The 111,316-nt window shown below is 38.5% G+C and overlaps 4 protein-coding genes across 6 annotated transcripts; 1 reads left to right on the top strand and 3 right to left on the bottom strand.

The window, feature by feature from the left end:
- Positions 1-11,029: 11,029 nt before the first annotated feature.
- On the bottom strand, positions 11,030-29,203 carry LOC139953070 (uncharacterized). Of its 3 annotated transcripts, none has more exons than XM_071952470.1 (9): positions 29,107-29,203; positions 23,348-25,158; positions 22,775-23,155; positions 21,946-22,113; positions 21,290-21,526; positions 20,472-20,600; positions 19,787-20,017; positions 19,158-19,316; positions 11,030-18,858 (listed from the first exon to the last, which is right to left on the bottom strand). In XM_071952470.1, the coding sequence occupies exons 2-9, from the start codon at positions 25,148-25,150 to the stop codon at positions 18,649-18,651; spliced, it is 3,318 nt and encodes a 1,105-aa protein (XP_071808571.1). In that variant the 5' UTR covers positions 25,151-25,158; positions 29,107-29,203; the 3' UTR covers positions 11,030-18,648. The 3 variants fall into 3 exon arrangements, with proteins under 3 accessions (XP_071808571.1, XP_071808570.1, XP_071808572.1); XM_071952469.1 differs by having other exon boundaries at positions 19,778-20,017; XM_071952471.1 differs by lacking the exon at positions 11,030-18,858 and having other exon boundaries at positions 19,227-19,316; positions 19,727-20,017.
- A 13,313-nt stretch (positions 29,204-42,516) lies between these two features.
- LOC139953391 (S-adenosylmethionine synthase-like) lies at positions 42,517-66,727 on the bottom strand. The gene is made up of 9 exons (XM_071952903.1): positions 66,542-66,727; positions 58,771-58,848; positions 58,033-58,155; positions 55,913-56,025; positions 53,640-53,783; positions 52,707-52,914; positions 51,942-52,135; positions 47,771-47,904; positions 42,517-47,205 (listed from the first exon to the last, which is right to left on the bottom strand). Exons 1-9 carry the CDS (start codon positions 66,633-66,635, stop codon positions 47,106-47,108), a joined length of 1,188 nt encoding a protein of 395 aa, XP_071809004.1. The 5' UTR covers positions 66,636-66,727; the 3' UTR covers positions 42,517-47,105.
- A 553-nt stretch (positions 66,728-67,280) lies between these two features.
- Positions 67,281-80,622, top strand: LOC139953193 (UBX domain-containing protein 8-like). The gene is made up of 8 exons (XM_071952645.1): positions 67,281-67,435; positions 68,941-69,078; positions 70,657-70,730; positions 71,081-71,200; positions 75,208-75,378; positions 75,878-75,919; positions 76,196-76,270; positions 77,100-80,622. Exons 1-8 carry the CDS (start codon positions 67,342-67,344, stop codon positions 77,256-77,258), a joined length of 873 nt encoding a protein of 290 aa, XP_071808746.1. The 5' UTR covers positions 67,281-67,341; the 3' UTR covers positions 77,259-80,622.
- A 712-nt stretch (positions 80,623-81,334) lies between these two features.
- On the bottom strand, positions 81,335-110,768 carry LOC139952885 (MOB kinase activator 1B). Its single transcript, XM_071952165.1, has 5 exons — positions 110,621-110,768; positions 94,112-94,278; positions 92,718-92,811; positions 91,497-91,630; positions 81,335-89,570 (listed from the first exon to the last, which is right to left on the bottom strand). The coding sequence occupies exons 1-5, from the start codon at positions 110,632-110,634 to the stop codon at positions 89,332-89,334; spliced, it is 648 nt and encodes a 215-aa protein (XP_071808266.1). The 5' UTR covers positions 110,635-110,768; the 3' UTR covers positions 81,335-89,331.
- Between the last annotated feature and the right edge of the window lie 548 nt (positions 110,769-111,316).

The raw sequence follows: 111,316 nt of genomic DNA on the forward strand, positions 1-111,316 counted from the left end.
ATAAACAAATAGAATAAATAAAAGTATTGGTATTATAAGGCAAGAAGAAATTTGTGTCCACTTGTTTTGTTTTACGAGATTTTTACTTGGGTTGTAGCATTTTATTTGAACAAATATCTTCTTTTTTTTTTGGAACGAGTGAGATTTCATATTCTGAATTATGTTGACTTGTAATTTTTGGTGGTGGGATGGCCGGGGGGGGGGCTGGAGGGTTATCTGTCGTCACCTGGAAATATATATTTTTTTTTTCAAACAGTAGAGTATAAGTTTCTGAACATTTTAATTTTTTTAGTAATTGTTTTTAACGATTTATATGTTAAAAAAAAAAAAAAATTGTGTGGGGGTGACTTCGCCTACCCTTTTGTGACGTTAATCGAGGCAGACTTTGCTTCGATCGAACATCGAACACACATACGTGCAAATACATTCAAGTCCTAGTCGTGAGTTTTACGTTTCGAAAAGGGTTTTTTCTTGCATTTTCCCGGCAATGTTGACCAGGTGTATTGCTGCTGGATGCACCAAAACAACTAAATATGGGGTCAGTTTGCAAAGTGGTCCGGTCCGACGTCTTTTCCAGCGCTGTGCAGCAAACACTTCGAGCCGTCATGCTTCGAGAATCCGGAATACACTACACATATTGACATGAAGAGACGCCATTCCAACAATTTATCCAGCTAGTGTGGAAGTCGAAGAAGATACCTGAAAGACGTAACGAACCTGAAGGAGCATTTGCCCAACGTGAAAAAAAAATCAGGTTTTGTTTCAACTTTAAGGGCAAGTTTTTAGCTTGCGCCAAGCGTCACTATCTTGTGTTGGCCTCGATTGACGTCACGAACAGCGCCCTCTCGGGTCGGGCTTATTTTCAAATTTGTAAAAAACATGGAAACTAACTTTCTTAAACCTTAGTTAATTGTTTATTCATATTCCACTCATCAAAACACATATTTTAGTGACAAAAGCTTTATTTTGACAAAATACCACTTCCAGGTGACTTTAAGGTTGAAATAAACAAAAGCGTTGTTCCTGTAGGACTTGTGTCTTTCGGAATAAAAATTTTTTTGTTGTCTGTCACTTTAAAGACACTGGACACTATTGGTAATTGTCAAAGCCCAGTCTTCTCACTTGGTGTATCTCAACATATGCATAAAATAACAATTCTGTAAAATATTTTAGCTCAATCAGTCTTCGAAGTTGCGAGATATTAATGAAAGAAAAAACACCCTTGTCGGACCATGGCCATACGAAGTTGTGTGCTTTCAGATGCTTGATTTCGAGACCTCAAATTCTGAATTTGAGGTCTCGAAATCGTTTGAGGTCTCGAAATCAAATTCGTGGAAAATTACTTCTTTCTTGAAAATTAAGTCACTTCAGAGGGAGCTATTTCTCAAAATGTTTTATAATATCAACCTCTACCCATTAATCGTAATCAAGAAAGGTGTTATGCCAAAAATTATTTTGAGTAATTACCACTAGTGTCCACTGCCTTTTAAGTTGAGTTTGAACTTGAATTTACGACCTCTATAGTTCAATGATGAGTTATTATCATGGCGTTGGGGTTATGGTTATGGTAGGGATATGGATTTTAGGGTGGGGTTAGAGTTATAAGGGTGTTGGGTAAAAGGGTTAATAGGGTTAGGGTTATGTCCAGATTAATTTGTTCATGAAACATAAAATATCAATACCAGGGGCTTGTAATGTGTATCATTATTTATGAAGTAGTTTTATATTGAGCAAATTTGGTCACTACAAGTACACGTATATACATAATGGTTTGACAAAATTGCTGGTTTGTTACAAGATTTGTCTTGTACACCTCGTGATTGTCAGGAGTGTGTGTGTTGGGGGGGGTATTCTCTCCGCTGCGGCGATGGTATGGAGAATAGAGTCTTCGATTTTCGCAACTACAAGGTGCAATGGGTCATACCATTAAACAACTAAACCAATTAGCCATTTTGAGATATGGAGGACAATACTACAACGCTTGGTTTGGGTAAAATAGTCTAGGCGATTGGTGAAAACAATTGCTCAGAATGTGATAAAAGCATGAAACTTGGCACAAATGATCATAACAACATTCTCAACATTTTCAGGGGTGGAGCCACTGAGGATTGTATCCAGCATAGCAACGGTTGCTATGTTACATACTTCCCATAGCAACTATTGTGCTTAGACATTTATTTCAATATTGGCAACAACAACAAAAGCATCAAATGTAATACAAGCATTATACAGTCTACAGAGTTGAGACATAATTATAACATGGCTAAAGATACTCCGTTAAGTTATTACCAACATGCAGGGAAAATGTGAAGCATAGTGCTTTTTAAAAATTTACCCTGGGACAGACATCGCAAGACTAGGACTAGACAAGGACAGACAGACGGACGAGAATTATGTGAATGAACTGATGAAGATAGGGTAAAACAATCATTGAAATTGGCAGGCACTATACCACATTTGTATTTGTACATGAATTTACCTAAATTAAAGCTGTACAGGTCAGCCAACTTTATAAGCACCCGTAGTTCTGCAAACAGGGGAGTTGTGTGTTCTAGAAATCTAGACTTTGTAACAATTCGAACAGCTTTCTTTTGTAAAAGGAACAATTTGGTACATTGTGTATTTGAGTTACCCCATATAAGTATTGAGTAATTAAGATAGGAAAGAATAAAGGAATTGTATAACATTAATAGGATGGATTTCGGTAGAAACAATTTCAATCTGTTCATAACACCTATATTTTTTGAGATTTTGCTACACAAGGTATCTATATGTTTATTCCATGAGAGGTTTTCGTCGATACGAACTCCTGAGAATTTAGTACTCCCCACTTGTTTCAGAATGGTACTATTTAAGGAAAGGTTCGTATTACAAGTAAACTTGTTTTGTCTTGAGCTAAAGATTATGTAATTAGACTTGAGTACATTAATTGATAACTTATAAGATAAGAGCCAATTGCTTATTTTGTGAAGTTCTACATTCAAAGTATTCATAGCCACATCTACATTGTCATGATTATATAGTAAGGCCGTGTCCGAAACGACGACTTCGGCTACAGCTACGTCTAGATCAGCGCGTCTACCAGTGTTGAAGAATAGGCAGACGCACGCGATCTAGCCGTAGCTGTAGCCGAAGTCGCCGTTTCGGACACGGCCTAAGTTTGTATCGTCTGCAAACAAACAGAATGAGATCAAATCGGATGAGTTACAAATATCATTTATATAAACAAGAAACAATAACGGACCTAGTATATAACTTTGTGGAACTCCACAAGAAATTGATTTATGCAATGATATTGATGAATTATATGAACAAATTGCTTTCTATTTTTCAAATAGCTCATGAACCAGTCCAAGGGTAATCCCCGAACAGCAATGTGTTCTAATTTTGCTTTGAGAATATCACGGTTAACCGTATCAATCGCCTTGGACAGGTCCAGGAAAGCACCAACTGAAATTTGTTTATTCTCAATTGATTTAATGACTTTATTAAGTAAACTCGTACTTGCTAATTCAGTGGAGCGTTGTGCTCTGAAACCATATTGTGATTCTGATAGAATATTGTGCTTGTTGATAAAATCCATTATGCGTTTATAAACTAATTTTTCAAAAACTTTTGACAAGACCGGTAGAATGGATATGGGTCTATAGTTACAAATGTCATATTTATTACAAGGTTTGAACATAGGTACTACCTTTCCTATTTTTGGACTGTCCGGGAAGACCCCAGACGCGAATGACATATTAAAGAGCTTGACTAATGGTTTAGCTGAAGCATTTCTGGCTTCTTTAACTACAAAAGAATTTAACCCATCGAAGCCAGGGGCTTTTCCAGAGGGAAGCTTAGATATAACAATTGAAATCTCCGCTTCAGTGACAGGGGCTAGAAATAAAGAATGTGGACACCTGTCACCGAGGAAGGTTAAACGACTGGTCGGACGTTGGAAGTCTACTGGACATGTTATTACCAAGATTTACAAAATAATCATTAAAAGCATTAGCAATATCCACATTATTCTCAATCTTAATCTCGTTTTGTACAAAAAATGAAGGATTCGGTTTTACTTTAGATCTACACAATAACGAATTTATAAGCTTCCATGTGCCTTTGGTGTTATTTTTATTTCTATTGAATTGCTCACTTAAATAGTTTCTTTTTGCTAATCTTATAACAGATGTAAGAACACTTTTGTACTGAGTGTATACAGACTTATTACTAGGGGATGGAGTCTTAAGATATTTCTTATACAATGTATTTTTCCTTTTTATGGAGTTATAAATCTGATCAGTTAGCCATGGAGATTTACTTATATTGACACGAGTGTTAAGTTTCCGTTGAGGGAAGTGTTTTTCATACAGTTTAAGTACACAATCAAAAAATACATTGTAGGCTTCATCAACATTTTCCAAGTGAATAACGACTTCCCAATTAATGTCATTGAGATTTTGAATGAAATTCTGAATGTTTGTTGTACTAAAATTACGCCTTGAAGTCACACAATTTTGTTTGTGAAAAAAATGACCTTTACATTTATCTAAAATCGCAAAAAATGGAAGATGATCACTAATATCAGTAGTCAAAATGCCCGTATCATGATTAGAAAAATTATTTGTGAAAATATTATCAATAAGCGTTGCACTGTCACCTGTAATCTGTGTTGGTTTGTTGATTAAAGGATAAAATGAATGTGAGGACAATGTGTTTACAAATTGTTGCACTGAGTTTTCTGTATCAATGTGCAATAAGTTAACATTAAAATCACCCATTACATAGCATGTGTTTCCAGTTCTGGCAAGTCCTAACTTTTCATTAAAGACTTCTATGAAACTTGCATAAGAGGTATTTGGTGGTCTGTAAACAATGCCAACTATGATATTACCTGTGTTCGTGTTTTCGATTTCAATAAAACAAGATTCAAGCTCAGGTGTATTAATACACATTTCATCTCGAACTTTATAGATAGAATCTTCTCTGATATATAGTGCAACCCCACCCCCATGTTTACTTTGTCGGCAGGAGCCCTCAATTACATATCCCGGGATTTTAATAAGAGGGTCATTTATGTCTTTTAGCCAGGATTCAGAGACACCAAGAATTGGAAATTCCCCCCTAGCAGGGTAATATACTGTCGTATATCATCAATATTTTTGGTGAGGCTACGTGCATTAAAATGCAAAATTTTTATATCTGTATTAGAACCATATTTTTCAAAATACTGAGTTTGGTCATAATATTCACATGTAACAGAGGGGAAATTTAAATTAACATCTGGATCTATATCTGAATGAATATCAAATGTAAATTTTCTCTCCCGAGACTAACACAAAACATGCCCACAGGCAATTTGAAAATACACATTTAAACTTTGTATTCATGTTTACTTTACCCATCATGTTAACATCAATCTGGAGCAATTGGCAAATACAATAGGCTTAAAGGCAGTGGACACTATTGGTAATTGTCAAAGACTAGCCTTCACAGTTGGTATATCTCAACATATGCATAAAATAACAAACCTGTGAAAATTTGAGCTCAATCGGTCATCAAACTTGCGAGATAATAATGAAAGAAAAAAACACCCTTGTCACACGAAGTTGTGTGCGTTTAGATGGTTGATTTCGAGACCTCAAGTTCTAAACTTGATGTCTCAAATTCGTGGAAAATTACTTCTTTCTCGAAAACTATGGCACTTCAGAGGGAGCCGTTTCTAACAATGTTTTATACCGCCAACCTCTCCCCATTACTCGTCACCAAGAAAGGTTTTATGCTAATAATTATTTTGAGTAATTACCAATAGTGTCCACTGTCTTTAACATGGTTGTCCTTAGCGACTAAGTTTTCCATAGCAACCAATCACAAAAACTGCCCACAGATAAATTTAACTTAAATATTTAAATTTTTTATTTAAATTCAACCTAACCTATCATGTTAATATCAATCTTGAGCGATTGGCAAATACAGAAGGCTTGACATGGTTGCTAGGCAACACATTTTCCTTAGCAACCAGTACATAGGATGTCTATACATACTATTTTTTCAAAACGATTATTATGCAATAAGCATTTTAAATATTAAACAAAAATCCTTAGATGCTTACTTCACTCATGATAAAAAATGTTACTATAGATTGCTTCATTACTTTACTCGGCAACATGTACATGTAGGAATCAACACGCCAGTCTAGTAGCAGACATCATCCACTATGCCGCCCCTTTTTGCTGAGGCGACAACACCCCTCAATGACGGGTCACTGCTTTGAAGTTATTCAAGCAGCCGTGCATACAACATGTCAACCACAAGCCAGATTCCAGTTATAACTGTTTATCAGCCCCGTTTGTCAAGATGAAACAGTACATTGTCTCTGAAGAGGCTGTGTGGTGAGGACTACATGTACATGTAGTTTGTCATATTGGGGACGTCAACAGATGACTTTTAACAAAGTCTTTGGTCATTGATTTGAAGATAGTGGCTGGTGGGAAACTCTCCGAGAGGCAGAAGTCGCAGCCCCTGACATTGTGGAATCGATCTTGAAGGTATCCTATGTCTCCTGTACCCAACATGCCCAACAAGCCCACATGTCTTGAACTGAAACTACTTGTGTTGGTGCGTTCATTGTGTACGGCTGACTTTGAGTTGTACGACTCTTAACCACACCGTTTGTCAGTCCACTATTAGGAGATAATTATGTGTAACCTTGATAGGAACCAATACTGATGCTGCCCAATAATTGGATTGACACAGGAGGATGTCGAAGCTCCAAAGGACTAGTTAAGCAGGGACACAGGTCAGTCTTCCCAAAAGTGCATCCTCTCTTAGCAAGCACACGTATGTTGCATATCCCTAATCAGCTCCCTGCTCACTTCTAGTCAAAAGGCAAAGACACACCAAAGTACTGTCATATCAAGCCCTATGCATCCTCCTGCCCTCGTTTCTTCGGTCAACTCAAGATACACAATGCTGATGTTTCTCTCTGCCCCAACGTTGCATCCAGGGAGGGGGTTCACCAACCTATAACATAGCCAGTTGTCTCACCAACGTCTCACCAACATCAGACGTCTCAAGTCTCACCCTTAGTGGGCCTCACACATCACCATATCACCAACTGGCAGATCGTCAACACCACAAGGACACTCAACTCAGTCAACCCGACATTCTTGTCAGTGTTGAGGAAGTCTCTCTCTTCACCAACATACCTACGAGAGAAGCTCATCATCGCCAAACAACACTTATCCCACAATGACTGACCGCACAAGCCTCACTCTTCAAGAAGTCGCCGATATTCTCATCACCTGCGTTTTTTCATCAAGCTTCCGATTGAGGGACCGGTTGTACGAGCAAACCTATGGGACCGCTAACGAGATCCCTCTATCCACGGTCCTGGTGAATTTGTTCATGGAAGAGCTCGAACTATCGAGAACCAAGATCTTCGCGCATCAGACAATCCTCCCACCATAATGACCATCACGCAAGCTCCAACGTGATCTTCAGTCAAGCTTAAGTCAAGACTTTCCACACATTCCCCAACTTGATTCATGCAGCACTTCATACACTCAAGGAAAAGCAAGACACCCAAGACAAGACTGTTTTTACTGCACTCACTGCCTATGGGAAAGTATGCACCGGGGAGGCTGGTCACATATCTAGAATCAATGAGTATCAATCACATGGCATACTGGGAAACCTGAATAAAATAAGCAATCATCTAGCATTCACAAGAAGAAAATCATCTCATCGACTGGAAGTCAAGATCGTTGCACGCAACACAGTTCCAAAAACACTCCATTGTCTTCACCAATGACATTTCCAGCAGCAGCTGACCACCATACTGATCAACGAATCCAGCCGCAGACAACTTCAAAGCATCAACGATCAACAATCAACATATTGGATACTTGGATACTTTGTGCCCAAAAGTGCTTTACTTTGCTTTACCTGAAATACCACTAGCAGTCTAGCGTTTCCCGAAGACGAACAGAGTATACTGTTCCACAGGTCGAGACCACACTGACTCGTTTCGGAGCCAAGCCCTTTTCACACTATTCTATTCACCGGGGTGTGCCCCCAGGGATTAACGGCCGGCCTTTTCACACTATGGTTGCTTTTTCCCCAGCCTTCCCAAGTCTGTCTACAGCTGCAAATGGGCAAACCTTGGTGAAAAGCCACCCCTGCTCCAACTGCTCTGGAGCAGGGATAAGCGGTAAAGTCCTGGGGTATTCTTGAAACATGCAACCGGAACCACATGGAATACAGACACAGTGTGAAAGTGAGATGGGGTCATCGTAAGGGGTAAAACAAGTCCCGAGGCCTCCCGGGGCCGTTTCCCACAGGGAAAGAGATACAGTGTGAAAGGGCCAAAGGGCTATACACACTGTTGTACCCCCAATTTCACTGTTTACTGTTATTTATTATCAATGCATTGTTTAACGCACAAGCAGGAGAGATTGTAATGATGCTTTAAGCGAAGGCCTAAAGGTGACAACATTGTCAGTTGCTAGTTTCTTTTTGCTACCTTTTATGTATTATGTAGCAACAATAATTGGATTCCATGTAGGCTTAAATGGCTCACCGTGTACGCAGTTTAGGGCTGTAGAATCATAAATAATGTTTTTATAGATGGTTGCTGTAAAACAAAATCATCAAAATGTCACGTAATTAGCGAAAAATGATTAAAAAACCCAAAAGCGGTAAAAGGCCAGCGTAAACGTGTTTCCAGCCGTTGCAACTGTCAAGTCTTCGTGACATCGTCGCACAATATTGCAAGTAGACTGGTGCTTTGTTTATAGCAACGTTTTACTACGACGCAGCATAAGGATCAAGTCTATCCATAAAGTATAAACAACCAGCATATACGGATCAGGCAAATCCTTCGACGATGGAGGTAGTCGTGCTTCGACGTACATCCAAAGATCGTCACGAAGAACACAAAAAACTAACCCAGAATATGATGGGACAGTGACAAGTAAATAAAGCATTCCTGGCACCAACTTCCTTGTGAACTTGTGGCTGGTGGCCGACTAAATTTTTGAATGGTAAAGAAATTTTGTGAGCAGTATTTTCTGCTAAACAGATGAAACTGAGGGGCCCTGTTATTCACAGTGAAACATTTTATAATCTCGGGGGGGGGGGTGGGGGGGGGGAAAGGAATCGTGAGGGGTTCAAAAGCGTCCTTGTGAGAATGTATTTTGAAATGTAAGCGTAGCTGCAAATCTTGAAACGTAAGCCTAGCTTGACTCGGGATTGAAAGCGTAATTTTTGATTTTAGCGTAACAAACCTAAATGATGTATATGGATTGTATGGATTTGGAGTAGCTGCGTAGCTTGGAACGTAACCATATCTTTTTGAACGTAAGCATATCTTGGAACGTAAGCATAGTTGGGTATCTTGGAACGTAAACGTAGCTGCGTATGGATCGTAAGCATAGCTGAGAAGCTGTGTAGCTTAGAACGTAATCTTGTCTTTTGGAACGTAAGCATATCTTGGAACGTAAGCGTAGCTGGGTATCTTGGAACGTAAACGTAGCTGCGGATGGAACGTAAGCGTAACTTGACTCAGGATTGAAAGCGTACCTTTTGTATATATAGCGTAACTTGAGAAGGAGCGTAAGCAAAACTTGGAATGTAAGCGTAGCTTGGAACGTCATATTTTGGAAGGTATAAGCGTAGCTGGATATCCTGGAACGTAAACGTAGCTGCATATGGAACGTAAACGTAGCTGCATATGGAACGTAAACGTAGCTTGACTCGGGCTTGAAAAACGTACCTTTTTATATTATAGCGTAACTTGAAGGAACGTAAGCATAGCTGAGTAGCTGCGTACCTTGGAACGTAACCAAATAATACCTCAACAATCTCAAAAATAACACTTTATTCACAGAATTAAAAAATATTTTTTTGACAAAATTATGCTTTGAGGGAATTTTGTTTATCATATTTTTTTCAACCTTTTATACAAAATTATTTTTCACCTGTTCTTTTTTCGATCGGGGGCTCCGGTTTTTTTAATCTTTTTTTTCTTCTTCATAAAACATTTTTTAAGCTACTCACACAATAACACTGTCAATATAACAAAATGCGGTATTCCTACGTTTTGACATTGTCAATCTTTTTTATTGTTTCCTGAAAACTCCTAGCAAAAAGAAATTAGGAGCCATGAAACAAAACAGAGTATAATATTGGAACGTTGCGATCACAAGAAATAACGGATTTGACATGAGGTGTACCGACTGACAAACCCACGATGACAAACATGTACTCTGATGTCTGGCTCCCAACCCCTCCCAAGCTCACGGCGAGACCCGCAAGCTTGGAGTTCATAGCGACCGGGATTACACCTCCAGCCCCCCACGAGACACGGCATGTGCGGTACGTGATATGCCCCGAGGCTTACGTTCCGAATGCTCCACGCTGTGGGGCCATATAACAAGCTTCCGTTACACGGACTCTTTGAATGCGAATCTTACGTTAGATGTTTCACCATTATTTACATTTTGTTGCGATAATTTGAATACATGATCTTTTTCGTCAATTACTCGTTAATAATTTTGTAAAAAAAGATTTAAATTTGGTTTGGTAAGTTATTTTTAGACGGCTGGAAGTAAAACTAGCCCGGAAGGTCACGTGATTGTTTGTACCACTTTTTGGTTAGAACAATCACGCGACCTTCGTTTTTGTTTTAAAATGCTCAAAAACGGCAAAATTTTATGATTTTTTTTAAGGACTGTTCTTCTTCATTCCTGGAAACCCGTTGAATACATTTCTTGGTCTATTTTGTAGTCCAAATAGCCCAATTCGGCCGGTGTGTCCCTTTAAGGTGTAAAATACAATTGCTCTCCTGGTATAAGGTAAACAATTCTTTTCAGTATTAGAATAAATGAGTTCGGTGAAAGTGAAACCTGTGTTCACAGGCAGTCTTCTATGTGTACTCGGATGGTTGCTATGGTAAATATGTTACTAAGCAACTAAGTATTGAAATTTTTGTTTTGTAAAACAATTATGACAACCTTGAAAATTTATATTCAGTACATTCAGTACATTTATTTCAATGCTGTCATACAAAACAATAATACAATAGCGTACATTTATGTCAAAATTAAAACAAGCAATATAGTATGAGGTATGATTAGGTACACAATACTTCAAAAAAATAAACAAGTAGTAATTTAAAGACAACATTTAGGTGTAAGGTTAAGCAAAATGCTTTTGTGCCCTAACCTATTGACAGACAAACATGATACCAAGGAACACAAACAAAGACAAAGACAAGGGACAACATGGTCAGACGATAGGTGTAGGCCTACAAACAACACAAAGGCGGGTCATCATTAAATGGACTCCTACTATTAAAGTCATGAATTATAGGGTTATAAGTAATATGCATTTGAGTAGCCGTTTTTGTAGTTTTTTCGAAAATACAGGTAGAGTGATTGCCGATTAAATTGTACATAAATTTGCCTAATATCAATGATGATAAAAATCAGAGAACAAAATTATGCAACAGTATGAAGAAAAAAAAAACAAAAAAACAAAAAAACGACATCTCGCTTACGTGAAGTAAGACGCCGATTACTACTAGTGTACCAAAGTATTTTCTATTTGAGAAACAAACAGACACACAGGTATGCACAAGCTGACAGATGAGACCAAACAAAGCAAACGATTAAAAAGAACAACATTAGATTTTGATGGCATTACAGATAAGTATCTAGCAAGTAGTGTTTAAGTTTTCTTGAAAATGTACTGATTGTAGAAGGTTGCTTAAAATGTATGGGAAGACTATTCCAATATTCTACTCCTCGTTGTACAACGCTATTTTTATAAATTGAAGTTCTATTGTGATTGACATACAGATCCCCCTTCAATGCTTTACGAGTACCATAGGAATGTATTGATGAAGCTAAAGTAAACATTTCATTGAAGCTATTAGGTAACAGGCGGTATTTGTTCATGAACATGAATTTACCCAAGTTCAGACGATACAGGTCATTAAATTTGAGCACTTTAAGTTCGGCAAATATAGGAGCTGAATGAGAAAGATAATTGGCTTTTGTAATAATTCTAACGGCTTTCTTTTGCAATAGTAAAAGTTTGTTACATAGTGCCTTTCCGTGACCCCATGATAATATTGCGTAATTTAAATATGAAAGAATGAATGCATTGTATAAAGTTAACAAAATCTTTTGCGGTAGAAAATATTTCAATCTATTCATAACACCAACATTTTTTGAGATTTTGGTGGTTAAAACATCTATGTGTTTTTTCCAGGACAAGTTCTCATCAATATTAATACCTAAGAATTTACAACTCTTTGTTTGGTTGAGAGCACTGCCATTTAAACAGAGGGGTACATGGCGCATATATTTTCTTTGCCTAGCACAGAAAATGATATAGTTTGTTTTCAGAACATTAATTGACAGTTTATTTGCTAGAAGCCAGTTACTTATTTTAACGAGCTCTACGTTAAGGTTGTGTATAGCTACGTCAACATTGTGGTGTTTATATAAAAGGCTTGTATCATCTGCAAACATATAGAAGGAGATCAAACTAGACGAATTACAAATATCATTTATATAGATAATGAACAATAGAGGACCTAATACGGAACCTTGAGGAACTCCACAAGAAATATATTTATTGGATGATTGTCTAGAATTATACGAAACAAATTGCTTTCTGTGTGTTAAGTAGCTCTTAAACCATTCCAGGGCCAACCCACGAACACCAATATTCTCTAATTTACTAAAAAGAATGTCATGGTTAACAGTGTCGAAAGCCTTGGACAGGTCCAAGAAAACACCAATAGAAAATTGTTTATTATCAATGGCGTTAATAATTTTCTCTAACATACTTGTAATAGCTAACTCTGTGGAACGTTGTGCTCTGAAACCGTATTGGGATTCTGATAAAAGGCCATGCTTGTCAATAAAACAAATTAGTCGCTTGTATACCAATTTCTCAAATATTTTAGAGAACACAGAGAGTAGCGATATAGGTCTATAGTTACCAATGTCATGTTTACAACCTTTTTTATATACAGGAACTACTTAAACTATTTTTAAACTGTCTGGAAAGACTCCAGTGCTGAATGACTTGTTAAAGAGCAGCATCAATGGCTTGGCTAAAGCATTCTTTGCTTCCTTTATTACAAATGAACCTATACTATCACTACCTGGGGCTTTACCAGAGGGGAGTTTAGATATAACAATAGTAATTTCTGCTTCAGTGATTGGTGTCAGGTATTATGAATGAGGGCATTTATCTCCAAGAAAGGACTCAACAGACTGTCCAGATGGTGGAAGTTCCTCAGCTAGACTATTACCGATATTCACAAAATAATTGTTAAAAACATTTGCAATATCTTCATCGTTACTAACTCTCACATCATTATTAACAAAGTATGATGTATTTTGTTTAGTCTTAGATTTACTGAGTAACGAATTAATAAGTTTCCACGTTCCTTTAACATTACCCTTCTCTTTATTAAACTTTTTACACAAATACTGTTGTTTAGCTGTTCTTATCAGACTTGTTAGAGTATTTTTATATCGCTTATAGATAGATTTATTATGAGGGGTTGGGCTATTGGGTAATTTTTTGTACAGTGAGTTTTTCTTTCTAATTGAACTATATATTCCTTCGGTTAACCACGGCGACTTGCTTTTGTTTACACGGCTTTTAATCTCGAGCAAAGGAAAGCACTTATCATAAAGTTGAATAACATGATTCAAGAATCGCTCATATACTTGATCCATGTTACCACATAGGTGTATAAAGTCCCAATTAGTGTCATTAACTTCTTGAATGAAGTTCCCGACATTTCGTTTACTATAATAACGCCTTTTGTTATTGTCATCTTTTGATGTTTTTACTTTACATTTATCAATAACCATAAAAACAGGTAAGTGATCACTTATATCAGCAAGTAGAATACCAGCACTATGGTTTGAAAAATCATTGGTTAAAATATTATCAATCAGTGTTGCACTGTCACCTGCTATCCTAGTAGGTTTATCAATAACGGGATAAAATGAATAAGTGGAAAGCATGTCATTAAAGTGCTGCACTGAGTTGTCTACATCACAATTCAGTAAATTAATATTAAAATCACCCATAACATTTCTTCCCCTCATTATTCGCAAGTCTAAGAATGTCATTGAATACTTCTGTAAATTTATAACATGGAACATCTGGTGGTTTATACACAACTCCGAAAATTATTTTACCCATTAATTATTCTCTTCTCTAGACCAAGAGGCAATGTGAAATAGAAGCAACATTCTAACAAACAGTGGATAGACTATTTGTTCTGTTTATCCATTCTCTAGCAACAAAACAATTGTTTCTTTTGGTTTTCTGGTGACACTTTATAGTATTGTTTTGTCTCCTGATGACACTGACTGTCTTTGAAACATGTCCTGGAACATGGGACAAAGCTATCAGCACAACAACTTTTAAATTTTATTGACAACAATTAAAGATAATCAATCATGAGTGTTTCAGATATAGCTCGGTACAATTTAAACACTGGCTTGCATGAAATGCTATTTGTCCATATACTTTACTTTTAGGTATCGTTTTGACTTCAATCCAAACCTCAAATCAGCTGTGAAAATTACTCACTGAAAGTAATATTCAAATTAATTTTTCCTTCGCTTGAGAGTTTGTTCACTCAACTCTTTCAACGTTTAACACTAAGTTAAATCCGCAATTCAATGTAGATACAATTATATCAATGTTCCGCCAGTTATATTAACTTTCCTCTATATCCTGGAGGTTTCTCTCATTGAAAAATCTTGCTTCGGGTACCCTTCCGTATAAGGGGCCAAGAAAAGGTTTTCCAGACTGCCCGGTCAACATGGGATGCCACTCTAAAAAATGCTCTCTCTTAACACGCACCCGGTTCTAGTGCCGGTGTACTTCATCGGGTCGTCTCGCGGACTGTTACCCGGTCTCTGCGGCAATCTATTAGATGGCCGTAGAGACCGGGTAAAACGGGTACGAGTTGACCTGTTTCGAACCATACTATACCGTCCACAGTATAGTCTGGCCCGATCCAAAACATTACGGATACGGGGATCAAGTGGACAGGAAGCCATACTATATCCCACAATTCCGTTTTCGCACATATATAAGAACGAACATCGCACATGTATATTAAATTATCGCATATGTATATCGTCACAAAACATCGCATACAAATGATCGCATATAATAATATACTACAAAATTATCAAACATATATTAAAAATTATCGCATATTTATTGCAAATTATCGCACAAATATTGCAAATTATCGCACATATATTACAATTTATTGCATATATATTACATTTATTGCATACATCAAATGAATATATTTATGTGACAATTATTGCATATATATGAGAAACATCGCACATACATTGTACATTATCGAATATTGCAACGTTTGACACGCCATACTAGGCTGCTCTGTCGAATTTAGGTTTTGACAAGAGACATCAAGGAATCTTTGGTCAGGGATCCAGACTAAGAAACCCACATTCCCTCCCACAATGCACTGCGTTTTCTGAATCACGCTAAACCTTATAGAACTTTCTTTTGCAACGTCACAGTCCGAGTTTTTGCCAACCCAGATTGGAAAACTATAGAAAGCCATAAGTGCAAATCAAGAATAGATCGCTATTTTTGGTAACAATGTTTCAAAATTTGTTGATGTTGTTTAAAACAAAGCAACTTATCATAAGAGGTATTTTATTTATATGAAAATTTGCAGAAAATGTTGAATTTTGTGGAAACATCTGTTTTTACGATTGAGTGTTTTACTAAAATTCGGCCGACCATGCCAACCAAGGCGGTTTGTTTATCAACAAAAGAAAGGTCTATACTGCTAAACAATACTGCCAAACCCTAGTCTTTGGTGGAAAACCTTCACAATGCAAACCACGCTATCATCCACAAATCGCTCTCATATGACATTATAGACAATGGGATGGGTATTGAAAAGGGGCCTATTTTGGGGGTTCCGTGGTCCCCATCTCCGGACCGCATGAAATTTGACGCACAAGGGTTTTCAATGGTACTGAGTCCGAAATTGGTTGTTGCTAAGCTCTAAAACTGCACAGTGCGTGAACAGACCAATTTTTGGGTCATTTTAGGTCAAAAACAGTATTTTTTGACAACCTCTGTAATCACTGGGACTATTTACCAATCGTTCACGGCAGTGAAATAACCTTTTCCAAGTGTTTAATGTGAACGAAGTAAATTTTCCCCTTTTCTGTCGGATTACATGCAAAGGCCTACAACAAAAACCCATGATTTTTATTCATTGAACATCAAGTTCAAGTTGCCATTTGATTTTCGTTGCTACGATGTGCGTGTGTTAAATTTTTATTATCACACGCGCGGCCGAGTTATGGGACGCAGACGCACTATTTTGTTCGTATTTCCACTCGCGCTTGTGTAATAACTTATAAGGCCGTGTCCGAATTGGCGACTTCGGCTACAGCTACGGCTAGATCAGCGCGTCTACCAGTGTTGAAGAATAGCAGACGCGCGGGCCCTATCCGTAGCTGTAGCCGAAGTCGCCAATTCGGACACGGCCCAATTTTGTCGAACGAGCCTGTAAATCGGCATCCTTTTATTCAGGGGTTTGAAGAATTACACTGTATGTTATAACGGTACAGTGTGGGAACGAAACACGATAATGCTTCGAATGACGTCACCCACATCGCAGGCTTCCGAGGATTTGTAGATCACTATTTGTCGCCGTAATTGTTTCTTTTCGGAATACGGTGCAGGATTTTCGCCAAGCAACAGCAAGAAATGGATGTTCTGTATTTTATTTCATACCTACATACAAAAATCGCGTGGTCCAAAAGTGGGGACAGATGAGGCCACATAAATGGGCGCGTTTTACCTACTTTCGGGTTTGTTTCCCACTAGGACAGATGAAGCCACATAGCATGCGCCCTTTTTGGTAAGTGGCCTCATTTGCCTGGAAAAAAAATGCATCTACAGGATAATGGTAAATCAGAGCAAGGACATTGCTAGATAGTTAACATGATGAAACCTTTTGTTCAGTAGAGTCCCAAGTAGGTATCATGAATGGGCAATGCCAGACAATTTCAATGGTAGGTTCTTCCACCAGACACACCTAAATGCCCCCTATCGGAGGCCCCAACTCCACTCATCGTGGGGCTGTGCCCGCCAGACACGCCCAAATGGTACTACCCTCGGGCCCATACAGTTATAACTAACAACCCTGTATTCCGAAACCGCCATATAGTCTTCATGCTCGGTTTGGGTTGAGGGAAACAATAAATATACTAAGTGTGTCGGAACCTAGGGGTGTCAAAATAATAGGTGCGTATCCACCATTACACTTAAAATTATAGAATTACACAAAATTGCTTCTAATAGCAAGTTTTCGCACCTCTCCCATTGACCTTTTTTCGCAAAAAATCGGCGTGCTAATAATGCGTGGATTGAGGTGCATGTTGGTCTAGCTAGCGATCAAGTTTGATCCATAAAGCCAGACCAGGGGCCAATTTCATAGAGCTGCTTAAGCAAAATTTTTGCTTAAGCACGAAAATAGCTCGCGTATTTTTCACATGTTACTGGCAAAAATGTCATGCCACATACATTGCTTGTGACTGGTATTTAGCTGTTGTTTCCTAAGCATAACAATTGAGTGGAGTCTTGGCCGGTAATCTGATTTTACTAAGCAAGGATTTTTATGCTTAACCAAAATTTTGTGCTTAAGTAGCTCTATGAAATTGGGCCAAACATGCACCTCAATCAATAGTTAGCGCTTGCGCGATGGGTAAGCCTATGTTTGCGAAAGGTCTATTGCCCAGAGCTGTGTATTGAGAGAGTTGCGACACCGTTTTGCGACAGACTAGTCTGGCACCCCGTGTTCGCCCATGGTTTCTTGGGGAACAAAATGGCTTCTAATCGCAAATTGTCGTAACTTTCCCAATATAGACCTTTCTTGTGTTGATCAACAAACCGCCTTGGTTGGCATGGTCGGCCGAAAGTTAGTAAAACACTCAATCGTAAAAACAGATGTTTCAACAAAATTCAACATTTTCTGCAAATTTTCAATAAAATAAAATACCTATCATGATAAGTTGCTCTGTTTTAAACAAAATCAACAAATTGTGTTACATTGTTACCAAAAAAGCAATCTATTCTTGATTTGCACTTATGGCCGTTTTCTATAGTTTTCCAATCTGGGGCCGTGTCCGAATTGGCGACTTCGGCTACAGCTACGGCTAGGGTGCGCGCGTCTGCTATTCTTCAACACTGACAGACGCGCTGATCTAGCCGTAGCTGTAGCCGAAGTCGCCAGTTCGGACACGGCCTGGGTTGGCAAAAACTCGGGCTGTGACGTTGCAAAAGAAAGGTCTTAACGAGCGCCACCAAGAGTCAATCCTTCATAAGGTTCTTCCCTTCTGTAACAAGTTTTGTTTGAAAATCGAATATTTTTCGCGTTGTACGTTTTGGTATCGACAATAGAGTATTATAACTCTACTTCTCGGCACATCATCCATTATGTTTAGGTATATTATTGCCGCTTAAATTATTTATTGTGCACTGTTTGATCCATATTTTATGGGAATCATTGCATACGATGACAGTCCACATTAAAGATGAGTAGCAAGAACTGGTTTAAGTTGCAAGCAGAACCTGGGCGGCAATTTTCTCAGCATTATGTGTACACCATCGAGTAAGGTAAACGGCGTCGAGTACTATGCACTCATTGTTTTCTGTATCTTTCGAAACTTCACTTGGAATGTATCCACTGTCGTCCTTGCAATTCTCGAGGAACTCTCGCATTAGAAGGAAGTTGTAATTGTCTTCACTGCTGCATGGCTGTGCCTGATTAAAAACAAATGGAAACATAGTATAGCCACTCCACAAGTTTTCCAGTTCAGGGGAGGTTTGCTTAAATCTTTTAAACACCTTAGCTTCTTACACATAGGGCAGCTAACGTAAGATAAAAGGTGACGACTGTGTGGACATGATACTTTGGGGGAAGCTGCACAAAATACCACATGTTAATTTGTTAATGTTATTATCATTATCGAGCATGGTGCGCACGGACTGATCACAGTCAGAATTTCTGACCTTGTCGCCGAGGGGTGTATTGTAGTGTGTCGATAATACTGTATTCTTACCTGTAACAAAACCTTTAGTAACTCGTCAGTCGGATTGATTTTATTTTCGTTGAGATATCTTTTGATATACTTTTTTACTTTTCCCTTCCAGGGACTTGTATCACTTCCTGGGTGCTTATCTAGAAAAGGAAATTGAACCTCTGCGTCATCTTGTGGGCCCTGTTAAAAAAGTGAACAGAATATTAGCATGGAGGTAATTTATTCCTCCATGATATTAGTGTCTTCAAACTTAGGTGGATTCTTTGTGTCTGAATTGGTGGTTCAACTCATCATTTATAGCAATGATTTCCCGTTCATCAGACGCCTAGTACAGGCCACCATCACTGAGGTTAAACATAATACTTGCACGTGTTAACGCGCCCATGTAACTCTCAGTCAATGATAAAATGCTTTCCTTTGATCTCCGTGGTGCCATGCACTGTTTGATTGTGTGACGTCATATGCTAGGTACTTGTTGACTGGGTGAAGGGGGAAGGGGGGGGGGCGGTGGGGAGGGAGGTCGTTGCCTTCCACAATGCCATGTTCTTGGATTGTAACAATTTTAGAATTGAGATAAGTTGAATACTAACCGAACCGGGTGTGACTTAGCAATGTATGTTAATGTTTCTATCAAGCTCAACTGTACTTGCCCCTCTTTTCTTCTTCATCACTTCATTTAAGAGTGTGTCCGCCTCCATGCAAGTATCTCTACATTTCTCACGAACTTCTTGCGCTCTTGGGTCAGCATTCTGCAATAGGGACACTTCAAGTTCCAGGTGTGATTTGCGTAGATTCTTACTCATGCCCCATGTTCCTTCTGCAATCTTGTTCACTGCCTCAAATCGGTCAGAATGCACCCTCTGTCGAATTACTGCCAGCATCTGGATTCATGAATCATTGCAAAAAGTTGCATCATCATAAAGTAAGTTTGCACATAATATAAACAAAGCTTAAGCCTGCAAAATCTCAGACAATTATTGTGTTGTTTTTATAGTGAGGGACGTTGTCAGCATGCTTACCTAATACTGTTTCCGTTGTCTCACGACATCGTACACTCTTGTTTAGCTATGCTATGATATCCTAAGCTGGACCATTCCACTTGTCATAAAGGGGTTGCCAATCAACACGGGTCACTGATTTGTTTAAAGGGGGGGACGGTGGAAAAACTCTGCATGCATCCTTATTGATGAACTACCAATGGTAATTTTCTCTCTTTGGAAAGAGCTTGCCACTGCATCATGTTGAAACCGACAAAGTCTCTCGCTGCTTAAACAATTCAAAGAGTTGTCTATAAATTATTGAGATGATTTTGATGCAACAACTGTTAAGTCTTACCTCAAGTAGCTTCAAGGTACTACCCATCCTCACGATGAAATCTTTGTGTTCAGCTAGTATCGCCAACAGTTCATCTGCCTTTTTACACGTCTCCTCCATCTCTTGTCTCGAAGACGCTTGTCCTGAATCCTGCAGATGGTTAACAATTTAAATAGATGTAAAATTGTTCAGTACCCACTGCTGAAACGTATGATTCATACTGCATCTAGCTACCTGACAATCTCGGTTGTCTAGTTGGTGTGACACTGCCTATAATTGCAAAGGTCGTGGGTTCGAATCCCATCAGAGAGTAATATGCCTGTGATTTTTTCACAGAGCTCGGGTAAGAACTGAGTATTTTTATACAGTGCTTTCAACATATGGGTAAACACCAAAAATGAATAAACAATTAGAAAGAAAACAAGATTTCAAAGTCTTTACAAAAACATATAATTGCAATAATAAGGCACCCATGATGGTTTATAGGGGTTAGCATTTAAGAATAAAAGTTGGGGTTGTGAACGATAAGGAACCTTCCCTGTTCCAATTTAGCTTTTAAGCAAAAGAGAGCACCTTACCTTTATGTCAGTTTCCTGTCTCTATTTAGATAGGAGCAAAGCTCTGGTCATGCTCGAAACTATGAGGGATAAGCTCCTCGAGCTCTTTTCGAGTACTCGAACTACCATTTTATTGAAGAATAATATTGTAATTTTTTAGGGCTGGTTGAATCATTGGAATGTGTGTGGCCAGCCTCTCGGTGTGGTGACATTTCGTCATTTAAATAGCGGACCGGCCACCTTCAATTGTGTCTCTACTTAAATAGTCCAAAATAACGGTACCTTCAGTTCAGTAACTAGCTCTTCAACCTCCTTTCGTAAATCCAATGAGTCTTTCATGGCGTCGAAAAAGAAGTTGCTTATCTCTTCAACCTTATCGGTGCATTGGCGAGCAAGCTTCACTGGATCCTGAACTATTTCCAAGATGTCTTGTGTGTGTATCCCGCTGTGTTTGACATGATTAACCAGAGTGTATAGTGTTTCTAGGAAGGCGTTCTGGGAGTTGTAGCCCGGCTGTACCTGAACATTCAACCCAAACAATAATACAATTGAATAATAATAATTCGATATAAAAATAATATTAATGGACAAAATCAAATAATAGAATAAATAAATAAAGTTAGGTTTGTGTACGATTTTAGTCAGTTGTTGATGTTTTTTCTTCTTCTTATTTTGCTTGCTCATTGTTGCGGGTTTGGATATTTTGGTTGGCATTCCTGTTTTTATCAAGGAAGACATTTTATGCTAAGCAAATTGTTGTGCTAAGCAGCTATATAAATTGGGCACTTGTCTATTCTAAGAGTTGTTCCGAGCATGCTCACATTTCCCGAAAACAATGGATTTACCTGATAAGTCTGCTGCCACCTAGTGTCCTCAATCTTCCATTGGACTTTGATTATTGAGCGGCTAAAAAATATCCTATACTAATAATAACTTACCTGAAGGAGGTTCTTGAAAAGATTTGGATAGTGCTCTTCAAAGTTTATCTCAAAGTATGACTGAAGTTTTTCTCGAAGCACTTCCTCTGTCCTTACGGAATCTTCCTCCCCAAAGACAAGCGGGAAATAGTGTTTCTTCCGCTCTTCTTGTATATCAAGTTCATCTTTCTATCGTAAAGAATTAGAGTGAAGTACTTTCACAAATTACTGTGACATACTAGATTGAATCTCATATTTTTAGCAGTTTTATTGTTACTCTTTTTGCTGCAAACTCTTCAATCAAAACAAAGCTATAGTACTAGAAGGACAATACTAGAAGGACAATAAGTTTGCGTATGTATGCAAACTTATTGTCCTTCTAGTACTAGCTTTGTTTTGATTGATGTCTCAGGTTAACTACGAATAATGATACATTTTGTGTCAATAAATAGCCATTGTGTTGCCATACTGTCTAGCTCTTTTATGGACTGCATTGCAAGGGCAACTGTGAACCCTCCAAACAACAAAATATAAATTTCAAAGATTACACAAGTGCGCAAGTTATTGTTGTCAAGCATTCCAGATTATCATCGCGTAATGATAAGTATAGTCACTGAGAACAAACAATGGGTGCGTTCGATTAGCTTCCCCGGGTCGACCCCGGTGTGTGTGTCGGGGTTTTTTTCAGGACGAACGTGTGCAGATAATTACCCACGTTTGTCCTGAAAAAAAAACCGCCACACACCGGGGTCGACCCAGGGAAGCTAAACGAACGCACCCATTGAAACAACCGAGTGAGAATTATTGACATCATTTTTCAGTGTCACCAGTTCTATGATTTAATCTGTACCTCAAACTTGACAATGATGTGATCCAACAGAGGGCGCAATTTCTCACAGCAGTCAATGGCAGCGTACATCTCTTCCATGGAAACGCTTCTGGTTGAACTTTCCCCCCGTCCATCCAGTTCTAGCTCCCCTTCGTTGTTCTGGAATCTCTCTTCGAGTACTTTCTTTTCCATTGCGAAGTGTTGCACCCATGCCTGTCTGAAGAAGCTGTTCTCATTCAAAGTGGTCAAAATGGTTCGCTTGATCTTCTTGCAGTCCAGAGCGAAGGTGTCGATGTCTGTGTCTCGACTTTCCAAACCTTTCGCAAAGGAACGTGGTTTCACATCTCGATGCAGGCAATCAGTCGCGCGCTGTGAACAGCATATGTCTATTTCTGCAAGGGTCTAAACGTAATAAAGCAATGTACACCATTATTCATATTTTGTTTTGTTTTATACTTCTTTTTAATGTTTTTAATAATTTCTTTTGATTTTATTGACTTTTATTTCGGTTGGAGGGGGGGGGGGGCTGTATGGAGAGGCAAATTTGAGACAAAATAGAGATCCAGATTGGGTGTGAGTTAATGTTGAACGTACCTGAAGGAACTCTGATCGTGGCGTGTTCTGGAGGAACTCTTTCTCAATCAATCGTAGCACTTCCACGCTTGCAACGAGGCTTCCGCATCTCACAGCTTCACGGTATGACTTGACACAATCAGACTCGATTGGTATGACAGACTGGTGCATATGCAGATGGGAATGGGCGATAGCTAGAGCGGTATCAGACAGCAACTTTCGACTTCGTATTTGGTTCAGACCTAGCTCTCTTGCACTTAGAACATTCCGACGAGCTTCATCGAAATATTCTCTGGCATGTACCGTTGATTCGTTGCTCATTTCTTGTTCACGTCCCCATTTTAGATACGCTTCCGCAAGGTAGCATGGAATCTCTAGATTTGTTGTTGGATCCAGCAGTTTTAAGCTCCTTACGGCCTCTTCAAAATCCAGATTCTGGAAGTGCACAATACCAAGACGTAGGCCCCCATCTTCTTGATCCTCGGTGTAGTGGTTAGATAGGTACTTATACGCAGCCCTTCTTTCATTATTTGCTTGCGCTCTTACTTCCCATTTGCACGAGTTGTCATCCATGTATTCAAATGATGAAGTTATAACATCCATCACCTTCTGCCACATGACAGTGGAAGGGGAACCATTGCTTTTGAGAAACTTTGCAAATTCAAAGTAAAGTCTTAACTTGTCATGTGGTAAATAATGTTCTGATTTTTGAAGCATGTCCTCGTACATCCTCTTTGCTTCATCATGTTCTTTTTGAAAGGCCAGTTCCTCAGCCTTTCTCAATGAAGCAGTAGTGTGCATTTTGTTGATCGCTAGACATTTGTTTAACTCCTCGAGGGCCTCCGTTCGTCGCTTTTTCTTTTGAGCCTTGCTTTTGGAAAACTTATTCCAATGGAAGATGCACAGTGCAAGCTGATTGTGACTTTCGGGAACATCAAGACATTTTCTTTGATTTATTTTTTTACGAAGTTCTGCTAAAGGTATGTCTTTTTTGGCACGTGCAGAATATCTGTAACACTTCATTAAGTTGTGAAAAACAGATGTCACATCGGGAGCCTTTTTATGTGCACTTTTCAGGAGTTTTAGAGCCTCGGCTGTTTCCCCTCGTCGACTTAAGTTCAGTCCAAGTGATGCTTTGCCAAGTTGGTACTTGTCGTTTACTTTGATTAGTTTCTCGCAGTATTCCTTTTCCTGGTCCATGAGCTTCTTACCGTCTTCGTCCAGCTGTTCATACATGCTCCCAATAGCTCTCTGTGATCGCATCTTCCTCCCGGTCATTAGCATGGCTCCATAGAGAAATCCAACATTATCAGGGAAATGCTTGAGTGCCTCCTCGTAGATCTGCAGAGACCTTGTAATCATGGGAGGCCCCAAACGAGTAAGAGCATTTGCCAACAGCGTCTCCACGACAAGTTTATCTATATCACACCACCTTAAATCATCCAGCTCAGACAAGAGCTCTGCGACCTCTTCAGTTCTGTGAGATTTGTGTTCTATCCATACACGGTTGAGAAGTGCCACCCTTCTGTAACCAGGCTGCAGTTCCGGTCCTGTGTGGTTTTTTATGTACTCGTCTGCTTTATCCAGAAATTCCCGCGCTTTCGTGACATCCCAGCATAACCGATTGTCTGATACCTCTAGATATGCTCGAAACAGTAGTTGGTCAACCTGAAGCAAGTCAGGGGTCGCCTCCAGATCGTTATCTATGTTCCGTGTGACCTTTTCAAAATCAGTCAGAACACCAGCAGAAAGATTCCATGTGAAATGACACGACTGTTCTTTCCACGAATGAGAGACTTTCAGGGAATTATTATTCGAGGCCATGTTACAATCTGTCGATAAAACAAAAACAAAAACACCATAAAACTTCACTTGAAATAACTTGGAGACCGTGCAACCATGGAGGAATAATAAGTGTAACTTATACGTGTATGCCCTCTGTTTGGTAAACAATAATTAAAACACGCAGTTGTACAGTTGTTCTGCCACCGGTTGTTGTCTTCATCTTTTTCTCTCCCCCCTCTCCCCATCTTCCCCCTCCCCCTCTCTCTATACCCCTACAACTCTCTCTCTCGTATTTATTATTATTAAAAAAATTATCTTGAGACATACACAATAGTTACAAGTTGTAAAGGGAATCTCAATGATAAAACAAAAGTATAAAAACTTTCATCAAAAGATGTGTAAAACCCCTGCCAACGATAGAAATATAATTACACAGTATAAAAAGGAGATTGCACTGAAACATTTAAAAATCACACAAGAAAACATTACAACACAAGCAAATCTAGATTATTGAAGAAGAACAAAATATATATATATATAAGGTGATCCCCTGTCTGCCGCTTCCCAGGTTGTATCGTTACCCGGGTGTGATCCCTGGCTACACGGCAGTTTGCGGTTTAATGGCTTCTGACAGGCACCCCCGAACAAAGATATTGACAAAATTGGGAGACCACCAACATAGGGCTAGATAGCTCAGTTGGTAGAGCGCCGGCACGTTAAACCGGAGGTCGTTGGTTCAAATCCCGCTCTAGTCAATTTTTCTTTGTTCAATCCTAAAAAATCATTTAAAAATGTACCCAGTCAGTTTCCCTTGTGGTTTATTATTTGATATCTGATATAAAAAGTCGCATCCCCTTAAGGTGATCCCCTGTCTGCCGCTTCCCAGGTTGTATCGTTACCCGGGTGTGATCCCTGGCTACACGGCAGTTTGCGGTTTAATGGCTTCTGACAGGCACCCCCGAACAAAGATATTGACAAAATTGGGAGACCACCAACATAGGGCTAGATAGCTCAGTTGGTAGAGCGCCGGCACGTTAAACCGGAGGTCGTTGGTTCAAATCCCGCTCTAGTCAATTTTTCTTTGTTCAATCCTAAAAAATCATTTAAAAATGTACCCAGTCAGTTTCCCTTGTGGTTTATTATTTGATATCTGATATAAAAAGTCGCATCCCCTTAAGGTGATCCCCTGTCTGCCGCTTCCCAGGTTGTATCGTTACCCGGGTGTGATCCCTGGCTACACGGCAGTTTGCGGTTTAATGGCTTCTGACAGGCACCCCCGAACAAAGATATTGACAAAATTGGGAGACCACCAACATAGGGCTAGATAGCTCAGTTGGTAGAGCGCCGGCACGTTAAACCGGAGGTCGTTGGTTCAAATCCCGCTCTAGTCAATTTTTCTTTGTTCAATCCTAAAAAATCATTTAAAAATGTACCCAGTCAGTTTCCCTTGTGGTTTATTATTTGATATATATATATATATATATATACTGCACCCACAACAATAGCAATAGGAGGAAGGGTCAACAATTAAAAAAAAAAATAAAAAAAAAACATAGAATGGACTAAAAACCCTCAAAAACCAAAATAAAACTGGTACAGAGAACAACTCAAAAAAAAGAAAATAATAATAATAATAATAAATAACAAAATGACGAAACCAAAAGCATGAATTAAAGGATCCGGGTACTTCTTGGCGTTTGGTGTGCTTCAAGTTGTTTGTTTTCTTTCATATACATTTTCATGCAATGTTTTTTGTTTGTGGACGTGGTTTGTGTTTGCTAAAAAATGGCACATTTTCAAAACCATTTCAATTGCGAGAGCAAACTATACGCGTTCTTCAGTTACAGCTGGGACATTTACCAGTGGGTTGAAAGTCCAATGTTCAACCATAGAGTAAGGACAGATTACTCTATGGTTCAACTTACCCACTTGAAAGCCATTGGACACTTTCGGTACAGATTTTCTTTTTTTACAGATTTACAAATAACTTACAGGGTTTACAGAAGGTAATGGTGAAAGACTTCTCTTGAAATATTATTCCATGAAATGCTTTACTTTTTGAGAAAACATTAAAACAATATCAATTCTCGATATCGAGAATTACAGATTTATTATAAACACATGTCATGACACGGCAAAACGTGCGGAAACAAGGGTGGGTTTTTCCCATTATTAAGACTCCGATGACCGATTGAACCTAAGTTTTCACAGAATTGTTATTTTATAAAAAAGTTGTGATACGCGAAGTGTGGGCCTTTGGACAGTACTGTTTACCGATGTTGTGCGATTACTTTAAGTGACAAGGCGCACCTGCAATAATAATGCAAATGTGTACGCAAACAAAATCATTATGATAAGAAGCAACATTGAATCGTATTTGAGCCTCCTGCTATCATTAGGCCACATAAAAAAAAGTTGTTGATCGTCCCCGCCCGACCGTTCAAAACCCCCACCCCATTTTGTTTTTTTTTTCTTTTTTTTTAATCATAAAAAACAACCTTTTCAATGATATTTTCGGTCCAAAAAATGGTTGAAAAAGCAGGATAGTAGGCATGGCAGAAATGTTGAGCAGTAGTGTCAAGGACTGGTGCTGAGGTCATGGTCTGACATTGTGTTCTTTTATTTTTCCCATGGCTGGATATCTCTTTATACTTAACCTGCCCAGATTTTTCAGCTGATATTTTTTTCAAAATCTACAGGTTTGAAAAGTTGTTTAAAGAAGGTTTTATTCATGTTGGCAAAGCAAGAACAATTCTTCAAATATTTACTTGGGCTACACTGTGCTTAGTTGTTTGAAAAAGTTTACAGAAAATGTCATCTAGGAGTTAATTTTGTTTGACAAAACTATTGAAATTATCAAAAACACACAAACCCTCTGTTTTATAGGGATTGTAATGATTTCTTTATTGTTGATTTCATATTTGGCATGGAAACAAAACTTACTTAAAAAAAAAATATAAAAAAAACTCCCTCCCTCCCCCATCTGCAAAAAAAGGACGCTCAACAATTTGTTTTATGTGGCCATACCAAATATTTTGTTGGACTATGAACGCACGATCTAAACGCATGTATAGTTCAAGGGGCAAGTCGGGGTCATGTCATCAGCGATGCTAATGTAGTAGAAATGCTAAACACAACTCATTGCGAATGTTGTGTATGCTATTAAAGTGACACACACCGTTTACGCAACTTAGTGGTGTAGAATCATAAATACAATTTCTTAAGATGGTTGCTGTAAAAAAAATAAAATCATCAAAATATCACGTAATTAGCGAAAAATTATTTAAAAACCCATAAGCGGTAAAAGGCCAGCGTATACGTTTTTCCACGGTCAAATTTTCGTGACATTGTCGCGCAATGTTGTAAGTACACTGGCTCTTTGTTTATATCAACGTTTTACTATATGACGCTAAATACATATTCATGTATTATAAACAACCAACATAAATACATGCATCAGGCAAACCCTTCGACGTACATCCAAAGATCGTCTGAAATAACACAAAGAAACTATAACCCCAAATATGATGGAAGACCTTTGAATTCATATCTTAGTCTATTTTGTAGCCCAACTAGCCTTCAGCCGGTGTGTCCCTTTAAGTGATGTTTGAAATTTTGCATGACGTGAAATTATACGAATAAATTGTAATAATATAGTAAACCTTGCGGGTATTGTACCATGCACGTATTCTCCATTTTGCGGGACCACTATCAAAGTATAACCCTACGTGTATCGATTGGAAGCTCACACGGGATAACAAGAAGTGTACAAATCTCAAAACTCCCCGTGAAAACGGTGATTCTCAACATATACCACAATAACATAATCTTTTTATGAACAACAAGATCGTGTTCTGTATTTGTAGCGGTCTGTTTTCGGTTGGTTACAAACACAGTGAATTAAACAAGTTTACGTTCATGGTTATCGGTATTGATTATTTAATTGGGAAGGACATGGCATGTGCAATAATATAATCATAAAAATATGAACTCACAAGAGAGATGTTTTCAATTGGGTGTTTCTGAGCACTCTCCTGCTGATGCCAACTTCTGTTGAAGCTTCTTAACGTCCGTGGTAATAGCAGAGAAAGAGACTGTGCCAACGCCACTGCAAGATGGGATTGGGCTGCCGTACAAATTGAACACTGACGTGATCGGGGAATCCCCAGATTCTGTTTGGTTTACTTGCAATAATGTATTCTTTGTGCATTGGATGGCTATTATTATTATTCACTATTATAACACCCCTTGCCTGCTCATTGGTTAAGAGCGCGTCACATGACATGTCTTAGTTTTGCTAGACGACGGCCGTGTGATAGTGCGTCGGTTTGCCATGCGCTAGTCCGAAGACTAGCACACGGCGTGCAGTACCCAGACGTCCGTTGCGTGTACGAGGATGATAAATTAATAGTCTGTAACCATTTCTGATTGCACGACACTACATGCAGCACAGTAAGTAAAAGTGTTTGCAATCTGTATTCGCGTCGTCCGTGGATTGTAGCATTCAGGTATGTAACTTAATAATAATAGTACAGTATTTAGAAATGTTTGGGGTGTTATAAAACAAATATTTACTGCTTTTACTCGTGCAATGGTTAAAAACTATGACTCCCTCGGTGATCCCCGTAGCGTTCTATTTTCCCTCGGCTTCGCCTCGGGAAAATAGAACGCTCCGGGGATCACCTCGGGAGTCATAGTTTTAACAATAGCACTCGAAGCAGTCAATTAATATTTGTATATTATCATTGGGTGCGTTCGTTTAGCTTCCCTGGGTCGACCCCAGTGTGTGGCGGGGTTTTTTTCCAGGACGAACGTGGGTATACTATCTATCTGCACACGTTCGTCCTGGGAAAAAAACCGCCATACACCGGGGTCGACCCGGGGGAGCTAAACGAACGCACCCATTGTATCTAGCGGCGGGGACCTGTCTTTATTCTTGCGGATAAAGACAGGGGCCCTGTCTATCGCCGCCGAAACCTACTATTGAACGACAGAGGGCGCTGAAACGTTCGCGGCGTGCACCACATGATGGGGCAAAACTCAAAAGCCAAGATGATTATCATAATGAGTAGCTTTTTCTAGTTTCACACGGAATTATGTTTCCCCGCACCAGGGGGACAGAATATCATAGGGGATTCTACCCCCCCCCCCCCGGTTAGGGTTGTCTGTCCGCCAGGGAAACTGCCCCCCCCCCCCCCCCCCATTTTAGACTGAATTAAATGTAGTTATATTTTTATAGTGTAACCACCCGACTTGGAGTATCCTACGTAGTTATTTTAATTCACCGAGTTCCTTCACTTATAAGTAACTTCAATTTATACAGAATACTTGCAGTTCGGCAAGACGTCTTTTGAGTCTTCGTTTCCTTCTGTTGTTTTTGGTTCAACATTTTGAGTTGAATGAAGTTGTATGATCCGTCAACGAATTAATGACACATAGCTCCATGCCACAGCCCGACGAACCCGCTAGCATCATTCCATCGAAGTTTCTACTGGTATATCCATGTTAAATGTCTCCAATGTCTAACCCTTAGGCAATAGTTAAACCCGTCCTTGCAACTTGTTATGTGTGAATGGAACAACACCATGCCCCATTATTTTTGCGGTAGCCTTTTTTATGGCTTATAATTTATTCTTACATGCTTTTATGCCTTATAGCCTTATAGCCTAAAACCCATACTATTTTGTAGCATTGGGTTCCAGGGTGAATGTTTATCTGATAAGAGTCACAGTGAAACCGGTGAATAAAACTAAGACATTTTGGCTACTTGGAAAATTCTTGTCGTGCATTCATTTAGATGTTTCGTGTCATTTTAGCTAAAATTACAAGGGGGCTTATCAAGTTTAGGAAAGGTATTGACGAACGAAAAAATACAAGGGGAAAGTCCAGCCTTTCCACATTGCTGTGCTTTCCTCGGTTTTCTTAAATGGTGGCACAAATAAAAATGATGGACTTAGGCTTACCCCTTGCGTTTTGTTTTAATTTGGGGCTCAAATTGGATAAAAATGCTGTACTTTAACCCCACTGAATAACAATTAAAACAAACATTGAAAGGGGGCAGGGGATTCACAACGAGTTATTGCCGGTGTCGCATGCAATTATGTCCTCTATGCAATACTATCCGGAGGACATTATTGCATATGCAATAATGTTCACCGGACGGTTTTGCATATTATGCAATCGTGTCCGCCCGGACGCTGCTGCATAATGCAACTGTGTCCACTCGGACACATTTGCATTTGCGATTATGTCCGCCCCCGTGCAAAACCGTCCTTGCAGTAAATTAAACGCCCTTGGTCGACGGAACACGTTCACCATTTTTTACAAGCTAAGCGCATGTCATGAATGACATGGGAAATGTTTGGCTGTTCGGTATTCGCTGCAATCATAAAATACGTGAAATATTCATGCTGCATATACATAGGTTAAAGGAACACGTTGCCTTGGATCGGTCGAGTTGGTTTTTGAAAAGCGTTTGTAACCGTTTTTCATAAAATGCATATGGGTAGAAAGATGTTGTAAAAGTAGAATACAATGATCCACACAAACATACCTCAAAATTGCGTGGTTTTCCTTTTACCTCGTCGACTAACACGTCGGCCATTTATGGGGGTCAAAATTTTGACTCCCATAAATGGCCGACCGTGTTGGTTCGCACAGTAGAAGGAAAACCATGCAATTTCGAGGCAAACTTGTGTGGATCATTGTATTCTACTTTTAAAACGTCTTTCCAACCATATGCATTATATAAAAAACGGTTACAAACGCTTTTGTTTTGACCAACTCGTCCGATCCAAGGCAACGTGTTCCTTTAAGTGCATCCACGCTCGCTTACTTGCCGGTGTCGATGCAATTCGTTGGGAAGTTGGACGTTCTTGGACTTTGAAATTTTTCGAACTAATTTGTGCATACGTTGGCATACGTTCAGGCGATACGCCATGGTGTGACAGGGCCTTTAGCGCCAAACAGAGGGTAATACGCTTGAATCAAAGTCTATTCATGGTACGCCTCGTGGTTCTTCCTTCTGATCAGTCCGCATGCAGACTTTAATTTTGCCGAGGTAAATGGCTCATCTGTTTTCATAAGTGTCGGTACATTTCTCACCAAAAGACGCTCCTGGATGGCGTTTAGAAAGAAGTCTTTTTCGCCCAGCTCGGCCAGACCGACGAACTTGCCCTTCACGTTGAACAGATTTAAGGGATACGTTGCACTTTGCCGCTTTTTCTCTGTGATTTTCCGCTCCTCCGCAAAAGACGGAATATATGCACGGTTTTCGTTCGAAATGAAACCACGAACAAATGTTTTTCTGTTTCTTCTGGACATTCAAAGTCTACTTAAAGTTTTATATTTGTAATAATGAAAACAAGAAAATCACGCCGAAAATATTTCAGATAGTCCCGGCCAACATGCTTGGGCTACCCATTATTTACATTACAAAAACCATTCCCTGTCAACCCCACCATCCCCCCCCCCCGCTCAATGTTGTCTGGAACGCATAAGACCGTGCAACAATGAAAACCAACATTGACTGGGGGCCGGAGGGTGGGGGGGGGGTTCCAACGAGAAATGGCCGGTGTGGCAGGAGATTCTTTCCCCGGAGATTCGGTCCCCCAAAATGGCAAACTGTGTACAAATTTCTTCTGAAAGCGCCCCCTTTTGAATCCTCCTCCTCAGCCCATGTTAATTTCCTATTGGGAGACCGAACCCGGGATTGTCTGATTTGATTTTTTTCAGCGTGAACTTTTCTTTTAAACATTACAAAATAAGGCTTTCACAAGACTGATTGCTTCTCTTTCATGAATTCTGTTTGCCCTTATTGTGTAACAATGCTGGACTTTCCTCGTATGTTTTAAAGCCATTATACACTTTCGGTAAACAGTATTGTCCAAGTCCCACACTTCGTGTATCACAACTTATATATAAAATAACAATCCTGTGGAAATTTAGGCTCAATCGGACATCGGAGTCGGGAGAAAATAACGGGAAAACCCACTCCTGTTTTCGCGCGTTTCGCCAAGTCATGACATGTGTTTATAACAAATCCGTAATTCTCGTTAACGAGAATTTATATTGTTTTACCGTTTTCTCAAAAAGTAAAGCATTTCATGGACTAATATTTCAAGAGAAGTCTTTCACCATTACCTTCTGTAAACCCTGTAAATTATTTGTAAATCTGTGAACTTTTTTTTTTTTTCTGTACCGAAAGGGTCCAATGGCTTTAATGAAATGTTGGCACAAATAAAATGGCTGGACTTAGGCTTACCTCTTGCGATTATTTTAATTTGGGGCTCAAATTGATAAAATGTTTGTACTACCCCCTGAAATTGTATTTTAAACATTCCGGTCTCAATACATTAGTATGCAGATCGTAAAGTTTATTAAAATTAAAGTAAATTTGTGCAGAAAGTTAGTCGGAGTGAAGATCAGGCATTCAGGGGACTCAAAGTCTGGTCGAAACCAGCGTGGTGATCACCCATTAGAACCTTTAAGGGGTGGCTATTTCCGCTTTACTTTCCCACCCGGAATAATCACCCTTTCCTAGTTTGTAGAGACATGACGGACCCCAATCACTTACTGGTGCCAGCAGTTAGTCATGTCCCTTTGGTACGGGAATATGATTCGAACCGGATGTCCCAGCTCTGGAAAGCCCGCAATTGAACTATCCAGTGCACCGTTGTCAGTGCCCGTTGGTGTTTGAAGCTGGTTTTTAATACTATGCTTATATAATTCACTGGCGTATACTATAAGCAAAATAGACAAAAAAGAAGCACAACCGGGTATTGAACCCGGTGTGGCGGTTTCAACTTTCCGCTGTGTTCAGTTTTCCGAATGACCAAATACGGTAGCATTGCGTCATGCGATGCCTGCGCACAGCAAGCGAAAGTAGTCCATTTTTAGTGCCGTATTGAGTCATCCGTTACCCTCCGGTAGCTGTCATGGTAGCCTTTAGTCAAGGCGCACGCGGCAGACCGGATAGCACGCACAGTCCCAAAAATGTAACGCACGAAAACAGACTATCACCGTGAGCGGCGAAGCCGCGAAGCGCCTTTACCAACTCGTTTGGGGGGCCTTATGTTTTTCTTTACATTTGCCAACGATTTTGGTGGGAGAAAATGTAATGCATAATGCATTAGCGTGGTGAGTTGCTGGCCAATAAGAAGCTACTATTACTTGCATGACGTCACAAGAACGTTCGATGCAAATTCGTTGGCAAATGTAAAGAAAAACATAAGGCCCCCAAAACGAGTTGGTAAAGTTTTCCGGGTGACGTAGTCAGACAAAATTACCGCCGCGAGTACCCTGGCGAGTACTTTAGACTAGTGTAGTGTAGTTCTCTCAGTGATCCCAAATTGTTTCTACTACGATTCTTTTCTGTTTAGTCACATTTATTCTCTTGCCCCATCTTAACACGTATTCATGTGTACAACACTGCTTGTGTCACTGGTTAACTACAGGATAATTTGCTTGGTCTTCACACCAAATTCTCTCATACGATCCACGCGTTCGCCGCTCGTTGTACTCGTGGACGCCGCCATGACAGCTACCGGAGAGTGTAACACTGTGACTCAATACGGCACTAAAAATGGACTACTTTCGCTTGCTGTGCGCAGGCATCGCATGACGTGATCATACCGTATTTGGTCATTCGGAAAACTGAACACGGCGGAAAGTTGAAACCGCCACACCGGACCTTGTGGCTCCCAGCCAATTCGCACTCTAGCCCTATATTGGCGGTGTCCCTATTAATTTGTCAATATCTTTGTTCGGGGTGCCAGTCAGAAGCCATACAACCGTTAACTGCGCCGTGTAGCCAGGGATCACACCCAAACTACGATACAACATGGGAAGCGGCAGCTAGGGGATCACCTTTAATGCCCGGTCACACAGGCCCCGATAACGAGAACGAAAACGAGAACGAAAACGAGAACGATAAAAATGCACGCTCGCGATTGGTTGAATTGATCCACGCAGAATGCGCCCACGCTCATTCAACCAATCGGAGGGCGTGCATTTGTATCGTTATCGTTTTCGTTCTCGTTATCGGGGCCTGTGTGACCGGGCCTTTAATGGGATAAAAAGGACAAAATAGGAACACCGCCAATACAGGGCTAGATAGCTCAGTTGGTACAGCGCCGGCACGTTAATCCGGAGATCGTTGGTTCGAATCCCACTCTAGTCAATTTTTTGTTCAACTCCCAAAATCAAAATATAATGATACTATATTGAAACCAAATTTCAATACCAAACCAATAAACACGCAACTATAGACGGAATTTCAGGTGGGTGTTTATAATGTGAAGTTTTGAAAATATTTGTTAGCGTGAAAGCAGTTTTAAATTGTACGTATTTCGAGTAAACATTTCATTTATTTCCAAGACTTTTAGAAAGGTGGGCGAGGAATACGGATCTTCTAAATACGTCGCCCCTACAAAGAAACAACCCTACTGCGAAAAAATGGAACTTTAGAAGAGAAGTTCACAACAGAAAGGCAGGTTGTGAGAATTCAGTACTTCAAGGTAAAATGAATGTTCATGTAGTAAACCAAAGATCAAGTTTCAAATTCTCCTTACCTCAATTTCAACAGTAAACAAACTCCTTTTCTACTTGATGCACATGTGGGTTACCCTAATCTTGGTTCAAGACTCTCCTGGATTCGTCACAAGAGGGCGCGCTATCACCCTAACGCGCTATCAACCACGAACCGCTACCACACCCGAGAACACCGCTATCACGGTTCTCGCTCGGGTGATAGCGGTTCAAGTGATAGCGGTCCTCTGGGTGATAGCGCGTTGGGATGACAGCGCACCCTCTTGTGACAAATCCAGTAGAGTCTTGAACCAAGACTAGGGTTACCCTGGCGTAGTAGAAGGGGTTGAATGTATAGGGGCGGGGATATGAATTTCGGGAGTGGATGGAGAAGAAGGCACTGGCCATTGATCTCCATTATACTGGGTCAGTCTAATGGAGATCAATGGCACTGGCCCATTCAGTGTTGTAGGTCTCCCCACCTGGTCTCAGTCTCCCCACCGTCTCAAGACCTTTTTGGGTCTCGGATGGGGAGGTCTCGGTCTTGGTCTCGGACTTAGATGTCGCAACTACAACACTGGCAATTATTTGCTGGCATAACCAGACGTTTTCAGTGCGGGGGATGCTACTCCAGGTTATGCCACTGGTGTAGGGGGAGGGATGTGGGGTAGGGTCTACTAGGGCGGGAGGGGGGGGGGGAGAATTCAGTTTCACTCTAAAGTCACAAGTGTACATGGAGGCTTCACCAGGGTGAACCCTTCTGACCTGGGAAAGTATAATCCTACCTTAATACATAAATAGTATTATTATATTTATCAACAAGTAGCGCTATCGGTCCTTAATCCCTATATGGTAAATACACGAACAGTAAACAAGTCAATATTTTGCTGTCAAACTGGATAAAGATCTGGCTCAATGAATCTAGCTGATAACAAACATAATAATAATCCATCTAGAAAACATCGACTTTGTCTTGAATAAGAACAATGGTCCTTAAGGATTATTATGTAACATGAGATAGTGGTAAAACCCTGATATAAAGCTGTAATACCCTGTGGAATTGATTGCATCTGTGTAAACAATGAATGTGCGTATTAACCATTTAGCCAGTGTACCCCCCAGCCGCCTATAGCGATACACTGTATGTGGTACGAGGAAACCTCGCTAGCTTGTGTTTGTAGAAAAAAAGGAACATCAAAAGAAAACTCGAAAGTCATTAGTAGGTCTACGCATTTGTTAATATATCTAGTTGTTATAGATCGTTATTAATTCTCCCTTCACAGTTGACTTGTCGAAGCTAATGATGATGAAATAATTTAGCTCTTACTAAAAATAAAACGCTCATTAGTACACAGGAAACTGTTCATCATTTATGATGATATTGTCAAATGCCTTCGCATTTAATCAGTATGAGCATTGAGCCAGACAAAAGCCTTGAAAAGCTATTGTGTCCATTTTATCCGTGCACAAAAATATTCGCCATAAAAATTACCGTAGCCATTTAACGAGAGGCATTTATTGTTCCCATGAGAACTTGTACTTTTATACAAATATTACCGAAAGGGTAAAAAATTGTGCATACACATTAAGCCATGGCTATCTTTTAAAATTTGAACTACGATTCCAGTACTTTACTGCAAGAATCTTGAGAAATTGGATTTCAGCAAACTTGGGCGGTGCAGGGACTAAAGGGTTAAAAATTATTTGAACAAATCAAGCGTAGCATCAATGTTGGAGTTATCGCCCGAAGTCTCAGTTTCGGGAACATATTTTGTCAGGTATGGACAAGTTTGAGGTCTTGTATGAAGGGCTTTTCAAAGTGCTTCCAACATTATTACCCCATGTCACTGGGCCTTAAATCGTTCATTAAACCATCTCAGCTCCAAGGGGAGCATACAGCCTGTGCAACATGCGCTACTCGGCTAAACCAATCACAAGAACCATCTCTGCCCTCGCAGGTAACCATATTATAACCCTGCGTGGAGAGAAGCAATTATAGTCAAGTGTCCTGCTCAGGGAAACCACGACCGGGATTCGAACCCACACTCTGCTGAACAGAAGCACCATAGCTTGAGTTCGGTGCTCTTATTCCGTCAGCCACGAACCCCAACATATCTGTTCGGAAGGGGGAAGGCAAAGACAGATAGGGTTATTAGTCTTGAAATGTTAAGGTCTTGGTCTACGTCTTGGGCAGAGGTCTCATATCAGGCCACATTGAGAGGACCCCATACATGTATATATATTCATTCAGACTTTGCAAATCATTCTTCAGTTGTTTAAATTATGAGCCAGACTTAAAAACCTGGGCAATTCTTTATTATGAAATACCATCTCATTTATAACATGCAACAAATCAGAAATATTCAGAGGCATTACAAATTCACATTGAGTTTGTATTCATATTTCATAAGAAAAAAAGTTTCATCACCGAGTAAATTGCTTTCTTAATACATAAATTACTAGTACATTTGAAGAAAGAAATATGGAGTTAAACATAAATTAGGTAGGTTTAAACTTGCAGTAAATACCATCTATTGTATTTCTATTATTAATAGTACAGAGTATGTCAATAGAAGTTATTAAAGGAATTAAAACTTATACAACCTAAAAAATAATTGAGCGAAATAAGATGCTCATTAGAATGATTTAATTTACATACATTGTTGAGACCTGGGCCCAATTTCATAGAGCTGCTTAGCATAAAAAATTGCTTAGCATGAAATTTTTCCGTTGATAAAAACAGGATTACCAACAAAATGTCAACGTGATTTTCAGGATAAGCAAACAACAGATGAAAACCAGTAACAAGCAATATGCAACAAGTAAAAACTTGGTTGGCAATCCTGTTTTCATCAAGGAAGAAATTTCATGCTGAGCAAATTTTTGTGCTCAGCAGCTCGATGAAATTGGACCCTGGGCACAGTTTCATGGTTCAGCTTACCACAGAACTAGCTCTGCAATAGCCAAGAATTTGGGCACAGCTCCTCTAATAACAAATTAAAAAATCATCAGCCTTTTTGTATTAAAGGTGGACTATAACAGATTATTGATATAGCCAATATTACTATTTTTGTACAAGAAATGTAAAATAAGGACTGATATTTTAGTAGTATTCAATAAAACCTTTACCTTCATGCAAAAAAAACACAAATTCGCGCGGCGTACTCCGACCCAGAAAACTCAGTTTCGGCAAAAGCCGGTGACCCACGAACCATTCATACACAGTGTGTGACGTCACACCACGTACCGAAGCTCTGTACACAGTGTGTCAGGTCGATCGTGTGCGTGCATTTTACATGTACATTGAATGTGGAATAACATCGGACACTATAGGCTGCATTTTTTTGACACAAAAAACAGCGAAACTGTCCGATGGCAGCGGGTCTTGGGAAAACCACAGTATAGATGAGGAAAAGGCATTTCAGGGAGGCACTTCAGAGGAAAGTGAGGGCTCTAGCGATAAGGGGAGCTCACCGGACGAGAGAGAAGCCGAAGACGTGTTATGAGTACATGTAGTTAACCAGCCCGGAGACGATGATCGTCAGGCCGAAGACGATGAGCCAAACCCTGATGATCGACGGCTAAAGACAGACTGGTATGTCTTCGTTTGATCAGTTTATTTCTGCTCCCAAAAATAGTTGAAGGCTATCCTTGACTAAATTAAAACATGAACGAACATGATGGACAAGGTTTATTGTTTACCTCCATTCACGTTATAATACATGTATGTGAACAACACATGCACTGACTTAGGCAGTAGAAATGTGAGGGGAGGGGTAATTTTTGTCTTGCGTTTTATACTTTGTTGGCAAAATTCATACATTATCAATTTAAACTGATATTGTAGATAACCTATGTTGTTGTTTTTCTCCACCAAGTAACTGCGTGGTGGTTGACACATGTGCATCTACACAAATATCTCATGTACATGTATGTAACTGCTACTTTGGATTATGATTGCCTTCTGGCATGGGTATAGTTTTAAAGCAATTCAGGTACACACATGCAATATTAACACTTCACCATGCAACCCACAAATCTGTTGTTAATAATTTTGTATGAATTCTTTTGTTAATAATTTTGTATGAATTCTTTGTTTTGTTTTACAGAAAACACTGCAATGATGATTATCAGCAAGTGGTGAGCTTAGGACTATCTTGTCCGTTCAACCGCTCCCACTGACATGTTTGATGGCAGCAACACGAAGGACGTTTCCAAACCCTCGTGTACAGTACAGTGGAAGGATTTTCGTATCCACCAACGGATTAGGCAGCTTTGCTTTGGTTTATTTGTCTTCAGTCGTAACAATTTTCCAAGTTATAATGATCCAGAGGGAGTGAGAAATAATTTGATAAGCCATAATAATTTACGTATAAATGTACATGTATATTATTTCATTTTGTTCCTTTCAGATGGGTGGGTGGTTCAAATTGATTAATTTAATTTGAACCACCCACCCCTCTGAAAGACACAAAATGTAAATTACTATGACTTATAAAATTAGGTGTGTGGTTCAAATTGATTAATTTAGCACTTATGTGCAATAAACTTGTCCCCTGTTGTCAACAATACACTATGATTAACATGGTAACAACATTCAACTTGGTTAGCAGAAATATAAAAACAAAACAAAAAAACAGAAGCCATGTACACCTCCATAATAACGACAACACTAAAACTGTATGTATTTGCAAACGACAATAGTTTATTTTTGAGTTTAAAATATCAAAATTGAAAAAAGGTTGCCTAGTGATAGCGAAATCATCTGAACATTCCATCATCAAAAAAAGTTAACTATACAACCCTGTCAACGCCCCTCCCCCCCAAAAAAAGAAAACCTAAGCCATGTTATGTACCTAGTTAGCTGTGGTTCTCTTTGTAATATGTAAATTAGGTTGTACATTAAAAGAATATAATAAAATCATTGTGTACAGACCATGTCATTCTGTTTTTAAACAAAGTTGATTGTACTACCCTGGTTACCCCCCCCAAAAAAAAATATATATATAAAAAATAAAATAAAAACCCACATCAATGTGTACAAGCTAGGGCCCAATTTCATGGATCTGCTTACTGTAAACAAAGAATCGACACTTGCGGAAGCAGGAAATTCTGTGCTTGCGTCAAGCGTGTTTCACAGGTTACCAGCAAATTTTGCCTTTTGCGGGTCATGGGTGCATACTTGGTTTATACCAGGCATTCTACGCTTACAAAGTATTAAGCGCAGAAATTTAGCCTTTGGACGTAAGCAGAGAACCGTGATCATAGCGCACATTTTGGTGGTGAACAGATCCATGAAATTGGGCACAGGTCATTCTTTCTTCAAACAAAGTTGAACCCACTACCTTTGAACCCCCACCCCCCCCCCAAAAAAAAGCTGTTGCATCCTTTTCCGGTTGGTGAAGGTTGATGTCAATGACACGGGGGTTACACATCAGCTGTGGATGGAGTTGTTTTCATGTCTTGTCACCCTGCTGACAATGAACAAGTGCATTGTGCATGCATTCTATGCGTATCTGTTTAATGAAAAATAAAAAACAAAACCAAATAATCGTTATGTTGGATTTCTTGAAAATTTACAAGGCAGAAATACAATCTCGGAAGGTTTGACGTAACACCATGTACTGACAATCTCTCTTTGAGTTGGCGTAGTTTTAAAAAGAACCTTACAGGAGTTAACGCAAAACCAGTACAAAAGGAGTCCACATGCAACAAAACCAAGGGGGCAGGTTTTCTTTATGTCAGATAGAAAACATGACCTCCAACCACCCCCTCCCCCAGATCTACACCTAGTACAAAACTGTTCAGGTACAGATCGGGTGGGGGGGGGGTTGTTCTTGCGATTCAACACCCCATCCCCTCCCCCCCCCCTCCACCGTGAACAGTTTTCAAAGGGGCAGCTGAAAAACTAAAAATGAAGAAATCATCTGATCCTCTGAAAATTTGCATGCATAGGCCTACTACTTACCTAAAGTGCTATTGAGAATCTTAGGTCTCCATTTCTAGTTCTGGCTAGCATGTCTCCGTACTGCATTGTCTTCGTCCTGCATTCTCATTGTAGTGTAGAGCTGCGAGTTATTTCTGTACAAAAAAATATAAAAACAAAAAATAAATAAATAAATAAAAAAACTAGTGCTGAAAAAGAACTGGCCTTATTTTACAAATGCAAATATAGTAAACACTCCATAATTAACCGTGCCAAGCCAATTAACACAGCTATAGGAAAACTTCAGACTAAACTTCTCTGGAATTGGTAATTCTTGAATTAGGAGGGAAAAATTCTGAATGACCATGGATGGGCAATTATATGGATGGGAGTTTGAACATATTTTTGAGCTGTGCCTTAAAAAAAAAAAGCGAACCATTCTTAGGCAGCTTTGGCAAAAACAATGTCCAGCAATCCAGTATCGACCAATATAAATACATGTCCAGCAATCCAGTATAGACCAATATAAATACATGTCCAGCAATCCAGTATAGACCAATAAAAATACATGTCAGAGGCCAATAAACTGTTAACTGTAACAATCAACTTTTTAAATGGATTAATATAGTGTTCACACATGGTTGAGCATGAACATGCCAGAAAGTGTAAACCAGGGCATAAACATGCCTAAAGCTCTTGGGTGGCTACATGGATTCATCACTCAACAGAGTCAATACACTATGTAGCTATTTTATGGTAGTCGGGTCAGATTCAGAGCATGACATCGTGTCATTTGACAACAAGATGATTGTTCCTTGCATGAAAAGGGTAGAAACTAGAGATTGTTTACTATTTTTCTTATTACAATTACATGTACATGTATTGGGCCTGAATTAATAATGGAGATAGTTTCTCAGTAGTAGATTTGTAAAAATTATTAACAAGTACTTACCAGGCTTTTCTCCCTCTCTTTTCTGTAATGCCACTTGATTCTTTTGCTGTTCCACGGCCACTTGCGACCAGGGCCACGGCAGAGGGACCCCGCCGACGTCGTAGCATGCACAAGCAGCACTGGCTGGGGCCTGGTTGTAGAAGATCCCCCTGAATTCTCTCAGTGCTTAGAGGTTTAAATTTCGGAATCGATCCAGGCTTCTTACACAAACTTTGAAACTTCTAGTGCATCCACAAACAACCAAATAGTCGGCAGTATTTATAGCTGATACATTAGAAACAAAAAGCTTCGTAGCACACACGCACGCCTATAGTGTGGATGAAAACGCATACACAACACACGGAGTAACATGGCGTAATCTTTGTTTACTCTCGTTGCTTCATGGGTATGACATCACCATTTTTTGACCGCGTTCATGACGTCCGCTGGTTTACAAATCCGCTTGGATTTCAGTGTTGGTTTAATAGCCGGGAACCAGTACAGGGCGGGAAATTTCAAAATCGAAGAATCGAGGTCAAATTTTTTCGGTCAAATTGTAGCAAAATTATTTGGAGAAAAACATGACCACAACAATGAATTGATAGCTGAACACAACATAAACAAGTTCTGATAGTGATTTTAATGTAGGAGTACCATTATAGTCCATCTTTAATACAACATTCACCTTTTTAAAATTGTGAAATTTACAAAGTTTCCCCAAGATCAGTTTCTTTTGACTAAATTATTTTATAGTGCTTGTTATTTGTTACCTTGAAAATTGCTTGTACGTGTATTGATATTAATGTAAAAGCTTGTAAAGCTGCTATTTTACAACTGCCTTTTACAATGAAGCCTGTAGAGACGCCCTTTTATAAAGATAGGACAACACTGTGCACAGGACATCAACTCATTGGTGCATTATCTACAGACATGAAGTAAATGTAATATGTACTTTTTAAAGGTCAAGACTATGCATATTCCGTTTAAATAAAGATAAACATGTACAACATTCAATGAAAAGCCACAAAGCGGTAAAGTTCAATCATTGCATTTTGGTAGCCACAAAAACAATCGGTAATGTTTAAAAGTAATGTTTTTGCTTAAAGGCAGTGGACACTATTGGTAATTGTCAAAGACTAGTCTTCTCACTTGGTGTATCTCAACATATGCATAAACTAATAAACCTGTGACAATTTGAGCTCAATTTGTCGTCGAAGTAGCTGTTTCTCACAATGTTTTATCTGCCAACCTCTCCCAGTTACTCATCACCAAGTAAGGTGTTAAATGCTAATAACTATTTTGATTAATTACTTTTAGTGTCCACTGCCTTTAACATCTCTATGAAACTGGGCACTGATCAGTTAACTTGTACTACATGGAACTACATTCAGAGAGGTCTTACTTATTTACTTATTGTATTACAAATCCAAGAGCACAATTAGCGCTAATAACAAGATGAATTGCACATTGCGACATGGACCCCCATATTTGATGATAAACAGTGGATAAATGCAAGCGTGCATGCACTGCACACAAGCATAGCCTTCCACGCCAGTATACAAGATGGTAGTCATTGATGTCATGTGCAATCCATCTACATGTATGTGCATTTTAAGGAAACATTCAGTTTTAGACATGGGATATAAAATCCAATAGGGGAAAACCCCAAACCCAACAGGTTCAAATGTCATCATTCTAGTGTTAAACATAGAACTCGGATAGATTTTTACGTTTTCATGCAAGTATAGGACACCCATTACTACCTCTTGGGAAAATCTGTGCGCAAATATCCTAAAATCAGGAAAAATCGCACGCCTTTATTTCACAAGACAAGGTCATGGAGTACAAGTCTGCCATCATTTATGAACTCAATACTGCCAGGGTGTACTGGGCCCAATTTCACAATGGTGCTTAATGGCTTTTTGTGCTTACTGCACATGTTTCCATTTCACATTGCTGCTGACTGTAGGCACTTGGAAAGCATACTCACCTTCTAATGCTTATTGTATGGAAATATTGACTAAACAATGCAAATCCATTATGAACAAGCGACAGGTGCACACTGGCTGCCAAGTTTTCTTTTCAACCTGTGAAATATACTTACGCTTCAGCACATTTTTCTGCTATAGCAAGCATGGAAATTTGCTTACCGTTAAGCAGCGCTATTGGCCCTGATCTCAACACAGCACTTTAGGAATGTCATATGGAACGTCACAAAGTCAAACAGGATGAAAGGAAATCAAACCCAAGCAATAATCAAATACTGAAAGAGGCACTACAAACTATTTTTTACATCGTAGGCGATAATTCTCCCACCATATTCATCGATGTTGTAAGCATTTTATTCACAATACAATTTCATGAGGGTTCCAATTGTTAACTTGGAATGTTGTTAATTTCATTACTACATCAAGACAAAATTTGTACAGTTTTACAATGTATAAAAATCCCGCCACCATACTTTCGAGTTAGACTAGGCAGCTGGAAAATAAAGGCTCTGAACAATTAACATGGGAAGAAGGATTCAGCTGTTTTCAGTATAGAAGAAAAAATTGGCAATGCAGCATCGCTCATCTTCTCTTAAAGGGATTTGCGATAGTGTAACATTTGTTTAGCGCAGTCCCATACTTGGGCCTGGGGTGGTGCAGGGATATTCATTTACCTAAAGTGGATTTCGAACTTGACTTCTCCTTTAACATAATCCTTAACAGCAGTTGACTTACAGGGTACAGAAGGCAAAACAACATATATTTGGTCATGAGTTCGGACAGATTAATACAACAGTAATATCAAACCTAAATCCACTTCCGGGTGCAGAGAAGTAATTATGATGCTCAAGGGCATATGTAGCCAGGAAAGCTTTAAACCAAGATTCGAAACACACATTCCACAACACATCACAACACCAGTTGGATGGCCAAGGCACTTGCGTCACTAACATGTACAACTAACAATGACTAACCAACTCCTTCACCACTCCTTCACCTGTCACCAACTCCTTCTAAACAATTGAAATACTAGAAATACTACTCATTGCCTTAGCAATCCACTAGTGAAACTAGATTGCCAACATACACGATTGCCAATCTGATTGTCACCTCCAAATCACATTTGCCTAAAATCTTTTGATTCTATTAAAAATAACACAACCTTCCACCACGTTTTTTTTTCAAGACTTCAACCTTTGTGCACACGTTGAAGATTAATAAATTCATGGAAAAAAACTCTTCCAAAATTTGAAAACAAAAACCCCACTAGTTGGTTCAGTCCGCTAAAATTAATGGACAATAGGGATCAGCATGGTGTACCGTTGGTAATTACTCAAAGATATTAAAGACCGTATGAAACTAACTTGGTAAACAAGCACTGCAGCTGCTGATCGTGTATAGCATTTTAGGCACAATTTCCTTCTAAAAGGAATGTGGTATAAGTAAAAGGGATTCAAAAACATTTTAATCCGAGAAATGTTTCTGCATGAAACATATCTCAGATTGTTTATTCAAATTATGGAGTATTCTTTTCTGCATGTACTTTTCATTAACCAATCCCAATTCTCGGCCAAATACTCCAAAACGCTACCACCTTTTTAAATGAAATGTTCACGGGTTAGTTGTATTATATATATCTACATTTTTATAGGATTAAAACACTGGTTCCAAAAACCAAAGGCATACTTTGCCTACAGTTAGACATGTTTCTTACACCCTTTTGCAGATACTTTTTGTTTTCTACCAAGTTGATCAAAACTGTCATCATTTACATCATTCCAAAGGTTAGTTTAAAAACCACAACTCGGACACCATAAGCTGATTTCACAAAACGTTACGCAACTGCGTAAGTCCACTTGTGCAATGTTTATGGCGCAAGTTGCTCCATAGTTGTTGCGCAAGTGAAACCGACTGCAACTTGGATAGAACTCAAATGCGTACTTTCGACACCAGTTTTAGAAAAGTCGAGACTTAGCGCCGAAGCTGTGTTTTTTTGTTTTTTTTACAACCAATTTCCGTACATGTTTCAGAGTCCATTTCTCCATCCAGTTAATAAGTATCTTAGCCTTGAATATAAATTACTCCTGCCACCAACTTTCTTATCACAGTATCAGACATCCAGGAATTAGGATTTGCCTGATGTAACATTAGAGGATTTCTTAATTAGATAAGCGATTGTTTGCTTTTTGGTAATATGCGCTCAACAGAATAATTCCCCTTTGATAGGGTACAGATCTGCTTTGGTTGATTTAAAAAACAAAAATGCCCCTCTTGAGACCTTGTGCTAGTTAATATAACAGAGGCATGTGGGAGAGCTTACAGAATCACTCATGGGCTCCTCGTACATTAAAACTCACAAAACGGCCAAGAGGGGTAAAGTCTCTAGTTCATGTAGATGTCCCGCAGAGATACGTTTTAGGTCATCAAGTTAGATCCGTATACAGCAAATAACATGTGATGAAGCTGCTTGAATAGTCACGCTCTTGTGACCGTCACAAATCTCCACCGAAAGTCTAAAAAGCTGACTGTAAGATATATATTTAGAAAATAAGAAGACTCTTCATGTCATGTCCAATCGTTGAGAAACCAACAGTGTCCAGTTCTTTCAGAGAAGTTGATTATTTACAAGACAAGTTTCTTGGGCACTTCCCATGGGAACCCTTCCTTGAAGTGGCCGTAGGATGCCGTCTTGAAGTAGATTGGGCGACGAAGGTCAAGCTCCCTGATTCATAAGAAACACAAGAAATTTATCGTTAGAGAGAACTTCAAATTTGTTAAAGTAATACATTTGAAATCTAGAGCATTTAATAATGATGAATTTGATCTCCATATTGAGTTGATACATTTTTCTGACAATGCTCAGGCTAAACCAAACAACAAAGTGGCAATGTATTGAAATATGGTTCAAAGCGGGCTCTTACATGTAGGTCAAATTCAGTTTTGTATTCCCTTAAAAGATAAATGGTTTGGACAATTTTTCACCTCTCAAAAATTGGATTTTGAGAAATGACTCATGCATGATTCATTTTTTTCTTCTTCAGATTTCTGAGGTTTGTGAATGTTGTGGCCTTGCCTGCCACCTAGCTAAATGTGACTGGATTTGCATTCTTGTGAAAATACAGAGACAGTTTTTATTTGTCGTTTTCTCAGAGGCACTGTATTCAGCTGAACACATTAACAGCCGACTTTACTGCATCGTTCTTTATTATGTTGCTTGTATATAAGCATTGCACTGACAAAAACCAATGTATGACCCTCCTTTAAGCTTCTAAACTAATTATTCTTACTTGATGATGGCGCCAGGTCGCAGATCGAAATTGTCATTGATGATTTTAAGCAGCTCCTTCTCCGACTTTTCAGACGTTCCGTATGAACTCACAAAGATTGAAAGAGGTTCCGAGACACCAATTGCGTAGGAAACCTTGAGAAACAAAATCACAAGAATATTCTTTAGTTAAACAAGTACATGTATTTCACACAAATGCAACGGAAATGACAAAAAAAATATTTCTTGATTTTCAGGACTCGGAAAGTTTTTTCTTGTTTGATTCTGGTCTTGTACAAACATTTCAGTTCAAGTAATTAATTTTTGCTTAAAAAAAAAGCTTGTGGACTTTCCCTCAAATTTAAGCCCTGCCTATTGTATTTTTCCAATCCTAACCCTAACCCATACCCATGAGGGGTTATCGTAACATAGAGCAGTCACTTGAGAAATCAGAAAAAAAATATCTAAACAAAAACTTTTAAAGGTGAAGAAGAAAAAAACACTGCCACTGGTAGTGCTAGTTCATTTCTATGAATCCAGGAACAGATTTTTGTTCACAAGTTTTGACAACTTAATCATAATATCACAACAACTGTTCTAATCTGACCAAGCAGATGATCTCAGATTTCTCATGAACTCTGTCAGTTTCTTGAACTGACACATGGAAACTGCAAACAATTTCAACAATAGCATTCTGCTGGTGCCAATTTGCACACATAGTAAAAGGTGCACTCTACACTTCAAGAGATTATTTCATGAGAAAGAGCTTTTTTTAAGGTTTGTTTTCTAATCAGGGAGTATCTGATGTTAAGCAACAACCACCCATCAATTAAATAAATTTAAAAAAGTTTTGTTGTTTGTTAAAATAGAGGTTCTTCAAAAGCGCTACCCAAAAACTTGATATTTGACCAGGAAAATTGCAGGCCAGTCAACGAAACCAAGCAGTGGCTCAAAGAAGAATTTTGAATTAGAACGCAGGAGCAAGACACTAACAACATGGACAGGGAGTGGGGGGTTGCAAACAAACATAATTCATGGGCCAACTTAATGGCACCTTTATGTACATTTTGAAGGTTTAAGTCAATACTATTGTATAGTGCTGGGCGAATAGTGAAATTTTGTTATTCGGATACCGCTGGCCAACTATCCGAAATTAACCGGATATTCGAATAGTTTTTTTCGCCGCTAGAGGGCGCTATAAAAAAAATAAAAATAAAAAAATATTTAGAAAATTTTTTTTTTGTCGCTAGAGGGCGCTGTTCGTTCGTGAATGAGATCTTCTGGGCGGATTGATATTAGTTTTAGACAGTGTCACTCGGTTCATTCATAAAAATGACCGGATCTAATTTAAAGATGGCGATTTGCTTTTTCTTTTGATCGTGGATGACTCTACGTGAAGGAAAACTTTTGTAATCTTTGAACAAATTACGTCAGAAATGTCATTGTTTTGACTCTTCACGGAGGTGAGCATAGTTAAATACTTAATTTATGCTGTTTTATGCTGTCTTAATAGAAGTTTCATTAGGATTCAGACAAAACATTCATGTCAGTTGTCGCCCGACGTCCGCGGATATTCGGATATTAAAGAATATCCGGTTACTTGGTTGTAATTACAGAACTATCCGGTTTATAAATAGCTATTCGCGCCCTATGCGGATATCCGGTTAAGAAAAAAAGGGCATTCGCGGTTACGGATAGGAAAACCTATTCGCCATTAACCCAAAACAAACTCTATGTACATAATAAGACACCAAGTAACAACGGGTAGAGGGGTGGCTTGTGCCTACTTGAACTTTGGAGTGTTATATTGACACTGGCCAGAATCTTATCAAATGATTAGGCAACATGCACCCACACAAACAGATGCCTTGATAGATTGATCAAATAAATAGTGATGGTGTTATGATATGTAGGAGGCGTGTCAAAATTGAGTGGTGCGATAGAGTTTGCATCAAACCCAAACAGGTTAAAAGTTGGGTGTCTGTAGTGTGTTGCATACGGTCCAATTCTCTAGTTTTGGCTTGCAAAAAGAACCATTTCTTAGACTCAGGAATTCGTAACGACCCTTTAAAGACACTGGACACAATTGGTAATTTTCAAAGACCCGTCTTCTCACTTGGTGTATCTCTACATACATATTTACGCATAAAACAACAAACCTCAAATTTGAGCTCAACTAGTTGTCGATGTTGCGAGATAATAATGAAAGAAAAAACACCATTGTCACACAAAATTGTGTGCTTTCAGACATGTCAGATGCTTGATTTCGAAACCTTAAAATCTAGTTCTGAGGTCTTGAAATCAAATTCAAATTACTTCTTTCTCGAAAACTACGATACTTCAGAGGGAGCTGTTTCTCACAATGTTTTAAACTATCAACAGCTCCCCATTACTCGCTATCAAGTAGGGTTTTGCAATACTTATAGTTATTGTTCATTTAAGTCCATGATTTAGTACACGATTGGTTGCGATTTGTACTATTTGTGTACAATCTTACGAGGTCACAATCCGCTCTCAACTTTTAAACTTAGGAACAGCTGGTTTTTTCTTCTTCCATTTATCCTTTTTTAGGGCATAAATTTGACTTTATTTTGTCCTCGTCAAGAGCATCAGCTGATGCACAACAAATATTCCCATTGTTAGAGTTGTGAGAACCAGTTCTGACCGGCTTACACCAGTTTCTGTGTGCGCAGAAGATCAGTCTTGTCTAAATTATTTACCTTTGTACTTATTTGCGCCATCGTTTGTTATTTGTTGTGCCTACTTGTTTGTGCGATAGAGCGCAGTTGCGTGTTAGGTCCCATTAAATAATATTCTCGTTGAGTTTAGCATTGACAAGCTGTGTCAATGTTATCGCTGTATGAACCTCATTTCATTGATTATACTTTGATTGTACACAAGTAGGTCTTGACAAATGTATGAATGAACTAACCCTTGCTTTACAATGTGGAACTGGATATAACCAGATTTGTTTCTATTTGAGGGTAGGTTAGGGGAATACACTTCGGTGCTTGCATGACCGAGTCAATCGTTTTTCATGTAAGTTTATTCACCTGTCATATAAAGGTTCACAGTGTTGAAGGATTTGCACGGAGATTGGTGGGTTTTTTTTTAGTGCAGCAGGATCTTACTCAAATTCAATGATTTGCATCAACTCCCAAACGAAGCAAACATTATTTTACAGTGATTCTATTCATATTGCTATGAGAAAGAGATTTAGAGAGCGCTATTTCATTTTATTATATATCCAGAACCGCCTAAGTTAACTAATTATTTTCAGGAGCAGTTCTCCTAAACTTATCAATAATACAGCATTTGCTCTTAGCACAAGCCGTACACACATTGCCTAAAAAATTGCCCTGTAAACTATCTAAAACTGTGTGACCTACTTGTTTATAATGTCCATAGGCCTATTTCTTCCTGTTCAGATAGGAATAATAAACTTTGCCTGTGAATTGAACTTGATAAAACTAATAAACTGGTTGTAACTGCTTCCATTACAAGGATAAAGATATGATTAAAATATTTAAAACTAGGGCAGATTTTAGGGAGCATGTAGTTTATGAGCTGTGGGCTTTTTTTTTCAACAAGTTTCAGTGCATGTTGTAGCACAGTGTAAATTAGCGGAAGTCTTTTAGAAAACGCAACAACTTATACCAGTTAGTTGTGCATGTTCTAATGAAATAAAATTTTCAGTAATTTTTTCCACAATACCAATACTCCATTTCCAATGATGCATTGCAGGATGTATTTTAGGGAGGAGCTTCTGCAAATGGGTTACATGTATCTTCTGTTACCAGCAAAGTGTCTCTTGTAGGCGCACAGCCTCGCTCTTGTAGGGGCACAGCAATTTTCCTCTGGTAAGGAAAACCTCTATGGAGAAAATGTAGTTCATATTGGAACCTTGCAGGGGGGCACCACAACAAAAGCACAGGGCACCACAGCAATTACTGTGGGTGCCGTGGTTTATTTCAATGCATGTTGACATTTTGGAAAACAGGACTTACTCTAAAGCCCAGTTCACACTGCCTGCAAATTTTGACGTCACAAATTTGCAGCGAATAATTGGCATCGGTATAAAAGTGCTCAACTCCTGCGAAACATTTGCTGCGAAAACAGCCCTGTGGCGTAACAATTTGCCTTGCATTTGCATTCACAAGAAGTATGAAAAGCGATTGAGATTGAACTCCTACCTGTACAAGAACCCTTTTACACAGCTTAGCGGCTACCAGTGACTTGGCGACCCAGCGAGCAGCGTAGGCAGCGGACCGATCCACCTTGCTGACGTCCTTGCCAGAGAAAGCACCTCCACCGTGGGCACCCCACCCACCGTACGTATCTACAATAATCTTACGCCCTGTTAGACCAGCATCACCCTTAGGACCACCTGGGATAAAAGATGGGTTTGGGAGAAGTGGACAAAGAAATGTCTTTATAGCGTTTGGAATATTACACACAAGGTTCATCAATTCAAAACATGAGATGTTCATCAATGCAAAGTGACGACCATGTCTCTGTTTTCAGTGGTCTCCCTTAACAGTGGTCCGATGGCATTTTTAACTGGGAATTTTTATTTATGAGACCGAACATCACAAGGTCTAATGACCACTTTAAGGCGAGGACTACGCTGATTTGGGCTTATGACCAAAATCGAATGACACCAGAGGCATGTTGCAACCTACTCGGGAGCTACCCCCTTCACAGTCTGCAAGGGGGTAGGCATGGGCATCATCCACTAGGAGCTTGGCTGGAAGAACAGAATGCAATACCTTCCCACCTTTTAAAACACCCAAAGACCAGTCGAGGTTAGAATGTTAAAAGTGATTCCTATCATACTCTCCCTTAAATTGCTTTCAATGTCAACTTCTTTCCCTTAAACCTTGAGTAAAGCAAGCTACCTCGTCATGCCAAGACTCATCCGATTTCGTTTTAATTACAAGTCATGAATGTTGACGTACCAACGACAAAACTTCCCGATGGGTTAAGATGATACACTGTGTTGTCGTCAAGATACTTGGCTGGAATGACGGAGTCGATGACCTTGTCTTTCAACGCCTTCTGTAGCTGCTCTTGGGAGATGTCAGGGTCGTGCTGTGTGGAGATGACCACTGTGTGTACACGTAGGGCTTCTAGGTGACCCTTAATTGTCTTGTATTCAACGGTGACCTGCAGGAATGAAACAGGGAACATGTTATTATTGAATCACATTGAATTGGGGTTGACCAAAGAAAAATTGATGAAAGTGGGATTTGAATCAACAAACACCCGATTAATGTTCCAGCGCCCTACCAACTGAGCTATCAGCTTTTTGGGATGACCCCTAACTTTATTTATTTATTTCTTGTTTATCCTGGGAAATCCATTCAGTAAGAAAAACTCATTGATCTCCCATGGATCCCAGCTAATAACAATCTACAGAAGTGCACTTAAGATAAAAGATAAAAAAATTTACACAGAAAAACTAGATCCAAGCACACATTAACTACAAAAAACACATTTTCAAATAGGATGAAGAAAATTAAAGGGAAAAACTACACATCCAAATCAGTGTAACTGCTTTCATTACAGAATACAAAAACAATCCCATCCGGATTAAACTCGCACAAAGTGGTTCAATGACTGTCAAATCTGTCTGTGTGAGCATTGACGAGCTTGTTCTACACAAAAATGAGCACTCCCGTGGCCGCACGCTCGATAGCCATCAGACTGCTGGAATCCTAAACCGGTCCAATTAGCAATAATACTAAAGACCTTTCATGCGCACATATACACCCTTCAGGGTGTTCTAGGCACAGTAACTAGAACGTTCTCACTATTCCATTAATACAATTGGAAGTTTGAAATACACCAAATACTGGAAGTTTTTTAGGTTGTTATTTCCCTGACCTTACCTGTGATTTACTGTCGGGCCTCAAGAAGGCTAGAGTTTTGTTTTTTCTGAGTTCAGCCATCTTTCTCGTCAATCCATGTGCGAGCACAACGGTCAGGGGCATTAGCTCTTCTGTCTCGTCCGTGGCATAGCCAAACATTAAACCCTGAATCACAGAGAAGGAAGAGAGAGAAAGAGAAACAAAAATTAAAGGCGAGTCAAAGATTCACAATAGCTTAAAGGGAAGGTACACGTTTGGTAATTACTCAAAACAAATATTAACTTAAAAACTTACTGGGTAACGAGCATTGGAGAGCTGTTGATAGGATAAAACATTGTGGGGAAACAGCTCCCTCTGAAGTAGCATAGATTTTGAGAAAGAGGTAATTTCTCACTCAAATAATAAAATACTGTCAGCCAGAAGTCTTTTATTCCTATCTGAAAGCACAAAAACTTATCCAACAAGGGTGTTTTTTCTCTCACCATTTTCTCGCAACTTCGATGACAAATTTAGCTCAAATTTTCACAGGCTTGTTATTTTATAATGCTTATGTTGGGATACACCAAGTGAGAAGACTGGTCTTTGACAATTACCAAACATGTACCTTCCCTTTAACAAGAAGGATTTTAAACTTTGCATAGTAGAAATATTTTAACTAACAGAGGTTAGCTGTAACATGATGAGTCGTTAACCACCGGTTCCTTGAAGAACCACAACTCGGTTCTTTTAAAGGAACACGTTGCCTTGGATCGGACGAGTTGGTCAAAACAAAAGCGTTCGTAACAGTTTTTTATATAATGCATATGGTTGGAAAGATGTTTTAAAAGTAGAATACAATGATCCACACAAGTTTGCCTCGAAATTGCGTGGTTTTCCTTCTATTGTGCGAACTAACACCGTCGGTCATTTATGGGAGTCAAAATTTTGACCCCCATAAATGGCCGCGACGTGTTAGTCGACGAGGTAAAAGGAAAACCACGCAATTTCCAGGCATGTTTGTGTGGATCATTGTATTCTACTTTTACAACATCTTTCTACCAATATGCATTTTATAAAAAACGGTTACAAACGTTTTTCAAAGACCAACTCGACCGATCCAAGGCAACGTGTTCCTTTAAGAACCAGCACTACTCAAAAGAGATATTCACATGATGTTACTGCCAACCTCTCGCAGTTAATAACTTAACAAAGGAAAATGAAAGCAAACAAATCTTCATGAAGTTCACCAATTTATCACTTATGCAAACCAACAATTTATGAAAGCAAACAAATCTTCATGAAGTTCACCAATTTATCACTCATGCAAACCAACAATTTACATTTGTTTGGGTCATTTTCCTTTGCGTACATTTCAACTCAAAACGTTGGAGACAGGATAGGCACATGTAGTGCAATGTGCCTTGTGCAAGAGGTCACCACCCTAAACCTTTGTCAAAGTGGGACTTCCCTACTTATGTTACATACTTCCTGCAACATACCAGGAAATGTAAAATAATATTCTCTTTGTTTATATGTATGATCTAAAAAACTGATAACAAATAAACCAAAACTTACAGGTTTCGTTTTAACTCATTACAGGTTTCGTTTTAACTCATCTACAAAAATCCCCAGAATTTTTCTAGTTGCAAAGGGAGAAAAACAACAGAGGCATTTGCTTTAAAGAGTTGCTGTATGGGAATGTTGTACAGCAGACTACATAGTAAAGAAATTCCATGCAAGTGGATCAATTTTGGAGAAAACTCCATGCACTCAATTTAAAAATTTTATAAAGTTATCGGCAAACACTAGATTCTTCTCAACACCCTTCGTCAACATGTTTGTAATAAGTCTCATCATCAAATTGAGTGCCATGCAGAAGCTTGAGCCTGCCCAGTAATTTTTGTCCAGATGTTTCGTAATAAGTCTGGATTCCTTTTATTTAGCAGACATCTTGCATGTAAGCCAACAATCTATTCCTCAGAAAAACCATGAAAGCTTAAGGGTAAAATGGTAGAGGTGGCAGACGACATAATCTATCAATCAGAGATGAGAGTCATTACTTAACGAAAAAGCCTGCAAGTGGGATACAAACTCAAAGGTATGTTGAAATGATGCCATTTCTACCGTTTGGTAACCCCTGGGGTTATAGATTCCAAGGAGCTTTTGGAAACAGTATCCAAAGCACTAGAGAAGTAGACCAATGAGCAGGTTTCTTCATTTGTGGTTGTCTGATTTTCTTCACCAGGCCGACATAAAAAGTCTAAATTCAGCCAAAAGTCTGAACAATCTCATCCCTGATCTATGTTCCCACTTACTTGATCTCCAGCACCAATGTCTTCCTCAGCTTTGTTGATGTGAACTGATTCTGCGATTTCTCTGGACTGTTGCTCAATAGCTACCAGCACGTTGCATGTCTCAGAGTCGAAACCTGGTTTAAAGATACAGTGCTATTTATTAACAATTCATGTTCTCATAGAAACCAGTTTATGATGTCTACTGCAGGCCTTAAAGTTCATTCATAAATACCTCTGACAGTTTCACTATTCCTATTGGTGGAGTGCGCGCCACATGGGGGTGTTTAAACGGTTGATAGTGACCAGCTGGAGCTCTGTTTATAACCTAGTCTTGGGGCAAGACAATTCATGTTCAAAACGTTTCTTGTTTCGGGCGATGCGGGCGCTGTCGGTGAGTTGGCCGCGCTGTGTGTGAAAGGAAAACGAGAACGTCTTGCACCAAGACTATAGGGCCTACGTGAACGAAATGAATCCGGAAACTATCAGAAATAGGCATCTTAGTCATAACAATGCAATACACGGACGTACAGAGCTCAAGCACATCGGAAAAGGATAAGTTTTACACAGTTTCTTACTTTATCCCGCCTTTTAACCAAAAAGGCATTTATAAATGGGAATAAAAGAGTAGTAACTTGTTCTTTAACGGCTGTTTTAAACCTTGTCGTGTGATAAAGGCCCCCGCCTTCAGCTCGAGCCTTAATCACACGGCAACGACCCTGCCTGTTTTGAACGGCCGTTAAAGAACTCGTTGCTACTCTTTTATTTCCTTATTCTTGAAGGGGCACAGCAGTTTTTCTGTGGTGCCTATTTGCAAAGGGCACCACAGAAAAAGCCCAGGGCACCATGTAAAATGTTGGGGTCTTGAGGATTATTTTGAGGCATGCTTCTGCCAATAGCTTTCCTGTTGGATCAAAGTGTACCCGACCATGCATGATCAGTGAAGCAAATCAAAGATTTGGGTGAAACAGTGAGCTCTACAATGTCAACGCATGGAGCTGGCCTAGAGACACATTTCATGAAATAATAGACGCAACACAAGTAGGGGGTACTTCACACAGGCTTGGTTGGCTACGGCCACGTGAGAAAGAATGCAAACCACGCACATTTTAAATTGTTAACAACTTAAGTGCAATTCACACAACAGCAATTTAACTTGGGTCCCTTGCTTAATTTTAGCATGGTTGTAAAATGTGACAAGATTTTGCAAAAAAACTTTGACAGTACACAAAATTGTTGTCACACAAGGGACCCTTGCTAAATTTCTCTCATGCCAGTTTGTATTGAGTTTAGTCAGTTTCAAATAGAATATTGGGTGCTTAATTTAATAGGTCTATACAGCAGAAACAAGATTTGCTGAATGTGAAAACCCCTACTTATGGATTGGGGTTCCTCCCTTATTCTAGACCTAAAACCTCCGATAAAACAATTCATGAGGTTTACAGACCATGTGCATCACCAGAAATACACAACCACAGGTCTACACACAAGGTGGACTATTTCTTTGTACCATTTGGTAAACTGCTTCTAAAACTTCTTTCAAGAAATCTTGAAGGCTCAATCAGACTTTGATCAAATCCTGACATCAACAAAAATCATCACAAGGCTGATACAGGCTTCTATTTCTCTGAAATCAGGAAAGAAAAACCTTGGGAGAAAAAACCTTGGGAAATCCAATGCCCGTAGAACTGGCAAATAAACTGTTGTTGATAATTGTGTACACACACTACCAAAATATGAACCCACACAACGCAATCTCTGTCACAAAGTAATCACATTATGCACATTAAATATAAACCGATAACAATATCAAACCAGTTGGTACAAGTTCCATAAGATAAGCAGTTTAAACAGATAACACCAAACTCCAAACAAATAAACCAGCAAGTCAATAAATCAAATAACTATTATAATGGAGTACAACCACTCGTTGTATTTTAGAGGTATTGTCCCCTCGAAATTGAAAGAAGATGACACCAAATTTCAGACGAACCTTTCCCCACCATCTTTGCACAAACAACATCAATTGAAGAACAACTATTGCTATGTATGTTTTTTTACAACAGTTTGTTTACAACAGTTTTGTCAAGACCACGCTTTGTCTCACCAATAAAAATGCTTGGCGACCATTTGATGATTCTTACCTTTTTCAGAGCTGTCATAGCCAATGTGCTTGACAGTGTCTCTGACAATTTTCTGGTAATCGACGACGGCATTCGATGAGATCTCTCCCAAAATCATGATCATTCCCGTTTTGGTGGCCGTTTCTGAAAGGGAGGAATTGAAAATAAAGTCAACATGTATTAAAACCATCTAATGTGGAAACTACTTTTTACCTGCTTTGGAAAGAGAATTTGTTTGGCTCTCGGGTCATATTGGGTAGTAAAATCATCCCTGAAAAATATTTTGAAAACAATAATCTCAAGCATGAAACTTAACGGAATAAGGCAGGTGATTGGCTCCGTGCCCCCTTGGTCGTTGCCTTGATGCCGTTGAAAAGCTCCAGTAGAAATTTATAATTTCTTCAGGGTGCCCTATACCAAGGAGAAAATGCCCCAGTGCCCTTGCCCTTTCAAAAATGAAGCATACACGCCAGTGAATCTGTTAGTTAGTTAGTCACCTGTCTTCGTTTGAGGACAATGCACAGTAACGGAAAAAAAACAATACACTGTATAGTATTTTTTCAAGATATTTGACTCTCCCTCCTCTGTACAAAAAAACTTAATTGTTTTCTACCAGTAAGTCTGTCACGCACCCTCTTCAAGGCCAGGCAAACTGTTATCAACAGGGAGTGCAAAGCAATTTTCACTCATGCCGGACGTTCAGTCATATGAATCTAATTGAAGATTACTTAAAAAATAACTTGAATTGACAGTGCTTACCACAGGCTACCTTGGCCATGGGATCTCCGGCCAAGTGGGCATCCAGTACAGCATCGCTGACTTGGTCACATAGCTTATCTGTGTACAAAAAAGAAAGGGTAGAGAAAGGGTAGAGAAAATACATCATTTTAATATTCTTGCAACTGTTTACCAATGTTTTTGGGGTTCTTTTTACTTCTGGGAGGAAGAAGATCTGCACATTTGCAACCTTGAAGCCACAATAGGTAGACTTGCCCGATGGGCCCGCCTGGAACTAAAGAATTTTGCCCAACACTCAGAGCAAAATACACTGTACCACCCAGTACAGTTTTAATTGCACTTCCGCAATTATGACACCATAATTAAACATGAATTTTGTTGATCTGCTTGCGCTTGATGGACTTTAAAAAAAATTGATTCTAAGTCCACCACTCAAATTAGTCTAGCAACAACCCCAGCATACGTTATTGGCAACAGAAACTGATGCATAAATCCTTTAAAAACACTTTTTCATTTGTACCAATATTGCACACACCCTTTTAAATAATTGAAAACTAATAACGAACCAATACGTAACAGCTGCCTGAAAAACCCGTCTGGGCAGTTTACTATCTCGGTGAGCTGTAGAGCTAAGGCACTAAGTGCTCTATGCAGTGTCTTCATTGATTCTTTACAGGATTTATCAGGGATTCTTAACATGATTTAATGGGGGAGGGGTACACGTAATTTACTTCTGTGTACAACAAGTGTGTTAAAGTATTTTAACACCCAGGAAGGGGAGATAACCTCTGCCCCATATTGGGCATAGTATGAACACAATGACTGAACATACATGTCATTGATGCAATTGGACATGTATGTAAAATGTATATTAAGTCTTAAAAAATTGATTACAAACTCCAGCAGCAGGGCAACAACCCATTGACCCCTGCTCATCCACACTAAGATGCACACAGTCAAATCAGTGCTATTCATTCAGTGCTCAATGATGCAGAACCTCACCTTGGAATGAGCTTCTTTACATAACAAAAAGGATTTCTTTCTTTTTCAAAGGAACCATTCTTTAGTATACACTTGGTGGGGTAATATGAAGACAACTGAGGTTATCTAGCTTAAGCTAGTGGGTTTTGAAACTTTGCATGGTGGAAGTAAATTTGTAAATTTAAGAGAGGTTTAGGGTACCTACTCACTACTCAAAAACTGATATTCACATGATGTTCAACTAGCTTCCCATTACCCGTTCTCTGTGAACGTCCACTTTTTACATAGGAAGACAGAATAGCTGAGATAATTATTGGGAGTGTCGTGGCCGAGCGGTTAAGAGCACCGAATTCAAACTCTGGTGTTTCTGATCAACAGAGTGTGGGTTCGATTCCCCAGCCGTGACACTTGTGTCCTTAAGCAAGACACATAACCATTGCTTCGTCCTTCGGATGGGACGTAAAGCCGTTGGTCCCATGTGTTGTGTAAAACGCATGTAAATGAACCCAGTGCACTTATCGAAAAGAGAAAAGGGTTCGCCCCGGTGTTCCTGGCTGGATTGGCAGCATATTGCGCCACAGCACCTTGTAAACCATTACATGGCACTTAAGGATTAGGTCTTATATCTCAAAAATTCACCCCACTCCTTGCAGTAATAATACCTGACGCTTTGTATCCTTTGGCAAAAGTGCGTTATAAACACGGTTATTATTATTATTATTATTTAGATAAAAACTAGGGTTCATGTATTAATGCTTCACAGTAAAACGTGCAGCCAGAATCTTTGAAGAGAAATAGACTTCAATGATCATACATGTCATGTCAGGTCTGCATTAAAACTTGGGTGTGATCCTTGGCTACATGGAAGCTAACAGGATACAGCTTCTGACTGGCACCCCGAACGAAAAATTTTGACTGACAGGGAGACTACTAACAGTTGGAAGAGTGCCATCACGTTAAAGGCAGTGGACACTATTGGTAAATACTCAAAATAATTGTTAGCATAAAACCTTAATTGGTAACGAGTAATGGGAGAAGTTGATAGTATAAAACATTGTGAGAAACGGCTCCCTCTGAAGCGATGTAGTTTTTGAGAAAGAAGTCATTTTCCAAAAATTTGATTTTGAGACCTCAGATTTAGAATTTGAGGTCTCGAAATCAAGCATCTGAAAGCACACAACTTTATGTGACAAGGATGTTTTTTCTTTCATAGTTATCTCGCAACTTCGGCGACCAGTTGAGTTCAAATTTTCACAGGTTTGTTATTTTATGCATATGTTGAGATACACACTGTGAAGACTTAAAACTGACTAGTCTTTGACAATTACCAATAGTGTCCAGTGTCTTTAAACTGGAGGTCATTGGTTCAAGTCCTGCTCTAACAGTAAAGTTATCCTAAGCTCAAACCATGTACTGGCAACATGAATTGAACAATTAGAAAGATCCTGGTGTATCATGACGCAACTGTATCAAATTATCAGGATGAAATGACAGCGTACCATCATGTGCAATTTTTTGGGGGAAAGTCCTGATCGGAAATACGGTGTCCAATGGTGTTGACAAACTACTCATAAATCACGATTTTACTTTCACTTTTATTTTGCAATAAATAATAGATCACATGCAATCAGAATATCCTGCAGGCCTGATACTTCTAGGAAGTGCATTGTCGCAATAACTCCCCCAAAAATATGTTATTGCACATTGAATGCGCACACACTCTTAATTGGTTGGCAAAAAAGGAGGCAACGACGTAAACACTATTATGCCTACCCCTAGTACACAACCCATAGTGTCTGAAAGCATGAAAGGAATGTAATTAGCATTATTTCATGGAAAGAGCCAATTGTCTCCATACCCAGGAGTCTGGCCTTGGTGCCTCTTGAAATACTCAAATTTACATTTCTCTCATCCACTGATATAGGAAAACACCTTGCCCCTACAGGAGTGGAGTACATTGGGCCAGTGTCTTTAAACTGGAGGTCATTGGTTCAAGTCCTGCTCTAACAGTAAAGTTATCCTAAGCTCAAACCATGTACTGGCAACATGAATTGAACAATTAGAAAGATCCTGGTGTATCATGACGCAACTGTATCAAATTATCAGGATGAAATGACAGCGTACCATCATGTGCAATTTTTTGGGGGAAAGTCCTGATCGGAAATACGGTGTCCAATGGTGTTGACAAACTACTCATAAATCACGATTTTACTTTCACTTTTATTTTGCAATAAATAATAGATCACATGCAATCAGAATATCCTGCAGGCCTGATACTTCTAGGAAGTGCATTGTCGCAATAACTCCCCCAAAAATATGTTATTGCACATTGAATGCGCACACACTCTTAATTGGTTGGCAAAAAAGGAAGTGCATTGTCGCAATAACTCCCCCAAAAATATGTTATTGCACATTGAATGCGCACACACTCTTAATTGGTTGGCAAAAAAGGAGGCAACGACGTAAACACTATTATGCCTACCCCTAGTACACAACCCATAGTGTCTGAAAGCATGAAAGGAATGTAATTAGCATTATTTCATGGAAAGAGCCAATTGTCTCCATACCCAGGAGTCTGGCCTTGGTGCCTCTTGAAATACTCAAATTTACATTTCTCTCATCCACTGATATAGGAAAACACCTTGCCCCTACAGGAGTGGAGTACATTGGGCCAGTGTCTTTAAACTGGAGGTCATTGGTTCAAGTCCTGCTCTAACAGTAAAGTTATCCTAAGCTCAAACCATGTACTGGCAACATGAATTGAACAATTAGAAAGATCCTGGTGTATCATGACGCAACTGTATCAAATTATCAGGATGAAATGACAGCGTACCATCATGTGCAATTTTTTGGGGGAAAGTCCTGATCGGAAATACGGTGTCCAATGGTGTTGACAAACTACTCATAAATCACGATTTTACTTTCACTTTTATTTTGCAATAAATAATAGATCACATGCAATCAGAATATCCTGCAGGCCTGATACTTCTAGGAAGTGCATTGTCGCAATAACTCCCCCAAAAATATGTTATTGCACATTGAATGCGCACACACTCTTAATTGGTTGGCAAAAAAGGAGGCAACGACGTAAACACTATTATGCCTACCCCTAGTACACAACCCATAGTGTCTGAAAGCATGAAAGGAATGTAATTAGCATTATTTCATGGAAAGAGCCAATTGTCTCCATACCCAGGAGTCTGGCCTTGGTGCCTCTTGAAATACTCAAATTTACATTTCTCTCATCCACTGATATAGGAAAACACCTTGCCCCTACAGGAGTGGAGTACATTGGGCTAGAGTAAATTGTTAATTGTAACACAAGATACAATGTACATCACACTCAAAAGTCAATACAGTGAACATCCACCAAACCAGAATTCACCATTTAACCAGCATGATGAAGCATACTGTTTATCACCAGGGCCCAACTTCATGGCTCTGCTTACCGTAAGCACAGAATCGGCACTTACGGAAGAAGGAAATTCTGTGCTTACGGCAAGCCTATTTCACGGGTTAGCGGCAAATTTTGGCTTCTGCGTGTGCGTACTCCACGTTACTAGGCATTCTACGCTTACAAGGCTAGCGTGGAAATTCAACGCTTGCAAGTAAGCGAGGAATCGTGATCGTAAGCGCAGAATTCGGCGGTAAGCAGGGCCATGAAATTGGGCCCTGTATGGTAGGCTGTCAGCGGTGCTGGGCGGGCCTGCAAAGAACTAACCAACTTCGCCAAGCACTCTCACCAAATAGCACTGTGCTGCCCAGCACAGGATTCCCAAAGGTTGCACATTTGGCCCCATATCTAATCATGAATTATTTTGTGAAACCCTCGCCCTTGGTGGACTCAATTTTAAAATGTAAACCCACCACTAAAATTGGTCTAGCTACAACACTGATTATCATCAATATAATCAGAAAAGCACAACTTTGAATCATACATGCCTGATCCAGACAAACCATTGTATTCATAAAGTTCACAAAGCTGTTATGTAATATTTATGAACAAGGGGGCGTGTCACTCAGGTTTAAGCTGGTTTGCTTGATAGATTGATCCGGTTTTTGTTTGGAGAGGGGCTCAAAGGTCAAATAACTTTTGCGATCCACTCATTTTCCGAGTGACAGAGTCCCCACGAAAGTGGGGGAAAAGTCTCCAACATCAAGTTAAATTGGTCTTAAATTAAAAAAATTCTTTGATACCTTTTTAGAGCGAAATTTGAAACAGGACATTCATTCGGACGTCAATAACAAATAGGTAAAAACATGGGGGCAACCCCAACCACCTCCCCTCAAAGAAATATAAATTTTACAAACAAATCTAGCTATAAAGTTGTTACCAGGTGGCACTTTTGTTTCACAAAGTTGTGTGTGTAGTACGTTACGCATGTATTTATTTCTATCAAGAACAGAATAATCACCTTCAACAGCCAAAAGCCAATACAAAATTTGCAAAGTCATGTTCCATTTTAGTTGCCATTCCCAGGGTAGTAGGCCTACTGTTCTTTAAGCTTCCATACTGTACAAACGGAGGATCCTATGCAAACATTGAATGCTTTAAAGGGAAGGTACACTATTGGTAATTGTCAAAGACCAGTCTTCTCACTTGGTTTATCCCATCATAACCATAAAATATCAAGCCTGTGAAAATGTGGGCTAAATTGGTCATCAAAGTTGCAAGGAAATTGTGAAAGAAAAAACACCCTTGACTAAAAGACTTCAAGCTAGAAGTCTTTTATTATTTTAGTGAGAAATTACCTCTTTCTCAAAAAATAAGTTACTTCAGAGGGAGTCATTTCCCACAATGTTTTATACTATCAACAGCTCTCCAATGCTTGTTACCAAGTCAGTTTTTAAGTTAATATCTGTTTTTAGTAACTACCAAACGTGTACCTTCCCTGTAAGTATTGAATAGAGCAAGAGCAATCCCCTCAAGCCAAATGGAAACATATTCTTCCTTTTTTCACAGAAAAGGTAGAAAATGCATACCCTGATGATATCAGCTCAGCACATGTTAAACTAACCATTACTCTTCCTGTTTAAGGGTGACTGGGTGTTTTGTCCATCATAACGTGGTTCTACTGGATGGCCTCGCAAGCAACAATGTATACCCAAATCATGTCCTTGACCCGAAATGCAGTGAGGAATGGACTCAAATAGTGATATTATGGGGATTATTTTATGGACAACACAACGTCACACAACGATTGCTTTTTATTGTTACATCAGCAATGATAATGGGCAGGGTTTGCCTTTAACTTTTTAAGTGACTGGACGGCACGATTAGCATTTTATTTCCCAAGTCCATCAGCTTTTTCACTGCAAGCTTAAAAGTTTCTAAAGAAATAGGGCTGCTTTCCTACATTGAAATAGCTACTCTATTAATTATTTCCTTCTCCCTTTGGTGATTGCTTAAAACTTAACAAGAATTTGCAGACTGAAGGGGGTTTGAAGAAAATCGAGACAAACGCACGACTGACATGATGTCCAAAAAAAAAAAAGAGGCTCTCCCATTGTCAGTGCATGATAAAAGTTGTGCCAGTCATTGATGTGTAGACCCATAGGAAAGGGCCAAAGTTCTGATTTGTTTGTAGTTTCTAAGTAGGCCTATTCTACATGGAGATTATGCATGAATGCAACATGTAGTTGATTATGTTAAAGCCATTAGGCCCCTATACACTTTTGGAACAGAAAAAAAAGTTCACAGATTTACAAATAACTTACAGGGTTTACAGAAGGTAATGGTAAAAGACTTCTCTTGCAATATTATTCCATGAAATGCTTTCCTTTTTGAGAAAACATTAACACAATTATCAATTCTCGACAACGAGAATTACGGATTTAAAGTAAACACATGTCATGACACGGCGAATCGTGCGGAAACAAGGGTGGGTTTTCCCGTTATTTTCTCTCGACTCCAATGACCAATTGAGCCTAAATTTTCACAGGTTTGTTATTTTGTAAGTTGTGATACACGAAGTGTGGGCCTTGGACAACACTGTTTACCGAAAGTGTCCACTGGCTTTAAGCCCAACTACGCCTACTTAAAAAATTAATAGAGATTATAGAAGCAGCAAAATGCACTATTTGCTCTCAGTAACACACGTGTGCACACAACATTGCCACTTCTCAGATAATCATTTTCCACTGTAAATAAGTTGGTTAACAGTTCATGTTAAGGGACTGCTATGGGATTCCCCTCTTTTCGTCAAGGGTTCAAACAACATTAACCCTTTAAAAAAAATGGTTTTGACAAACTGCAGTTTGGGAAAAATTTCTGCATCGGACTGCCATCTCATTTGGGTAAACAAGATAGTTTTTTACATTATGATGAATTCAACGTGGCAGTTGCATCAGGACATTTTACACTCGGTTCATAGTTGGGAAAAAATTTACAAACAATTTCAAGTTTGCAAGAATTCAAAAACTGTTCTTTTGTCATCAAGTCTCTGCTCATTTTGACACGCCTCACTAATCAGTAATCTTCTTGCAGTGTATTCCAAGCAAATACAAACAGTTGGTCAGCAAACAACAGCACATGCACAAAATACCAACTGCAAGTGCAACAATTGTGGTTCATCAATAATGTGTTGTTTCATTTACAGTTAAAACAACACACATTGCACGCACGGAATGCATGCTCTCTAGACTTCAAGTGAGTTCACACATCATCAAATGACAATCACAAATGATGCAACTCAACTCGACACCCCGGATAGTAAAGAACTTCGCCCACTTTTTCACACGAAATAAAACGATTCAGTTCCATTAACAAAATGGACCCAGCAAATCCTTAAAGACTAATTTGCTTGCTTACCAGGGTGTCCTTCACCAACAGATTCAGAGGTGAACAGGAAGGTGTTTGCTTCGTCTTCATTCATGTCGATGTTGTTGTGGTTGTTCTGAAGCATAGGCAGTTGGATGTTTGTTGTGTTGAACGCAACGAGTGTTGTCTCTCTTCCACGTGTGTATCGGCTGCGACCCGCTCACCAAAAGAAAGATTGTCCGAGAACAGTCGATTTTTGTGGCCATGTAAAATGGGTCAGGTGCTACACGACGACGTCTCTGATTGGTCAAACGCCACTCAGCAAAATTATATTTATTTCATATTTTTATTTTTAGTTTAAATAATAATAATTTATTAAATTTATCTTTAAAATATTAAAAAAGTACGCCAAAATACTTTTATAATTTTGATTACAATTTAATTTTACTTATTTTTATGAATAAAGTGGCCCAACTGACTTTAAATTGTAGAAAAAGACTGGCGAAATAAAAGGAAGATTCCATTATGTGACATGTGTGGAAATTTGAATACGCATTTTCTATTAAAAAACTAACTGTATTTAGCACGTAATTGTTTAAATGTAATTATAACACAAAGTTTTGGAAGTTATTTTTTATAAATTAAGTTTGTCTTTTTTAACTTTTATACATATATTTGAATAACTATTATCACACTTGTTTTATTTATCTCCCTACACATTTGGATTATTCCTTCAATTTCAATAACAATGCAATACATTGGGTTTTTTGCAAAGATCGTATAGATTGACGTGACATGCCATTTAGAATAAAAACAGTGGTAAAAGTGGTCTGTTTAAAAACAAATCAGAAATGGCCCGACCTAGAAATCGACAACACGATGACGGCTGGAAGTTACTCTGCTCCTTTTCTGCAGTGATGTTCGTTTTGGTTTTGGTAAAGCTAGGTAGGTATCATAGAGGGAAGGAATGGTATGAGGGTGGATTTGTGCATAGTGATGATGGAGGAACTCCCCCTGACCTAGGCAGGTAGTGTAGTTGCGATAACGTTATCGCAACTAGTCTTGCCCCACCCCCTCCCACCAGTCCCATCCATGGGCCATATTAATCATTAATGCATGGATTGTGCATGTTGATAGTGAGGAACATTATTAACAATCAATCAATGGGATCAACGCTCAATAAAAATAGGTTAACCCTTTCCCTTTGCATTCATACTAGTAGGCTAGTAGTATGTGTGCGTGGACGCACACTATTTCCTGCCCGCTGGAGTCTTTTTGTTCTATCAACAAAAATTCAATGAATGGAGTGTTTGATACTACTGTGAAGGGATTATTATATTATTGCAAGTTCAATATAAGACAAATGTTACGTTTTGGCAAGAGTTACTATTAGTTTGAACAGAATTGAAATTGAATGATAATTTATAAAATTCACGCTTCCTAACCTAAAGCATGCCGAAAAATGTCCCAAACACCTTGGACAGTTGAACCCTCCTTGCATATAGGAACGATTCCATCTCCATCGTCGAATTCGTCTTCATCATCAATATATAGTTATTGTCTGAAAATATCTTGCCAAATGTCAATGGACCCTATTATTGCCGCTATCGCCTCACAAAACATCTTGAAACTCTGATTTTCCAAAGTTAGAATCTGCTAAAATCTTCATTTGTATATATTATAAACTATTAAAATAGAGATGCCAAAGAAAGACATTTGGAATCAGCTGATTATCACCCAGCCCTCTTTGAAGTTGAATTGCTATGAAATTGACCCGTAGACATTCTTTAATTGCAGGGTGCTGTGGCCGTGTGGTTGATAATCAATCATGGAAATAAATTCATTGAACTCAACTAATTTATAACAACCAAGAGAGGGCGCTGTTCAGAATTTATACCTTGCAAGTTACTACAGCGGTCTGGGTTTGAATCCTGGCCTTGTGAGATAACTATGAAAGAAAAAACACCCTTGTCACACGAAGTTGTGTGTTTTCAGATGCTTGATTTCAAGACCTCAAGTTCTAAATTTGAGGTCTCAAAATCAAGTTCGTGGAAAATTACTTCTTTCTCAAAAACTAAGTCACTTTAGAGGGAGCAGTTTCTCACAATGTTTTATACTATCAACCTCTCCCCATTACTCATTACCATGCATGGTTTTATGCTACTGCCTTTACTGCCTTTAAGGTGAGGACTACGCAGATTTTGGCATCTGACCAAAATCGGATGACACCAGAGGCATGTTGCAACCTACTCGGGGGCTACCCCCTTACAGTCCCTAACCTCTCCCTATTACTCGATACCAAGTAAGGTTTTATGCTAATAATTATTTTGAGTAATTACCAAAAGTGTCCACTGCCTTTTAAACCCGATACCAACACCGGCGTGATGAGACATATTTAGCTCTGGACAGACTTCACTTTTTACTTTAATTTGAATGTGTTTGTTCTTCAGATTTTCGCTACTTAATACGGATGGTAACACTATGTTTGCTTGTCTTGGGGTTCTTCACCTTCTTCTTGTACCTGGTTGGAGACAAACTACAGATGCTTTGGAGCTTCTTTATGTCCAGCAATAACACACAGGGACAAGGTAATGTAGCAAATAACAGCCCTCGAAATAATTACCCATGGCTCAAAAGCAATTGCCGTGGTGCTTAGTGCTTTTGCTGTGGTGCCCTCAGCAAGTTTCCAATATAAACTTACACGGTAGTGCCCTTTACCAGAGGAAAACTAATATGCCCCTTCAAGAGTGAAGATTCAAATTCACAAGAATCATCAAGATAAAACCACTAAGAATGCCCCAAGTAGCACAGTAGAGTTTTTAAAACCAAAGATAACCACAAAAGAAAAGAGAGGACTTCATGTGATGGTCAAGTGTTCAAGCAGAGACTGAAGCTCTGGTGTTTTATGATTGGCAATGTGGGTGTCTTAGACATTTGTGTTCTAGAAGCAAGAAACACTCAACCAATATTGGGTTGCCTCCTTGGACATACCATAGATATAGAATTATGAATATGATACATAGATCGGCGGCTGCCGCACATACATATATGTGGGTTCTGGCATGGGGGCAGCCGTTAGCCCATTCTCCAAGGTTCATCTTCTACCAGCACGTGACTTTTAGCATGTCCATTGTGGTTAATTCCTATCTCCCAGGTTCATAGTCTGTGCGTTACCAGCAGCACGTGACTTTTTATTGCGTGCCGTCCATGAAAAAATAGAAATGTTTTGGTACAACATACGGCGCGTATGTACGCATATGTACGCGCGGCCGATCTAGGTAATATATTCTACATCTTTGGGACATACAAGTAAATCCTTAGGTTTCTAGTGTTGGTGTGTCATGCAAGTTAAAGTACCCAGTCACATCACCTTGTAATCGTTACTAGGCCTGGGCGAATTGTTCGAATATCCGGTTAATGGTTTTCCTATCCGTAACCGCCAATGCCTTTTTTTTCTTAACCGGATATCCGCATAGGGCGCGAATAGCTATTTATAAACCGGATAGTTCTGTAATTACAACCAAGTAACCGGATATTCTTTAATATCCGAATATCCGCGGACGTCGGGCGACAACTGACATGAATGTTTTGTCTGAATCCTAATGAAACTTCTATTAAGACAGCATAAAACAGCATAAATTAAGTATTTAACTATGCTCACCTCCGTGAAGAGTTAAACAATGACATTTCTGACGTAATTTGTTCAAAGATTACAAAAGTTTTCCTTCACGTAGAGTCATCCACGATCAAAAGAAAAAGCAAATCGCCATCTTTAAATTAGATCCGGTCATTTTTATGAATGAACCGAGTTTTTTTTTTTTTTAATAGGGCCCTCTAGCGGCGAAAAAAACTATTCGAATATCCGGTTAATTTCGGATAGTTGGCCAGCGGTATCCGAATAACAAAATTTCACTATTCGCCCAGCACTAATCGTTACATTGTTCTCTGAAAACAACTATGGGTCTTATATTTTTAACAGCTCTGTAACTGCCCACATTGTAGTATGGGAGGAAAATGACTACATTGAGTCGCCCTCAGGTTCCATAAAGCCCTCCACAAGAACTGCGTATTATTACCATTATTCCTAGTACATTTAACTCCATTGAAGAGGGGTTTTCTGACACTCCAAGTTATTAATATTATTTTGTGATTCCCAAAACCCCCAGAATTATCAGATGAAGAGAAGGAGACTGAAAGAAGGAAAGCTCGAAAGAGGATCCAGAATGAGTACACAGAAAAGGTGTGATATTAAGGTCTAGCTATTCCCATGTTTCATTTTTTTTTGTTTACAGAAGCTAAGTAGTTACCTAAGAGAAAAAGAAAATGTCCAAAGTAGCTTTGTATTTCTAATGATGACGATGCTTTACTTTGAGGCCAAGTGAGAACTATTCGTTGAAACTGACTGAATGTCACAATGCCTAAGTATTTTTGTATTGTTGGTGATATTATTGGGGTGTTTTTGTTTTTTGTTGGGTGGCATTGATACAAGAATCATTGTAAGATTAGTGAGTTAATTAGCCATGTACAATGGCTTACTATTACCAGCTCTCACTTCAAGATTTTAAAGCAAAATTTTTCCTGAAATTTCAGGGCGCCAGATATGAAGAAGAAGTTCTGAAACCAAGGGAAGAGGCTGAAAAGGCTCGTTTAGAGGAAGAGTTCAACAAGTTTGCTGGACCTGCCTGGAAGGGTAAATCCAATCGGCTTGGGGTAAGTCATAATGACCAATTTGTAAATCTCACCTATAGCAACTGCAGGTTTTCCTACTCATGAGTCTTTCCCCAAAATTACGAGTGTCATGGCCGTGTGGTTGAGAGGTTCAAATTCAGAAATGATTCTGAAATAGATGCATGATTGTTGTCATGACTTAAAGGCACTGGACACAATTGGTAATTACTCAAAATACATTTTAGCATAAAAACCTACTTGGTAACGAGCAATGGAGAGTTGTTGATAGTTTCAAACATTGTGAGAAATGTCTCCCTCTGAAGTAACATAGTTTTTGAGAAAGAGGTAATTCCTCAATCAAATGTTTGAATCTGATACAGATTTCAGGCCTGAATCTTTTCTCAGGCATCTGAAAGCACTCACATTTGTGCAACAAGGGTGTTATTCTTTGTTATTTTCTTGGACTTTAGATGACCAATTGAGCCCAAATTATCATATGTTTGTTATTTTATGCATATTTTAGGATATGTACACCAGGTGAGAATACTGGTTTTTGGTATTTACCAAAGATGTCCGGTACCTTTAATGTGACAATCTTTATTGATTTTTGATATTGAGATCAGCAAAGGTAAAATCTAAGCCAGATGGTGGGGAAATGTTCAAATGTTTCTATTGATTTTAATTGTGAGATAAAGAAAACAAAGTTGGTAAAAACAGGTATTAGTCCAGGCCTGATATTTCACGAAGGCAAGGAATTAATATAAATGTTTTTAACCGAAAGCACTCAAATTCACTGTATTACGGTTGAAATGCTATTTGAATGAACAACATAATTTTGTTTAAGGCAGTGGACACTATTGGTAATTACTCAAAATAATTATAAGCGTAAAACCTTATTTGGTGACGAGTAATGGGGGAAGGTGGATAGTATGAAACATTGTGAGAAACGGCTCCCTCTGAAGTGACATAGTTTTCGAGAAACAAGTAATTTTCCACGAATTTGATTTCGAGACCTCAGATTTAGAATTTGAGGTCTCGAAATCAAGCATCTGAAAGCATACAACTTCGTGTGACCAGGGTGTTTTTTGGTTTCATTATTATCTTGCAACTTTGATGACCAATTGAGCTCAAACTTTCACATGTTTGTTATTTTATGTATGTTGAGATATACCAAGTGAGCAGACTGGTCTTTGACAATTACCAATAGTGACCAGTGTCCTTAAAGGCAGTGGACACTATTGGTAACTACTCAAAATAATTATTAGCGTAACACCTTACTTGGTGACGAGTAATGGGGAGAGGTTGATAGTATAAAACAATGTGAGAAACGTCTCCCTCTGAAGTGACATAGTTTTCGAGAAAGAAGTAATTTTCCACGAATTTGATTTCAAGACCTCAAGTTTAGAATTTGAAGTCTTGAAATCAACCATCTAAGCACACATAACTTTGTGCAACGAGGGTGTTTTTTCTTTCATTATTATCTCACAACTTCGACGACCAATTGAGCTCAAATTTTCACAGTTGTGGATTTCACAAAGGTAGTCCTAACTTAGGACTAGTCCTAGGCAATGCTAAGAGATAGGACCAGTCCTGAGTTAGGATGGGTTACTGGTCCTAACTTAGGACCAATCCTATCTCTTAGCATTGCCTTGGACTAGTCCTAAGTTAGGGCTACCTTTGTGAAATCCACCCCAGGTTTGTTATTTTGTGCATAAATATGTTAAGATACACCAAGTGAGAAAACTGGTCTTTGACAACTACCAATAGTGTCCACAGCCTTTAAGTTCAATCGTTTAAATATAAATAATAATTGTTAGGGGGCCTATTAATTCATTTACAGTAAAAGTGAATCGTTAACTTTGAGAGGCTTTGTGACCATATGTTCCCAGACCTGGATTTTTAATTGTTAATTTGTTTTTTCAATTACCGTCTATAGATTACCCCTGAGAAAATTGTATTAGTACGCCTTTAGAATTGGATTTTCAATTAGAGAATGCCATTATTTATCAATGTTCAACACGAATCCTATATTTTAGCAGCAGGTACCGCAACAATGTATTTTTAGCAGTCGGTAAGAAAAAGGGTATAACCAAAATTAATATACTTTGTCAGGCCTGGAATTTCATCTTTGAAAGAGCAAGGCCATTTTCATTTTGCAAAGGGCACTTCCATTGGAAAATCTTAAAATTGGAAACTTTTGAAGGGGCACCAAGGCCAAGACCAGGGGCAACATATGCCGTGGCCTTCGTGGCCTGCGTGTAATTCCAGGCCTGCTTTATCCCTGAGGCAATTTTAACCTCTATCAAATTAAATGTTTCGTCTTTTTAATCTCATCTTTGCTGTATAGACCCCATAGACCTTTTCGCAAATACCGGGGCGCGCGCGTAAAGCTTGGAATTAGGTACATTGTGGTCTTGCTGGTATCCAAATTTGATTCATATATATCCCACAATGCACCTCATTCAACAGTCTGCGCTTGCGCATTGGTATTTGCGTTAAGGTCTATGTTTGTATTAGAATGGTTTATTTTCCAAAATTGCTAATATGCAACCGCATGCTGAATTAGACTTCAATTAACAATCTACAACCTTACCTTTAACTCAAATTGCAGACAACCACAATAGAGACGCTTTGTGCATTGTTAATGTTAACTATTTTATCATGAACGCACTGTACACTGCTGTGCGAATACAGAAATTGATTTTGTTATTAGAAACATCTGTTCGGGTAGAAAGTCAATTTTATTTAATTGTAAAAGGGCTATTGAGTGAAATTTTTTATTAATATCTTTTGAAAGTAATAACTTTAAAAATGGTTGGGATTCGGATGTTTCTAATCTACAGTGTGAGGACATCCTTGCTTTGCTTTCGTCTACAAAAAAAATCAATATTGATGTCACTAAAAAAGTCACAAATTTTGGTTGAACGGAGAGATGTTCTTGATTTACAGGGTCCACAAATATGGAAATGTGTATATATTTGGTCACCACTCCTAAAATTAATGTAAATAAAAACATAGAAGTACAGCAGATTTCGATAGTACAAAATTTGATAATAATTTCACTTCAAAGTGTATTATGGAAAAAGATGTTTTTATCCCCCAAATTAAACGTTACTGTCAGATACTATTCTCAGATAGTGTATTCCATGCAAATAATTCTTCCTACATATATCGATATATCCCCAGCCGTGACACTTGTGTTCTTAAGCAAGACACTTAACCATTGCTTCGTCCTTCGGATGGGACGTAAAGCCGTTGGTCCCATGTGTTGTGTAACGCATGTAAAAGAACCCAGTGCACTTATCGAAAAGAGAATGGGTTTGCCCCGCTGTTCTTGACTGTGGCTGCTGCATGCACTGTAGCACCTTGTAAATCCTAAATAATAAGGTGGTAGATAATTGGTTTCTAAGAATTCATTACTGCAATAACATATTTTTCTGAAAGTTTGTATATACTCAGCGACTTGAGTACCTTGTTTGGTAGATACGTGCGCTAAAAATTATAAGACTTTGATATTATTATATTAAAAACGGTTTGAAGAATTTTCCATTTTTATTGTGGAGTTTATATACTACCTACACTTATGTCGGATTAAAGCAATCAAATAGTTCTAAAACAAAGGTAGCCTATCTGTTCCCTTAAAGCATTACTTGAACACAAAGTGACATAAATATCTCCCTAGTTGTTGTACAAATAATCTCCCTGAGTTCTAAATGTAAGTGTAGGCAGCTTTGCTGTGTTTAGATCCCCCATGAACTGTTCAGGGATTACACATATGTTTTGGACGTATAAACCGCATTAAAATTAATTGTAGTTTCATTTCAGTTGGAGCATTATGTTATTGATTTCTGCTGTGAACCAGCTGTTACATTTTCTTTTAAAGCATTTTCGCTTAGAATTATTATGACAACAAATTACAACAACGAAAGATTTGGGGAATTGGTTTAATGAACTAAAAAAAAATTTTCAACTGGCTGTGAACAGGTGAAGGTGCAAGTCTCGTGCGTATTTGAACTTCCGCAAAAAATAACCATCCTTTTTGTCTTTAGGATGGCAAAGAGCCAAACGAGGATGAAAGACCGGTAACCGATTCAGGAAAGCCAGTGCTAAGGAAACGAGTGCAGGGTACCAGCAAGGATGCATCAGCTGTTAGGAAGCTTCCCGAGTCCGTAACCAGACCGACTCCCGTTGAACCAGACCAACCTAAACCACAAAAAAGGGTAAAGTGTCTTTCACTTTCTTTTTGTATGAGGAATAATTCAATAGTCAGACTTTACCCTTAGTGACAAAGCAGCAGAACTAACTAGTATGTTGAAGTTGTTGTTTGACAAGCCCATCTGCCTTTCTAGTTGACCATATCCTTTTACATAGGGATGCTTTTCAACATTGAACAATCCAGTCACAGTTAATTTGTACTAGCCCTTGAGTACCTAAACACTAATATGACACTGGTGTGCAAATATAGTGCAATCAAAAACCTTAAAACTCCTTCATACCATACTCTGTCCATCTCCTCAATGATCAGCCCAGACATTAATTACTTTCTACTAAGATGTTGTTAATTTGACCTGATGTAAAATTCAGTGTACTTTTATTTGTGTTTAATAATTTTGTATAGCATGTGTGCATGGACATTTTCCTCCATGGTAGAGCCAAAATCAACTGAATTGAATGCTCAGACAGTTAGAGTAGAAATGTATTTTTGTTTGGATTACACAGGTAGTTATACTTCCGGAGGAGCCTAATTCAAATGAAAAAGAGGTGAGGAAGAACAGTTTATAAATTCAACTTAATTACAACAATAATCTGTCATGCTTTTTAACTACCACCCGGCCGGAAGGTATAGAAAATAGGCTGGGACTACTACTTTAGCTTTTATATAGGATCGTAATTAATTTTACTGCTGCGGATTCAGTTCTTGAATTGTTCTCAACGTTTTGACTAGCTTGCTCTAGTCATTGTCAGGAGACTGTTACATTTACATAATAATAGTGGTGCTCATTCTGTTTACTCTCGTTTCCCTTGTTTGTCCAACAGTGTATAACAATTCGCATGAGGGGTTTGCAAAGTACAATTAGGACAAGAAGATTCCTGTGCACTAACAAAGTTCAGGTAAGAAACCCTCTAGAGACCATAGCGGCCACGAGTGGCTGGTCCCAAAATGCTCATAGCGGTCACAACCGGCTGAAAGGTTTGATCTACACTTCCATTCACAGCAAGAGGTCAAATTGAAAGTCATGTCCAGAATTTACATTTTCCAAATTTTGACATGTTTGCATTTATATTTGTTATAACCACAAAGGGAATTGACTGGATAAACCTTTGAATAATTTGTTGTCGAAAACAAAGACAAAGTTACAAGAGCCGAATTTGAATCTCCAGTTTAATGTGCCAGCACTAAATGTAAGAGTCTCTACATCCTGCCGGGCACCCGGCAACACATGGGTGTTTGAACTCAATAATTTTGGCCCCATTCTTCTGATATCATCATCAAAATAGTCTGGGCATTGCTATTTCTCCATGGGTTATACAGTGTAGTGTGCATTACAGGGTCTCCCCTCAAACATACACTTTTGAAATGGCTGCCGATTAGAAATTATATGATTCTGTGGGAAATGGTTTATATGTAAGGATAGCTTCCAATTGTAAGAGGTACATGTAGTCCCTTTGGAGCTTAATTCCTGCGCAACCTAATTTTCATATCCTTTACAAAAGTGAGCAGTGCTCACCCAAGCATGAATTATTTGCAGCCTTTTTGGTGTCATGTGAAGGTTGAGTCCATAAGCTATCCATACATAACTTTTTCTCCAAGAATCATATTCGCAGCCATTTCAAAAGTGTATAGGTTTTTTTTTAGACACCAGTATAGGCACAGCATTTATGAGCTAATTCCCACAATGATAAATTCATTCTTATTACCTTTTCTCTCTCCAATGTGTAGGTTCTTTTGGACTGGATGACGAAGCAAGGATACCACCCTCAACTTTACACAGTCTGCACAATGTTCCCACGGATGGACCTGTCTGAACACGTTGACAAGACACTGGAAGATATTGAACTCTGTCGGGATGTGACGCTTATTATCGAGGAGAAACTATGACAAGTTTATGTAAGCCCAACTGTATGCCAGTCAATTGGTTATGTTAAGGAGAATGGGCGAGAAAGTGTAGATTCGTGGATAGAATGTACGAACCAAAGGCGTTTACAGTCTAGTCTCTGACTTAGTCTCTGACTTAAACTATTTCCCAAAAACTTTGTACTGTGTCAAACGGCGTTTGGTCACACATTTTTTTGTTCGGTCACACATTTTATTATTCTATATTTTTTGCCGAATTTTACAAAGCATATTTGATAATGCTTGCAACAATATTGGGTATGCCTTGATGCCTTACAACATTATGTACAATGTTTTGATCAGTATACAACTATGTTTTTACTAAAGTAAATATTTTTGGAAATTTAAATATAACATGTTTTCAGCTGCATGTGTTTTGCACATCATGTTAACATTCAATTTGGGAAGAAAGTCATTTCAATTTGAACTATCACTTGAGATTGTAGTAAATCTACAAGTGAGTGTTGATTTGTTATGAATCTACAGTTACATGTAAGTGATGTAGATTTGTAAAAACAATATACACGTTATCAATAGAGTGTCGTCACAGAAATAGTTTAAGTATGACACATTTATACTCTTATAATGTACAGTATCTCCAGACAAACAAAGCAACACAAATGTAGGCACATTCACAGTAAAAGCCTTGCCCAAAATTGCCTGCTCTTGTCATCTTCAGGATACTAAAGAGTGTGAGACATATTGGTATGTTTATAAGAACTCACACCGCTGCAGTGGAGTTAATAATGAGAAGCCCCCTCAATCCACAAATGCGAAAGTTTCCTACCTTCTAAGCAGGACAGTTATTTTCAGAATATAAAGTCTCCCAAATTCCGAAATCAACTCCGCCGCAGTAGAATAAATAGTGAGACAAGTTCTCAAAGAACAAAGATCTACACAGCAAAAAAGATGTTGTAACGAGTGACTTCGGCTCCTTGCCAATTCGGCACCCACAAACTCTGCACCCACAAACTCGGCACCTAGCAAACTCGGCACCCACAAACTTGGCACCTAGCAAACTCGGCACCCACAAACTCGGCACCCACAAACTCGGCTTCCACAAATTAGGCAACCGGAATGGGCCAAATAACAACTGGGTGGTACATGTAAACATGGAGGCAATTTCAGTGAAGTTCCACATGCCCATGTACACAATATATATGGGCTTCCCAATCCATTTGGGTAGCGGAAACTGCTGAACTGAATGCCATTTTGATACGGTATTACTGCATGTAGGTATAGCGGTGTGTAGAATGTTCATTGTTACACCTCGCTCGGTAACTGTGAAGTTAGATTGGTCGAGAACCAATCACGTGCCGTGCAACAAATACGCATGTACCATGGCTGAGTGATGTTCACCGGTGTACATTATCTTGATCGTTCCCACTGTTGGTCGATTTCCAGCGTCAGTACGAAACAACCGCGGGTTCGAGAGAATAGTGAAAAATAAAATTTAAACTATGTATAAATGTTTGAGGATGACAACAAAACTTCAAGAAGAGGAATAACAATGTTACCAAGGTATAACAAAACAATTGTTGCACGCTGTGATTGGGGTCTATGGGTTTTTACACCCTCGAGGGAAAATGGCACCCTCGGCTTCGCCTCGGGTGCCATTTCCCCCTGCAGGTGTACAAAACGCCATGGACCCTGTCACAGCGTGCAACAATTGTATATTGTTCAATGATGATTGATGGCATAACATGTGTAACATGACCAAAATTGCCTGGAACTATTCAGTATCTTTTTATCCTAAAAGCACTTCTAAAATCTACTGTTTGTTTCTCACAAGTATGTAGATGTCTTCTTTACCGCTGCCCCCGTGTGAAGCCTTCACTATTGCCTTATAAATAAGGTGCAGGTTGAGACAGACTTAAAACTTGTGCTATAGAGCCTTGATGTGTGTTTGATTTTAGCGGTTCTCGGTCGTGCCCCAGTTCCATCATTCGCTTTGACAGTTGCTTGTACACTTTGGTGTTTTTGATTAAAGAGGTCCTCCAAGGCTGACTGGATCTCCAATTCTTCAGTTTTTTTTAAAGGACGAACGTGGGTAATTATCTGCACACACTTGTCCTGGGAAAAAAAAACGCCACACACCGGGGTCGACCTATGGAAGCTAAACGAACGCACCCTTAGCTAGGTTGTCTTTTATGAAAATTTGCAAATAAATAAAGTTAACTAAAAAAAATTAAATGGTCCACATTCGCTCCTGAGGCCTAATGATAACAATAATATTAATGACACAGTACTTATTTACATTGTAGCATATCACACACAATTCTCATAAAACAATTAATAAAGTAAACTAGCATCCAAGCAGGTAACTTTCAAGTTGTGACTTTAAAACAGTTTATGTTCTTGCAGTTTTGGTGGGATGTGCTAGTGCATTCCATAGAGAAGGTGATTAAATCACGTAAGACCGATGTCCGTATTTCTTAGTTCGCATGGTGCCGAGTTTGTGGGTGCTGAGTTTGCGAGGGTGCTGAAGTGTCCGGTATTCGTAGATGTACACATAGTGCAAACCAAATATACAAAATTGAAACAATTTGTAGAAAAGCTATTTATTTTTTAAGCAGTTAGGCCTATTCTCTCCTGAAGCAGCTGAATGAGCTTGGGCCCCAAATAAATTGTATCAACTACAATATTTAGGTGCCTGGTTTACAATATATCAATATAGATACCATTTATGTATTTACATTTTAAGAATATTTTTTTAAAGAAAGATTGACTAGGTCGACTAGGATTTGAACCACCGACCTCGTGTCGGCGCTCTACCAACTGAGCTATCTACGTAGCCCATGTTGGAAGTCTCCTTATTTTGTCAATATCTTTGTCTGGGGTTCAACCCCTAAATCATTTATACAGTGCTATTGTTATCTTACAAAATTTGTCAGTCTGTGAGTGACACCTACATGTAGTCTCATTATTTTTAGACACCGGTGTGCTCATCCAGGTGAGCCCCTGACGGGAGCTAATCAAATGACGGGAGCTAATCAAATGATCACTCACCCTCTTGTGGTGACATCATAGCACGGGGGCAAAGAAATTTGACCCTGGGAAGCTAATCGAACGCACCCTTTGTAACGGGGTTCTTTTACATGTATCATTAACCAACAGCTTTACATCCGATCCAAAGGACGAAGCATAGGTCAAGTGTCTTCCTTAAGGACACAAGTGTCACAATCGGGACTTGAACCCACACTCTGCCGATTAGAAATCACCAGAGTTTGAGTCCACAAATTATAAGAATCTGGTGTTACTACAGAATAGATAATTTTTCTAGATTATTCTCAACTTTGAAATCCCATCCATATTTTTGTAATAAAACTGAAATATAATTTGACTCAAATTTTTGTTTGTAAGTTTGTGCTTTATTGTTGACTCTTTTTGGTTCATTAACTCAAAGCCCACAAGCCATCAGAATCCAACTACAAATGTTGTTTCTGTTTTACTGTTTTTCTGCCAACTGATTATGCTTGCCTAGTTTGGATGGCAAATTTACCATATGGTGTTGGATTTAGTTAGAGTGCAGAAGCTATCAAGTTAGTATCAAGTGAGTTGTGTAACATGTACATGTAGAATGGTCCCGTCTTTATTACTGGTCTTATAATGGGAACACACCTTAGGTTTCTGGAACCATTAGATTGTTAACCCTATACAAGTATAAGGCGATTATGTCCATGCAGGAAAAACAATCCATACACAATCTGAGAAATGTATCTGACAGTAACGTTTCTCAGATTCAAATTTTTGTTTCAAAATCTTTATCCATTACTCTGAAGTGAAATGATTCTCAACAATGCTTTATACTATTGAAAGCTGCTGTACTTCTTCCAAAGTAAGTTTTTATTGCCATGTTAATAGTGATTACCAAACCTGTACCTTCCCCTGGAGACCCAAGATTTCAAGTTCAACTTGTGTCATAACCCCAAATTATTTCAAGTTTACCCAATCAGTTTCCCTGAAAATTTTATGACAGTATTTTTAAAAAGGAAATATTTGTTTATATGTAATGACTTAAGACATTAGAGAAAGAAACAATCGAGTACAAACTTTTTCTAATTTTCTAATTCATTTATTTAATCATCCTTAATTACTGTTAATTACTGTGATAAAGGACTAGCAAGGTGGAACATGCATCAACACTCTCTGCTTAAACACCAACTATCCACAGAGTTTTTCAAAAAACTTTTTTCCAAGAGGTGGTGCAGAGTCTTAAAAATATAAGTAATAATGGAATAGTCTTATTTAAAAACAAATTAACTTTTTTTTTCTCTTTGCAAAAACACAATTTATGCTAATTTACAATAAAAATAAATACCCACAAACAAATCTGTCACGGTTTCCACAACCTTAAAGCTAAGAAGTACTTGCTCGAATAAAATCTATAGCAACCTATATACAAACAAACATTTCATAATACAACATAATATAAACATTATGCCACTTTTACCCCAAGTGAATACACATCTATAAACCTCTACAAAGTTTTCTGGCTGTGGCTGACCAAGGTCAAAGGTCATCATAAACTGACCACATTTAACGATTTAATACATTATTGGTTTTGGAAGAGTATATTCATTCTTATTATCTTGCTTGTCAATAAATACACCAAACAACAACCGACATGTGAAATTTTGTTAACAGTGAGTGGTCAAACTTAAGGTAAACAATTTTGTGCACATTTATTAACCAATTTGGCAAACCAAAATGAGCACTTGAGAGACAGTTTTCACGCATGCACTGTCATATTTCACAAGGAATATTTCTAAGGACAATTGCTACTGGTGCCAAATTACAAATGGTAAACTTTCATATTTACAACCCTCTATACATAGATACCATGTAGTTCACACTTGACATCACACAGTGTAGAGTGGGCCATAATCAATGGCAATGACAGATCATGTTTTGAATGCACAACTATGCGTTGAGCCTGGTTCATACTTCCTGCGACTGCGAAGTGAATTTTTGTGACACAACAACCCATATGTGCTCCATTTCCCTTTGTGACGCAATAAAATTCGCATCGCATGAAGCAAACGCAGGAAGTATGAACCGAGCTGTACGCATATATACTGCGGAGTTCCCTCAAATCTCTTGCACGATTGGTCAGTGAACCACTTGGCTGTGTAGAAAATTCAGTTTGCTTCACACATCTCACAGCAGAAACCCAAGTTATCCATAAAGATAGAGTCATCCGGAATCTATCTACACTGTCTATATTTTATGGCTCTGCTTACCGGGGAATTCTGTGCTTACTGTGCCCTGTTAAAGCACCCGTTTTTTACGAGCAGTAAGCGCAGAATTCTGTTGTCAGCCGACTTGGCCCATATGATTTGGCCTTGGTTTCGATCGTACATAATCTTGCAGTATACCATTTTCCACCAGTACAAGAGTTGAACACAATAGACCTTTATCAATGATAATCATGCTGCCTCCATCTTGGTTCCATGTATCGAAATAGGAACTAGACTAGTTTGTTTTTCCAGCCTCGGTTTGGTAACATTGACATCAGATCATTGATATGGGAGAAGTTCAAGATGGTTGCACCATGATAGAGGTCAATTGTCAAATTCAGACAGCTGGTTTCACATTTTGTATAACACAACACATGATTAAAATACACTCAATATTGGAAACCTGTTCAGGTCAAAATGACAACATGTCGGAAAGGGGGAGGGGGTGGGGCTAAATGTAGATGTTCTGCACACAATAACGCCAACATGGATGGGGATGTACCTGGGCCAAATTTCATGGCTCTGCTTACCGTAAGCACAAAATCGGCGCTTACAGAAACAGGGAATTCCATACTTACACCAAGCATATTTCACAAGTTAGCGAGGAATTTTGGCTTTGCAAGCGCAGAATGGTGATCGTCAGAGCAGATTTCGGCAGTAAGCAGAGTCATGAAATTGTGCCCATATGGTGATGTACCAGAAGATGATTTTAGTAACGGTAAAATATATTCTGAAGGTTCAACACGACCCCCATTTATCTATTACGTTTTCCAGCATTGTGCGTGTACTTTCTTAATGCTTTTGCACCACAAGTAACTTGGGCCTTTTAAACACAATCAAACTTTACATCCCTGAACTGGAAAAAAAAAATCTTGTTCTACAATATGTTTTTTTGCAGCACAGCTAAGAAATTGAGGAATTTCCATATATTCACCATTAAGTACCCACTTAAATTGAATGGCAATTTGCAAGGATTTTATTCTAATCTTACCAGCTTAAATTCACAATAAATAATTAAAAACTCAACACAATTAAATTTTTAATTTTTTTGTTGCGAATCATGCGGGAAAAAGTATTCTGTATAATTTGTTGACCCTCTTACTTAACTGGTAACCCATGTGTATTCAAATGTATTCAAAGGCAAACATTACATCTTATCACAAACAATGAACATACGGGTATACATAGGTCATAGGTTAAACGCTCACATCCACATTTCAAAGCACAGACGGAAGACATTCAACAATATTCAAAGGTTAATGATCCTTAACCAGCAGCTGCACTGGGGAAAAAATGCAATTATTTCATTTTCTCCCCTTTCAATTAAATGAGCATAATTGAAACTGGTTATCTTTGATAACTAGCACAAATTCTACAGTTTGTAGAACTCTGTAATCTAATAACCATGGTTATATCGGTAAAAGATAGAATTGAAAGGTATCGGTTTAAAATTGCGATAGTTATACATGTATGAGCAAGCATATATAAACCCTTTGCATTATGCAAAAAGCTACACTGGCGCGCACCTTTTCACGCACAAAGAACAACTATTCTCCATCATTTATTTGCCTCCTTTCACCCCAGTGAGGGCACTTTTTGAGTGTAGTGTGACGTCACATGCAAGGGGTCTATTGAACAATTCAACTCCTGATTTCATGGCTCTGCTTACCGTGGAATTCTGCAATTTCTGGCCATAAAATTATATGTTTCACAGAGCACCGTGAGTGCAGAATTCTGCAGTAAGTACATGTAGAGCCATGAATTTGAAACTTTTTCTAAAATAAGCGCACCTTACCAGAGAAAAACCATTATGTGTCTATTCATGAGCGAAGTTCAAGGCATGATAGATCAAGTCAGCATATTATTGATTTCACAAGCTTTTTTTTGGCAATTATCATTTTAACACACTAACAATCACATGTAAATTTGCTGTGTACATGATTATCAAATCAGACATGATTTACATAATTCATGCGCATAATTAGTTTTACCCAACTCTTTGAATGACAAGTAAGAACCTGAGGCTTTGTCCCTTTTCGAAACCATGGCTTTGGCTTTGGATTCAGCTCAAGATAGCTTGGTAGTTGTTTTGACAATTGTGTGTGCTTTGTGCATACGCCCTCAGTGCTTCAGACGAGAGGACGGAGCCTGAAGCCAAATTCAAAGCAGAAACCGTGGTTTTGAAAAGGGTCTATATGCATGGTGGACGTCTGGCACCATGTCTACCCTTGGAAAGAGAAAGATAAAATAGCATCTTTTATTTTCTACATTTTTCTTATTGATTGAGGTTGGAAATGAACAATTTTAAAAAGAGGAGAAAACAAGTGGGATAATTTTGTTTTAAAGATGCAACACATTTCTGTTTCTTTAAAACAATGGCTACAGTGACAAATTGTTAAGCATACCCTGATTCAAGCATAAAAACATACAAAGCAAATCATCACACACATTTTGATTATGGACATTCGGGTTCCTACAAAAACACACTTTTTAAATTATACTGTTGGCTGAACTTGTCTTAAAAGGCACTTTTAGGATTGCATTTAGTTCTTTTGAAACAACACACTTGGTGCGACTTTAACAAAGATCTTTTGAGCTACAGTCAATATTTGTGCACATAGTGAAAGTTACGAATCTCTAAGATTTAGCTTTGTGCCACACACATAGAAAATGAGTCCCCAGAAAAATTAAGATCTCAAATTTAGCTAATGAGTTGGTTAACACCGATGACTTGATCAGGGCCAGATATCATAAAACTGTTTAAACAGTTAACAGTTTTCTACTAAGCAGACATGAGCAGCATACCAGTCACAAATTATACATGTGACATGGTTATGTATTGCTGTGTACTGAGGTGTGCGTATGCAATACAATGCAAAAAGATATGCAGTACCAGAAATGCATGCTGTATAGACCAATCCGATGTGCACCGGGCGCGCAAGTGTAGAGCACCACGTGCCATTTGCTGGGGTGTTTTCAATGCCGAGATTGTGCACAAAAAGACACCGCAGTTGGTAATTTTCAATAGAGGGCACTACCAATTTTGTTTAGTCGGATTGGTCTATACAACCAAAAAAACACGCTCAGTTTATTTGTTTGTTTGTTTGTTTGTTTATTTGTTGTTTTTTAACGCTCAGTGACGTGCCATGACAAGGTGTAAATAATCAATGCTACATGACCTCTAATCCTCCAATCAAATGACAAGAATTTAACATTGACAAAAACAAATCTATGACCCTATCTTTAAGGCCTGTGTAGCTCCTAAATTCATAGAGGTGTTTAAATGCATCAACTAATGTATACTAGTTTGTATACTAAGTAACTACGTCTTCCAGAGCCCAAAGTGCCGTCCAAAGTGGAATTTCATACTTTGGCTGGCCAACTAACAGGGTACAAGCCACTACCAATATACAATGAAATGGTTTCATTTGCCAGTTTTAAATTCTGCTTAGCGCAAGTGCAGAAACTTGTTAATCAGTTCATTATCCAATGAATGAGGACCCTACAAATTTATAACTTTTTTTGCAATGAACAGTTTATGAATATTCTTTGAAACTCTCTTACCAGTTACTACATTTCAAAATTGACGTTAACTGAAAAAGCAAACTACACTCTTGGGGACGTACTGCTTCCACGTCAAACAAAAACGTTCCAAGTAGAAGCGAAAAATAAAACCATGGGAAAGAAAGCTTAAGGCGTATTTACTATTTCAAAATCTGCTACTACATTGAATGTTTTGCGCAAGGTTTAAAAAACAACTACCAGCCAATACTGCATCTATTTGGGAAAAAAAAAGAGAAAATGCTAAACATAGTCTCTACGTAAAAGTTTATAATTTATCAGAATTGTAAAAATGTCTAATTTAATTTACAATGGCAGTGCATTTAGCGTCACCCTGTACACAGTGTATTATTATCTGTCTCACAGTGAATCATGTTAATACCTAGTTGGTTTTTGGAACAGTTCAATTGCTTCATACAATGAAACTAACCTGTCAAAACTTCATTTCAAGTTTTTGAGATATTGCTGAAAATCTGAAGTGGCCAGGAAGAATAATCCATAATTGGAATACACCAACCGAGAGACATCACTGTCAGTATTGCTTCTCACATTCAGAATTTTGGGGATAAAAACTGATATTTTTTTCCATAACCACATAAGTGAATTGCCTCTCAAAAGGCCTTATACCATCAAAAGCTGCTGTACTTCTCACTATTCTTACTGCCATTAATTTTAAGAGTGATTACCATATGTATACCTTCCCTTCAAGGACATCACAAACTCTTTAATGATTTTAGATCAATGAAAAATAACCAACTATAGAGGGCACTGTTCGTGTTATTCATAGCATCATATGAGGGCCACTTCATCATTTTTCATAAATCATCAAGGCTGTTGGGGCAGGAGATTTTGTTTTTGCATTTAGGAGAAGGGATGAAGAATAGTATTCGTTTCTTTACCCGGAATGGCGTAGTGGTATAACTTGCAGATGGTAGTACGTTTTACCTACGGGGGTCGGGGCTTACAAGGGTATACGGGGTTGCTCAAAACTTTGCCACAGCTTGCAAAGTGAAAATAGCTACAAGTTAACAGGCTTTACATGTATATGTACAGATAAAGAGTAGGTCCACCGGGTGATTTTACAACCAGCTAAGGGGTCTCCCATGAGTGACGAAATGTGTTACTGAATAAATGCACGTCTGCCAGCAGTCAGGGCCTTGCTATATATAGAGCATCAAGAAGTTATAAAGACAATAGAGCTTTGTTACAACACGAAAGCATGCCAACCTTCCTCACAGTAATCAAGAGAGATTTCTTTTAAAAACAATATATACAGCAGAAAATCTTGATTTACATTTTAAATATTAAATATAGTCGGTGAAATCACCAACAATTAGAAAACAAAGGGAAAACTTTCTGTATCCTGCCACAACTTTTTCATTCGTTTTGAAATACATTTGTAAATTAGTATCTAATTTACTCAAATGAGATATTCCTTTTGGTAAAAATAAGTGGTGGCAGGATAAGGACAATTTTCCAAACAAAGTCTACAGTACGCCTTTTCCCTGTCAATGGCCGTTGGATATTCCTGTACGGAGTCTATGACAATCAGAATGAGGCTAGAGGTAAGTTAGACTGGTGCCTTTGATTCTACAACTCACGCTATTGCCACTGCATGGCCATTACAGAGTACCAAACATAAATAAGTTATTGAAGGGTGGGGGATCTGAACCTAGCAAAAGATATTCTTGTTTTAAACTTTGCTTGTTCTGTCCCTCCCCGCCAGCTAATGGAACATTCCAACTTGTCAATCACATCGAGATGGATTGACGATTTAAACCACACCTTCTTCAACAACTCTCACAATGCTACATGCAACTCACTCAAAGCCCTGTGAAGCCCTTTTCACACGGTATCTCGTACTTCTGTGGAATACAGCCCTGGTGAGGCCCTGGTGAGTTTTTCACATCCCAAGGTTAAGCCCGGTTCACTTCCTGCGAATGCGAATGCAAATGCGATGCGAATTTGACGTGAATTTGACGTCACAACTCTGTATTTGCAGGGATATTTGCAAGAGAGTTAAGCGCAACTCAACTGCTGCGAATTTTTCATTGCCAATATTATGTGACGTCAACATTCGTATTGCATTCGCATTCACAGGAAGTATACACCGGGCTTCACACCGGCGCACTTTCACAATGCCCTGCATACGTCACTATTCCACAGGGTTCCGGTTGCACGTTTTGAGAATACCCCAGGGTTTTGTCGCTTACCCCTATTCCAGAGCAGGGGTGGCTATGCCCCGGGGTATACTCATCTGCCAGGGTAGAGCGATCCAAGTGTGAAAAGGGCCGTACAATATTCCCCCGGGTTGCCCTGGGGAATAGACAGTATTGAATAACCCCATTTTTCTATGAAAGTCGCCATTTTGTAGGGCAAGCAATATGCGGATCCAAACGCGTACATCTATGAAGCACGCAGTATTCAGTTTGATTTCTACTGCACATGCATGCACACACGCTCGCACACACGCACAGACGCCATGTTGTAGGGCAGATATTTGAACGGAGACGTCATATTCAATACGGTCTATAGAGTAGTGTGAAAAGGGCTAGAGACATCATGATAATACATGATGTACCAAGTAGTCAGAATCGTAAAAGACGGGCAGCTGGACTAAAAGCCAAGGACCAGATTAAGAGAGCTGCAAATCAGAAAAATATTGCTTAACAAAATTACTTGCCAAGCGGTAATAACCATGCAGCCAGTCACAAAAACGTTATGGAATATGGTCGTGACCCGCAGCCAATTTCATAACAAGTAAGCAGACGTTTTCTGATTACGGAGTGGTACTTAGCAGAATGTCCATTTCATAATCTGTGCAGACAAAGCAAAAGGCATGCTTACTTGCCGACAGTTCTTGTAAGCAGAGCAAAGGAGGGTTCTTGTAAGCAGATTTGCAACAAAACAAATCCATACTTAACGCAGACAAGCACAGCCAAATCTTCTTTATCACTCATGAAACACACCCTGTCTGCTAAAGTGTATAGAAATGGCTGAACCATAACCAACTTGTATGAAAGTGGCCGCAGGTTTTCGCTAAGCAATTTTGTGTTCTTGTCGCTTTACAAATTTGGCCCCCAATGGAGGGAAAGTGTATTTTACACGGATATTTATGTAAATTCTGTCTCACAAATAACATCAAACTCTCCTGAAACCACAACTTGAGTTGTTCAAAAAAAGCAAATTTCTGCCAAATGTAACTTGCTCGGTAATAAAAAAAAGACATACCTTTAAAAATGTACAAATAAAAAGAACTATGGTTTGCCGTTAAATAATGTAATTAGATCTTGCAATGGAGCAAGTTCCTTGGACTCAATAAGGTTAAATTCCTGGACAAAGTAAATGAAATGTTTGAAGGACGTGTTGAGATGCGCCTCTTCCCTGAGCTTGACGATCTCTGAGAAGTGCTGATGGTAAACGTGGGCGTAGACCCGGAACAGACGCTTGAGTATCGTCTTGGCAATGGTGGAGAAATTCTTGGGGAAACTTACGCCTGGTTTTTAAAGAGAGGATTCGATATTTTTATTGGTTTTAAATCTTTGGAACATCAATTCAAGAGTATATGAAAGGAAACCATGCCTGGCGTAATCTTGGGGAAGGAGGCAAAGGGAGACTTTTGGGGACACTAGGAACAGATGCTCAAGTATCATCTTGGGAATGGTGGAGAAATTCTTGGGGAAACTTACGCCTGGTTTGAGAGAAAGGAGTTGATATCATTAATGGTTTGAAACTTTGAAAACAGCGAAGCGAAAGTTGGAAAATTAATTTTTCTTAAATATTCTGAAGACAATTGCAATTGGAAATAATGAAGCTCAGCTGGCTATGCTGACCTAATCCTGGGAAAGGAGGTAATTGAAGACTTTTGGAGACACTAGGTGGCAACCGACTTACCAGGTATGCAGAATACTTCGTTAACACTTTGTAAGTATGCGTTTGCAGTAAAACTTGGTGCGTAGTGCTCTAAATAATTTTGTCATTTCTGGACCAGCAAGCACCTAGTTTAAAGGCTGAAAGGAACACGTTGCCTTGGTCTAACAAAAGCGTTTGAAACCGTTTGTTATAAAATGCATATGGTTGGAAAGATGTTTTAAAAGTAGAATTCAATGATCCACACAAATTTGCCTCGAAATTGCGTGGTTTTCCTTCTACTGTGTGAACTAACACGGTCGGCCATTTATAGGAGTCAAAAATTTGACTCCCATAAATGGCCGGCCGTGTTAGTCGACGAGGTAAAGGGAAAACTGTGCAATTTCGAGGCATGTTTGTGTGGATCATTGTATTCTACTTTTTAAACATCTTTCCAACCATATCAATTTTATAACAAACGGTTACAAACGCTTTTCAAAGACCAACTCGACCGGTCCAAGGCAACTTGTTCCTTAAAGGCCGAGTCACACTGCATCGATAACGAAAACGATAACGATCACAACGCAAAAAGAAAGCATTGTATTGGTTGAATTGCTCCACGCAGAATAAGCACACGCTCATTCAACCAATAGAATGCATTCTCTTTGCGTCGTTATCGTTATCGCATGCGCAAAATATATTTGCAACGGAGTCTTTGTAAACCCTTGTCCTCTGAAGTTATTACATTCTCTATGGAAAGCTACTAAGGAAGACTGCAGCCAAGGCAAAAGTGCCATGACTGAGACACGAACACACATTCTGACAAAACCAGGGCCCAATTTCATAGAGCTGCTTAAGCTTAAGCACCAAATTTCGCTTAAAGATGCTATGTCAGGTTTTTTGCCGATTTGACCCAAAATTTTGATTTAAAATTTAATAGGTATTTTGATGGGGGTTGAGAAAGTTACAAGCTTTCATTTGAGCCATTGCTCGAAAAAGTCCACCAATTATTAGAAGCAGTGAAATAAAGTGCTCAAAATTAGTTTTTGTCGGGATTCCGACAATATATCACGTGACCAATTCTTATGTGTTTTATAAGAAACGTTTTAAATTTTTGTCATGGTTCCTGACCATTAAAAGTAAAAGTTAAACTTTTTTTTGTTAGAGCGAGTGATACTCTTTGAAATACCATTCACTCAAAAAAATCTATTTTTTAATGTTTGGGGCCAAAAATCCGACATAGCATCTTTAAGCAAAAAACTCCTTGCCTAGTAAAATCAAATTACCGGCCAAGACTCCACTCAATTGTTATGCTAAGTAAACAACAGCTAAATACCAGTCACAAGTAACGTGTATGGCATGAAATATTTGCCAGTAACATGTGTAAAATAGGCAAGCTATTTTCGTGCTTAAGCAAATGTTTTGCTTAAGCAGCTCTATGAACTTGGCCCAAGAGCATGAGCTCGACCCTCTTAACCCACAAAGCTTGTACTCTGTAGCTCAGAATATTTACGAGACCCAAATTGTTTTTACAAGAACAGAATCAAAATGAGAAACCACTCATGGTACCTACCAATCTTTGATGGGAATATCATCTCGTCATCCAGCTGGTCTTGTACCCACGTCATTAAGTAATCAATATATTTAGGTGCTGAGCATTTGATGGGTTTCTTGACTGTTTGCCCATCAGCCCAATGGTACTCATATCTAAAGATGAAGAAATAATGTTGGGTAACAGTAACAAACATATCAATTGTTAACGTTTCCTCAAGTAACAACACTTTGCCTAAAATCAAACACAAAGCTATAGACCATGTGAACTTTGTTTAATATGTGACCTTGTAAATTCTTTGAGTATTCTGGCAGGCAAGATACTGCACAGGTCCTATGGGAGAGTTGATATTTTGTGTAATAATTTCCACATAAATCCAAGAATTATGAAAGTAAAAGCTGGACAAGTTTTAAGATGTGCCCCCTTTCATTATATCAAAAGTTGATAAGAATAAGACAGTGCAATCTCCATAAAATATTATACACATAATGAATGTTTATGAGTGCAATGGTGCGAATATGTAAATGAGTTGAAAGATGGAATGTTCTATTCAACGAGGCGGAGCCGAGTTGAATAAAACATTCCAGCTTTCAACGAATGACAAATTCGCACCATTGCATGAATGAAAAACATTCATTATTTGTTTTATATAACATCCAAGTAGATCTGTGTCATTTTGATTGAAAGATACAACTTTAAAAACAAACAAAGCGTAGGCCTACCATATTTAATTGTGACATTACATTCGATTCTCTTTGGGTCGGCCTGTTGGATTCAACAGTCACAATGTGCGTTCTGTACAGCTATGTTGAGACACGTAGAAGCCGAATGCTAGTAATTTTTACTAATATGCCTTGCAGTAACACTGCTGCGTTACCAAAGACACGCACACGCAGTGATGTTTTTACTCAGCTTTTTCGTTCCATCTGAAAAGTACTATTGCACGCTGGCAGCGTGCAATGGTACTTTTCGGATGGAACAAAAAAGCACGGTGAGTGACTCAGCATGCAGCGGTACTTTCATTTGCTATCACGTGACGGACAATCCTCCAATCAAATGGCAAGGATCTGCTTGGGTGTTATATAAAAGATTTTATGTTTTCTTCCATTAGGCTGTGTACAAATCATGCCTGCAGGAAGTCCAGGCTTGGTGGCTCTTTTGTAAAGAAGTGATGTCACAGGTCACATCGTCTATACACATGAACATTTCATTTGTGTGTACACACAAGTCAACCATACTCACTTTGGACCAGCCGACATAACGGGGCATGATTCTGCTGTACAGAACTCTGTGATGGTACCGTAAAGCATGTTGATTTGATTGAAGAAGTCAACCGCTACAAGGAGATGTCAAGAAAAAGAAAAACTCATATTAAAACTGACATAAAAGTACTTCCAGGGGAAAAGATTGAAACTGTCAATTGTAAGATCTAACCAATTCATGCCATGAAACCCTCACTGTAAGTTTTATAAGTACATGTAAGTGCAAAATTATTTTACTCCTTCATATGAAGTGTGGACCTGAGAACAAGAGGTCCACATAATGTAGGGACTTGAAACACTCCGTGGACTTACATGGGTACACACATCCACACAGTGTTTTGTACAGTGTTGAAGAATATGGTTTTCCTTAAGTGTACAGACCAAAGGAGTGTCAACACTATATGAAGTGTGAACCTGAGCACAAAAGAGGTCCCCATAATGTAGGGACTTTAAACACTCTGTGGACTTACAAAAAACAACACCGTGTTTTTGTACGGTGTTAGAGAATAGGATTTTCCTTATAGGAACATTACAGAATTGGTTTGGCTAGCCAAAACGTTATTGTCAGTGTAAGCACTTTATGTAATCCACCATATACATAAACTGACAAACCTGTAGCAGTTTGAGATTGATCGGCCATCTGGGTCACAAGAAAATAGTGACAAAAACTATTACAAATTTTGCATTGCATCGATGCCAAAACAACAATGAATAAAACGCTCACTGAGCGATAAACTCCCCAAACACGAAGTTAGATTATTTATTTATTATCAAATACCACATTTCAAGGGATGTATGTTTTCTACTATTGTCATCATTAGACCGTGCAAGTTTTATGTAAATCTGTGATCAATTTTTTTTTCTCACCAATTCTGTAATGTTCCTTTAAGTGTACAGAGCAATGAAATGCCCACAGAGTGACTGCAGCACAGAGCTAGCTGGGTGTGTGGATTTGTGTAAGTCCACATTGTGTTTCAATTCACGTCCCTACACTGTGTGGACCTCTTTGGTTCACAGGTCCACACTTTGTCAAGCCTTACAACACAAACAGTAATCCAGTGAAAGTTTTGGTCCAGTGAAAGTTGAGTTCTGCAATGGCCGTTCTAAGTGAAAAAATGTTGATCTTTCGGCACAATAGACCGTATCGAATAACCCCTTTGCTGCTATGAAAGTTGCCATCTTGTAGGTCAAACCGTATGCGCGTCTACACGCGTACATCAAAGAAACAAGCAGCTCGCAGGTTTGATTTCTTCAGCACAAGCACGCACACCCACACGCACACGCTCGCAGACGCCATCTTGTAGGGCAAATATTTGAATGGTGACGTCATATATTCAATATGGTCTATAATGCCACTGTCTGCAGGATACTTACTATTAACAGCGACCCATTCATTTTGGTCTTCACCATCTGGTAGGACTACTGCCAGTCTAAGGTTACCACTGCCTAGTGTGGCTTCTGCATGTTTCATCAACTCATACTGATGTGTTCCTTCTGGAATGTTCTTTTTGGGTTTGAAAGTCTTCGTCGACCGACTCCCACTGTAGTAGAGAGTAAGAGAATAAAAAGGACAGGTTTTATGATAAGTCAACAAGTGGAAAAGGTGTTGTTTGTAGTAGGGTAGTAAACTGGGTTGTTGTACAGTGGTTTGTGCATAAAGCAATTGATGTATGTAAAAATGCTTGCCATTCAAGCAGGCAATTTAACGTTACATCTTCATGCCTTTGCTATTCAAGCACGCCTTTTACCATCACCTGAGGCAATTTATGACAACCAGTTCCAACCAATCTGAAAGAATAACGAACAGTCGAAAAATCACATCCAATCAAAAGGTGATCACACTCTACCCTTCTTCCCAGAATGTGATCATAAACTTGGGTACCTCTACATGTAGCTACCTGCCAAGCTTGGGATGTGTAGCGGGCCTGGAATTTCATCTTTAGAAGAGCAAGGCCATTTTCAATTTGAAAAGGGCAACCATTAAAAATCAATGGGAAACTTTGGGTCAATGCAAAGACCAATGCAAATTAAAGCCTTAATGTACTCTAGTGGGTATGCATGTATGACATCTGTTCAAGATTGGCAAAGTTTGTGGGTTCGATTCCCACCCGAGTAATATATGCTTTAGGATTTATTTCACAGGACTCGGTGCAAGAGTGCATCATACATCAGTGACAGTATCTAATGTAAAACACCAATAACACACGTATGCACAATTTACAGTTAAAAGTACATTACCCTCTAAAGCACATAGGCATGTGACAAGTTCTAGCAGTTAATCTAAATCTATGTTTTGTTTGTTTGTGTACAAACAAAAAATGATTAAAACTCAGGGTTGAAGGTCAATTATTAGTATTTAGGTTGTGTTTTCAACCAGCAAAGTTTCGGATATTGCATGATTCAAAAATATTTTGTTTACTAATTTTTCAAAAAGAATTATTTTCCACCATGACAATCTTAACATCATGTTTGTAATCCATACACATTGTAATCACAATGATGTGCACAACCTTTATAAATACCGCTGGTAATTTTTTCAAAAAACTAATGACCATAAAAAAACTTACTCTTTGAGAGCTATTAATATTTAAAACATTGTAAGAAACGACCCCCTTCGAAGATTTGTAGTTATAGAAAACAAGAAGTGTTCCCAGCCAAATATTTGAAATTGAGTTCTAAGGCTTCAGGGCATGAAGCCTTTCATAGGCATCTGAAGCAACACATTTTCACAGAAGAGTTTTTTTCTTTCATTATTCTTTTGCAACTTTGATGAAAAATTTAGCCCAAATTTTTACAGGTTTGTTATTTCGCATGTATGTTGAAATACACAAAGTTCACCTAGTAAGGATACTGGTCTTTACAATTACCAAAAGTATACATGTACCTTGCCTTTAAAGGCACTGGACACGTTTGGTAATTACTCAATATGTATGTTACTATTACATGTTGCATTTCAGAAGTAACTTGATAGCAAGCAACAGAGAGTAGTTGATAGTATAAAAGGTTTTTAGAAACGACTTCCTTTAAAGTAATGTATGTAGTTTTTGAGAAAGAGGTAACTTCTCACTAAGTTTGAATTTGAGGAAGACTTCAAGCCTAAAGCCTTTCTCATGCGTCTGAAAGCACACTGATTTTGCGCAACAAGGGTGTATTTTCTTTCACTTTTTTCTTGCAACTTCAATGACCAATAAGCCCAAACTGCCTATATTGGAGTACGTCAGTACGACCCTGGTCTTTGACAATTACCAAAAGTATACCCTGCCTTTAAAGGTGAGAGAAGTTCATGAAATCAAAACTCTTTTGTAAGCTTAAAATACCAACAGGTGACCTGTATTGATTGCTTTCAGGGTATTCTAGTATTGGTTTGTGATCTTGACCCTCCAAGGGAGGTCCAATTGGTGGTAATTCAACCTGTCATTAGGAAGAAAGGTACTAGAGGCAAAGTCAATGTCATTAGAGTTTTAATTGGCATTTCTACATCTTAATTATTTCCATAGGTAGGCGCAAGAGTTGAGTTAATGTAGGACAGTTTCCTATTGTGTAGGATGTGGTCTGAATAGTATCAACAAAAAATCCTATATAAAGATAAGACAAAAAACTTGCCTACCCATAGATTCAAACAGTACAGACAAAAACACACAAATTTAGACGATAAACAAACTGACAGATTGAACCCATAAAAAGAAAGAATGAATACATGTACCAGAAGAATACAGAGGGAAGAAAACACTCAGGGTAGCTAGACCAATTTTAGTGATGGGCTGCAATTATTTGTTTTTGCCGAAATCCACGACGACGGCGAGTGGATGAACACAATTATTTATGTTCAATTATGGGACCATCATTGCTGAAAAGCAAGCTTCAGGCATGATGCTAGGTTTCCAAACTGTTCATATTGCGGAGGCCTTTTGACTAGGTGTTCTTTCTCTGTGTCACTTGATACTCCTTTTATAAGCTGTGTCTCAGATCAATGCACAGTGAAAAATATTTTGATTTGTTCTAGGGGAAATCTGTGCTGGGCGGCACAATGTATTTTGCTCAGAGTGCTGAGCAAGCCTGCCCAGCACCGCCCACGATGGCTACAACACTGAATGCACTACCTTCTCAACTTTTCACAAAGCAATCATGATTTAGTGCTTTGTCATGGGGCACAGGTGTCATGACTTGGATTCGAACCCACACTCATTCAAACCACAAATTCAAATACTTTGCAAGGGCTTGAAATAAGCACAGAACCACTGGCCAGACTCTTAGCACTAGGCCAGTGCTCCTGGTAAACCCAAGACCAAAAAAAGTCTTAATAATTTTGAAGATTTGGATCAACACTTTTGGTGTTGTCAAAGACCAGTATCCTCATTCGGTGTTTCATATAAGTTCAGCCATTATTCAGCCACCATTATTTCCTTTCCTTTTTTCCCGCTTTTTATCGTGGATGGTCTGTTGAAATAAGCACTTAGCTATCCCTATGGGATATTATGCTTGTTTTTCACGGGGCACTCCTTAAAGCCATTATACACTTTCGGTAAACAGTATTGGCCAAGTCCCACACTTCGTGTATCACAACTTATATATAAAATAACAATCCTGTGGAAATTTAGGCTCAATCGGACATCGGAGTCGGGAGAAAATAACGGGAAAACCCACTCCTGTTTTCGCGCGTTTCGCCGTGTCATGACATGTGTTTATAACAAATCCGTAATTCTCGTTAACGAGAATTTATATTGTTTTACCGTTTTTTCAAAAAGTAAAGCATTTCATGGACTAATATTTCAAGAGAAGTCTGTCACCATTACCTTCTGTAAACCCTGTAAATTATTTGTAAATCTGTGAATTTTTTTTTTTTTTCTGTACCGAAAGGGTCCAATGGCTTTAAACAAAATTTTTTTTAAAGCATACAAAAACAAAGAGAAATGTTTTAGGTCTGGTAAAAAAAGTGTTTGTGGTCAAATGAACATTCTAAAGTACTGTAGTGTTTATGTCTAATGTAGGGTTCTTGTAATTTGAGCCCAGTGTACGCACACAATTTATATAAATAGCGTGGTTCTTTTAGGAATGGTTTTGTGTCTGTGCTGTCTCCTGCTGAGTTTAAAATGTCATGACGTCTCAATCTTTTACACTCATTGGTTACTTTTGTAAACCACCTATATATAACATGAAACCTCAACATATTTGAGCCTAAAAATACAAATTGTATGTACTTTTAAATTGTTCATTTTTCTTTTGTTTACTATCTTGAATTGTAAAAGATATTTCTTGCCCAGAAAAAAAGTCTGACTTAAAAATATATGGCCTAAAAGGCATGTGGTCTAGTCCAGTATTTCTTGCAATTAAATCATTATTTCTGTATGCCATGAAGGACTCAAATTTGGCTGGTATATGAGCCCAACAAACCAGAATTCATTGTACGAGCTTAACACTGCTGGACTTGTGCAATCATGAGTTTACTGGTCTTATTACTAAAATATGTGGCCCACAGTCAATTTAGAGCCTGTTAACAAAAAGCAGCAGGCAAAACTTCACAACAAAATCAAGCAATTGTGCAAACTGTCCCTTTAAGAGAGGAGTAGGGAACTGGATGAAAGGCTTCTCATCATGGGATAATATTGCAAGGTATAAAGGTTAGGAGTGGCCAGGTACACAATGTACAATAGTCTCCTCTTTTCCTTTTTCTTTTATTAGTAGAACCATGGAGGTAGCAATTTGGTAGATCCATGTGGACTATGCAATCCATGAGTTCGGCCAGAGTAGTGTCAACTACAATATATGATTAGATGATTGGGGTGAATACACTGACAGCCATCATGTATGACAGCATTGTGAATTTGATAATTTGTATGATTCTAATTTTTGTAGCAAACAAGGCAGGAAAAAAAAGAAGGATGGTCCCTAGCATTGACCAAGTAGAAGTATGAGATGAAAGGTTTGCAAGGGAGCAGCGCAAAATTCCATGTGACTCTGCTTTTAACAGAGCACATAAAGTACATTGTAACTAAGCACAACAACATTATGCTTACCAGAATAAGATTACCAGCCAAACGACCATGTTACTGTATGTATGTATAATCTGTGTCTGGTATCCTGCTCATTTCTGCTTAGCAAAAATAGGTTACCAGCAAGAATGCCAGACAGTAACCATTGCTGCTACTGGTACCCCGGTCACTTCTTGCTTAGCCAAGAAACTTAATAAGCAGAATGTTATGCTTTAAAAGCAGCTCTGTGAAATTGGGCCCAGGTAGGTCAGGCACATTAGGCAGTCAGCCATTATAGGATATCTATTTCTTAGGTTCTTTGTCAGCGTGTTTCCCTGGGTACTGCGTTGCATCTTTGCTGCATGCTTGGCTTAGCAACAAAAGGTGATGGGATTTTATTTTTTTGCTGTGTGGAATTCGGCCTAATCCTGCTGTTCATGCATTATTGTGAGTTGTGGCACACAATAATTTACAGACGTTTTGTATAATTACAGTGATTTGTAAGCACTGGTTAGTCTCTCACTCGGTTCTTCTCTGTACATGCCGCTTTATGGCACATCAATTGTGAAAGAATTTTATTCATTCCGATCTAGTCCAACTATTGTTGTTGTAATGCATTCCGATCTAGTCCAACTATTGTTGTTGTAATGCGTATGAAACAAATTCTGTAATTCGGAAATTTGCCAGAATTAGTTTTCCCACATAGTTTTGTCTTCGTCTTCATATTTTGTGTTTCGTTGCTCTTTATTCACTACTACTTCCACCCTCTAAGAGGGTGATAACGTGTTACATTTTGAGAATCAAAGGAATTTGGTTTTAGAGAAAGGGATCTCAACAAATATTCAATCTGGGAACATTACATTTCTTGAGTATTCCAATTACAGATTATTTTTCCTGCATGGACATAACCACTCTAGATTTCCGGCAATATCTCAAAATGCTACCACAATTTGATTTGATTTTTTTTTTTTCAGGTTAGTTTTTCAGTATTATCTACATGTACATCCGTATATGTAGGATTAAAACAATTGAACCGTTTTAACAAACAAAAGTTGACTTTCTTCTAAAATTCCCTTTCTAAATTTGCATTTACTACTGAAATAAATGCGCGGTTGAATTATGAATGATGCATAAAACACGCACAACAAAAAAATCCAGATAACATCCATGCACAATGCAGTACATTCACGTGTAACACATCTGCGACACACGCTCACAGTGAGACACACATGTACTTTTCCTTCTAATAATACATAAAGATCAAATTGTCTGAAGCACGTATCAAAACAATGGCAAGCTTTAAGCCCCAACTCAAACATGGAATGGAATGTCATAATTATGCACGATGATGACGACTCTATAACTAAATAACACACCAAGGTTGGGCGATGATGCTACAAGATTAATCATTCACCGTGTGGCATAGGAAAAACAACCACACCCACATTTTAATTTTAGTTAAAGGGAAGGTATACCTTCGGTAATCACTCTTAAAATTGATAGCAATAAAAACCATTGATTAGAAGCTTACAGCAGCATTTGATCTGTTTCAAGCTTTTTGAGAAACATTTAACTTCAAAGTAATGTGATTATAATGTAAAAACTTATCAGTTTGTGTATTCCTCAGATATTATGCTATCTGTGTGGACCTACTCGCTGTGGGTTTTTTTTCTGGAAATATCTCAAAAACGTGACCACCTTTTGAAATGAAATTCTAACAGGCTAATTCTCTACACATCTCTAGATTTATAAAGGATTAAAACAATTGAGCCGTTCAAAAAAACAAAGTATTGATGTACTTTTCTTTTAAAGCAATCGCACAACATTGGTAAACAGTATTGTCCAAAGGCCCACACTTTGTGTATCACAACTTATATAAAATAACAAATCTGTGAAAATTTAGGCTCAATCGGTCATCGGAGTTGGGAGAAAATTACGGGAAAACCCACCCTTGTTTCCGCACGTTTCGCCATGTCATGACATGTGTTTAAAATAAATCCGTTTATCTCGATATCAAGAATTGATAATTGTTTTATGTTTTCTCAAAAAGTATAGCATTTCATGGAACAATATTTCAAGGGAAGTCTTTCACCATTACCTTCTGTAAAGCCTGTAAGTTATTTGTATTTATCTGTGAACTTTTAATTTTTGTTCTGTTCAGAAAGTGTCCAATGGCTTTAACTAAAAACTATCCATTTTTCATTCTGGCTCTACAGTTTACCACAAGCCAATATGAAATGCATTGAGCTAGCATTTCAGACTATTGAGTAAAAAATAATTGTGGGCAAAACAAAAGACAAATTTACTAGAGCAGGACATGAACTTGTAACCTCTGGTTTAGTGTTCCGGCGCTCTACCAACTTAGAAATCTAGCCCTAATGTTGTCGGTCTCCTTTTTTTTGTCAAAATACTGACTGGGTGCCACTAGCAATGAGTTATTAATGCATTGTTCGGGCAACCAAACTCACTTGCAGGCAACCTGCTTTTTCAGTTGCTGGTTGCCCTTGCCATAGAGCAAGATTAAACAAGCAAATTCTCTAAATTTCTCAACCTGCTTTCCATTCAAAAGAAGACTTCAATAGACTGCACTTAAGCCCACCTTATCATTGGCTGGTACTCAACCACGATCCCACACAAAAAACACTCAAGCCCAAACACTTGGCCTTTGACAATGTTTTACCATGGTTTTACAATATTTAATAAGTTTTGTGTACCATGTTTACAGAACATAACGAAGTTTACAGTGATTATAAAGAGATGGCTCTGATCTTTCAAATGGTGCCGAATAAAAAACATACATGTAGGGTTGGTTGCTTTTATCCAATTCTCTAAAATGGAGTGGCTTTTTCCAAAAAGCCAAACACCTAGGGAGCACCTTCAGTTCGTGTACAGTGGTTTACATGTAATTTACAAATTACACTGATAAATGATCAGGAAACTTCATTTATTGACCGTTCTCAATAATGTTGGGGTTGTGTAAGGGACTTCAATAATCAAGCTTAATTTTAACACTTATTTTGCTCTAAAATAAAATATGTAGAGTCACCTGGAAGTGGTATTTTTTCAAAATAAAGCTTTTGTCACTAATATATGTGTTCTGATGAGTGGAATGTGAATAAACAGTTAACTAAGGTTTAAAAAAAATCAGTTCTTATGTTATTTACAAATTTAAGAGTAGACCTCGACCCGAGAGGGTGCTGTTTGTGGCGTCAATCGAGGCAGACTTTGCCTGTAATGCGTAGAGTAAACACAATTGCAAAGTAAACATGTACGGGTAAGTGTGAGTTTGTACGTTTCAAAAAAAATAAAAATGGTTTTTTTTCCGGGAATGCCGACCAGGTGTATTGCTGCTGAATGCAGAAAAACACTTTTTGAAATGTACCAACTCACGACTTGGACGTACATGTACTTTGCACGTGTGTTTACTATACGCATTACAGGCAAAGTCTGCCTCGATTGACGTCACAAAAGGGGTAGGCGAGTCAGCCCCCCAAACAACTTTATACATTTTTTAAACATATAAATGGTGACAAACAATTACTAAAAAAATTGTTTTATTGTTCGTAAGCATATACTCTTATGTTTGAAAGGAAAACAATTCTATTTCCAGGTGACTTTAGGGTAATGATTAGAGTGTTTGTATTTGCCTCAGAACATGAGCCTTACGCTGTGTGAGAATGTCTGCTTAATGAATGGTCAAACAATTTAAACTGGCTGTTCATGTCTAAACAATGAGTTCAAAAAGCCGGTTTGTGGAAATGTATGCCTTAGGTTTTCACCCTTGTCACACAAAGTTGTGTGCTATCAGATGCTTGATTTCAAGACCTCAAATTCTAAACTTGAGGTCTCCAAATCAAATTTGTAGAAAATTAACCCTTTCTTGAAAAAAACGTCAGTTCAGAGAGAGCCGTTTCTATCAACCTCTCCCCATTCTTGTTATGATAATAATTATTTAAAGTAATTACCAATAGTGTCAACTGCCGTTAAACACACAGAACTTGTTTTAATTCGTTGAAGTGCTGTCATTATCTTTATTTAGACTTGATAGACTTATATAAGTGAGTTGATTATGACTCCACACAAAATGAATTAAAAACCAGGCAAGTCAGAATTGTTGCTGGTTGGTTTTTATACAAACAAACGACTGACAAGCCAAATGGGCTGGGCCCATTTCCATAGAGCAACTGAAGAGCAAAAAGACGCTATCACAACATAACTTTGCTGACCAGAATAAGGTTACCAGCAAAAATACCTTGTCACATGTACAATACGTGACCCGTATCCAGTTCTTATTGTTGCTTAGCAGATAAAGTTTCAATAATATTTTTTGCTTGCAGACACCGGACATCTTTGATAATTGACCAAGACCAGTCTTCCCACTTGGTGTATCTCAACATGCATAAAACAACAAACCTGTGAAAATTTCTACTCAATTGGTCGCTGAAGCTGCGGGGTAAAAATGGATGGAAAAACACCTTTGTCGAAAGTTGTGTGCTTTCAGACGATTGAATTCGAGACCTCAGCTGAGGTCTCAAATTCAATTCAAATATTTTAGTAAGAAATTACTTCTTTCTCAAACACTACGTTACTTCAGAGGGAGCCATTTCTCAAAATATTTATACCATCAACAGCTCTCCATTGCTTGTTACCAAGTAAGGTTTTATGCTAACAATTATTTTGAGTAATTACCAACAGTGTCCAGTGCCTCTAAGGAGCTTTATGAGATTGAGCTCCTTAAAGGAACACGTTGCCTTGGATCGAACGAGTTGGTCAAAACAAAAGCGTTTGTAACCGTTTGTTATAAAATGCATATGGTTGGAAAGATGTTTTAAAAAAAGAATACAATGATCCACACAAGTTTGCCTCGAAATTGCGTGGTTTTCCTTCTACTGTGCGAACTAACATGGTCGGCCATTTATGGGAGTCAAAATTTTGACCTCCATAAATGGCCGACATGTTAGTCGACGAGGTAAAAGGAAAACCACGCAATTTCAAGGCATGTTTGTGTGGATTATTGTATTCTACTTTTACAACATCTTTCTACCCATATGCATTTTATAAAAAACGGTTACAAACGCTTTTCAAAGACCAACTCGACCGATCCAAGGCAACGTGTTCCTTTAAAGGTCAGTACAACCCGTTAGTACAACACCTGAGTAACCAACTAACCATCCCTATATGATAAACACTGAACTTTATGGATTTCCTTTTATTAATAGCATTCGAGTTATCAATAATGCATTTCAAAGACGGCTATATAATTTGCATTGCCTGTGTGCACAGAGTGAATTCCAAATAAGAACGTCTATGAGCATTTATTAATATAAAACAAATTGCCAATTCATGTTAACTTTAAAAAGCTGTAGAATATGGGGGAAAATGGAATAAGTTTATCAAGTACTAGGGCTAACCATGGGCTAAACTGCATAGTGTAGGATTTTTTTAATCGACTTTTCAGGCTAACTTATCACAATTTTGAAGATTTTTATAAAAACGGGTGACCACATTTTGTAACTAATAAATCTTTAAATTTTTTACATTTTTTTAAAGGTCAAAATGACAATTTAAATTGTGCCCTTTTTGTTTCAGTCTTCGGCATTGATATCACAAGATATACCACATAATATACTGAACTGTTGTTTTGCAAAATATAGATGCATATTCAATATAAATTGTAATGCTGAGTTAATCTATAATGGTCAATGTACTTCCTCATCGCATGACCCCACTATGGCTACATTAGAGCACATTATTGCATTGCGTCAAGTGTCAAGTGAATGACTTGTCATTCTTGTCTATTTTTAATCCATTGCATCCCGAAGACCTTTTGTACAAAGGTCAACGACCCTCAAGGAGAGCATCTTCACTGTACTTGTGCAAATTCTACCTCACTAGTGACCTGTAGGGATGGGTGTTTTTCTTTACAATCTTAAATAGGGGGGTATTATAGATCATGTTGTCTAATGTGCATGTAGTTTTGTATATTGTAAGTTTTGTAAACCGTTTTTACTATACATATTCCATGTTTTCTACTGTTGTTTTTCCACTTTCATGGTTGTCTTTGTGTTACTCAAAAGTGTGATCAAATTTCCCAATTTGCACTAAGTTGTAATCTATTGTTTGAGCAGTAAAGGAACATCTTTGCTATACTCTAAACTAGATGTTGAACTTATATGGGCCTATGCAGTGTAGACTGAACCAACAGAAAGTCTAAACTCAGATAAAAGTCAGAGATTTATCATCCCTGTGTTTTGTGTTGTGCTGGGACAGAGTTAAAATTCTATAAATTTTGCCAACTTCCAACTGTGAAACAAGATACCCCTTGATTTGTTTGCGGTTCAACATACTAAATTCCAAACTGCTGAAGGCATAATGTATGCACATAAATGTACTCCAAATTGGAAACACGTTTAGCTGTGTTTGCTGAGTTAATCATTTATGTAGCAAGATCTGTGGAGACATGGGTCAACAGATCAAAAAAGGTAACAATTTGACGCACCAAAGAATTGATAATAGGAAAAACTGCAGACTATGAGCTGCACCTCTTCCACATTCGGTCTTGGAATTTCACGTTTAAGCGGGCAAGGCCATTTTGATTTTGCAAAGGGCAATTTCAATTGGCTAAATCTTACAGTCTATGGGAGCTTTTGGACGGGCACTATTGAATAAATTAAAACAATGGTTACAAAATTCCAACATTTCCTTCCTAATGATTTTAAAGAAGACCCGATTTTAACGTTAAAAACTCAAGGAAGTAGGCTATTTCTTTTAATTATTCCCTATTCCTATTTACATTCTTGGTGAGAATGGGCTATGAAGTTTTAAACTTGGTGAGAAAAATATATGAGAAAATATAATAAGCTGTTGCAAACTGCTTACCAAGTAAAATGGGAAAAAAAGTTACAAACAGGCCCGATTTTTCCCACTCAACATGTAGCTCAGAGTCTTGGCTAATAAAAGAGAGAGATGTTGGACAATTCTCCGATAACAACTTGTGATATTGACGCAGGTGTAGATCCACAAACTAATTTGTTTTTCTTTGTAAGTTGGGTGGCTTAGCAGCTTTGGATTAAGTTTACAGGGGGGGGGTCAAACCTGCTCTGTATCCCTACTGGATTCAATACAAGAGCATACAGTTACAGATTGTAAACTTCTAATTCATAAACCCTATTGTCATTTAAAACAGTGTTGATCTTAGATCAGCTCATACCAGGAAAAACATGAGATAACATGGTGTCCGGAGATTCCATAACAAAGCAATGTTTGTATCTGTTGTGTACAGAATTAATGTCTACAGTACATGGTTTGCCCTAAAAGTTGGTAATGACATTTCACTGGTCTGTCTGTGTTTTCCCTGGTCCATATTATTTGAAAGTTTTCTTTCAATGTTTGTTATCATTAGCATGCCATGGGATTTGTAATTGAACTAAATGTGAAGTGGTTGACAAGTAGCAATAGGACTTCAGCAGGACTACATGTAGTCAGGCAGAATGTTGTCTGGTCTTTGGGTGTTCTTGGCCAGTGGACACTATTGGTAATTACTCAAAATAATTATCAGCATAAAACCTCACTTGGTAACGAGTAATGGGGAGAGGTTGATAGTTAAAAACATTGTGAGAAACGGCTTCCTCTGAAGTGACGTAGTTTTCCAGAAAGAAGTAATTTTCCACAAATTTGATTTCAAGTTTAGAATTTGAGGTCTCAAAATCAAGCATCTGAAAGCACACGACTTTGTGTGACAAGGGAGTTTTTTTCTATCATTATTATCTCGCAGCTCTGACGACCAATCGAGCTCAAATTTTTACAGGTTTGTAATTTTATGCATGTTGTTGAGATACACCAAGTGAGAAGACTGGTCTTTGACAATTACCAATAGTGTCCACTGTCTTCAAGAGAGAACACTGGTCTTCATGAATGGAGAAACATTACAAGTTTTGAAAAAAACAGACATGATGCAATGTTTAGTGGGTTTCCAAATAATTACTGTTTTAAAATTAACATTTTCAAATACAGTAAGAAAAGTAGACAGTGTGTAAGACACAGGGTGAGATATTAATTGGCAACTTTCAATATTCTATGGAACTTAATATTATTGCAAAAAATTATATTTTCATGCATCTGCAGATTTAAGTAGGCTGACATGGCAGGTTCACTTTCCAATTGAACAAAACATTCAAGGGCAAGTCCACTTTTCAGGTGCAAACAAAATATTAAAAGGGCAGCCTGGCCACTTCTCAAAGGCAGGGCCACTTTTTATGTGAAAAAAAAAATATTCAAGGGGCACAGCCACTTTTCAAGTGAGCAAAATATTGAAGGGCCCTAGACATCTTTTTCAAGTGAAAAAAACTATTCAAAGGGCAGGGCCACGTTTCAAATTAACAAAATCTTCAAAGGGTAGGGCCACGTTTGAAGCGATCAAAATACTCTCAGGGCAGGGCCACTTTCCAAATTCACGGAACAAATTATTAATAATTCAAGGAGCAGGGCCACTCAATCACATACTCCAGGATCACATTATGAAGCAGTTCAGTTGATTTCCCTTCAATCAGTTTACTGAACGATAACTACGTGACAATATTACCGTATACAATTAAGAGATAGAGGTATTCTAAAAGCTTGTAGAGTAGATTGCTACAGGGAAATTTTGGTCACCCTGGTCAGTCAGAAGTCATCTGTCAACAGACAGGAATACACTACACCTGTCATTACTTGAGTTCCAATGGATGACATTAGGAACATGTTCTGGTCAAGTACATTGCCAGCTGCGGTACTATCTCTTTAAAGGTCCTCTCTTTTAAAGGCACTGGACACCTCTTGTAATTACTCAACATAATTTTAGCATGAAAACTTACTTGGTAACAAACATTAGAGAGCTGTTGAAAGTACAAAACGTTGTGAGAAATGGCTACCCCTGAAGTAATGTAATATTTGAGAAAGAGGTAATTTCACACTCAAATATCGAAAAGTATGTTCAACTAGCTGTGTATTTTTAACATGTAACTATTTTTGTATGTAAACTATTTTTTGTATAACATACTATGTAGGCCTATTGTAATTTTTACTGTTATCTGGCCGTTGGCCACGAATGTAAAAAGGAATAAACTCATATTATCTATCTATCTAGTATCAGGCCTGAAGCCTTTCATGAGGTATCTGAAAGCACACTTGTGCAACAAGGGTGTTTTTTCTTTCATTATTCTCTTGCAACTTTGATGACCGATTGAGTCCAAATTTTCACAGATTTGTTATTTAAATGCATGTTGGGGTACTCCAAGGGAGAGTACAAGTCTTTGACAATTACCAAAGGTATCCAGTGCCTTTAACATTAGAGCAAGCTGAACTCTAATTTAGAGCTAAGACCTTTAAGAGTAGTATCATACCAGATGTTAGTAACTGATGGACAATGTGAGTGTTGCATCAAAGAGAAAGGACTTTAAGCCATAAGCCAGAAGTAGCTTTAAAGGGTCTATATGTACTTTTTCCTAACACAAAACACAATGTCCACAGATTTACATTAAACTTACACAGTTTGAAGATTATGATAGTAGAAAGCTTACCTTGAAATTGCACCTACTGAGGTACTGTAGTTTTTGAGAAATGAGTAAAACAAATAATTTTCTTCTCAGTTTTAGTATGTAAAAACGTATTAACCAGTTATGCTACGGTTTTGGTATAATATGGTTAATGGGATTTTACATGCTAAAATAATTTTCGTCTTCCTGAGACGAAAATTATTTTATGCCTTGTTTTACTCATTTCCCCAAACTACACGAACCTCAGCTAGTAATATTTGAAGGGAAGCTTTCCACTATCATTATCTTAAAACCCTGAAAATTTAATGTAAACAAAAAAATGTGGACATTTTGAAATCGTACCCGAATCCTTTAAATTGCACCTCTACTGCACCAAACACAGAACAGTAATTTTTGAAGTATTTTTACCAGGCCTGGAATTTCATCTTTAAGCATTAAGAGGGCCAAGGCCATGTTCAAAGGGCACTTTGCTAGACTTGTTGAGGTCAAGTGGACACTATGCCCATATGTCATGACTGTACTGTATGGTTTGGGTAATTATGCACTACATATGCAGACAAATTTACCCAAAACTAGACCATGTGAACTTTGTTTACAATAAGTGTGACCGTGTACATTCTTTCAGTATTCTGGCAGGCACAGTACTGCACATGGAGACTTTTGATGGGGCACCAAGGCAAAGACCTGGGGCGGATTGCACCAAGCAGTCTTAAACAGGTCTATACGCTATAGCCGGCTAACTTGAAACGCGCTTAGACAGTCTTTAATTATAGACCAATTGCAATAGCGTGGTCTATTATAGCCAGTCTTAAATCTTAAACCTGCTCTGAGCTGGCTTGAATCGGTCTTTGTTTTGTTTTTAAAGATGGGGCTGCATCTGTTAGTTGTAGATGATTTTATACAAAGAGCTCTACGATGAGATTTTATTTTAGAAATAGATTACACTCATGAGAGGCATTATGATGATAATACATTGTATCGTAAATGTATAATGTTCCCATAAGTAAAAAGATGATACAACTCACAGATTGGATATCCGATGATTCAAACCAAAGCAACAAGAACAGTGCCATACCGCCAGGTGCCTGCAGAGTGCTAGGTATTATGGGACATTTGTTCGTAAAATTGCATTACTTTTCGCCGACTTATCTAAGACCGGCTTATTGCAACAGGCTTAATGACTGACTAAGCTAAGACCGTCTCAGGCCGATAGCCGACTACAACTGACTGGTCTTAGACTACTGACTAAGACCGTTTTTTTGCAATCCGCCCCAGGTGTCCCTTCTCCTGGTTTAACCCATAGAGTATGACCATGGAGGTAGTGACCAGCTATCGGATGTCATGTACCTGACACTGACAGTTAGTTTAATGCCAGTCGGCTGTCCCAAGATGCATTGGAGTGAATGCTGGGGGAAGTTGGCGTTCGATCAGCTCATTGTCAGGGGCTCTCCCAGATGAACTTACTTGGGTCGACTCAGGAAGCTATTTGAACGCAGGGTGCTCTGCAAAATCTGAATTGATCAAAGTGTGGAATCCTGCTGCCACACGTTCACTTGCTTTAAGGTACTGTATTAATGAGTTACGACTGAAAACATGGAAAAGTTTCCATATGGCGCCACCATTTTTTTCATTCGATTTGAAATAACATAGTATCTAAATTACCTCAATGAGATATATCCCATTTTGTAAAAATGAGTGAAAAAGTGGTGACGCCATACGAAAAGTTATCCGCAAACATCTTGGTTAGTAAGTTGGATAAGAGAAAAGGTGACACTGTCACTGACTAACAATAAGTTTGTCTAACTGACATTTATTAACTAAATTTAATTTGACTTATTTTCCTAAAATCTTCATGTCATCCCCAACAATGTCGTTGTCAGTGTCAACGTCAGTGTCAATGAATTGATAGTTCTCTGGCAAGTACACACAAAAATGTACCGTACAGAGAACTCTAATAAAAAGTAGCCCGAAGAAAGATCATGATTTGTTACTTCTAGAAACTATTAATAAGGCTCCCCCATGAGCCTTTCTACCTAGATTAGAATAGAAGTAATGATTTATGAGCTTGAGTTGAGGTCGAGTTAAACTCGATTGAACATCATGCTGCATGCTGACTGTTAAAAAACATGTAATAATACGGTTACATTTCTGAGAATGAGAGTTCTGTCCTCGCAGGGTGATGGGTCATTCAGGGCAGACTATACATTAGAAAGACTGCAGCGGCGAGCTTACAGCACACTCTGTTCGTTCACTGATGAGGCTTTACTTTAGCCAGTACCTCATCAACACACACACACACACACACTACATTAAATACACGCAGTCAATTACGAATGAGTCACTACAAAATATCAACTGGTATCTCCCCAATAAATACTTACAAAAGAAAGCTCATTTTCGACGCCACGATTGCTGTTGATGTTGGTCATCTACCCCGTGAATAAACAGAAAATCGGTCGCAGTTTTCAGGAGAAAACAACAAAAATGATGGTCAGTCAGTCACCACATCGAGAGCACAAGTGCTGTTGATCGTTGATGTAATGTATTCATTTTCTACTTGCGGTCGATTCAGAAATTCAGGGACGACTTGAGTTTTATTAAGTAGCAAGATTTGCATATCAAGTTCAAAGGGATTTTTCCTGAAGAGTATTGCTTTTTCTTTATTTAAAATTTTTACATTGTGATAAATATAAGTATGTTATTGAAAAAATAAGTGATTTTTTTTTTAATGCGTTTTCAAAAGGTTCACGCATTTATATTTTTTAGCATTGACGAGAGCGTCCCGAAAACCCGAAACTTTTGGCGTTGGTGGCGCGCTACTCTGCATGTCAAAATAATTATTTCAGCTGTTTTCTTTTTAATTGTAGAGGGCGCTTGTTTCGGTACCGGTTGAGTTCGGTCATCATCTTTTTCTCTCATAACAAACCCTGCCTTCCTCACACTCTGATTATGAAAAACGCCCTTCATACGAATCCAATATATTAATCTAACAAAAGATTTGTTCTGAACTCCCTTGTTTAGTCGATGCTTATAATGTTGGCCGACTTGCCATAATGTGTAGTAGGCGTGTGGTGGGT

Source organism: Asterias amurensis, chromosome 21 (genome assembly GCF_032118995.1).
Source record: "Asterias amurensis chromosome 21, ASM3211899v1".
In the NCBI taxonomy this organism is placed as follows: Eukaryota; Metazoa; Echinodermata; class Asteroidea; order Forcipulatida; family Asteriidae; genus Asterias; species Asterias amurensis.

Excerpts from the sequence above, each read along its gene's own strand:
- LOC139953070 (XM_071952469.1), bottom strand. The coding sequence starts at position 25,150 with ATGGCCTCGAATAATAATTCCCTGAAAGTCTCTCATTCGTGGAAAGAA. Across the intron at positions 23,156-23,347 it reads CACGATCAGAGTTCCTTCAG|ACCCTTGCAGAAATAGACAT; the intron begins GTACGTTCAACA and ends TATTACGTTTAG. Across the intron at positions 20,601-21,289 it reads AGCTAGTTACTGAACTGAAG|GATTCAGGACAAGCGTCTTC; the intron begins GTACCGTTATTT and ends AACCATCTGCAG.
- LOC139953391 (XM_071952903.1), bottom strand. The coding sequence starts at position 66,635 with ATGCTTCAGAACAACCACAACAACATCGACATGAATGAAGACGAAGCA. Across the intron at positions 53,784-55,912 it reads ACATTGGTGCTGGAGATCAA|GGTTTAATGTTTGGCTATGC; the intron begins GTAAGTGGGAAC and ends TCTGTGATTCAG. Across the intron at positions 47,206-47,770 it reads CGACCTGGCGCCATCATCAA|GGAGCTTGACCTTCGTCGCC; the intron begins GTAAGAATAATT and ends CTTATGAATCAG.
- LOC139953193 (XM_071952645.1), top strand. The coding sequence starts at position 67,342 with ATGGCCCGACCTAGAAATCGACAACACGATGACGGCTGGAAGTTACTC. Across the intron at positions 67,436-68,940 it reads TTTGGTTTTGGTAAAGCTAG|ATTTTCGCTACTTAATACGG; the intron begins GTAGGTATCATA and ends TTTGTTCTTCAG. Across the intron at positions 71,201-75,207 it reads GTAAATCCAATCGGCTTGGG|GATGGCAAAGAGCCAAACGA; the intron begins GTAAGTCATAAT and ends TTTTGTCTTTAG.
- LOC139952885 (XM_071952165.1), bottom strand. Across the intron at positions 91,631-92,717 it reads GTTATGTCGGCTGGTCCAAA|ATATGAGTACCATTGGGCTG; the intron begins GTGAGTATGGTT and ends CTTCATCTTTAG. Across the intron at positions 89,571-91,496 it reads GATATTCCCATCAAAGATTG|GCGTAAGTTTCCCCAAGAAT; the intron begins GTAGGTACCATG and ends TTTAAAAACCAG.